Below are 133,432 nucleotides of genomic sequence, written 5' to 3'. Positions count from 1 at the left end.
AAGCCGATTTTGGGCGTCCCCAACTGCTTTCCGTCGCAGGGACGACCAAAGTTCCTGGGGGCGTGTCGGAGGCATAGTAAAGGTGGGAATTAGGCATGCCTAACACATGGGCATCCTCAACCCATAATGGGGAAAAAAAAGGGCGTCTCCGACTAACATTTGGATGACTTTACCTGGTCCAGTTTTTCTTATGACCAAGGCACAAAAAGGTGGCCGAACTGACCAGATGACCACCCCTTACTCCCCCAGTGGTCACTAACCCCCCCCCCCCCTCCCCTCAGAAAAGAACTTTAAAATATTTTGTGTCAGCTTCAAATGTCATACTCGGGTACAGTTTTAGTGGGTGCAGTGCACTTCAGGCAGGCGGACCCAGGCCCACCCCCCTTCACCCATAAGGGCTATGGTAGTGGTTGTGGGTAGTGGGTTTTGGGGGGCTCAGCACACAACAAGGTAAGGGAGCTATGGACCTGGGAGCTTTTTCTGAAGTCCACTGCAGTGCCCCCTAGGGCACATACACACCGGCAGTCTGCATGTTTTCTGCCAGTAAGCGCAGGGTACATCAAGTAATGGAAAACAGGTCCTCATCAGGATCTCCATGAGAGAGTTAAGTGCTTCTGTTTTTCCCGCTGCATGATATTTCAAATGGCACAAGTTTGAAAAAGACTAGAAAATGTTAAATTTTTAAGATGAATATAGAATATTTGTAATGCATGTGGCACAGAAAAGTGAAAACTTCATATAAAAAGTTTTGAAGGTTTTTTGACCAGTGATTGGTCTTGGTCACAAGGTGCTATTGTTAAAAAAAAAAAAAAAAAAGCAGTCAGTAACTGCAACAGCTTTTAGCATTTGACTGCTGAGACCTTTTTCCTCCATATAAAATATATATTTAAAAAAACAGAGACACAAAAGACACATTGTGTGGTAGAGCATTTACCTTTCTACATTCAAAGATCATCTTTCATTATGAACCATAGTAGCAAACTGCCCACAAGGACCAGAGAGCTAAAAATTCATGTTTCCATGTTGACTTTTTACCTTCTCCAACACACCTGCGTCATTCCATCCTAACCTCAAAATGTGTGTACACCATAGCTCCAGAAATTGCTTATGCACACAAACTTGCCTAATTTAAAATATAAAATATGCCATATTGGATCAGAGCAAGGATCCAAATCCAGCAACCTGCATCTGACAGTCTGTTTTAATCAACTTAGAAGTATTCAACAGATGTGTTGATCCTTTCCTTCAAGTTCAATTTATTTAATATACTGTAAGTTTTTGAAAGAGAAATCTAACGGTTTACAATATATAATCAATGTAGGGAAAGAATAAAGGAACAACACACTGTAAGAAGGAACAACACAGAACACAAAAGGGAAGTGGGAAGAGGAAAAGTTACATATCAAAAAAGAGGGAAAGGGGAAGAACAATAGGACACTTGGAGCTGCCTTACTCATTTACTAGAGAGCAAAGTCAAGCAGCCGATTGGCAAAAAGGCAAGGAAAAATAATAAGCCTTCAGCTTGAACTTAAAGTTCAATCTCAGATGTAAGAGGCAGGAGACCCAATGTCAGGCTGCCTGTTAATATACCTGTCCTCCAGAAACTACTTTATGATAACTTGCCTAGAAAGTCAAGTACCCACATGGGATTCCTGAAGTAATAAGGTAAGAAATTAAGTTTGAGTAAATAAATCTTCCAGTGGTGTAAATTGTAGGAGCATTTAGGGGTCCTTTTACTAAGCTGTGGTAAAACCTAGGGTGGTGAACTTTGGTCCTGAGGAACTGAGTTTGATTCCCGGCACAGGCAGCTCCTTGAGACTGTGGGCAACTCACTTAACCCTCCATTGCCCGCAGCATTGAGCCTGCCATGAGTGGGAAAGCGTGGGGTACAAATGTAACAAAAAAAAAAAAAAAGGGGCCTGTGCTAGCATCAGCTCGTGTTTTTGATGTGTATTGAGGCCTCCTTTTACCACAGTGGATAAAAGGCTGTCTTTTTTTTTTTTTTTTTTTTTTCTCGACAAGAAATGGCCATGCAGTAAGTGAATCACTGCGCGGCCATTTCAGGGGGAGCACTTCACCACCACTCATTGAGATGGCGGTAAGGGCTCCTGTTCTAGCACACAGCACTGCCCGATTATTATCAGGTAAAAACCAGCGCTACAAAAAAATAGAAAAATTTTTGTAGCGCCGGAAATAGCACACACTGGGGGTGGGACCTACTCTTGCAGTAGCCTGGTGGTAGTTCCAGATTAGTGCATGGCAAGCCCATTGCCACGCACCAACCCTTTAGTAAAAGGGTCCCTTAGTGAATTGAACCTCCATTCTTTATAAGTTGACTGATAATTCAGATTTTTTTTTGCATTCTGCTGTTTCTAAACAAGGAAACAGTCTCTTGGAGACATTTTAAAAATAAAAGTTTATAATTAGTACATAGGTGTTGCCATACTGGGATAGGCTGAAGGTCCATCAAGTCCAGCATCCTGTTTACAATAGTGGACAATCCAGGTCACAAGCACCTGGCAAGATCCCAAAACAGTATAATACATCCAATGCTGCCCATCCTAGAAGCAAGCAAAGGATCTTCCCCAAGTCAATCCTAATAATGGCCTATGGACGTTTCCTTTAGGAAGCTATCCAATCCCTTTTTAAACCCTGTTAAACTAACTACTTTTACCACATTCTCTGGCATTGAATACCAGAGTTTACACATTGAAGAAATATTTCCTCCGGTTTGTTTTAAATTTACTACTTCGTAGCTTCATTGCCTGCCCCCTAGGCCTAGTATTTTTGGAAAGAGTAAACAAGCGATTCACATCTACCCATTCCACTCCTCATTATTTTATAGATCTCCCATATCTCACCTCAACCATCTTTTCTCCAAGCTGAAAGGCCCTAGCTGCTTTAGCCTTTCCTCATAGGGAAGTCGTCCCGTCCTCTTTATCATTTTCGTCACCCTTCTCTGTACCTTTTCTAATTCTATTATATCTATTTTGAGATGTGGTGACCAGAATTGCACACAGTATTCGAGGTGCAGTCGCAGCATGGAGCTATACAAAGGCATCCTTATTTTTGTTTTCTATTCCTTTCCTAATAACTAACATTCTATTTGCTGCTGCACATTGTACAGAGGGTTTCAACATATCAACAGTAACATTTAGATCTCTTTCCTAGTCGGTGACTCCCTAATGTGGAACCTTGCATCACGTAAGTATAGTTTGGGTTCCTCTTTCCCACATGCATCGCTTTGCACTTGCTCACATTAAACGTCATCTGCCATTTGGATGCCCAGTCTCGTAAGGTCCTGTTGTAATTTTTCACAATCCTCTTGCTTTTTAACAACTTTGAATAACTTTGTGTCAGCAAACTTAATTACCTCACTAGTTACTCTCATCTCTGGATCTGGTTATGAGTAAGAGGTGCCTAAGGTTTCATGTTGAGACTGGGATTTTCTTAGCCTATCCTACAGGAATTGGGGGAGAGTTTATTGGTATTTATAATGGCAATAAATAGCTTTCACACAGAAATAACAGTGGTGGCCACAACAGGTTCAGACACAAAGAGCTAAGGTACAATGAGCATTATGCTTCAACAAAAATATCTACTTAAGAATGTTAAACTGCATTTGAATTTAAATAGTAGTGAAATTAAAGAAGTACTCATAGTCTATCTAATCTGCCCAATTGAGTACTGGTGTAATGCCGTCAACCAGACTTAAAATTTGACTTCACCCTCATTTATAGTTGTGTTTTATACAATTGTTTAGAGAGGCAATTTTTACCACACCAGTAAACTGACTGATATTTTATATTTTGTATTAATGGCCATGCCGTTAGCGTACAGCCATTAAAAACAATTATCATGTGAGTACTTGCCACCACAGCATGTAGTAATAGCCTACTGCACAAATTGCATTAAGGGGTTTGCCTCTTACTTTGTGTTAAACTGTGTTGCATTTTTCTGGAATTTTTCTCAGGGGATGTGGTATGGGCAGAAAGTGGGCATGGAAGTGTTAGCCCACTGGTGTGTTATACTTAGCCTAAAATTTAGTACACTTTGGCAAAAGGCCTCAAGTTTGTATGTGAGGCTGTGGAGGGTTAAGTGACTTGTCCTAGGTCAGAAGGAGCAGCTTCAGGCTTTGAACTGGGCTTTACTGGTTGTCAGCCTGGTGCTCTAACTGCTAGGTTAAGTGGACACACTTTATTCAATTAGCACATGCCCTACTTGCTCTAGAAATGTTAAATTCCTTGCCTAAGTTATTTAAATCACATTTTTCTGGGTTTAACACAGTTTATTTTCATGGTCCGATTTCAACATACACTGCATTGCTTCATTGCACAGTCCAGAGTCCCTATGAAGATCTTCTTCTTGCATATTAGATACTTGATGTAAATTGTACTAGTTGCAAGCTAGCATTTAATTGATGTTAAACCATACTGAACTCTGATGGGGAATTTAGAAGTATGTAACCCCTAGTTTGAATGGATTGATTCTGCCTTGAGATTTATATTTCATCAGGTCCAATCCAAGGCCAACACATTCAGGTTCAGATATAATTTAATTTTAATTTCAGTTTTTATTATTCTGCTTTGTCATGGGGTCATATCAATTACAAACCATCATCAAAATGATAAAATAGTTAACATAAATAAAGATGAACTAAACTTTAAAAGCAAAATAACAAACCACTTACAGCTTATGATCAAAGCTAAAACAATAAGAGAATTCAAAAAATAGATTTAACACAGCTCAAGTTGTAACATTTTCATTTCAAGCAGAAGATTAGAACATAAGCATCACCATAGTGAGCAAAACTGAAGATCCATCAACCCAGTACCTTATTGCCAACAGTGGCAGTGGCTAATTCAAATCACAATTATCTGGTAATATGCCAAAAGACTAAAACAGATTTTTATGCTGCTTACCCCAGGACTAAAAGGTGGATTCTCCCAAATCCATCTTAATAATAGCTTATAGCCTTTTTTTTTTTTACTTGTCCAAAGCAGTAATAACACTTTTCTGTGCCCCGTGGAAACGTTAAAAAGCCTTTTTCCCCCACAGTAAAAAAATCTATTCCTCCATTCCTGTCCTCCCCACGGGCGTCACATTTTCATGCAGCCAGCAGCAATTTGCAGGCCGACTTGGTGTTCTTCCTCCTGCTCTGTCCCGCCTCTCTACTGCAACTTCCTGTTTAGCATCAAAACAGGAAGTTGCAATAAAGAAAGCAGGACGCGGTAGAAGGAAGGCTATGGACGCAACCTGTGACTATGAATCACTGCAGGAAAATAAAAGTTGCCTACCTGTAACGGTAGTTCTCCTTGGACAGATGATCTTGCAGCTACACAAATGAAGTGACTCTCTCGTGACGTCACTTGTTGGATTATTTGTAGTAAATAATTAGCAGATTTTAGTACACACAGCTTCAGCTTTAGAAATGTTAATTTCTTTCTTCATCTCTCTCTCATTCACCCCTGAATAATTCACTGCTGAGTCACTTTAAAGTTGAAGTAACAAAACATCTGTTTACTCACAGTTTGTAGTTAGATTATAATCAGACAGGCTTATATATACATATTACTATACATTTGTATTATCAGCTCCTTCCATGTGCTTAGATGGTAATGGATGCTCACACCACCATAGATCCTCTCAGGTTAGGAGAGATCATGAGCTCCATGTGCTCCATGTGCTGCATCTAACCCCCACAGGAAGTTGCATAGCTGTGTGACCTCTCTAAGTAATTCACATCAGAGGTCACAGAGTAATCACAGAGAAATAATAGGTGACAGGCAATGCATGTAAATACAATTACATTCCAACAAACCCCTTCTCATGCATAACTGTCATGCAATTATTTATTCATACAAAGTCCAAGCTTTATACGCAGATTCACAAAATGTTCTCTGGGTAACGGTTTGGTCATGATGTCAGCTGTCATCTCACTGGTGTGACAATAGTGTAGACTGATGACCCCTTCTTTTGCCAACTCTCGCACGTTGTGGTATTTCGTTGCGATGTGCTTGGTGCGTGACTGAACCTTGTCATTCCGTGACAGTCGGATGCAGCTCTGATTATCTTCCATTATCTGGATTGGTCTCTGTTCAGCTATTCCGAAATCCAGCAAAAGTTTTTCAATCCACATCAGTTCTCTGCACGCTTCCGATACAGCCACATATTCAGCTTCTGTAGAAGACAAACTCACAATACTTTGTTTATGACTGGCCCATGAAATTTGTACATTTCCATACATAAACACATATCCACTTGTGGATTTATAATCAGAATGATCCCCTGCCCAATCTGAATCACAGTAACATATTAGTTTTGGATTACTATTGGCTGAAATCTTTAATTTACAATCAATGGTACCCTTTAAATACCTTACCATCCTTTTAACTGCAGTCCAATCTGATTTGGTAGGTGAGCTGACCCTTCTGCTCAAAATTCCTACTGCATTTGCTATATCAGCCCTGTATGTGGTAGCTAGATATAAAAGCTTACCTATGGCTGATCTATATTGGATGTTATCTGGTAAAGGTTCTCTTACTGTTTCATCCTTCAGAAAATCAGTGATCATGGGAGTGCTTACAACTTGGGCATCTTGCATACCTAAACTTTCAATAAGCTCATTTATTTTCTGCTTCTGGCTTAGAAGATAAGAACCATCATTTTGTTTCTCAATTTCTATACCAAGATAGTATGACACATTACCAAGTTCTTTTATCTCAACATTGAGGTTCAAATATTTTACAATGTCCTTGTACTCTTGCTCACTTTTGCTTGCAATGAGCAGATCATCAACAAAAGCTAAAATGTATGCATATTGTCCATTTGTGCACCTAGTGTACAAACATTTATCTGCTTCACCTTGCTTAAATCCTAAATTTGTCAATATTTCATGCAATTTTTCATTCCAACATTCTGCACTTTGCTTTAATCCATAAAGACCTTTGTTTAATTTACACACTAGCTGTCTTTGTTTTGTATTTATGAAACCTGTTGGCTGTTCCATGTACAAGTCTTCAGTTATTTCTCCGTGAAGAAATGCTGTTTTCACATCAATGTGGTTGACTTGCATGCCTTTTGAGACTGCAATGCTCAGAAGTGTTCTAATTGTCGTGTGTTTCACTACAGGTGCAAACACTTCATCAAAATCTTCTCCATATTTTTGAAGATATCCCTTTGCCACTAATCTGGCTTTATACCTTTCCACTTTTCCTTGTGCATTCCTTTTTAACTTGAATACCCATTTGCATCCTATAGCTTTCTTGCCAGGAGGTAATTTTGTAAGAATCCAAGTATTATTTTTATCCAATGCATCAATTTCTTCTTGTGCAGCTTTATGCCATTCAGCAGCTTCTTCTGCTGGCATTTTCTCAATCTCATCCCATGTTAAGGGCTCTTGAGCTTCTGCTGACTTTGTTAGGTAAGACAGTCTTGGGGGTGGAACACCTTTGTTTTCCCTGGATGAGCGTCTGACAACAGGTTGGTCTGACCTTTCCGCATCCTCTAAATCTGAGAGTTCTTCTCCAATTGATTCCCCTTCTCCAACTGTACTGTCTTCTTCAATGATCCTTTCTGTGTCTGCTTCCTCTGTCTGTTCCTCGTTAGATACAGATGAGTTGCTTTCAGACATCTGCCTTGGTATGGCATTTATATACACTGGCATGTCTATTATGGTTCTAGTTTCATATTCTGGATGATAAGGCTCATCTGGGATAATCCAGCCTTTATCAACCCTTTTGTTTTCATCAAAATATGTAACATGTCTTATGCCAACAATGCCAGTTTTCAGATTCAAAATTCTATATCCTTTGTGTCCTGGAGCATAGCCAACTAAAATGCCCCTTTCTGTTGTGGAATCCAGCTTATGCCTTCTTTGCTTTGGTTCATGAGCATATGCTGTACTTCCAAATGTTCTTATGTGTGACAGGTTTGGCTTCCTACCATGCCATGTCTCATGTGGTGTGCGCTCAGCGCCTTTAGTTGGCATTCTGTTTTGTAGGTACACTGCTGTGAGAATGGCTTCCCCCCATAGTCTTTTAGGGAGATTGCTATCTGACAGCATACACCTGGTCATTTCCACAATTGACCTAAATTTTCTCTCTGCAACAGAATTTTGCTCTGGTGTATAAGCTACTGTTGTGATATGCTGAATGCCTTCTTGTTCTAGAAATGTGCGCATGCTCTGTGAAGTGAACTCACCACCATTGTCGGTCTGAAGAACCTTTGGTTTTCTTTCAAATTTATTGCTCACCATGGCTACGTATTTCTTCAGCATGTCTGTGACTTGACTTTTTTCTTTCAGCAAATAGGCCACACAATATCTAGAGAAATCATCCAAGAATATTAGCACAAATCTGTTATTTCCCAATGATGGGATATTAAACGGTCCACATAAGTCACTGTGTATTAAGTCCAGTACTTTATTACTCCTATTTCCTGTGTATGCAGGAAATGAGGGTCTCACACCTTTTTGAGTAACACAGTCTATGCATTTCTCCATTTTACCAGCATCTGCACTTATCTGAATGCCGGTGGCCAGTTGCTTACTGTAAAGATCCTGGATCACCTTAGAATCACGATGTCCCAGGCGGCGGTGCCAGATTTCCAGACTACATTTACCATCATTCTTCCTTACTTGCGCCATATGTGAGGCTTCACCTGAAATGTTCAGCTTATAAACATCATTATGCATAAAAGCTTCAGCATACACTTCATCATTTTTAGAGATTGTGCACTTACTGTTTTCAAAATGAATCACAAATCCCTTCTTATCTAATGTAGATACACTAAGCATATTGCAAACTGCTTGGGGAATATACAAGACATCACTTACAGGAATTTCTTTAACTTCATTAGACACTTTGCATTTTAAGAATCCAATACCTTTTGCTTGGATCTTAGCAGTCCCTGCGTTTGCAGTTTTAAGAATACCTTCCTCTGGACACATTTCCTGAAAGAAATCCTTACAATTGGTTAAATGGCATGTGCTCCCTGAATCCAAAATCCAAGTACTTTCATTTGAATTATTATTTACCATAGTCAAAGATTTTTCTGCCATTAGAAAGCCCTTGTGTTTATCTTTGTCCTTCATACATTTCCTGGTTTGAAAATTCTTTAGTTCCATTGGCTTAGGTGAGCTAGAGGGAGTGTTTTGTGTTTCCTTACACCATTTAGATACATGTCCCTCCTTTCCACATGAGTAGCAAATCAGCTTGCCCTTGGGTGGAGTTTTCCCATAGCTCCGCCTTCCTCTGTTCTTTGCCAAGAAATTGTTTCATTTCTCTCTGACTTGCTTTGAGAACACATCTCCTCAGAATCATTTATTATGCATTCCTGCCTTAGTTTTGATGTTGCCTGTTCAAAAGATTGCCCTTCAATGGCCTCATTTACAGACCTAAAACATCAAACTTCTTTGATAGTGAGGTAAAAAGAAATGCTCTTTTCAATGCATCACACATGGGAATTCCAGAAAGTTCTAACTTTTGAAATGAAGACATAAGATACATAATGTGATCATTACATTTACTTTTATCCCTTAATTTGGTTTCATTCAACTCTGCCAGCCAAATTGGTTGCTGCTTTGCATATGTAGTTGCATACATAGTTCTCAGTTTATATAAAATGTCCTTTGGTGTATCTTTTCCCTCCACTAATATGGCTTGTTTCTCTGAGAGAGCTTCCAAAAACATGCACTTCACATAATAGTTTGCATTGTCCCATTCAGCCATATTTTCAGCTGTTCTGTCTTGGTCTAAGCATATATCTAATCTTTTTGCTCGAAGGAGACATATGAATCTTAGTTCCCACTGCTGATAATTAAACTCAGTTAATTTAGGCACCTTGAGAGAATAGAACAATGGTGAATTTCTTCCCTCAGCCATTTTCTTAGCCTTCTGTCTGCTGTGTGGGGGGAGAGAGAGACAGACTGAATCTTTTCCTTTAAAACTTAAGAGAAAAATGTGGCCTTTTTTTCTGCCTGGTAATATTTCTCTTCTTTTTCAATTCCTGGCCCTGGGCCCATAACCCTTTTGTTGGATTATTTGTAGTAAATAATTAGCAGATTTTAGTACACACAGCTTCAGCTTTAGAAATGTTAATTTCTTTCTTCATCTCTCTCTCATTCACCCCTGAATAATTCACTGCTGAGTCACTTTAAAGTTGAAGTAACAAAACATCTGTTTACTCACAGTTTGTAGTTAGATTATAATCAGACAGGCTTATATATACATATTACTATACATTTGTATTATCAGCTCCTTCCATGTGCTTAGATGGTAATGGATGCTCACACCACCATAGATCCTCTCAGGTTAGGAGAGATCATGAGCTCCATGTGCTCCATGTGCTCCATGTGCTGCATCTAACCCCCACAGGAAGTTGCATAGCTGTGTGACCTCTCTAAGTAATTCACATCAGAGGTCACAGAGTAATCACAGAGAAATAATAGGTGACAGGCAATGCATGTAAAATACAATTACATTCCAACATCACTGACCCGGTCCAATACCAAAGCATAAAGCTTAAAAAGCTATCACAATATGCACACATGTAGATTCCCGCTCTAGTCCACACTATATACTATCAGGCAAGAACCGCCCCTTTTCAGTTTGATATAATAGCTAGCGGCAACTTAAGGGAGGGTTGGGAGGGATTGTGTGGCTGCAAGATCTGTCCAAGGAGAACTACCGTTACAGGTAGGCAACTTTTATTTCTCCCTGGACAGAGTATCTTGTAGCCACACAAATGAAGACTCCCAAGCTACACAGGTAACAAATTAAGAAACATACATATGTCTATTGAAAAAATAACTGGTACCTGTGTGAGGAGGAGGTGGTAGTTGATGCCTCGGAGTACAGAAGAAAGGACAGCATGAGCAAAAACTGCATCAGTAGATGAAGTATTGATGCAATAATGTTTCATAAAAGTGTGCACCGTTGAACATGTAGCTGCTCTACAAATGTCTTGTAAGGAAGTTCTTTGCAAGTGAGCCCTTGTGGCTGCCATGGCCCTGAGATTATGAGCTGTGACATGAGGAATGTTTGAGGGATAAGATGGCTGTGCAAGTTGATAACATAAGGTGATACACTTCGCAATCCACTAGGATAGAGTTCCTTTCATCACTGGTTGCGGTTGAAGAGTAGACCGAAGTGAAAGAAATAATTGAGAAGGTATATTCTTGGATTTGGTTCTATCCAGATAAATGGTTAGAGCCCTCAGACAGTCCAGAGTATGAAACCTCTTATGATCCTCAGAATCATGTGGAGGAGGATAAAAAGTTGGAAGTACTATTACTGATTTAAGTGAGAAGGTGAGACTACCCTAGGTAAGAACTTCAGGTGAGTGCGAAGTATGGCCTTATCATGGAGTAATTGAGTATATGGTGGATAGTGGACGAGAGCCTGGATCTCACCAATACGGCGTGCTGAAGTCAAAATTACTAAAAACTGTGTTTTCCAAGTAAGGTATCTGAGTTCCGTGCTGTGAAGTGGCTCGAAAGGAGAAGTCAGAAGTGCATTCAGCACTAAATTAAGGTCCCATGCTGGAGTTGGTGGACGAATGGGAGGGTAAAGGTGCATGAGTCCTTTAAGGAATCTTTTTGAAACAGGATGTTGCATGAGGGTCAAATCATCCACCGGGTCATGGAACACTGAGAGAGCTGACAAATTAAGTCTTATCGACGAGCATGATAACCCTGATTTTGAAATATGGAGAAGATAATCTAAGACACGAGAGAGAGAAGCAGTGTCAGGGTGGAGACGATAACGGAAACACCAGCTGGAGAAACGCTTCTATTTTGCTGTGTAAGATTTCAGAGTGGAGTCTTTTCTAAAGGCGAGGAGAACTCAACACCCTGTGAGAATATCATGCTCAATTGGGACCGATCAGCCAAGCTGTGAGGTGGAGAGATGCGACGTCTGGGTGAAGAAGACTGCCTTGTTGTGCTATCAGATCTGGATCCAGCGGAAGTGGAAGCAGGGGCCGCAAAGTTAGGATTAGGAGAAATGTGAACCATGCCTGTCTTGGCCAGTAAGGAGCTATCAACAAAAGAGACGCTCTTTCCGATTTCACCTCGAGCGTTTTGGAAATGAGTGGAATTGGAGGAAAGGAGTAGAGATGGCCTTCTGTCCATGGAATTGGAAAGCAGCTTCTGCTATTCTGTTCAGACTGGGAAACTTTGAGCAAAATCTGTGACATTTGGCATTGAGAGGGGACGCAAACAGGTCGATGAGAGGCTGGCCCCACTTGCTGAAGAGAGCGTGCGTAACAGTGGTCTTGAGTGACCACTCGTGTGGCTGTAATTTTCTGCTGAGTGAATCCACTAAGGCATTTTGCACCCCGGGTAGGTAGGATGCTGAGATCATGGACTGGAGACCTAAGACCACATGCTAGATATGTGGAGCTTCCATGCACAGCTGTCGGGACCTGGTACCCCCTTGCTTGTTGATATAGTACATTGCCAACTGATTGTTCGTTTGAACGTGAATTTGGTGATGAGAGAGGTGAGTGTGAAACGCTTGAAGAGCCAACTTGATGGCTCGCAGCTCCAGGAGATTGATACTGTATGATGTCTCTTTATGAGTCCAAAGACCTTGTGTCTTGTAAGAGTTCATGTGTACTCCTCACTCGTTTGGATGCATCGGTGGTTAGGTAAATTGAAGGTAGAGGAGGCCGAAATGGCATACCTTGAAGGAGATGTGGGATGTGAGTCCACCATTGCAGAGAAGTTTTCAGTCTGTGAGAAAGTCCTATCTTTGTTGACATAGGATGAAGAGCTTGGATCCATCGGCCCCTCAGGTGCCATTGTAAAGGCCTCATATGTAGTCTTGCTAAAGGTACTACTGGTATAGCAGCCGCCATATGACCCAGAAGGACTAATAATGTCCGAGCCGTGGTGAACGATACATGATTCAGGTGAGAAATGAGAATGTGAATTTGTGTGGCTCTGCTGAGAGGCAAGTACGCTGCTCCTATGAACTCGAGTCGTTGAACTGGAAGGAGTTGAGATTTTTCCGAGTTGATGAGGAACCCAAGAATCTTGAGGAGAGAGGTGACCTTCTGCAGTGTTTGGAGAGCGTCTTGAGCAGTTGGTGATGAGATGAGCCAATCATCTAGATAAGGGAAAATCGTTATTCTCTGTTGATGAAGATGGTCTATGATCGTGATCACACATTTTGTGAACACCCTTGGTGCTGAAGAGAGGCTGAACGGGAGAACTCGAAATTGGTAATGATGAGAATCCACTTGAAAACAAAGATACCTTCTCGATGAATTGTGAATAGGAATGTGTAAATATGCGTCTTGAAGGTTGAGAGACACCAGCCAGGCATTTTGATCTAGAAGTGGGAGAATCATTTGGAGAGTTGTCATTCTGAATTCTTCTTTTTTGAGAAATTTGTTTAGGGATCTTAAATCAAGAATAGAGTATAGACCACTGTTCTTTTTTGGAATAAGAAAGAATCTGGAATAAAATCCTGTGTTCCGGTGAGATTCCTGTACCGGTTCAATTGCATTGATTTGCAGGAGACTGGATATTTCTTCCTGAAGGAGATGAAGGTGACAGGAAGGAACCTGAGAGGTGACAATGTGCATGTGAGGCGGAGGATTCGCAAAGTGAAGACGGTATCCCTGGTGTACAATCGAAAGGACCCATTTCTCTGAAATGATAAGGGACCACTGAGGAGCAAAAAATTGAAGATGACCTCCAACTGGTAGGTCTAGGGCAACTGCCGTGTCAAAAAGAAGATAAGGGTTTGGGCATCATAGCTTAGGTGTTCTCCTTTCTCTGTATGACTTTCTTTGACTGCTGAGGCCTATTTGGCTTATTGTTGTATTTGTAGTTAGAGTTGTACCTATTGAAAGGGTATGGTTTACGAGAATTGTATCTCCTTTTAGAAGTGACATATGATGAACGTTGAAAAGAAGATCTAGACTGGTTGAGATTGTCATCTTCTAAAGTATCTAGAGTTGTGCAATCCTGTTTGATGTTATTAATAATGTCTTTAACCCTTTAGTGTCCAATGTTCCCGTAATAAGCCATATGGGAACAGATTGATGGGACATTGGACACTAAAGGGTTAACCCTATCACCATTGTCCCCTGTACAAGGAGCATCAGCTACCCGGTTGTGAACATCTTCGCGGAGACCTGATGCTTTTAACCAAGCCACGTCTTATGGAAATGCCCACCGCAGCACCTCTAACTGAAGTGTCGTAAGAATCGTGAGCGGCTCTGATTAAATTAGTTGCACATTCTTCCAGGTTTTGGAGTAATGGTCACAGTTGAGGTTGCTTTTTAGCTGGGAGAGAATCAACCGCTTTAGACAAACTGTCCAGTATGGTGAATTGATAGTCGGTATAATGAAAAATATGAAGCCCTCTCCAGGCATTGAGCATGGCACTTTGATACATTTTCTTGCCCAATAAGTCCATGAGCTTCATTTCCTTAGTTGGTGGAAAATTAGAATGGTCCCGTGAGCTCTTATGCTTACGCATAGCTGAATGAACTACTATAGATTGATGAGATAGCTGCGGCTTACCAAATCCCAAAGTGTCCTGGACCTTTCGTTTTATATCTAGACTCTTTTTTTGTAGGTGTAGATGTGAAGGGAATAGACCATATGCTGATCTGCGAGGACATCTTGTAATGGCATTGCTATTATTTCCCTCGGTGCTTCCATGTAGCGAAGAGCTTGTAGCTTCTTTGATCGTGGATCAGGTTGAGAAGTTGAATGAATGTCCAAAGCTGATGCCAACTTGAGGAGAAATTTAGGATAAGAAGTATCCTCAGGTTGAGATGACTTAGATGGTTGTGGAGGAGAGGGGTCAGAAGGTAAACCCCGAGTGCCCGCATCGTGATCAGAAGGGTTATCAGGAGAAGAACACCTAGAGTGACCTTGAGAATGTAGAGGAGAAGATTCATAGTCCGAAAAAATTTCTGCTGCCATGGATTCTGATGTAGACACTGACCATGAACCTTTCCTATGAGATGAAGAAGGAGCAGAATGTGAAAAGGCAGCTGCCGAGTCTGAAGGTACCTGAGAAGTCAAGCACTGCTGGCGAGACTGCTGGTTCTGATTTTTTAATAAAAAATCACGAATGAGATGGAGAATATCTTGATTAGATTGTGACACTTGAAAAGAAGAAGAGATATTGTCAATAGGCATTGTGCCTAAAACCGCTGAGTTATGCTTAGCAGACACCACTTGATTGTTTAAATCCTGTCTGCATTCTGGAGAGAGAGAGATGGTATCTGATTTGGAGTATGAGAAGAAGAGGAGCCATAAAACTGCTGAGAGGAAACATTGTGCTGGTGAGAAGGGGAGGAGCTAGATCGGTTCCAATGAGAAGGGGAGGAGCTAACTCGATGATGATGAGAATGGGAGAAGCTCTGTCAGTGCCGACGAGGAGAAGAGCTCCTTTGGTGCAGAGAATGATGGTGCTGACGAGTGAGCTCTGTGATGATGAGGCAGTGAAGAATCAGATCGGTGCCGATGAGAGTGAGAAGATTCGGTGCCATGCTGAAGATCAGTGAGCATTTGAGCTCATTTAGCAGGAGATTTTGTCAGCCCCGATGGAAGAGATATAGGGGGCGTGTCCTGAATCTGAGTCTTAGCACCGACAACAGAAGTAGTAAGTTGTGGTGGCAGAGACTGAGGAAAAATCAACAGGTGTTAAACAGGCTGCTGATTCACGATAGAAACTGCACCCTCCGAACCTTTACCAGGCAGAGGTTTGTCGGAGTGTTTTCTTTTGCTTGTAGCTTTCTTACCAAGCTGTTTAGAGGATGTCTGATGAGGTAACTCGTCGATGACGGCTCTCATTTTAAGATCTCTAATTTTTCATGTTCGAGGGAGCATGCTAGCACACTTGTCACAGTTGGAATCTAAGTGTGCTTTCCCCAGACAGCGAACACATTGATCGTGAGGATCTTTATTACAGTCTTTGCAGCGTTTGAAGCCCTGTTTCTTTGCCGACATGACAGGGAAGAGTGTCAAATTGAATGAAGGAATGAAATTGTGGAGAAGAAAAAAATTAAAGAAATAAACAAAAAATATATATTCTCCGAGGACAAGCAGGCTGCTTGTTCTCACAAATGGGTGACGTCCACTGCAGCCCCTCCGATCGGAGATCTTCCTAGCAACAGAGTTTGCTAGTTCTCACGCGCGCCCGCGATGCGCGCATGTGCGGCTGTCTTCCCGCCCGAAATCGCTCGTGTTCGCTAGTCTCCTTTTTTCTGCGGCTTGGGACGGCTGTTTTTTCGGTCGCTCCGCGCTCCTAGGAGATCCCTCGCGATTCGCGGTCTTTTTCTCTTTTAAAGTTTACCTCTATTTCTAGTGTTGGCCCGTAAGTTTTCTTTCGTGGTCAAGTGCGGCTTTTTTCGCCGCCCATTCGTTTTTGGTGCCTCTTTTCACCATCGCGGATTTCGATTTTGCCGGCATGATTTTTCCGCCCATGTCATCGAAGCCTTCCAGCGGCTTCAAACCGTGCAACCAGTGCGGCCGGATAATCTCTCTCACTGATAGGCACGGTTCTTGCCTTCAGTGTCTGGGGGCTGGGCATCGTCCTCAGGCCTGTAATCTCTGTCTTCTTTTGAAGAGGAGAACTCAGGCGGCGAGATTAGCCCAGTGGAACAGTTTGTTTGGGGCTTCATCCGGCGCGTCGACATCCTCCGTTCCGCGGTCCTCGGCATCGGAGCCTTCGGTACCACGCCCATCGGTACCGGCATCGACATCGAGGCCTTCGGTATCGAAGTCATTGTCTGGTGCAGCTGCGAGACCGGGATCGTTCCTCGTGAGGATGTCGTCGGAGGGTGCTTCGATGTCTGGAGTGCAGGTGAGGGCTGTCCATTCCCCTGCTGGTGGCGGTGAGCCCATGAGCAGGTCTTCGCCTGTCTCGAGGGCTCCCGTGGTACAGCCCCCCCGGGATCGACCCTCTTCAGACCCGGACCCGAGGGGACGTTTGGATTCGACGTCTTCCTCTTCGGTACCGGGGGGTGCCGTGCGTCGTGCGAAGGCAAAGAAGCACCGGCATCGGTCACCCTCCAAGCGTGGTACCGAGAGCTCTGGGTCACCGGCACCGCCGGCACCCAAGCGTTGACATCGGGAGGACCGCTCACCCTCCATTCAGGAGGTGTCGATGCATTCTCCTGTGGACAGCCCGGTACTGCCTCCATCCCCGGAACAGATTCGCAGCTCGTCGCCGGTACCGGCCCCACCGCCTATCTCCACAGCCTCTCTGAACGAGAGCCTCAGGGCCGTCCTTCCGGGGATCCTGGAGGAGCTGTTTCGCCCTTCTCTGGTACCGCCGGTGCCGTCGAGTGAGGCGACGGCTGGGCCCTCGTCTGCGGTGAGGACGCCCACCCCGGTACCGCTTGCGGTGCCGGCCGCCTCCCAGGAGGGCTCCCCGATGACGTCGATGGAGGGAGCTCCATCGTCTCCGTTACGGGAGTCCTCTTCTTGACGTTTCCACCGTGGCCGTGTTTCCACGGAGTCGAGGCGGGCGCAGCTTTGGACCGAAGTCCACCAGCTGGTGTCCGACACTGATGAGGAGGCCTCGTGGGAAGCAGAGGAAGGCGTCGGATATTTCTCTGACGCGGAGTCTGACGGTCTTCCTTCTGATCCTACTCCCTCGCCTGAAAGACAGCTTTTTCCTCCGGAGACTCTCTCTTTCACGGCCTTTGTCCGGGAAATGTCTACGGCAATTCCCTTTCCCATGGTCACGGAGGATGAGCCGAGAGCTGAGATGCTGGAGCTCTTGGACTATCGTTCGCCACCTAAGGAATCGTCCACAGTACCCATGCATCATGTCTTCAAGAAGACATTGCTGGCGAACTGGGCGAAACCCTTAACTACGCCTCACATCCCCAAGAAGATCGAATCTCAATATCGAATCCATGGGGACCCGGAGTTGATGCGGACTCAGTTGCCACACGACTCTGGGGTGGTGGATCTGGCCCTCAAGAGGGCCAAGAGTTCTAGAGAGTATGCTTCGGCGCCCCCGGGCAAAGACTCTAGAACCTTGGACTTTGGGTGGAAGGCCTACCATTCTGCAATGCTCATCGCCAAAATCCAGTCCTACCAGCTCTACACGAGCATACACATGCAGAACAATGTGCGGCAGTTGGCGGACTTGGTGGACAAGCTCCCTTCTGAGCAGGCCAAGCCCTTTCAGCAGGTGGTCAGGCAGCTGAAGGCGTGTAGGAAATTCTTGGCCAGGGGGGTCTTTGACTCTTTTGATGTTGCATCCAGGGCCGCTGCGCAGGGTGTGGTGATGCGCAGGCTCTCATGGCTGCGCGCCTCCGACCTGGAAAATCGAATCCAGCAGCGGATTGCGGATGCCCCTTGCCGGGGGGACAATGTTTTTGGGGACAAGGTCGAACAGGTGGTAGAAAAGCTCCACCAGCGGGATACCGCTTTCGACAAGTTCTCCCGCCGGCCACCTTCAGCATCTACCTCTTCGGGTAGTCGTTTTTACGGGGGAAGGAGGACGGTCCCCTATTCTTCTGGCAAGCGTAGGTACAATCCTCCTTCTCGCCAGCCTGCTGCTCAGGCTAAGCCCCAGCGCGCTCGCTCTCGTTAGCAGCGTGCGCCTTAGGCCCCTGCGACTCCTCAGCAAAAGTCAGGGGCGGGCTTTTGACTGGCTCCTCCAGAGCATAGCCGACGTCCCGGTATCTGTGCCGGATGACTTCCCGGTCGGAGGGAGGTTTAAAATGTTTTCACCAAAGGTGGCCTCTTGTAACCTCCGATCAGTGGGTTCTCCAAATAGTCCGGCTAGGATACTCTCTCAATTTAGCCTCCAAACCTCCAAATTGCCCACCGGGAGCTCAGTCCTTCAGCTTCCAGCACAGGCAGGTACTTGCAGAGGAACTCTCCGCCCTTCTCAGCGCCAATGTGGTCGAGCCCGTGCCACCGGGGCAAGAAGGGCTGGGATTCTATTCCAGGTACTTCCTTGTGGAAAAGAAAACATGGGGGATGCGTCCCATCCTAGGCCTAAGGGCCCTGAACAAATATCTGGTCCGAGAAAAGTTCAGGATGCTTTCCGTGGGCACCCTTCTTCCCATGATTCAACAGGGCGATTGGCTATGCTCTCTGGACTTAAAGGATGCCTATACGCACATCCCGATACTGCCAGCTCACAGGCAGTATCTTCGATTTCGTCTGGGAACACAGTATTTTCAGTACTGTGTGCTACCCTTTGGGCTCGCCTCCGCGCCCAGAGTGTTCACCAAATGCCTGGCCATAGTAGCGGCTTCTCTACGCAGGCTGGGAGTGCATGTGTTCCCGTACCTCGACGATTGGCTGGTAAAGAACACCTCCGAGGCAGGAGCTCAGCAGTCCACGCAGGTGACTATTCGACTCCTGGAGCTGCTAGGGTTTGTGATAAATTATCCAAAGTCCCATCTTCTTCCAGTTCAGAAACTCGAATTCATAGGAGCTCTGCTGGATTCTCAGACGGCCCGTGCCTACCTTCCAGAGACCAGGGCCGACAATCTGCTGGCCCTTGTATCCTCGGTGCGGGCATCTCAGCAGATCACAGCTCGGCAGATGTTGAGATTGCTCAGCCACATGGCCTCCACGGTTCACGTGACTCCCATAGCCCGCCTTTTTATGAGATCAGCTCAATGGACCCTAGCCTCCCAGTGGTGCCAGGCTGCTGGGGGCTTAGAGGACGTGGTCCGTTTGTCCACGAGGTTTCTCCTCTCCCTCCATTGGTGGACAATTCGATCCAATTTGACCCTGGGACGTCCCTTCCAGATTCCTCAGCCACAAAAGGTGCTGACCACGGACGCGTCACTCCTGGGGTGGGGAGCGCATGTCGATGGGCTCCACAACCAGGGGACTTGGTCCGTCCAGGAACAAGGTCTACAGATCAACCTCCTGGAGTTGCGAGTGGTCTGGAACGCTCTGAAGGCTTTCAGGGATCGGCTGTCCCATCAAATTATCCAAATTCAGACAGACAACCAGGTTGCGATGTATTACATCAACAAGCAGGGAGACACCGGATCTCGCCCCCTGTGTCGGGAAGCCGTCAGCATGTGGTATTGGGCACGCCGGTTCGGCATGTGGCTCCAGGCCACGTATCTGGCAGGCGTAAACAACAGTCTGGCCGACAGATTGAGCAGGATCATGCAACCGCACGAGTGGTCGCTCAGTTCGTCAGTGGTTCGCGAGATCTTCCAAGTGTGGGGCACCCCCTTGGTGGACCTCTTTGCCACTCAGACCAATCACAAGGTCCCTCAGTTCTGTTCCAGGCTGCAGGCCCATGGCAGACTGGCGTCGGATGCTTTCCTTCTGTTTTGGGGGGAAGGCCTCCTGTAAGCGTATCCTCCCATTCCTCTGATAGGGAGGACTTTGCTGAAACTCAAGCAAGACAGGGGAACCATGATTTTGATTGCTGCTTTTTGGCCTCGTCAGATCTGGTTCCCTCTTCTTCTGGAATTGTCTTCCGAAGAACCGTGGAGATTGGACTGCTTTCCAACCCTCATCACGCAGAACGAGGGGGCGCTTCTCCATCCCAACCTCCGGTCTCTGGCCCTCACGGCCTGGATGTTGAGAGCGTAGACTTCGCCTCCTTGGGTCTGTCAGAGGGTGTCTCCCGAGTCTTACTTGCTTCCAGGAAAGATTCTACCAAGAGGAGTTATTTTTTCCTCTGGCGACTGTTTGCTGTGTGGTGTGATGGCAAGGCCTTAGATCCTCGTTCTTGTCCTACACAGACCCTGCTTGAATACCTTCTACATTTATCGGAGTCTGGTCTTAAAACCAACTCTGTAAGGGTTCATCTTAGTGCGATTAGTGCATACCATTACCATGTGGAAGGTAAGCCGATCTCTGGACAGCCTTTAGTAGTTCGCTTCACGAGAGGTTTGCTTTTGTCAAAGCCCCCACTCAAACCTCCTACAGTGTCATGGGATCTCAATGTCGTTCTCACCCAGCTGATGAAACCTCCTTTTGAGCCGCTGGACTCTTGTCAACTGAAGTACTTGACCTGGAAGGTCATTTTCTTGATGGCAGTTACTTCAGCTCGCAGAGTCAGTGAGCTTCAAGCCTTGGTGGCTCATGCTCCTTATACCAAATTTCATCATTACAGGGTAGTCCTCCGCACTCACCCTAAGTTCTTGCCGAAAGTGGTGTCGGAGTTCCATCTGAACCAGTCAATTGTCTTGCCAACATTCTTTCCCCGTCCTCATACCCGCCCTGCTGAACGTCAACTGCACACATTGGACTGTAAGCGAGCATTGGCCTTCTACCTGGAGCGGACAAGCCCACACAGGCAATCCGCCCAACTTCTTGTTTCTTTTGATCCCAACAGGAGGGGAGTGGCTGTTGGGAAACGCACCATATCCAATTGGCTAGCAGATTGCATTTCCTTCACTTACGCCCAGGCTGGGCTGACTCTTGAGGGTCATGTCACGGCTCATAGTGTTCGAGCCATGGCGGCGTCAGTGGCCCACTTGAAGTCAGCCACTATTGAAGAAATTTGCAAGGCTGCGACGTGGTCATCTGTCCACACATTCACATCTCACTACTGCCTTCAGCAGGATTCCCGATGTGACAGTCGGTTCGGGCAGTCGGTGCTGCAGAATCTGTTTGGGGTTTAGAATCCAACTCCACCCCCCTAGGCCCATTTTTATTCTGTTCCAGGCTGCACTCTCAGTTAGTTGGAAAAATTTAGGTCAATCTCAGTTATGTCCTCGCCGTTGCGAGGCCCAATTGACCACGTTTGTTGTTTTGAGTGAGCCTGGGGGCTAGAGATACCCCATTTGTGAGAACAAGCAGCCTGCTTGTCCTCGGAGAAAGCGAATGCTATATACCTGTAGAAGGTATTCTCCGAGGACAGCAGGCCGATTGTTCTCACCTACCCGCCCGCCTCCCCTTTGGAGTTGTGTCTTCCATTGTCTTGTTTTTGCTTGGTACTGGACTAGGCAAACACGAGCGATTTCGGGCGGGAAGACAGCCGCGAATGCGCGCATCGCGGGCGCGCGCGAGAACTAGCAAACTCTGTTGCTAGGAAGATCTCCGATCGGAGGGGCTGCCGTGGATGTCACCCATTTGTGAGAACAATCAGCCTGCTGTCCTCGGAGAATACCTTCTACAGGTATGTAGCATTCGCTTTATAATCGCGAGAAAACTGCACTGGAGAGTATTGAGTCAGCGGGTCTGACCGTCAGCGCGGAAAGAAATAAACTGAAAAGGGGCGGTTCTTCCCTGATGGTATATAGTCAGGCTTATTTTCGAAAGAGAAGGGCGGCCATATTCCGACCCAAATCGGGAGATGGCCGCCCTTCTCCTGTGGGATCCCAAATCGGTATAATCGAAAGCCGATTTTGGGCGCCCCCAATGGCAGTCCGTCGTGAAGACGAACGAAGTTCCCAGGGGAGTGTCAGAAGGGTAGCGAAGGCAGGACAGGGGTGTGCCGGGGCGTGCTTAAGAGATGGCTGCCCTCGGCTGATAATCGAAAAAAGAAGGGCGGCCGTTGCGAAAATTTGGTCCGCTTTTTTAGGACCCTTTTTTTTCACGACCAAGTCCCAAAAAAGTGCCCAAACTGCCCAGATGACCACCGGAGGGACTCGGGGATGACCTCCCCTGACTCCCCCAGTGGTCACCAACCCCCTCCCACCAAAAAAAACCACTTAAAAACATTTTTTGCCAGCCTCAAATGTCATACCCAGCTCCATCACAGCAGTATGCAGGTCCCTGGAGCAGTTTTTAGTGGGTGCAGTGCACTTCAGGCAGGTAGACCCGGGCCCAACCCCTCCCCCCACCTGTTACACTTGTGGTGGTAAATGGGAGCCCTCCAACCCCCCCCCCCCAAAAAAACCCACTGTACCCACATCTAGGTGCCCCCCTTCACCCATAAGTGCTATGGTAATGGTGTAGAGTTGTGGGGAGTGGGTTTCTGGGGAGGATTTGTGGGGCTCAGCACCCAAGGTGTAAGGGAGCTATGCACCTGGGCGGTATTTTAATGTTTTGTTTTTATTTTTAAAAGTGCCCCCTAGGGTGCCTGGTTGGTGTCCTGGCATGTGAGGGGGACCAGTGCACTACGAATCCTGGCCCCTCCTACGACCAAATGCCTTGGATGTGTTCGTTTTTTAGATGGCCGCCTTTAGTTTCCATTATCGCCGAAAACCGAGGCCGGCCATCTCAAATCCGCCCAAATCCTAGGCATTTGGCCAGCCCCAACCGTATTATCGAAAGAAAAGATGACCGCCCATCTTTTTCGATAATACAGTTGGGACCGCCCCTTCTCGTAGCCATTCCTGGAGATTGGCGGCCCCTTTCGATTATGCCTCTCAGTGTGGACTAGAGCAGGAATCTGCACATGCGCATATTGTGATAGCTTTTTAAGCTTAAAGCTTTGGTATTGGTCCGGGTCAGTGACGTCATGGGAGAGTCACTTCATTTGTGTGGCTGCAAGATACTCTGTCCAGGGAGAAATGTAAGTGACACAAGTGGTGAGGAGGAAGGGAGAAAAATGTTGGCTGCACCATGCACATCCGCCCCCACAGCTGCAGCCCTCTTTTTTTTTTTTGAATTATATTTTTATTAAAGGTTTTGTCATACAGAGAATACTGGCATTTATAATCTGCTTAACCATCAAATTCAAGGTGGAATACAAAAGTAAACACAAAATCAAACAAACCCCCCCCCCCCCCGGAAATAAACCCCACCCCCCAAAAAAAAAAAAAAAAAATAGCATAAGCATAATCAAAGTCAAAGTTCCATGGCAACACCCGGAGACAAATTGCAGGGTTACACAAATTCAAGGAGTACTATGTGGCTCCTGACAAAAAAGGTCTAAACGAGCCCAGGTCCTCAAAACAGACTTAATGTTTCGACGTCTATGGGCCAAAATTGTTTTCATATTTTCTGATCACGCATATATAACTCCACCATTCATTATAATTCAGGTACACATTATTTTTCCAATTGGAGACAATTAAATGCAAGGCAACAGCTAGCAGTATGTTATACAATTTCTTATCAGACTCCAAAAGACAAGTCGGACAAGAAGCTCGTAAGATCACAACCTCATAAGAGAGCGCAGTGGACTCAGGCAAGTGAAAGATAAGACACATTTTTGACCAAATTAGTTGCCAGTAAGCTCTGACGTTTTTACAGTAGAAAACCATATGTGCCAGTGAACCATCTCTTTCTTGACAAGACCAGCAGTTGAAGTTGACACTCTTAGTGATTCTGGCCACTCGAGCAAGAGTCCAATAGGCTTTGTGAAAGATGAAATATGAGGATTGAGATATTGCTGCTGACTTCGTGGGACGTATGGAGTTAACCCAGAAAATAGACCAATCAAATTCAGATGCATCCAAACCAAATTCCGCTTCCCAAGTCATCCTCAATGGAGCAACTGCATCGGCATATAGATCCTGAAGTTTTTTATATAGCAGAGAAGCCTTCTTATAAGTACATAAGTAGTGCCATACTGGGAAAGACCAAAGGTCCATCTAGCCCAGCATCCTGTCACCGACAGTGGCCAATCCAGGTCAAGGGCACCTGGCATGCTCCCCAAACGTAAAAACATTCCAGACAAGTTGTACCTAAAAATGCGGAATTTTTCCAAGTCCATTTAATAGCGGTCTATGGACTTGTCCTTTAGGAATCTATCTAACCCCTTTTTAAACTCCGTCAAGCTAACCGCCCATACCACGTTCTCCGGCAACGAATTCGAGTCTAATTACACGTTGGGTGAAGAAAAATTTTCTCCGATTCGTTTTAAATTTACCACACTGTAGCTTCAACTCATGCCCTCTAGTCCTAGTATTTTTGGATAGCGTGAAAAAAATACTTACGACCTGATGTAATGGTGTGACAAAAGGAGATAAACTCTGAAGGATTCGAGATAAGTGAATTGGAGACCTGAAAGGTTGAAATATATGTGGAGATGTCCTTCCATGTGCTAGAATCTAGCAAAGAAACATTATACAATGCAGACAGAGCAGCAGGCGATAACAGAGTACCAGCAATATACAGTTGCGACAGCTGCCATACACCCCTCTCTTGCCATTCCGCTGTTTGAGACGGCAGGAGACCAGCTGGAAAACCAGAGTTATACCAGAGAGATATATCCTCCAAAGAGATAGCACGGATTCCAAGGCCAGCCCTAAACGTACGGATATCTGAGGCAGATCACAAGTGGAAGAAAGGAGAGCAGCTGCACATCAGGCCACACACTCCTAATCTGCTGCTCTGTACAGAATGAAAATTTGAATCGTGGTTTGAATTTTTTTATTCAGCTCTAAAGTGGCAGAGGGGGAGGATGTGGTCCAATGAACAGCTGTTCTCCTGCCCCCCCCCCTTGTGATCGCATTGTGCGACTGGTGGGGGGTGGGAGATAGCTGATCACTTGCTCCCTGTGATCATGTGTCCTTGCAACACATTGAGATTAGGCACTACATCATTAGTTACACTGGAGCACTACATTTTCCAAATGTTTTCAGATCATATGTTTGATTATAATGTTTTATGTATTGTAGCACTAGCAGGAACAGAGATTCTCTTATGTTAGCTAAGTTTTAGTCAGGGGTGCTATCTTTAGATTTTGCACAGTACAGGAGTAAATGCATCTCTGTCTCTGTTGGTGTACTAGAAAACAGTATACAAGGTATGGAAAAGTAAGACTCAAAAAATATATCAAAATACTACACTTTCCTTGCACTAGAATGATACAAAAAAATCAGTATGTCATACTGGGATTATAAAATGGAGGAAAAAGATTTTTTTCAGACCTCTAATGCCCATGGACACTTCAAATGTGGCAACTGTAATTTTTGTGACATTATGGATGAAACCGGGATTTTTGTTAATCCAGCTGACCATAAGACATATAAATTAACATCGTTGTCAACATGTACATCTGTGAATGTAATATACACCTTAAGATGCCCCTGCAATAAAATCTATGTAGGACAGACATCTCGGACACTAATCACACGTTTAATTGAACATAGAAGTGCGATACATACTGAAAAGATTGGTTCACCATTGGTTACACATTGTAAACAAAAAGCACATGAATTCAAAGACTTTAAATGTGTTATTTTGCAATGCATTCAGAGATCTCCGAGAGGGGGAGATCTCCGCCGTCTGCTGCTACAATTTGAGCAGAGGTGGATTTATCGCTTGCAGTCTCTAGAACCTGTAGGGCTCAATTCAAAAGTTGAATGGTGCCATTTCTTTTAAAACTGTTGCGAATGGCAGTACACCTTTAAAGCTTCTAGTACTGCCATCAGGTGATTGGCTGCTCCACGGCACAGCGTCTGACGTCACTGTGTATAAATCGGAGCCATTTTGGAGTAATCGTAATGCCGAATGCAGGAGACTACCGCTATAGCGGTTTTCATGTGAGTGGGCAAGTTTGTCAAAATTAGTTGAATACTGTTTGACTACCATAATGATGAATAATTAGAATGTCTTTCTCTTTTTTAGAAAATTAGCGCTATCTAAGCCCTGAAGCAGTTTTTTACGAAACGCTGGCCACGTTGGCTTGGAGCGCCTTAAGAAGAGTGTTTGAAGTCTTCTAGAGTTATAGATAAGTGTTTATTTCACACTTTGTTCCAATATTTTGTGAGGCAACAATTGAATGGAACTATTATATTTGTCACTATTGTGGTAGTACTAATTTGGAGGTTTTTTCAGAGCCAATGATGAACAGAGGATCAATTTAAGATCCGTTTTAGCTCTAATAGACAGCTATATTGTCCAGGAGCTCTGTGAGGCTCTTTTTCCTCCATTTTATAATCCCAGTATGACATACTGATTTTTTTGTATCATTCTAGTGCAAGGAAAGTGTAGTATTTTGATATATCTGTTGGTGTACTACATAACTGTTTCAGGCTTGTACAGATAAAGCCCATGGGGATGGGGACAAACTGTATCCCTGTGTTATTCTTTAGTCCATACCTTTTTTTTATTTTAACCCTGCTAAACTAACTGCATTTACTACATTCTCTGCCAGTAAATTCAAGAGTTTAATTACCTGAAGAAATATTTTCTCCAATTTGTTTTAAATTTACTACTTTTAGTTGCTTCATTGCATGCCCCCTAGTTTTTGTATTTTTGGAATGAGTAAATGCGCGCTTCACATCTACCATATTTTTCGGACTATAAGACACACTCCCCAACCCCCAAATTTGGGAGGAAAATGGGGGGTGCGTCTTATAGTCCGAATGTAGTTTTAAAAGCACCGTAATTCCATTTTGCAAGGTCCCTCCCTCGCTACCTCGCTTCGTTTTGCAAGGTCCCTCCCTCCCTCGCTTCGTTTTGCAAGGTCCCCCCTCGCTCCCTCCAAATTTTAAAAGTTTTACCTGGTTGTGGTTGCGGCAGCAGCAGCAAAAAGATGCACGCTGGGCGCATCAGTCTTCCGTTCTGACGTCTCTCTCAGCTCTGGTCCCGCAGAGAGAGACGTCAGAACGGAAGACTGACGCGCCCAGCGTGCATCTTTTTGCTGCCCCGACCACAACCAGGCAAAACTTTTAAAATTTGGAGGGAGCGAGGGGGGACCTTGCAAAACCGAGGGAGGGGGGAACCTTGCAAAACAGAGCGAGGGAGGGAGGGACCTTGCAAAATGGAATTACAGAGCGAGGGAGGGAGGGGGGACCTTGGAAAACGGAGGGACAGAGGGGGGGCCCTGGAAAACGGAGAGATCGGGGGCCCTGCATTCGGACAAGACGCACCGGACCATAAAACGCACCTAGGCTTTAGAGGAGGGAAAAAGTGTGTATTATAGACCGAAAATGTTTTTTTCCTATTTCCCTCCTCTAAAACCTAGGTGCGTCTTATAGTCTGAAAAATACGGTACTTGTCCACTTAGTATTTTATAGACCTCTATCACATCTTTCTTCAGCTGTCTGTTCACCAAACTGAAGAGTTCTAACCACTTTAGCCTTTCTTTATAGAAAAGTTGTCCCATCCCCTTTATCATTTTTGTTGCCCTTCTCTGTACTTTTTCTAATTCCATTATATTTTTTTGAAATGCAGTGACCAAAATTGTACACAATATTTGAGATGTAATTGCACCATGGAGTGACACAAAGGGATTATAATATGCTCAGTTTTGTTGTCTATTCTTTTCATAGTAATTTCTAACATTTTATTTTCTTTCTTAGCTGCCATTGCACACTGAGCAGAGGGTTTCAATGTATCATTAATGATGACACATAAATCCTTTCCTTGGTGGTGAACCCCTATTGTGAAAACCTTGCATCACATAGCTATAGTTTGGGTTCCTTTTCTATGCACCACTTTCTACTTGCTCACATTAAGGAATGAATTCTGTAAAAGGTGCTCAAAATTCAACCTTACAAATTTTGCATGCCAAGGAGGCAGTGTATGCAAATTTGTCTCATCCATATTCATTGTGGATATCCTGAAAACCTGACTGGGTGTGCCCTGAGGACTGGATTGAGAGGCACTGACATAGTGGACCACAGATCCCTCTCCAGATTTCACACAGCTGTGCAAAGCTGACATGGAAGTATTCCCTGAGATCTTTTTCAAGTCCCAGGATTCAATCCAAATTTTGGGTAGATTCATAGTGCTTGCATTCTGATTTACCAGTGCCACTTAGTGGCTTGGGAGGCAAGGTGCCTGTTCTTTTTTTAAAATGCTGTAACAGAAAGGAGCAGACATGACTTGCTGCTTGTGGAAAGAACATGTGCCATTACGTCAAAAGGCTGGTCTCTGACTACATTTAAGATGTGTTTATATACTAACAAGTTATTATTTAAATGGAAAGTTTGAAGTAAAATTGCATAAGTTTCCAAAAATTAGTGGGGCCGATGAAGAGATTTGTTGAGCTGACATTCCCTTTGAATTGGGGTCTACTTGTACTAGTCACCACTGAGGGATCTGTTTAAAACAATTTTTTTTCTTATCTCGGTGGTGTAAGATTATTTACCCCTCCCCCGCTGTTTACTAAGCCGCATGCTGAAGCCGACACAGCCCATTCACTCTGAATATGTCACCATTGCCGTACGGCAGTTGCTAATGCGGCTTAGTAAACAGGGGGATTAGTCTTTAATCTTTTGAAGTATTTAAAAGGTTTGCTCTGGGATTTTTGAATGGTGAATTACTTCAAAGTAGGCAACTCCCCCTCCTTACCTTCAGCCTCTTCTTTTTCCAGTGTCTAGCCAATGCCATACTGACACTGTTCTGGGCCCCTGGGTAAAAAGAGTTGTGGGCTTCTAACTACTGCTGACTTTTATTACTGGTTGGTTGGGGGGGGGGGGGGGGGAGGGCTCCCTACTACCATGGGCTCTTTTGACAGACTTGTCAATTGCAGATCAATGTTTCTCACACTCAGTGCTCTTCAACAGGCTAGCCTGTAAGAATGTTAATACAAGTACCTATGCAAATGAGATTCAAAACTAAGAAAAACAGCTAATTACTATTAGTGCATAAAAAATAATGCACACTTAGCAAATTCTAAAACATACATACATTAACATGCTAATTTTAATGTTACTAAATGAACTCATTGACATGTCATTAACGTGGGCTGGGATGTGCATTTTGGTATATTGGCCAATTGGAGTGAGTGGTGTAGAAGTAAATGCAATTCAGTAGTCTTCATTGTTTAGTGAAAAATGATGAGGCTGTTACTGTTGATATTTTTTTTGTCCCAAATGAACTTAATATTGACAGAACTAAGGTCTCTCAGGGAAAAGTAAGAAACAGTCACATAAATAATCAAATTTTTTTGCATGGTTTTGCAAAGAAAAAAGTACATATCCAAGCTGTGCCAAAAGATAAAAAAGTTTTAAAAAGTGGAAAAAAATATGACCATTTCTGGGAAAACATGACTATAGTCACTAGAGACAAAAGATAATATTTTAATGAATTCTTTTATGTGAAAATTTTTTTCACAAATTTACAGATGTTCAAACGTGACTGCTTTTGAACTCATGATGTGAAATTCAACCATTCTCAACATTTTGGATCTTGACTTTAGTCATTTTTCCCAAAAAATGGTCACAAATGGTATTAATTACATTCATTCTTATTTTTTTTCTTTTTCTTAATCTTGTTCCTTAACTATTCTATCAATTTTGTAGGTCTTTTTGAATGCTTTTATGAACCATTTTAATTGTTAACTGCTTTGATTGTGCTTGAAAGGCGGTATTTCAAACTTTTTAATAAATGTTCTCAGATTATCACTGGAGAATGTCGCCTAAAAAAAATACAATCTTCAGATCCAGATTAAGGCATAGCAAGCTGGGGGCCCTGTTTACTAAGGCACATTAGCATTTTTAATGTGGCTACAATTAGCACACATTAACCATGTAGGCGCTTATAGGGATATTGTAGGCATGTACGTGGTTAATGTGTGTTAAAGATGCTAAAGTGCCTATAATGCAGCTTAGTAAACAGGGCCCTAGGTACATGCATAAGGCCTTCAGTTTTGGAGGCCCTGGCATATGTGCTCTGGATTGAGGAGGCTAGGATTGCCAGCTGTTTGGATTTTTTTTCAGGATTCTACATATTTGTAAATTACTTGTCTGAAAGCCAGTAGGATGGCTAAAGTGTGTGGATGCATTTCAGATTTTAGTTCACTATGGCTCTTCAATGCTTCCCCCTTCCAGTGCAGAGACTGGTAGGATCCAGCCACTAGAGGAGGTAAGGCTCCTCTAGTGCCAGGAAGGAGTTGCTTACCTGTAACGGTAGTTCTCTGTGAACAGAAGATCACATAGCCACACAGATAAATTGACATCACGGTGATGTAGCCGACTCGGTCCTTCTACAAGCTCAAAGTAAAAAAAACATTAAAACACTTTACTGTGCATGTCCCTAACTTCCTGCAACTGAGTTGAAATAACCCACAACCACGTCCTCCTGTCAGTTTTATGAATAGCAATTGACAACTGTAGGAGGGAGAGAGGGGCTATGTGGCTATGTGATCTGTCCACGGAGAACTACCGTTACAGATAAGCAATTCTCATTTCTTCATGGAGCAGAAAATCAGATAACCACACAGATGAATACTCACTAGCTCTACACAGGTAAAAGACTGAAAAGCATATAGTATAGTGTAAATAATGAAGAAGCCTGGTACCTGTGTCTCGAAGAGGAGGCAAGTTGTTGAGTCAATACCCGACTCCAAAAGTGTTTGTCCGAATCTGGAATCAGCTGCTGAAGCTACATCTAGGCAATAGTGATAAGTAAAGGTATGCACTGATGACTGTATTGCTGCTCTGCAAATATTAAAGATTTTTGATGCAGATGTGCCATAGAAGCCACCATGGCTCTCAATTTGTGTGTTGTAACACTTGGGATTTTCTTCAATGGAGAAGAAAATTAATTTTGGTAACAAAAATTAACACAGTTTGCAATCCAGTGAGAGATGGTACATTTAGACACTGGATGAAAATGATCTTGATCAATGGATAAAAATAACTGAGATGGCCAATGAGTAGAAATAGTATGTTGCAAGTAAATAGTGCTTGAACACAAACCAAGGTATATAATTCCCTGTGCCTCGGTGAAGAATGAGGTGGAGGATAAAAAGCTGGTAAAATGATTTATATGAAAAGGAGAAACCACTTTTGGGAGAAATTTTGGATGTATATGTAAAATAACTTTATTATGTAAAAAAAATTGGGTATATGGAGGATAATATACCAAAGCCTGAATTTCTGCAATATGCCATGCAGATGTGAGAGTAAGGAGAAAAGCCGTTTTCCAAGTTACAAATTTAAAATCTGATGAATGCGTAGGTTCAAAGGGTGGATGCATAAGTTGATTAAGGACCTTGTTAAGCTCCCAAACTACTGGTGGGTGTTGAATAAGTGGGTGTAGATTTAATAACCCTTTCACACACCCTTGTCACCTCTCATTTAGACTACTGCAATCTGCTTCTTGCTGGCCTCCCACTTAGTCACCTCTCCCCTCTCCAGTCGGTTCAAAACTCTGCTGCCCGTCTTGTCTTCTGCCAGGGTCGCTTTACTCATACTACCCCTCTCCTCAAGACCCTTCACTGGCTCCCTATCCGTTTTCGCATCCTGTTCAAACTTCTTCTACTAACCTATAAATGTACTCACTCTGTTGCTCCCCAGTATCTCTCCACACTCGCCCTTCCCTACACCCCTTCCCGTGCACTCCATTCCATGGATAAATCCTTCTTATCTGTTCCCTTCTCCACTAAAAAAAAAAATAAATGTTATAACTATTCAGGATATTTGTCCTGTGAAGGAAAGTTATAACATTTTTTGTATCCTTTTATGTATCCTTATTTGTAATGAAAGTCAATTTAGCAGTGAATTGCTCCATGGAAGTATGAATGGTTGTGTGATTGATTCATAATGGATTTATATAGATTGTTTTGAACTTAGGTAGCCATAATAGGAAGTATTTCCACATGTTAGTGGTTTGCATTAAAAAATTTTTTTATTAAAAAAGAAGAGTATTAAAATATAATTAATAATTGTGGAGTTTTTTGACTGGCATTTGATGTAATGATAAAATTGTATGCTCAGTTTGGAAAGTTTACTCGTTTAGTATTATATGCACATTTATTAGGGATATTCTGAAAACCCAACTGGCTTGTGGTCCCTCAGAACAGGTTTGAGAACCACTAGTATAGGGGGTGAATTACTTCTGCACACAAAATAAGAGCGGGACTTGAGGGGTGATCTAATCTTATGATCTTAAAGTGGCCAAAAAGGAAAAAAATAATAGCAGAAAAAGCTAATATTATCAACTAATCTCCATAGTCTTTTCCCCTTAATTTTAAAACTTGAACTTTGTACCACAGCATTAACAGATAACCTCTAGTAGGCACTATAGGATCTAGCTTAGTATTAAGGGGGGAATAAAAAGAGAGAGAGAGAGATGGAGTCAGCAATAGCGAGAGGGGTGCTAGCCAGTCTTTTGCATTGAGTGTTTCATGTATGATTATCTCCCGGTTGGTGAGCGGTTATATGTGTGTGCCCGATGCAAAGAGCTCCTAGCTCTCAGAGAGTGTGTCTGTTCTCTTGAGGCTAGAGTAGCAGACTTGATGGAGCTGAGGGAGACAGAGAGGTACATAGAGGAGATGCTGTAGAGAAGTCCCACTTCCAGTTTGGTAGCCCCTGTGCTACCTTGGAGGAGGGAGGTCTAGAAGGAGAGCATCACCCTGGTGAAGTAGGAAGTACTCCTGTAGCCAGGACCTGCCCACCAGGGGATGTACTATCCACTCGCACCAAGGATATGTCTCCAAGTGCTGCCCAGGAGGTTAGGGTTAGGACAGCTGTTGTAGTTGGTGATTCGATCATTAGGTATCTAGATAGCTGGGGGGCTGGTGGACATGAGGATCGCCTGGTGCAAAGGCGGCGGACCTCACGCATCACCTAGATAGGATTTTAGATAGTGCTGGGGAGGAGCCGGCTGTCTTGGTACATGTGGGTACCAATGACATAGGAAAATGTGGGAGAGAGGTTCTAGAAGCCATATTTAGACTCTTGCATAGAAAACTCAAATCCAGAACCTCTAGAGTAGCATTTTATGAAGTGCTACCCGTTCCATGCGCAGGGCCCAAGAGACAGGCAGAGCTCCGGAATCTCAATGCGTGGATGAGACGATGGTGCAGGGAGGAGGGTTTTAAATTTGTTAGGAACTGGGCAACATTCTGGAGAAGGGGGGCCTATTCAGAAAGGATGGGCTCCACCTTAACACCAGGGTGGGACCAGGCTGCTGGCATTGGCATTTAAAAAGGAGATAGAGCAGCTTTTAAACTAGAAACTGGGGGAAGGCCGACAGTCGCTCAAAAGCACATGGTTTGGGATAAGGTATCTTTCAAAGATATCACCAAAACAGGGAAGATAGGGTATCCTGATAGTGAGGTTGCAAAACAGACTGTAGTAGATCAGGTGTCCTGACAAAAGATTGCAAATTAATACTGTCAAGTACTGAGCATGATGTAAATAGGAACAACAAACATAGTTTGAAATGTCTATGTGCGAATGCCAGAAGGCTAAGAAATAAGATGGGAGAGTTAGAATATATTGCACTAAATGAAAAATTTGATATAATAGGCATCTCTGAGACCTGGTGGAAGGAGGATAACCAGTGGGACACTGTCATACCGGGGTACAAATTATATCGTAGTGATAGGGTGGATCGAATTGGTGGAGGGGTAGCATTGTATGTTAAGGAGAGCCTTGAATCAAATAGATTGAAAATTCTTTTGGAAACAAAACACATCTTCGAATCCCTATGGATTGAAATTCCATGTGTAAAGGGGAAAAGGATAGTGATAGGAGTGTACTACCGTCTGCCTGGCCAGGATGAACAGATGGATGCAGAAATGTTAAAGGAAGTTAAAGACGCAAATAAACTGAGCAACACAATAATAATGGGTGATTTCAATTACTCTGATATTAACTGGGTAAAAGTAACATCAGGGCACGCTAGGAAGGTAAAATTCCTTGACAAAATCAAGGACTGCTTTATGGAGCAGCTGGTACAGGAGCCGACAAGAGAAGGAAAAATTCTTGACCTAGTCCTTAGTGGAGTGCATGATCTGGTGCGGGAGGTAATGGTGCTGGGGCCACTTGATAACAGATAACCTTTCCTTCCAACCCTTCAGCAATATCTCTCACAAATATATTAAACAAATTGGGCCCCAGCACCGACCCCTGAGGAACCCCACTGCTCACCATCCTTTCTTCCGAGCGGATTCCATTTATCACCACCCTCTGCCACCTGTCGGTCAACCAGTTTTCTATGCAGTTCACCACTTTCGGTCCTAAGTTCAGCCCTTTCAGCTTATTCACGAGTCTTCTGTGGGGGACCGTATCAAAGGCTTTGCTGAAATCCAAGTAGATTACATCTAGCACACGTCCCTCATCCAGTTCTTTGGTCACCCAGTTAAAAAAGTCAATAAGATTCGTTTGGCAGGATTTTCCTTTGGTAAAGTCATGTTGCCTCGGGTCCTGTAACCCGTCGGTTTCTAGAAAGTTAACTATCCTTTCTTTCAGCAGCAACTCCATTATTTTTCCTACCACCGACGTAAGACTTACTGGTCTGTAGTTTCCCACTTCTTCCCTGTCTCCACTTTTGTGAAGAGGGACCACATCCGCTCATCTCCAATCTCGTGGAACCTCTCCTGTCTCTAAAGATCTAATTAAATAAATCTTTAAGAGGTCGGGACCTCTCTGAGCTCCTTCAGTATCCTGGGATGTATCTCATCCGGCCCCATAGCTTTGTCCACCTTCAAATTCTCCAGCTGTTTATAAACTCTTTCTTCTGTAAACGGTGCGCTATCCACTCCATTCCCAGACGTTCCCTCGGCAGCCAACCGCAGCCCTTCTCCAGGATTTTCCTCCGTGAACAACGAAGAGGAAGGTCTTATTGTGTTTTCATGTGTCACAGTCTGTGATTTTGCCCATCCTGGGATCTTTCTCAGGTTCAGAAGACCAGCGCCGCCTCAAGTGTCTGGATGTTAGAAGGGCGCTGAAGTTCTATTTGAGGATCACGGAAGAGTTTCGGCAGATGGATCATTTATTTGTCCTTGTCGAAGGAGCCCAGAAGGGGCTAGCAGCTTCTAAGCTCACCATTTCTTGTTGTCTCAAGGAGATGATTGCTTCCGCTCCCGCGGGAGTTAAGGCTCACTGTACCACAGGTCAGGCTGCTTCTTAGGCCGAGCGGTGTTTAGTCCCTCTGCTGGAGATATGCAGAGCTGCAACTTGGTCCTCATTGCATTCTTTTTCTAAGCCTTACAGGTTGGATGTCCGGAGTCGTCAAGATACTGTGTTTGGGGCACAGGTTCTTACATCAGGGTTGCTGGGGTCCCGCCCATGACTTCACTGCTTTGTTACTTCCCATCAGTCAAGGGCCAGTCCAGAGGGACACTAAGGAAGGAGAAATTAATCTTTACCTTCTAATTTGCTTTCCTTTAGTCCCTCCAAACCGGCCCAGACCCCTCCTGTTCAACAATTTGTTTCTATAGTTATATAGATGTTTGTTAGTCCTCTTGAGGAGATCTGTGTTCTCTGTTTACGCTTCCCTGTTTTTCCAATAAAAACACAGAAAGCATTTGTTCCATACTTGCATTCATTTTCAGGTTATGCCTTGGTGCTTAGGGAGAGTAAGGCACCTTTTGCATGTTACACAGGCTTCTTATTAGCCTTGTGTTTCTGGCTGCGCAGGTTCCCAGGTGCACAGAATGTAGCTTTCTTTCCTTCTGCTTTGGTACTGTGTACTGGATTCTTCTATCTAGCAAGGGCTCTTATTGGCTATCTCTGATAAGTCAGAAGTCTCAGTCTCCACCTGCTGGAAGGCGTGCACAACCCATCGGTCAATCACTGGGCCGGTCTGGAGGGACTAAAGGAAAGCAAATTAGCAGGTAAAGCCTAATTTCTCCTTTGTCTATATTGAGCACTCTTTTTGCGGAGCCATTCAAAGTATTCAGACAGTACTCCAAGACTGTCAGATCCATAGAATCAGGATTAACCAAGAAAAGAATCTGAATATCATCCACATAGATGTACAGACTATGGTTGTGAGACTGGATTAAAAGAATAAGTGGGGTGAAAAATATATTGAAAATGATAGGTGCTAAGAGGGAGTCTTGTGATATTACTGCATTGGAAGTATGAACATATTTGTATGTTTACTTTATATATATATATATATATATATATATATACACACACAGTGCACTCCATTTAAGTACACGTCGGATAAGCACATGCTCTGTTTAACTGCATGCCATACTTCGGTCCCGTTTTTGGCGCCATCAATTTCTATGGGGACAAACGTCGGTTTAGCGTACCACTGATAAGTGCAAGATTCACTTATGTGCATGGTTTAAGACCACTCCTCCGCAGGAAAGACTCCGCATAAGCACGCGCATGGAATATGGAAGCTGATTGGCACGTGACAACCAATGAGATTTCAAATTTACCGCCCCTTTAACTGCCACAGGCAGAATAAGCAAAAGAATGTTGTAGAGTGTACACTGGGGTCGTCATCGTGCAACTGTAAGACTTTAACACTGGCTGAACAAATAGAAGTTCTTAAAAAATTAGAAAACAAACAAAGTCAAGCATCTATTGCTAAAGAATATGGTGTCAATCCAAGCAAATTTCACGTATCTTGAAGCAGGAAGACTGGCAAAACAATACAAATCCACACCGGAAATGAAAACGTGCGGGAAAAGCTCAGGAGGTAGAAGATGCTCTTCGGTGGTTTTCTCAAGTCAGGAGCAGACAGTTTCCTGTCAGTGGCCCACTGCTTATGGAGAAAGCTAATCAGCCAGCTAAAAGTCTTGGACTAACTGAATTCAAAGCCACCGTTGGATGGTTGGAAAGATGGAAGGAGAGGAACAACATAAAATTCAAGAAACAGCATCGTCAAAAACAAGACACTGATGACTTTGGTGCTGAAAAGTTCTTCCTACCATCTTGAACGAGTTTGCACCTCGTGACATTTTCAATGCTGACGAAAACAGTCTCTACTGGTGAGCGATTCCTGATGGAACACTTGCATTCAAACAAGCCGAAACTACAGGAGGTAAAACGTTGAAGGACCGACTGACGATCCTCCTTTGCTGCAATATGGATGGGAGTGAGAAGTTGGAACCACTCGTCATTGGAAAAAGCAAACAGCCCCGTTGCTTCAAGAACGTTGTGACTTCCTGTGTTATACGAGGCTAACGCAAATTCATGGATGAGTGGGGAAATTTGGAAGCAGTGGCTAAAGAAGTTAGACACTAGAATGCAGGCACAAAAGCATCAGATTTTGTTGCTTTGTGATAATTGTGCTGCACACAGTGATGATGTCAGGCTGTCTAATGTCAAGGTGGTCTTCCTGCCACCAAACACTACCTCTCTGATCCAACCTATGGATCAGGGCATGATAGTCAATTTCAAAAAACATTATCGAGCTCTTGTGCTACGTCGTCTGATGAGTGTTATGGATGACCAGACTGGCAAGGATAAACATGCTGTTGAACTGTGAATCTATCACTGTTGGTTCCCTACATATGCAGAAAGAAGCCTGGAATCATGTTACACAGGCAACCATTGTGAACTGCTACAAGCGGGCAAACTTTGTTAAGGATATGGAGAGGGACGAAACAGATGCAGCTGTTGCAAACGTGTCAGATGAACAGGCTATTGACATCCCAGCCTGTGTTACTGAAGAGGAGTTTCATCACTACGTAGCTGTTGATTACGATCTACAAACAGCTGACGACAGCACTGATGTCCAGATATGCAACTACAGGCAGGCAATGGCTGATGATGAAACAGACGATGAAACGAGCAGCGAGGCATATGCTGATGAAATTCAACAACCTCCTGTCACTTTTGCAAGAGCTCTGGAGAGTCTCAACACCGTGCGGGCCTATCTGGAGGCCACTGGATATCAGTGCTATGACAGTTTTTATCGTCTGGCAGACTTAGTCTATGGAACTCGCAGACACAAGAGTATTTCTTTCTTGGATCGATTTCATATTATTGTGGTCGTTAGTAAGAGTATTATTTCATGTAGGAAAAATTTCTTGTATTGAATGAATTTAAGTCAATTTGTGTAATATCACTCATAATTGTTATGTTTGGTAAAAACTTAAATAAAGATTAAAAACAAAAAGAGTGTACGGAGGACTATGACTGATTACTTCAAGTAAGCCTAACGTCAGTTAATGGAGACTGTATACTGTACGTATAATAAACAGTACTGTACATATGTTTATCAGATGTCAAGCTTCTTTGGGTCACAACAGTTAAGTGCACGCTCTGGTTAACTGCATGTATTTTTTTGGTCACAGACCCTTGCACATAAGCAAATTGCACTATATATATCTATATCTATATCTATATATATATTTGTGGATGTGTATATAGATACATATTAGGCCATATGGCCTGTCATTTTCTATGTTTTTATATACATACTGTACATTAAAAAACAAATTTAACATTTAAGAATATGAGGGTCAATATTCAATAACTTTTATGTGGCCAGCATTGGTTATTAGCTATATAAATGCTTTTGTTTAAATTTCCTGCCATGCTAAATTGATACATTTTGTCTATATTAGTCAATATAGGGTTAAAATATATCTGTATATCTAAAGGAGTGGCCAGGGATAGTCCAGGGCAGCGCCTAAATGTATCCGTTTAGCAGTGATATTCAGCCATTATACAGGTATGTTTATCAGTAGAGGAGAGCAGCAGCACAAATAATGGTCCTACCTTTATATACATACCTTATCTGTATAAAGGCTGAGCTGCATATTTAGTGGTCCAGCTTATCTAGATAAGATGGCTAAATAGCCAGGGTGATGCAAAAAAAACCAAACAACTCCCTAGAGTTTTTTGCCATTTTTTCAGCAACCACTTTGAATTTCAACAAGAAATGTTATATAGTTACTTAGTCATCATACTTTATTTATTACTATTAAACAACATTTAATTATCTTAAGCTATGTTGATATCACTGACATTTTAGCATTACTACCTAGCGATTTTTGTGCATTAAAAATGTTTGAGCTAAAACACAGTAAAATAAAGTAATTCAAACAATACAATTAACAATGTGTCAGAATTTTGCAGTCACTGTGAAGGCTCAAAGTGTCCTCTCCCACTTTAATTGAAAGAGGGAGGGGCTCAGTATTATGGGAATGATTGACAAGAGGAGGCAAAGGACGAAGAGAGAGATGTGTGTGAGCTCAATCGGTCCCTTTGGCAGGATGTCCCAGATTATCTGCAGTGCTTCCTTGAGTTCGGCAATGTTTGTGGCTTTGGGTGGAGCTTGTGATAGGCCTATGTCACTGTGACATCATTAACAGTAAGCTGGTACCCTGTTTTGTTTTTTCAAAGGCGTTGCTGAGAATAAAAGCAGAAAACACTAGGGGGTTACCTTTTTTGTTTTTTTTGCGTCACCCTGTAGTGATTTATTGATATCCATGTATCTTTGTGCAGATAGTACCCTGTTGTAGATTGGCCCCAATTAGTTATGTCTACGGGATTTTTCAGGGAGCGATGGGGTAGGGTAATTTTGATGGTTGAGTCTTATGAAAATCTCATAGAGTAGGGTAGCTTGTCAGTCAAAAAATTAATTGGGGTGAGGAGAGGGAGGCAAAAGGCTGTAGTTCCTTGACACATGCTCAGAAGCTCAATAAAGCCTTATAAAGAAATGTCTAGAAGAGGATCTGTTTGGGAGTGTCGCAGATGGTGTCATCAACATATGTGACTGGTGATCTGCAGTCTTCAAGGATTACCTATTACAGGTAAGTAATCTATTTTCTGGGATATTCATCCCTGCCTCTCCTTGCCAGTCAGCATTGCTGACTACCTTGCAGGGCCTCTTCTCTTGCTCTGGTACTTGCTCTCTCCATTTCTGAGGACACAAAAATACTCTTGGCCTCTCTCTTTGATTTGTCTGTGTGGATATTTATATACAGTATGTATGGATTTCATGTGTGTCAATAGGGAAAACAAGGCAGCGTGATATTAATATATGAATTGCTTCAGAGTATGTGCTGTCACTGCTCTAAGGAACTGATAATATATATGTAGAGTGTGGGGGAGTAGAGGTGAATATATACACATGTACGTGTAGATACTGTATGTAAATAGGAGGGTGCTGAGGGTGATACTTAGTTCTAGCTCCTTTCTCTGTGTATGGTAATGTGGAAGGGGCAGGGACTAGTTTCTGGCTCCCTGTGACCTTGGGAGTCACTAAGACTCACATTCCTTTGATGCCATATGATCTGGACGGACAGGCACAGCTGTGACCAATACAGGGGTGCCGGGAGGGGTCTCGAACAGAGCGGCTGCATGTATTCCATCAGTTTTGCTTCCTTTGCTTTGGGCTTTCAGCTCTTTCCCTTGTGATCATTTAATTTTCTCTGATGTATTAACCAAATAATCTTTTAATTGCATTATTTGAAAAGGCGTTTTCTCTGGATAAGATGATTTTCTGAAGTGCTGGATACCAGCTGTAGAGGTTTGCTGTTCCTTGAACCTGGACTTCACTGCTGCTATTATTTACTTCAGGTCTCTGAGGCATCTGTGGATGGTTTCCAGAACACAAACCCCATTCAACTCTAACTTTAGAGAGCTCTTTCTTGTTCTTTTTGCTGTCTGAGTGCAAAGTGCTGCTTTCTACTGCACAGGATCATATGAAGCTTTTTGGTTTTGAGATGGGTCAAGACCAAACTAAGCAACAGATCGAGAAGGGACTTTATCTCTACCAGTCAAACCAGACTGATAAAGCCCTCCATATCTGGATGAAAGTATTGGAAAAGACCACACATCCTACTGGCAGATTCCGGGTCTTGGGGTGTCTCATTACTGCACACTCAGAGATGGGGAGGTACAAGGATATGCTAAAGGTAACTGGATCTGTAATTTCAGTTAATATCTATACCACCACCGACAGTGTATGGCAAGGCTATAATCTAAAAGGAGATTTTGTTCAATGCTGACAGAGAAGCATTTTCATTCCTGCTAGCACAGTTACTTGCATGATCAGAAAGACAGCCCTGAACACTGAAAGGAATTTAACAGGATTAACATAAGGGCCTTTATATCAAAGGGAATGTGGGTGAAGAGGGAGGCTCCTTGAAAACAGTTGCTCCTGTAGGAAGTTGATGCATACTGAGACGGGAGGCTGGGTCTTGCTGAAAGAATGTTGAGTGGGTATTTCATTATGTTTACAGCATGGCCTAGATACGCTTGTATCATAAGAACATAGCTACCTACCGGATCGGACCAAGGATCCATCTAGCTCAATATCATCTTCCCAACAGTGGCCAGTCCAGGTTACAATTACCTGACAGAGTCCCCCAAAAGGGCAAGATTCCATTCTACTTTAACCACAAGGATGAGCTGTGGCTTTTCCCAGGTCTACCTTAATAACAGTTTATGGACTTTTCTTGCAGGAATTTGTCCAAACCGTTTTTTTAAAAAATGAGCTACATTAATTGCTTTTACTGCGTACTCCAGCAATAATTTCTAGAACTTAAGATGCAATGTTTACAGAGATTTAACTTTTAATCACGTAGGTTTGACTGAGCAGCAATTCTTTACAGCATATCAAGTCAAATGCTTTCTTTTTATATTTTTTATATGCTTTTACCATCTACTCCAGCAATAAGTTCTAGAACTTAAGATGCAGTGTTCACAGAGATCTCACTTTTAAATCACCTGGGTTTGACTGAGCAGCCATTTCCTTACAGCTTTATTTTTATATATATACCTTTTAAAAAAATTATTCCAATTTCAAATATAGTACAAACAAAAGTATGAGAAGCATAATAATCCATATTATGGAAAGGAAATAGTGCTGATGCCAACAATTAATACATACATCTCATATTCCATATCAGAAGTTACAAGAAATGTAGTCTGAGACCAAGAAAATCTGGCAGAAAAATACAGAAATATTTCCCATCATTTTGGGTGTCACAGGCCTGATTAAAAACAATTTCCAGATGCACCTGGATAAGTTGCCAATACATGTTACATCTTATGAACTCCAGAAGGAAGCTGTGACACAATGCAAGTTTTACAGAGAGCAGTAAAATTGAGAGATTGAACTCATACTCCACATGCCCTGGAGTAAGGCTAATTTCTATTATGGTATGTGCAAAACTAACCCATTTGTACATAAGTACATATAAATACATAAGTGTTGCCATACTGGGACAGACCAAAGGTCCATAAAGCCCAGCATCCTGTTTCCAACAGTGGCCAATCCAGGTTACAAGTACCTGGCAAGATCCCAAAACAGTACAATGCATTTTATGCTGCCTATCCTAGAAATAAGCAGTGGATTTTCCCCAAGTCCATCTTAATAATGGTTTATGGACTTTTCTTTTAGGAAGCTAGTCAAACCTTTTTAAAACCCTGCTAAGCTAACTGCGTTTACCACATTCTCTGGCAATGAATTTACTACTTTGTAGCTTCGTTGCGTGTCCCCTAGTCCTAGTATTTTTGGAAAGAGTAAACAAGCGATTCATGTCTACCTGTTCTACTCCACTTATTATTTTATAGACCTTTATCATATCTCCCCTCAGCCATCTTTTCTCCAAGCTGAAGAGCCCTAGCCACTTTAGCCTTCCCTCATAGGGAAGTCGGCTCATCCTCTTTATCATTTTCGTCGCCCTTCTCTGAACCTTTTCTAATTTCACTATATCTTTTTTGAGATGCAGTGACCAGAACTGCACACAGTATTCGAGGTGCGGTTGCACCATGGAGCGATACAAAGGCATTATAACATCCTCATTTTTGCTTTCCATTCCTTTCCTAATAATATCTAACATTCTATTTGCTTTCTTAGCTGCCACTGCACACTGAGCACAGGGTTTCAACGTATCATTAATGATGATACCTAGATCCTTTTCCTGGTCGGTGACTCCTAATGTGGAACCTTGCATTACGTAAGTATAGTTTGGGTTCCTCTTTCCTACAAGCATCAGTTTGCACTTGCTCACATTAAACATCATCTGCCATTTGGATGCTCAGTCCCCCAGTCTTGTAAAGTCCTCTTGTAATTTTTCACAATCCTCTTGTGATTTAACAACTTTGAAGAACTTTGTGTTGTCAGCAAATTTAATTACCTTAGTTACTCCCATCTCTAGATCATTTATTTGGAGAAATTGCCCCAAGGTTACAATACCTAATTACATACTATCCACCTTATAATTGAAAGAGAAAAATGCCTAAATTTCGACCCAAATCGGGAGATAGACGTTTATCTCACAAAAACGAATAAATCGGTATAATGGAAAGCCGATTTTGGACATTTTCAACTGCACTCCATCGCGGAAGCGTACAAAGTTGACGGGGGCGTGTCGGAGGCGTGGCGAAGGTGGAACTGGGGCGTGGTTATCAGCCGAGGAGAGATGGATGCCTTTCGCCGATAATGGAAAAAAAGTATGCGTTTGTAGCTAGAATTTAGGGCACTTTTCCTGGACCCTGTTTTTTCCACGAATAAGGCCCCAAAAAGTGCCCTAAATGACCAGATTACCCCCAGAGGGAATTGGGGATGACCTCCCCTGACTCCCCCAGTGGTCACTAACCCCTTCCCACCACAAAAAATGATGTTTCACAACTTTTTATTTTCACCCTCAAATGTCATACCCACCTCCCTGGCAGCAGTATGCAGGTCCCTGGAGCAGTTGTTAGGGGGTGCAGTGGACTTCAGGCAGGTGGACCCAGGCCCATCCCCCCCTACCTGTTACAATTGTGCTGCTTAATGCTTAGTCGTCCAACCCCCCCAAACCCAGTGTACCCACATGTAGGTGCCCCCCTTCACCCCTTAGGGCTATAGTAATGGTGTAGACTTGTGGGCAGTGGGTTTTGAGGGGGATTTGGGGGGCTCAACACACAAGGGAAGGGTGCTATGTACCTGGGAGCTCTTTTACCTTTTTTTTTGTTTTTGTAAAAGTGCCCCCTAGGGTGCCTGGTTGGTGTCCTGGCATGTGAGGGGGACCAGTGTACTACGAATCCTGGCCCCTCCCACGAACAAATGCCTTGGATTTATTCGTTTTTGAGCTGGGCGCTTTCATTTTCCATTATCACTGAAAAACAAAAACGCCCAGCTCACAAATTGTCGAATAAAACATGGACGTCTATTTTTTTTCGAAAATACGGTTCGGTCCGCCCCTTCACGGACCCGTTCTCAGAGATAAACGCCCATGGAGATAGACGTTTTCGTTCAATTATGCCCCTCTATATAAATTAAACCAAGTGAAATCACGATTTTAAAAAGTTAACAGAAATTCTTAATGAGGAAAGTAACATTTCATTTATGCACCAAGTTACTTGTATTAGGGTTCCTAGACCACATTAAGGGGAGGACCCATAATTTGTTCAGAACATCTGGCCATTTGTCTCTACAATGACAATTATTTGATTAATCAAAGCCTTGCAGATGGACAGGAGGCATTTTATGAGAAAAAACAGTTTTGAAATATTCAGGGTTCCAGAGCACAAATGTTTTCTTGAGGGTAATTGTTAGCAGGCGCATATGGGATTGTACACCCTCCAGGAGCTTGCAGAGATATGATTGACATTTTGAGGGTAATTTACAGAGGCATTTCTGTGCATGAGAGTTTTTAAACCTAGAAATGGGGTTTTGAAAATTGCCCACCACATATTCGGATACATTTAAGCATATACAAATAGTTGTACCTCTATATTGAGGAGGTGCATACAGGGGAGGGATTGGGGTGAAGAGTGCATTTAAACTCATGCTTGTGGCTTTGTAAAAGATTGGACAGACTTTTTCTTAGAAAAAGTAACCACATAGCAAAAATAGTACCTGCAGATTAACATAGATACTCTTCCTGAGTAAGGTTTCAAAGATGTAGATGCATCAGAGTTCTGCAATATTTAGAAAGTTTGAGAATCAAGATTGGTGCTTCAGGACCAGCTGTAGGTTGACCTGGTTTTGCACTGTCAAGCAGCAGGTCCCTGGTTCAATCACTGATTCAAGTCTCTTGATTCCTCCCTTCAAAGTCAACTGGGGACACTGGAAGGCAGTGTTCATAGCCTCAGCCCAGGGAAAAAGAGGAGTGGTCAGGGCTGTCGGAAGAGGCAGGCAAGACGGGCAGTTAACCAGGGCAGAACTCAATACCTCTATGGCCTGAAGGGGACCACCAGGGTCAACATAGGAAATGTCAATGATATATCCCATGTCGTCAAACAAAAACTAGCAGAAAAAAAATACATTTTTTTGTTTGCCAAGAATAGTATACATTATTTACTTCTAATGTGCACTATCTACAAAGGGTGCCCTGTTTCCAGTATTTACTACTAATGTGCACTATCTACAAAGGGTGAACTGTTTTCACTATTTACTTCTAATGTGCACTATCTACAAAGGGTGCACTGTTTCCACTATTTACTTCTAATGTGCACTATCTACAAAGGGTGCACTGTTTCCACTATTTACTGCTAATGTACACTATCTACAAAGGGTGCACTGTTTCCACTATTTACTACTAATGTACACAATCTGCAAAGGGTGCACTGTTTCCATTATTTACTACTAATGTGCACTATCTGCAAAGGGTGCACTGTTTCCACTATTTACTACTAATGTGCACTATCTGCAAAGGGTACACTGTTTCCAAAAGAGTGTGCTGTCTTTGCAAAGAGTATGCAGTAGATGCGAATAGGACACCTTGTTAATGACAAAAATGAAGACTAACTTAAAGCAAAACATGGGAAACAAAATGAAACAAATGTATTTGGGCTGCCCATCCCCAAAGTCCCCATCGAGGCCATATGTGGAGGAGCCCTGTCCAGGCTACTATAAAGCCTGGTGACACCCCTGGTTATGGTCTTTCCTAAAGCGGTCGTATTAATAGGGATAGGCAGGCACCCAGAAAATTTTCATGTGGAATTTATTTTTGCTTACGACAAATATTGTTAATAGCGGCCCTCTTCTTAAAAAGTGCATGCTCTCCCCCAGATTCTATAAAGGGCACCAAATATACACATGATCTTGAGATGTACACGCAACATAATTGATTAAAGAGCCATTCACAAGCAATCATTGGATGCTAACAATTATTGCCATTAATTGGCCACAAAGAAGTTGCGTGTGCATCTGCCTATCTGTGATTCTATAACACTGGATGCCCAAATCCTATAGTGTGCAGCCCAAAAAGGAGCGTGGCCATGGGAGGGGCATGGTTGGGTCAAGGGTGTTCCAATAATTTCTGCACAGTGTTATAGAATACTGGGGATATGTGCCCAATTTACGCCCCAGGATCTGCACCAGGTTTCAATGGGCATGAGAATTGGTGCCATGTGCAGTTCTATAAAGAACACTCATCCCGGAGCACTCTTTTTTTTAGCACCATTTCCTGAATCTGTCCTTATGTGCACAGACCCCCAAATTCTATATATGGCGCCTTAAGTTGTGTGCGCTAAAATGATAAAGGGGATGGGACAACTTCCTACGAGGAAACGCTAAAGAGACTAGGGCTCTTCAGCTTGAAGAAGAGATGGCTGAGGTGAGAAAGAGGTCTATAAAATGTTGAGTGGAATGGGTAGATGTGAATCGCTTGTTTACGCTTTCCAAAAATACAATGACTAGGGGACATGCAATGAAGCTACTAAGTAGTATATTTAAAACAAATCGGAGAAAATATTTCTTCATTCAATGTGCAATTAAACTCTGGAATTCATTGCCAAAGAATGTGGTAAAAGCAAGCTTAGCGGGCTTTTAAAAAAGTTTCGATAGTTTCCTAAAAGAAAAGTCCATAAGCCATTATTAAAATGGACTTGGGAAAATCCACTTCTTATTTCTAGGATAAGCAGTATAAAATCTGTTGTATTCTCTTAGGATCTTACCAAGTACTTGTAACCTGGATTGGCCACTGTTGGAAACAGGATACTGGGCTTGATGGACCTTTGGTCTGTCCCATTATGGCAATGCTTATGTTCTTATGAGGATTCCCCTCCTCTCCCCCCCTCCCCACCTCACCACCATCATGCCTACAACTGCCTAGGCCATTCCTGCAGTGTTTGTATAGTTTTGAAAGTGAAATATACATACCTAGTTTTCAGACATGCCGCCCAGAATCATCTTTTCTATTCCGTTCAAATGCACCTCATTAATGCATTCACTTACATTTTCACAGCTAAAACCAACTTAACTGAATATGGTTGATATGGCTATTTTAAACTAAGGAAACAGTGCCTAACCTTTTGAAAATGCACACCTTGGGGTATTTTACTAGAAATTATGTAAAGTAGGATATTTCGCTGCCATGGAAATGTTGTTGCTCTTATGTAGGTAAGGGAGATGCTGAATACACATGCTCAGAGGAGCTATAATTAACATATTTCATGACATAATACAGCTTCTGACCAGGTCATACACCAGTCAGTTTATAACTGATTTATTTTATTTTCCCAAGGCAAAAATGTGCTAGGTGTTCTGAACTAATATCATGTCCTCCAAGCTTGCAGTGATCCAGATTGACACAGCTCGGGAAATGGAGGATCCCGATTACCTCACAGAGAGTTACTTGAATCTGGCCCGCAGCAATGAGAAACTGTGTGAATTCCAGAAAACAATCTCTTATTGCAAGACATGCCTAAATATGCAGGGGACCACAGTCAGTCTGCAGCTGAATGGACAGGTGTGTCTCAGCATGGGGAATGCCTACCTGGGTCTCAGCAACTTCCAGAAGGCTCTAGAGTGCTTTGAGAAGGCTCTGCGATACTCTCACAATAATGATGACAAGATGCTAGAATGTCGCGTGTGCTGCAGTCTGGGAGGTTTCTACTCTCAACTAAAGGTAATATGGAGGTGTGACTCACTAAAAGCAAGGTAGGGAGGAACAATACACTAGGTCCTGAAATATCCCCTAGACCAGTGGCATTCAGTTCTGGTCCTCAAGGGCTGCAAGTGGTTTAACTTCCAGAATACCCCTAATGAATATGCATGAGGTAGATTTTGGAGTTTGCATGCAAACTACTTCCATTGTATGCAATTCTGTCTGCATATTTATTACAGACATCCTGAAAACCTGACCCATTTTTTGGCCATAAAATACTGTCAGTGAATACCCCTCCCCTCAAGCCAATCTGATTTTAATGATATACAATAGGCACCTCAGCCTTAATATCTACCTCATGCATATTGTATACCATTAAAATCAGATTGTGATATGTGATATGCAGGGCTTACCCAATTCCAGGAGGAAAATTGTAGGCAAGGCTTGGATTTCTGATAGATTGAAACAGGGACTACAAATAATGTATTGGTCTGGGACATAAGTTAAAAAAAAAAACAGACTAGCCAAAAGGTCTCCTTCCTGGAAATGGGCATCTCTGGCCAAGATTAGGACATGGAGGTTATGATGAAGAAACATTGTACTAGGGGGAGGGGAAAGAAGGAGAAGCAATGCAGAAAAGGAAAGGTGAGGATGTACTTATCAAGGAACAATAAATATACTGAAGGATTATTATGACATTTATACCACACATTAGCCCCAAATAGACTCAAGTTCAATGTGGTTTACAAACAAGCAATAAGTGAATTAAACATAATAATGTACAGAATATAACACAAAATACAATAACTTCAAGAAACCAATTAATACAATTGCAGTAAGTAACCAGGGTTCTAGACTATCTCAGGGACAAACAAATAGTTAAGGGTGGATAGGATAAAGTATAGTTAGGCAGGACTAGATAGGGGGGAAAAAAAGGACAAAATGAGATTAAGTTCAAATACAGTTTTTTGTATTCAGAAAGGCCAGACTGAAGAAATGTGTTTTTAGAAGACTTCTGAAAGTTAGGTAGTCATCTGTAAACTTGATTGATTTAGGAAGAGAATTCCAAATTTTGGTGCCTTGATAGAAGAAATTAGCAGAGTGAATTGTTTTATATATCACATTCTTACAGATAGGGAAATGTAAGACAAGATATTCTCTAGAAGAAGAAACAGCATTACAAAGGAGTAATTTAATAAGATTATTCATATATGATGGTATTAATCTTAAAAGGAATGAAGGAGCTTTTGAAGACACTGTCAAACATTGAAAGACAACAAGCATAGAGGCCGCTTAGTGATAAGGAAACCCAAATGAAGCCTTAGATTATGTAGAGTCTGCAAGTAAAGTGGGCAGAATTGATGGGCCCAGGCATCTTCCACTGCTGATCATATAGTCTATGGTTCTAAGAAAACAGGAAGAAGAAAAAGAAGGCTGGAAAAGTGGGTCAGTAAAGGCAGTAAGGGCAAAATAATTGGGAACAAGCTGGCTAATAGCTTGGCTTCTAGTTCTGATTTCTTTATGAACAGTAGGTCCACAAGTCCATATACAATACTAGGGCAAAACTAGGACTGTTAATCTGAAACCAATTTACCTAAGTATGCTAAGGGCCTGATTTACTAAGGATTTTCTGTGTCTATGGGGAAAGAAAGCTTAGTTACTCAGGCCCTAAACTAGGGGGTGAGGGAAGAAAGATGTAAAAGAACTTGAAGAGATTTGAGCTAAATTCTGGAAGTTTATAGATTAGCAATAAACCATGCAGCAGAAGGGCAAAGTGTAGAGGTGAAAAGAACCAAGTGTTTGAAAACTTTCCAGATTTGGTAGAGACCTGAGTTGGGTGGGTTGGAGTGGGCTTTAGCAGCTCCAGTAGTTGGGGAAATAAGGCCAGTGCTGGGCAGACTTCTATAGTCTGTGTCCTGAAAATGTCAGGATCAAGTGTATTTTATTCCACCCTGTTGGGCAGACTGGATGGACTGTGCAGGTTTTATCTGCCGTCATTTGCAGTGTTACTGTCTTACTACTATGGTGTGTTACTGTGTTCTACAGAACATCTGCTTAATTTCCAAACCTGATAATAGACTGATCCAGGATTCTAGGGAACATATCCAATGCAATGGGGCTTGTGCAGAGATTTAGGCAGAAGTATGGGCTCTGATGACAATATTAAGTTGGGGATTACATTGTATTTTATTATCTTGTGGATTACACTTATATAATAATTTTCTTTGCAGAGATCAGGGTATTACTATTCTGTGTGTCTCAGGGCCACACAGAGTTTATTTATTTGGATTTGGTTCATACCTTTCATTGGTAGCTCAGTGAAGCTTTTCATCAAATAGCCTTAAGGGAGATAACATGTATGATTAAATCAGATCTCTCAAACTCTAAGCAGCACATCTCCTTAATGGAGATCTAGTACTTTCTGTCTGTCTGTCCTGCAGGATTACGAGAAGGCCTTGTTCTTCCCATGTAAGGCAGCTGAGCTGGTGAATGATTACGGGAAAGGATGGAGCCTCAAGTATCGTGCAATGAGCCAGTACCACATGGCAATTGCGTACCGGAAGCTGGGACAACTAACAGATGCAATGGAATGTTGTGAGGTACCCAGGGCTTTTTTTGAGGGGGTACTAGGGGGTACTGAGTACCGGCACCTTTTCCACTGTTTGCTAAAATTGACCCATGGTTCCTAAGTTTTAATGAAAGAGCTCAGGTTCTATACACAAATTCTGCCTTGTCATAGATTCTATGACTGGTTGCAGGGGGGGCCTGGCTATTGTGGCGTGGGTCTCTCATTGATCACCCCTGAAGGGTGGCCTGCCATTTGAGTACCGGCATCTTTTTCGCTAGAAAAAATGCACTGGAGGTACCAGAGGGATGGTGAGGGACACAGAAATACAGTACTTTGAGCAAGATATCTAGGAACATTCAGCTAAGTGCTCGGTACCAGAGCTACCTCTATGTTCTGTGCCACATAAATAGAGGAGGACGGGGGAGAGACTTAGGTCAACCAGAGATACGGTATGCAGGGGAGACAGAGAATTAAGTAGCAATGCCCGGCTCATGGAAAGATGATAACTGAGGAAAGCTGATGTAGAGGTACTAAAGACAGAGGGAAATGTTTCTATATAATTCGGGATCCTCTTGTGTGTTACCCCATACATTCTTGAATTCTGTTATTGCTCTTGTTTCCAGAACATTCTTCCAGAACTGCCAAGTTACCCATTTTCAGAAAAGGAGGGTTTAGGTCATTCATGGATTTCTGAGAACCATGTCCTGATTCCATTATGGGACTTGCAGCAGAGTTCATTTCAATGGGTAGAATCAAGAGACTACAAATACCACTTTGGGTTGTAAGTTCAAAACCAAGACTGGCAAAAAAAGTTTCTCTGCTGGAACTGGGTAACTTGGCTCTCTATCCCTCTAACAACCACAGAAATGGGCAGACAACACTTTTCTGTTTCAGAAGCACCTTTCTGTCATGTTTATAAGACATAAAGATCAATTTTCAAGGAGAAAATATTTTTTCACTCAATACATAATTAAGATCTGGGAATTTGTTGTCAATAATATGGTAAAAACAGTTATCCCCGGATTCTATATATTGTGCCGAAAGATCAGCACTAAATTTAAGCACGGATCCAAGATGCACGCAAGACCAAACTAGTTAATGAGCTATCTAGTATGAATTAATGGGCCTTAATAATCCATAATTGCACCTAATTGGCACTAATTTGAATTTACACATGCATCTGCTTGTGCACTAATCTGTAATCCTGAGCGCCTAAATCCCACAGCGCATAACTCAAAAGAGGGCATGGCCAGGGAAGAGGTATGGGCAGATCAGGGGCATTCTGAAAGTTTGTGTTCAGTTTTATAGATAGCGCCATTTTTCAAATACGCATGGACAGATTTACAACTTTAGATAGCATTTTCAGATGACAATGTCAAGAGACATGGGAATCTTTATGGTTGACCTTATCTTCTTGTGCAAGAAGTTGTCTTTTGAATTTTTAATAGTATTGATGGTTTTATTCTTTCTAAGGGGAGCCAGGGTGGGATGGGGGGAAGGGAGAAGAGAGAGGGGATGGGAAAATAGTTGTAATTGTTCTGATTGATAGTATTTCAAGTTCTTGAAAATGGATGTAGCTGTATTTTTACACTATTTCGCTGTAATAAACAAGATTGAACTAATAGTGCCATTTATGTGCTGAAATGCCATGAGTTGAGTGCCAGCATTTATACCAGGTTTCAGCTGACATAAATACCAATGTTCAACTTTAAGCATGACGTTTACCTCTAAGCACTATTTATAAAGAACGCTCATCTCAGAGCGCCCTTTAGAGAATACTGCTTAGCGCCAATTTTTTTGTGGCACTGATATTTGAGCATAGCTGACTTGGATAATTCCTGTACGAAAAGTTCATAAACTGTTATTAGGGTAGACATGGAATAAACAGCATGGAATCTCTCTGCTTTCTGGGATCCTGCCAGGTACTTGTGACCTGGATTGACCACTGTTAAAACTAGAATACTGGGCTAGATGGACATTTGGTCCGACCTGGTACGGCAGTTCTTATGTTCTTATTATTTACATAAATGAGTGTTTTACATATGAAAACAAAACATTTTCAAAATTCCCTCAAGCCCTCAGCAGGGAAGTGTGGTAATGTTGGGGCAAGCATGGGGATTTCATTTTCAAACATTTCTGCATCTTTTTCAGGAATACAATGGGAATGGGACTTGATATACTGCCTTTCTGTGGTTTTTGCAACTACATTCAAACGGTTTACATAGTATATATATACATACAGGTACTTATTTGTATCTGGGGAAATGGATGGTTACGTGACTTGCCCAGAGTCACAAGGAGCTGTAGTGGGAATTGAATCCACTTCCCTAGGATCAAGGTCAGTTGCACTAACCACTAGCCTACTCCTTCGCTTGGCATTTGCTAAGTGACCCATAGGAAATTACCCTCATGAAGTGCAATTTTAAAAAAAATGTATTTATTGCATTTAACAAAACATTACAAGTATCAACTGATAAGAAAATCACCATAAGGCAATATTACACAATAATAAAGCAATTTTATAATCTAAGTGCTCACAATGTAACTAAAGCTCGTAATGAACACTCAATAACTCTCCTCTACGATTCCCAATGTGTCTGTAACATATGAACCTTATTCGACTATAACTTCACTTTGTATTTGTTTCTCTACCGGAGTTGGCAAATGCCTTCACGGTACAATGTAATCCACATTGAGCCTGCAAATAGGTGGGAAAATGTGTGATACAAATGTAACAAATAAATAAATTATACGAGCATAAATACCAATACAAGTCAATATAATATTACACTTATATTCTGCAATTTCCAGAAAGGGATCCAGTGCCGATTACGAAAGACTAACCAGAATAAGCAAAACTGGGAAGATACAAATGGAAGGCTAAACTTTAATAGTACAAATTTATTCTTTGAGCTATTTGCCAAACAAATAGGTTTTTAATTTTTTTCTAAGTTTCTATCTTAATAACTATTGGTAAAGAATTTCATGTTATAGCTGCCTGCTAAGAAAACAAAAAATTATGAATCTGTTTATAGAGCATTAGTTTTGCTGATGGGAAAGATAAAGTTAATTGATTTTCCAGATGTGAATCCCTTTACTTTGATAAAAAAAGGTATCAGATGCACAAAGGAAAGGAGCTGTACCATGTATTACTCTGAAAATCAGAGCATAAAGTTTCAATCTCATTTGGGCCTCTATAGATAGCGGTTGAAGACCTCTCAGAAGAGGTGACACTTTATTCCATTTCTTTCCTTGACATATGTGCCTGTGCATATGTGTGCATTTATCCATGTAAATGCTAGCAGGGTGTCTAAACACTATTCTGTAAAAACCCTCTTAACTTTCATAGGGGACCTTTTACAAAGCTCCGTTAAACACTAGCGTGTGCTTACTGCAACTAAAATGGGCTTACTGTGGGACACGGTAATTTTGCAATGGGTGCATGCAGACCATGCGCTTAAAAAAATTTAATTTTTTCACTGAGGTGGCGTGTCTGGGGGTGGAGAGTGGGCTGTTCTGTACTAATCAGTTAGTGCAGTATTTCCCAAATCCAGTCCTGGAGTACCCCTTGCCAGTCAGGTTTTCAGGATATCCACAATGAATATGCATAAACTTGATTTGCATGCACTGCCTTCATTATATGCTAATCTCATTCATGCATATTCATTGTAGATATTCTGAAAACCTGACTGGCAAGGGGTACTCCAGGACTGGACTTGGGAAACACTGAGTTAGTGTGTTTGCATTCCCGCATGCTGCTTAACATGTGATTAGTATATCGGCCCTTACCACCTACAAAAGAGGTACTGTGGGTCAATCTGGAAAGAGGGAGTAGTAAATGTATTTACACTGGTGTGATATACAGGCCTTCATCACAGAGAGAAGAAATGGACAGAGATTTAATTGGTGATTTTAATATGCCAGATGCCACTACTGCAGGGTCTTTTAAAAGCAGGGAGATCCTGGATTCTCTACAGTGGGAGCTGTTCCAGCAGTTGATAATGGAACCCATGCAGGATGCAGCCATACTGGATTTAGTGCCTATTAATGGGGAGAGTGTTTCTGATGTTATAGTAGGTGATCATCTGGCATCCAATGATTACCAGATGGAGTGGTTTTGGGGAGGGTTCATTGAAAAGTGAAGGTTCTAAACTTAAAAAAATTTAACTTTGTTTAGATGGGGAATTACCTCAAGGAATTGCTGTCTGGATGGAAACATCTGGAACAGGTTGGAAAGCAGTGGGCAAAACTGAAAGGAGCTATTATACAGGCAACAAACCTTTTTGTAAGGAAAGTAAATAAAAGTCAGAAGAAAAGGAGACCACTTTGGTTCTCAAAAGTAGTAGCTGAAAAGGTAAGCAAAAAGAGGTTAGCCCATTGGTTCCCAAACCTGGTCCTGGAGGCACCCCAGCTAGTCAGGTTTTCAGGATATCCACAATGAAAATTCACCTACTACAATGAGATTCCTAAATTTTCAATCTAGTTACTGCAATTAAATATCCCTTCTTATAAAGTAACTACCATAAATGAATATCAATTCTTTATTACTATCAAAAACATATTAAAATATTTCATAATACTCCAATATTGTATACCAGATTCTCCTATAGTTCTATTTTACTCATTCACAACTCTAACATACCTTCTTTCACAACCTACCACATTCATACTATCCATCTTAACTCACACAGATTTTTGCAAAGGTACAGAAATGTGCAATACACATAATATTCCTACTTATTTTTTCATACCAATATATTTTTAAGTCCTTTATTCTTAATTATTTTCCACAATGTGGATCCTTCCTGTTGTTAATAAACTTTTCTTCTAGAAGATTTACACATTGAATTTCTAATAATCATACTTTGGCAGAACTGAGATTTCTGGTTTTGATACAATTTGATGTCACTAGAGCGGGTAATTTGCTCCAGAAAATGCTCGTTAAGGAGCAACGTTTAATTTGACTACTGCAACTTACTCCTCACCAGCCTCCCACTTAGCCATCTATCCCCCCTTCAATCTGTTCAGAACTCTGCGGCACGTCTCATATTCCGCCAAAACCGATATACTCTTATCACCCCTCTCCTCAGGTCACATCACTGGCTTCCAATCAGATACCGCATTCAATTCAAGCTTCTCCTTCTTACCTACAAATGCATTCAGTCTGCTGCCCCTCACTACCTCTCTACCCTCATCTCCCCTTATGTTCCCGCCCGTAACCTCTGTTCACAGGACAAATCCCTCCTCTCTGTACCCTTCTCCAACACCGCCAACTCCAGGCTCCGCTCATTCTGCCTCGCTTCACCCTATGCTTGGAACAACCTTCCTGAACCCTTACGCCAAGCCCCCTCCCTGCCCATCTTCAAGTCTTTGCTTAAAACCCACCTCTTCAATGCTGCATTCGGCACCTAACTCTTACCGTTCAGTAAATCCAGACTGCCCCAATTTGACCGCCCCTATCGGACTGTCCGTTCACTTGTCTCTTAGATTGTAAGCTCCTTGAGCAGGGACCGTCCCTCTATGTTATGTTTCAACGATTTTTATTGATGATAATAAACAGCGTGAACATCATCAGTATATTCAAACACTTTGTAAACATAGACACAGGTCACAGTTGCATACATACATCGTAACTGCATCATCAATATTTTCTAATATCTTTTTCTCCCCCCCCCTCCCCTGTTTAGTTTAAAGCATTTTTATTGAGTATACTTCAAAATAGTACAACACTTAATCCAATTGTACATCAATTCCTATCATAATGCTATCAACAGTAGGCTAACATAAACTGGTTTATCAACGGTCCTCTTTCCCCCCCCCCCTCCCTACCTCCCCTCTCCCCCCTCCCCCATTCCCTTAACATACCTTCTGTTGGTTCAAGATTCTATCATCAAGCATACCTTAGTCTCAATCTTATTGACCAAAGCTTAGGTTTATCCCTTTCCTCCCTCCCAACCCCCCCCCCCTTGTTGCATGGTTCCTCCTTATCTCGACCTATCTTCTCCATTTCCCCATGGCAGCCCATTAAGCACTTGACTTCTTGCTTTCGGTGAGATCAAATTTATGTACTGTCCCCACACCGTCAAAAACCGTGCTTGTCGTTTTGGTGTCACTCTCGCCCCTCTCGCTTCCCATAACATCAATTGATGCATTCTATTTCGCCAGTACCAGTAAGAAGGGGGGGTGTCCAGTATCCAATGATTCATAATACACTTTTTCCCCACTATACAGGATTTGCTCAGGAACATTCTTTCTCCCTGTGTCCCTATTCCCCATTGTTCAGGTCCACTCAGCAGCATTCTTTCAAACGTAATTAGAACTGGGCATCCTGTAACCTCCCTTACAAACTGGCCTATTCTCCTCCAAAATGCCTTTATGGTCGCACATTGCCATATACAGTGTGTTAAATTTGCACCGCCCTGTCCACATTTTAGGCACCCATCCGTTTCTGCCACCCGTGCATGAAATGCCCTTCTGGGAGACAGGTATGCCCTATGTATTATTCTATAATGACACTCTTGCAACTCTGCACTATGTATCACCTTCTGCATGCCCCTCACTGATTGTTGTAAGTGGTATTCAGAGATATTCCTATGGCTTTCAGTTCCCCACTTCATCGCCACCTCAATTACCCTCCTCCGTGGTAGCCCTTTCTCCAGCTCTCTAACAAACCAAGATACAGAGACCTGCCCCAACGCATCCCCTTCCAAAAATTCCCTCAGCTTAATCTCAAAGCTTTGAGTTAGTCCTTCCTTTGGGATGCTAAGTATGTAATGGGCGAGCTGATGATAAGCCAATATCCCCAGTGGCCCCCCTGAACACTTACATTGAAAGTCAACTATGGAAATCACAGTATTATCGTCTCTGAGAAAGCTACCCAATAGTTCCACCCCTTGACCTTGAAGCGCACGAAACACTGCATTATCACTGCCCGGTGTAAAATCCTTATTCCCAACAAGAGGTAATAGTCTGCTAGCCGTTGGATCCTGACCCCACCTTTGTACCAGTTCCCGCCACACTTGCCATAGCGGTCCCAGCAACATACTATCTTTAGCTTTTTCCGGTAGTTGCCCTTTCCTTCTAACATGAAGTAGGTAATTCAGGTGCCAAGGATGGAAGTATGCCCTCTCTAGATTCACATCCGTGTAGGTGTTTGTATCAAGGACCCAATCCCTCAAATGTCTCAATAAACATGCCTGATTATATATCCTCATGTCTGGAATGCCTAACCCTCCTTGCCTCCAATTTCCTATTAGATATTGCCACTTCATCCTAGGTTTTCTACCAGCCCAGCAATACTTCACTACTAGTTTTCGCAAAGCTACCAGCTCTCGCCTTCCCAGGCGTAACGGTAACGCTTGTAGTACATAAAGCCAGCGCGGGAAAAGTATCATTCGAAATAGTTGTATCCTGCCCATGAGGGACACAGGTAGCCCAGCCCAACGGGATAATTGCTCCTGAGTATCCTTTAATAATTTAGCGACATTCAAGTCATAAATTTGTCTGGTGTCCATAGGGAGCTGTATTCCCAGATACCTAAAGGAACCCCTTGCCCACCTTATAGGGAATCTATCTCCCCACTCTCCCTCAAGTTCTGCATGACTAGCTAGTGCTTCAGACTTCAGGTAATTCAATCTGAATCCCGAATATTCCCCGTACTCCTTTAAACTTTCCATAAGATGTGGTAGAGATCGTTTTGGATCAGTGATTAATACCAGTAGATCATCCGCGAAGGCTGCTGTTTTAAAGCTATGATCACGAATCTGGACTCCCTGAATATCAGCGTTGGATTGGATTTCTCTGAGAAGAGGGTCCAATGCCAATATGAAAAGTAGAGGCGACAATGGGCATCCTTGTCTCGTGCCTCTCTTTATTGGGAACCAGTCAGACCGTAGCCCATTAGCAAATATCTGAGCCTGCGGATTCGTATACAAAGTTCTTACTGCCCTCGCAAATGAGCCTGTGATCCCATAGGCCTCCAACACTGCAAACAAATAAGTCCAATCAACTCGATCGAACGCCTTTTCGGCGTCGAAACTAATAAGCAGGGCTTTGCTCCTATCATTTCTTATTTTTTCCAAGGCAACCCATATTCTACGCATATTCTTAGCTATAACCCTCCCACACGTGAACCCCACTTGTGAGTCTATAATTAGTGATGGTAAACATCTTGCTAGCCGGTTTGCCAATATCTTTGCTAAAAGTTTTAATTCAGTGTTCAGCAATGATATTGGTCTATACGAGTCTGGTTTATCAGTTGGCTTACCTGGTTTTGGCAATACACTAATTTGCGCTCTATTTAGGTGTCTAGGCAGCTGTCCTTGTTGTATGTGATCATTAAATACTTCGGTCAATACAGGACTGATCTCACTATTTAGAAGCTTGTAAAATTCATTCCTCAGGCCATCCGGCCCCGGTGCCTTCCCCAATTTGCTCCCTTTAATTACAAGGACTACCTCCTCTTCTGTAATAGGAGCATTTAGTACCTCTGCATCCTCTTCTGAGATCTGTGGCAGATCCACACTATGAAGATAAGTCTCGCTAGGTCTCACTAGGTCTTTTTGTTTTGCATATAGGCTGCCAAAAAAGTCCCCCAGTATTTTAACTATACTTTCATCTGTATTTACCCGTGTTCCCGTACTACCCTCCATTACAAGTATTTTTTTGGCACTAAATCGCCTATGAGCGATTCGAGCTAGCAGTCTGCCACTTTTATTAGCAAACCTATACAGCTTGTATTTATAATATATGTTCGTTTTTTGCGCTTGCTCGTGCAAAAGTTCATTAAGGGCCTGTTGTGTCTCCAGTAACTGCCTTTTAAATCTTAGTTCATGATGTACCCCATATTTCTTCCGCAGCGCTACTACCTGTCTTTCCAGCCTCGTCACCTCCCTATTTCTGGCCCGTTTTTTAAAAGCTAGATAGGATATTATATCCCCCCGTAGTACCGCCTTCGCCGCTTCCCAATAGAGTATAGGATCTATCCTATGTTGTTCATTGTTGTTGCTATAATCTCTCCATTTCTCCACCAGGAAGGGCAAGAACTGGGGGTCACGATAAAGATAAGTTGGAAACCGCCAAGATCCTAGTTGATATCCTCCCTCTCCTATTTTAATCTGAACTCTCACCCATGCATGGTCAGAAATCGTTATGGGACCTATCTGCGCCTCCTCCACTTTTGTTAGTAGCTCTCTAGAGATCCATATATAGTCTATTCTAGATAACGTTTGGTGCGCTCTGGAAAGATGCGTAAAATCTTTGTCTACCGGGTGTAATATTCTCCATGCATCTACCAGTTCTAACATGTCACAAATTCTAGAATTACCTCTCTCCTTTCTGGCCAGATCCCTCCCAGTTGGTTGAGACCTATCCCAAGTCGGGTCCATTACATCATTCAGGTCTCCTCCTACCAATAAGGGTATATCACCCAGACTATGGATTGTGCGTGTGACTTGAGTAACAAACTTCCTATCATAGGTATTGGGAGCATATATATTGCATAGCAGAAGTGGCTGTCTCTCCACCACCACTGAAGCTATAACATATCTCCCCCCTCTATCAGCCACCACCTTCTTAACCTCTACATTCAAGTTTTTCCTTATCAATATCACCACTCCCCCCTTTTTCCCAACTGCTGGTGCATCATATATCTCTCCCACCCACCAGGTTTTCAACTTCTTATGCTCATCCTTCGTAAGATGTGTTTCCTGAAAGAACGCTATGGACACTTTTTTATCATTCAACATTTTCAGGATTTTTTGCCTCTTAATCGGAGAGTGAATGCCCCCCACATTCCATGTTATGCATTGCAATGTTGTCATGTCACACCTCTCTCAGTTTTGTGTCGTACTTGCAAAGCTTTACGTACACTCTTCTTTCTTACACATAGAGAGAGCGTCCCAGCCTCCGCCCTCCCCTCCCTCATGCTTCTTTGGGCCACCCCGAAATTCTCTTTCATACTTCTCTCCTTCCAATTCCATGCATACAAGGGTTTCCTCTCCCCTTCCCTTCCCCCTCCCTCCCATCCTCCCTCCCTCCCCCCCGTATCCCCTTCTCCCTCTATACCCACCATCTGTCGTCCCTTGCCTATTGGCAGAACTTCCTGATTTCCAAGGCTAGGGCGCCTCACGTATCTGTGACTATCCCCACCCACCCACTCCGTCACCAATGCTTATTTCTCATCAAGCTTTTTATATTAAAACCAAATAAACGAAAATGTCTCTTCTGTTCATGTCCCTCGCAAATACCTTCAGTTCTCCTCAGGCTCATAGCTGCGCCAGCCCTGCACTGTACCAGTATTCATTTGGCCAGCTGTAATCCTCAAAAGACCATGTCTGTTAGCCCAAACAACCACATTTTTCCACTTTGCTTGTACTTGGCGCACAATAACTCCCCAGTGGAGATTCAAACAGCCACTGTCTGCATCCTTTACGTCCGCTGCTCCTCCTTCTTGCCTCTGACATTAGTTATCTGCTATGCCAAATGTCCTTGATGCTTCCAGCAACTGAGCCAACCACCAACTTTCAAAAATTCAAACAACAAAAGTATGCAACGGCTCTTCTCCCGATACAAGCCAGCCAGTCTCCCTTATAACTTGCTACTTGCTTAACTTTCATAACAATATTCATATAGTCCAAACATGACTATACTTCGCGTTTGTATAAACCAGTCCATCTCCACTGAGGCCTTTGACCTGCGACCAATGCTCAGTGTAATCTCTTCTTTCCTTAATAAAGCTTCCTTTTTGTCTCATCCCTCACGCTCTTTGGCTAGCATCCGGTCTACATATTTAGTTGCTTCCTCCACTTTCTCAAAGTAGACTGCTTGGCCATTTTCCAGCAGTTTGAGCTTAGCTGGATATAGAAGGCTGAATCTGTATTTAAGCCCAACAAGTTTGGTGCATAGCGGTGCAAAGCCCTTTCTTGCTGTGGACACTGCAGTGGAATAATCTTGGAAACAGAAGATTTTTTTGCTTTTGTATTCCAGTTGCTTTCCTGCACGCAGTTCTTGTAAGATGAGCATTTTATGGGCATAATTTAAGATCCTCAGGATCACCACTCGAGGCCTGCCTGTATCCTCTCTCCTCTGGCCAAGTCTGTGCGCTCTTTCCACCCTTAATGCTGTTGCCAACTCCTCATTGCTAAGTGCCGTCGGCAGCCATTTTTCTAAGAATATACAGAGATTCCGCTCAGGCAGGGTTTCAGGCAGCCCCACAAGGCGCAAATTGTTCCGTCTCGAACGATTTTCGAGATCGTCGAGCTTTGCTTCCACCTCTGCAAGGCGCGCCCGCATTCTCGGGTGCTCCTCTGAGACCTTTTGGATATCCTCCTCCGCTATCCCGACTCTGCGCTGCACTTCCTGAAGCTCGGTAAACAGTTGCGTGTGCTTCTCAGTCAGCCCTTCTAGTTTATCTAATATTAATTGCAATTTATTGCCCACCGCTTGTTCCACCGCTGCCCTCACCTCTTCCGTGATTTCTGCAGCCCATGATGTGCCTGGCGACGGCGATGCTGGCGTGGCCCTGTCCGCCATTTTGTTCTCCGCGGCGCGGGCTTTTTCTTTAAGATCTTTTCGAGCCGCTTTCGCAGCCATCCGCGCCTCCTCAGCCACCACCTCTAGCCAATTTATGCGTTAGATGTCTTTGCTGGTATTTGCTTCGGTTTTTGGGTGGGTGTTCGCTTCTACGAGCGCCGATTTAAATATGCGCCCCGGAGCAGTTCTGTCTCACGTCTTCACCGCTCCATGCCTCCACCGGAAGTCCCGTCCCTCTATGTTAAATTGTACAGTGCTGCGTAACCCTAGTAGCGCTTTAGAAATGTTAAGTAGTAGTAGTAATTTTTGAATGGCATACTGTAATCCCCAAGGGGCTCAATAAGGAGGTGGAATGGATGGGAATTTGCGTGTGATATCCCAGGTTACTGACGCCATCCTTAGTATCAGTAAAAAGCAGTGCGCAGGCTTTGGCATTCAGAAGCCTCAGCGCCATTGCTCCAGTCACCTGTTTGAGTCCCATCGTGAATATGCAGTCACAATTTAAGAAAAGGTAGGAAATGAGAATGAAAGCAGATGATATAAAGAATTTAAATAGATTAAACAGATGAATGCAGATTCTTCTATGTTTTAACTATATGTTTGTTATTCAGTGAAACTTTTGAAGACGCTGTGAAAGAAATGTACTGGGGGTGAAATATTGAGATGGAAGTTAAATCCCTGAAGATGCAGTAAGCAAAACGTATTGAGTGCGTAGGGTTTGACTTGGTTAATATCTTAAGAGGACAATAGCAGTGGAAAGAAAGAAAATTATCACAGATTTGAAGGAAAAAAAAGTGCATAAATGTCTTTGAAGCTTTGTTGAAAAGGGTGGAGGAAGTCGCATTATAAAGCAACGTGCAATGCAGAAGCATGACATTTATAGTAGCCTGTTGGCAAAAGGGAAATGGCTCCAAGACAAGCAAGTAGGTTGGAAAGGCAAGCATAGTGACATTCTAGTGAAAAATCTTCTAGAAGAAAAGTTTACTAACAACAGGAAGGAGCCACATTGTGGAAAGTAATTAAGAGTAAAGGACTTAAAAAAATATTGCTATGAAAAAATAAGTAGGAATATTATGTGTATTGCACCTTTGCAAAAAATCTGTGTGAGTTAAGATGGATAGTATGAATGTGGTAGGTTGTGAAAGAAGGTATGTTAGAGTTGTGAATGAGTAAAATAGAACTATAGGAGAATCTGGTATACAATATTGGAGTATTGTGAAATATTTTAATATCTTTTTGACAGTAATAAAGAATTGATATTCATATATGGTAGTTACTCAATGAAAATTAATGAGAGAGATTTGCATACAGTGGAGGCAATGCATGCAAATCTCTCTCATGAATATTTACATCAGGTGTGGATGCTGTTCAAAAATACCATCCTGGATGCCCAGGCTAATTATATTCTATCTATTAAAAAAGAAGAAAGGAAGACCAAATGACTGCGGCATGATTAAAAAGTGAGGTGAAGGAAGCTATTAGAGCTAAAAGAAAATCCTTCAGAACATGGAAGTAGGATCCAACTGAAAATAATAGAAAACTACATAAAGAATGGCAAATCAAATGCAAAGTGCTGATAAGGAAGGCAAAGTGAGACTTTGAAAAGAAGACTGCGTTGGAGGCAAAAACATATAGTAAAAAACATTTTTAGGTATATTAAAAGCAAGAAGCCGGCAAAAGAATCGGTTGGACCACTAGATGACAAATCCATAGTGGAGAGATTAAATTAATTCTTTGCTTCGGTCTTCACCAAGGAAAATGTGGGAGAGATACCGGTGCCAGAAATGCTATTCAATGCTGATGAATCAGACACTGAATCAAATCTCTGTAAACCTGGAAGATGTAATGGGACAATTTGACAAGTGGAAGAGCAGCAAATTGCCAGGATCAGATGGTATACATCCTAGAGTATTAATAGAATTGAAAAATGAACTTGCAGAACTATTGTTAGTAATATGTAATTTATCTTTAAAATCAAGCATGGTACCAGAAGATTGGAGGGTGGCCAACATAACACCGATTTTTAAAAAGGGTTCCAGAGGTAATCTGGGAAATTAAAGACATCAGTGCCAGGCAAAATGGTAGAGACTATATAAAGAACAAAATTACAGAGCATATTCAAAAGCACGGATTAATGAGTCAAAGCCAACATGGATTTAGTGAAGGGAAATCTTGCCTCACAATCTACTAAATTTCTTTGAAGGGGTGAACGAACATGTAGATGAAGGTGAGCCAGTTGATATTGTGTATCTGGATTTTCAAAAGGCATTTGACAAAGTACCTCATGAAAGACTCCAGAGGAAATTGGAAATTCATGGAATAGGAAGTAGTGTTCCATTGTGGATTAAAAACTGGTTAAAGGATAGAAAACAGAGAGTAGGGTTAAATAGTGGGGTTCCGCAGGGGTTTGTGTTGGGACCGCTGCTTTTTAACATATTTATAAATGATCTAGATATGGGAATAACTAGTGAGGTAATTAAATTTGCCGACAACACAGTTATTCAAAGTTGTTAAATAGCAAGAGGATTGTGAAAAATTGCAAGACGATCTTACGAGACTGGAAGACTGGGCATCCAAATGGCAGATGATGTTTAATGTGAGCAAGTGCAAAGTGATGCATTGGAAAAGAGGAACCCAAACTATAGCTAGTGATGCAAGGTTCCACATTAGGAGTCACTGACCAGAAAAAGGATCTAGGAATCATCGTTGACAATACTTTGAAACCCTCTGCTCAGTGTGCTGCGGCAGCAAATAGAATGTTAGGTATTATTAGGAAAGAAATGGAAAATAAAAATAAGGATGCTATAATGCCTTTGTATCGCTCCGTAGTGCGGCCACACCTTGAACACTGTGTGAAATTCTGGTCACCGCATCTCAAAAAAGATATAGTGGAATTAGAAAAGGTACAGAGAAGGGCAACGAAAATGATAAAGGGGATGGGACGACTTCCCTATCAGGAAAGGCTGAAACAGCTTGGGTTCTTCAGCTTGGAGAAAAGATGGCTGAGGGGAGATATGATAGAGGTATATAAAATACCGAGTGGAGTGGAACGGGTAGATGTGAATTGCTTTTTTATTCTTTCCAAAAATACTAGGACTAGGGGTACGTAATGAAGCTATAGAGTAGTAAATTTAAAATGAATCGGAGAAAATACTTCTTCACTCAACGTGTAATTAAACTGAAATTCGTTGCCAGAGAATGTGGTAAAAGCAGTTAGATTAGCGGGGTTTAAAAAAGGTTTGGATATCTTCCTAAAAGAAAAGGCAATAAGCCATTATTATAATGGACTTGGGAAAATCCACTGCTTATTTCTGTGATAAGGAGCATAAATGTATTGTACTGTTCTGGGTTCTTGCTAGGTACTTGTGACCTAGATTGGCCACTGTTGGAAACAGGATACTGTGCTTGATGGACCTTCGCTCTGTCCCAGTATGGCAACACTTATGTACTTATATTAATTGTGGATATCCTGAGTAAAGTGGTGTGGATATCCTGAAAACCTGACTGGCTGAGGTGCGTCTAGGACCAGGTTTGGGAGCCACTGGTTTAGCTTTTATAAATAATAAGAGATCGCAGAAATCGGAAGACAGTTGACAATATCTGGAAGAGCTAAGAAAAGCTGGAAGAGAAGCCAGGAAAGCAAAGATGCAAATGGAAGAAAAAATAACCACTATGGTAAAATGGGAGGGACAAGATATTTTTAGAGATATTAGTGATAGGAGGAAGTGCAAAAGTGGCATAGTGAGACTCAAAGGTGAAGGGGAGGAATATATAGAGGCTGATAAAGATAGGGTGGAATTGCTTAACAAATATTTCTGTTCTGTGTTCACAGTTGAAGGGCCAGGAGCAGGACCGCAGAAGACAAACACAAATAGGAATGGAGGGGTGGTAGTCCCTGAACGATTTTCAGAGGACTGTGTTCGTGAGGAGCTGGCTAAAGATGTACAAAGTGATGGGGCTGGATGGCATACATCCAAGGGAACTGAAGGAACTTAGGGAACTTCTAGCAGCTCCATTGGTTGATCTTTTCAATGCTTCTCTAGTCGGGAGTGGTTCCATAGGACTGGAGAAGAACGGATGTGGTCTCTCTCTACAAAAGCGAAAGTGAGGAAGAGGTTGGGAACCACCGGCTGGGTAAGTCTGACTTTTGTAGTAAAACAGTAAAGATTTTGGAATCCAATGGATTACAGACCCGAGGCAACATGGTTTCACTAGAGGCAGGTCTTGTCAGACAAATCTGATTAATTTCTTTGACTGGGTGACCAGAGAGTTGGATCAAGGGAAAACTCTAGATTTAGATTTTAGCAAAGCCTTTTACAGGGTTCCACATGGACATGGGTTTTCAACCTAGTCCTCCGGGCACACCCAGCCGGTCGAGGTTTTCAGGCTATCTCCATTGAATTCAATAGGGATATCCTGAAAACCACAACTGGCTGGGTGTTCCCCGAGGACTGGATTGAAAACCTCTGGCATAGACGACTAATAAATAAGTGCCCTTGGTATGGCCCTAAAGTGACTGCTAAGGAACTGGTTGAGTGGAAGATGACAGAGGATAGTGGTAAATGGAGCTCATTCTGAGGAAAAAGATGTTATCAGTGGTTTGCCACAAGGTTTGGTTCTTGGGCCAATTCCTTTTAACATTTTTGTAAGTGACATTGTTGAAGGACTTGGTTTGCATCTTGCCGATGATACCAAAATCTGCAATACAGTATACACCTCAGATGGTGTGGATAACATGAGGAAGGACTTAGCAATGCTAGAGGAATGGTCTGGAATTTGGCAACTAAGATTAATGATAAAAAAAAATACAGAATCATACATTTGGGCTGCAAAAACCCGAGGGAATGGTACAGCTTAGGGGGCAAAGAACTTTTGTGCACAAAAGGGGAGCAGGACTTGGGTGTGATCGTATGTGATGATCTAAGGTGGCCAAACAGGTAGAAGAGGTGACAGCAAAAGCTAGAAGGATTCTTGGGTGCATAGAGAAAGGAGGTGATGAAGCCCTTGTATAAGACTGGTGAGATCTCATTTAGAATATTGTGTACAATTCTGGAGACTGCACCTTCAATAAGATATAAACAGGATGGAGTTGGTCCAGAAGGTGGCTACTAAAATGGTCATTGGTCTTCGTCATAAAGTGTATGGGGACAGTCAAAGATTTCAATATGCATACTTTGGAAGAAAGGTGTGAGAAGAGAGATATGATAGAGATATTTAAATACCTACACGATATAAATACACAGGAGGCGAGTCTCTTTCAGTTGAAAGGAAGCTCTGGAATGAAGGGGCATAGGATGAAGGTGAAAGGAGATAGAGTCAGAAGTAACCTGAGGAGAAACTTCACGGAAAGGGTGGTGATTTCATGGAACGGCCTCCTGGTGGAAGTGGTGGAGATGAAAACAGTATCTGAATTCAAGACAGCTTGGGACAAGTACATCGGATCTCTAAGGGAGTGATAGGGAGAGTAGATGGCATGGATAGGCCATATGGTCTGTATCTGCCTACATTTTTCTCTGATTCTATAATAGTGAGCAAATCTTTAGTGAATGCCCCTGACCCACCCATGCCCCTCTCATGGCCATGCCCCCTTTTCAGTTGCACGCTAAAAATTTTGATTGTATTCTTTAAAGAATAGCGTTTACCAAGATGCGCACATAAATCCAAATTGTAGCCAACTAAAGACAACAATTAATCGTTAGCTCCCAATTATTGGCACTAATAAGCTCATTATTCAATTAAATTTTGCTTGCAAATTGGATGTGCACCCAAATTTACTCATGAAGAAAACAAGAGACACCAATCTGCTTGCTTAAATAAAATGACATAAAAGCAGATCAAGTAAAAAAACAAAACAAAAAAATAACAACTAAATAAAAGAGAAGTGGTTTTATTAAAACAGTTACTCGATGTGGCCATGTTTCGCCCTCAGGCTTCATCAGGGGTAAAAAGACTAAAAGGGGTATAAACTAGGTATACCCCTTATAGTTAACATGTCAAACCACTTAACTCACTTCTCAACTTGTCTTGAACCACTTGGATCAGATGACGCTGCTGATAAACTGATACGAGTGGATCAAGACAAGTTGAGAAGTGAGTTAAGTGGTTTGACATGTTAACTATAAGGGGTATACCTAGTTTTAACCCCTTTTAGTCTTTTACCTCTGACACAGTCTGAGGGCAAAATGTGGCCACGTCGGGTAACTATTTTAATAAAACCACTTCCCAAATTTACACATGCAATTTTAGGTGCCATTATAGAATTCCTCTGCACACTTCTTAGCAGTGACATTTCTGGGAGTTAATGCAGATGGGTTCTAATCCCTGCCTGGGAAACCTTTTTCAGTTCATTAGTAATTTCAGTTGTACAGGTAGTGTAATGGAGCAGTCAGAGGCGCATCACTCACAGTTGACGGTTGATTAGATTTCTTTGGCAACTGGCCAGGGTTTACTGTACTACACAGAGGGGCCATCACATAGATGACTTCTAGTCCTTTCTGTATCTAATGGGAATGAAACCTAATCAAAAAAGGTCAAACTGCAATTTTGGGCCCTGTACCCTTTTATCCCCACCTCTTTAATTCCCTTACCTCTTAGTTGTTCTGTCTGTTTGCTTGTCCTATTTAGATTGTGAGCTCTTTGAGCAGGGACTGTCTTTTCATGTATGGTGTACAGCGCTGCGTATGCCTTGTAGCACTATATAAGTGATAAGTAGTAGTAGTAGTAGTTTATAAGAGCAAAGATAATGAGGCCTATGTATCAAGTTGAGCAAAACATTACACAAATTGTATGCAATAGTTTTCTGTCAAAACTATTTACAGCCTGAGCCCTTACTGCCACCCATTGACCTAATGGTAAGGGCTCATGCACTAACTGTGCAGTAACCATGCAGTGCACGCCAACTGCTGATTACCACCGGGAATGCCCCTCCCCCGTTAAGTATCACAGGCCTCATTGCATAACATTGGAACTGTGATGCATAATATATTTTGGGGTGCAGTAACACCAGAGGACACACTATTGTATCAGAACCTTAGGTGCTTGTAAAGCAAAATCATGCAAAGTGGCTCATTTAGGGACCCTTTTACTAAGGTGTGGAAGGGCTAACATGCGGGTAGTGCATGCCAAATCAGCACTATCACCAGGCTAGCACATGCACCCGGTGGTAATTCTGAGTTTGGCACGTGCCAAATCCTACGGTAAAAAATAATTATCTATTTTCTAGATAATTACTTTTTACCGTAGGATTTGGCACGTGCCAAACTCAGAATTACCACCGGGTGCATGCGCTAGCCAGGTGATAGTGCTGATTTGGCATGCACTACCCGCATGTTAGCCCTTCCACACCTTAGTAAAAGGGTCCCTAAATGAGCCACTTTGCATGATTTTGCTTTACAAGCACCTAAGGTTCTGATGCAATAGTGTGTCCTCTGGTGTTACTGCACCCCAAAATATATTATGCATCACAGTTCCAATGTTATGCAATGAGGCCTGTGATACTTAACATAAATTAGGATGTAGTAATGCCACGTAGCACATATTACATCAGACTAAAAGTATTAATTTAACTGGAATTTCACGTATGTGCAAAGAATAAACTTTCATAGCACAGAACATTTGCAAATGCTGTTTCATGCACTAAAAAGGTATGCACAATGGCATTTACAAATTCTCCTTTTAGTGATAGAGTCCAATATAAGTACATAAGTAATGCCACACTGGGAAAAGACCAAGGGTCCATCGAGCCCAGCATCCTGTCCAAGACAGCGGCCAATCCAGGCCAAGGGCACCTGGCAAGCTTCCCAAACGTACAAACAATTCTATACATGTTATTCCTGGAACTGTGGATTTTTCCCAAGTCCATTTAGGCAATTCACAGTAAAATTGAAAAACAATCTTTTTGTTTTCACATGAATAGCTTAAAATATGCCACGGTATATCTGAGAATTCTTAGCTCTATGTAGTGACACCATCAATTGTTTTTGGTTGGCAGAGAAGACCACCTTGCAGTTAAGAATATTATTTCTATTATTGGTTAAAAATGTGGCTCCCAGGTACGTGCTGATTGACAGTTAACTCCCTTGCTTTTTTTCTCCCATTCCATCATACTTTATTGTCCACCTGCCCTGCTTTTGCTCTTGTCACAAAAACTGAAGTTTTTCTCTTTTTCCTTCCAAGTCTGCCCCTTGATGTCACCTTTGCCTTTTCCTCTATGCACTCCCTTCTTTATAACCCTTACTAACCCACTACAGTGTCTTATTTTCTGTCACCAGTCATTTCCTGCATCCACGACTTTTCTAAGCATCATATACCTATACAATGGATATATATCACAATTATTTCCAACATTAAAAACCATCACAATAATTCTCTAGCTTTCCATAGCATAATGGCATGAGCTCCTGCTTCATTCTGAATGCACACTGTCATTCCTTGCAGTTGCCTATGCTAAGCCCTGTCGCCTAGGAGTAATTTGACCCAGGCATGAAAAACAGGCCAAGTATTTACAACAAATGATGTGGTAGTGAAGGCATTCCATTCTCAACAACTGACATACCCCTCAGCCATCTCTCTTTACAAGCAAGCTCTGGGAAGCCAGAGGCACCTGCTTACATTGGACTGTAGAAAATTTTGGTTTTAAAGGAAAAGTATTGGTCAGCTTTATTTAAATTCAGTATTCCCTTGGCCCTAAAATGTGAAATGCCATCAGCACAAAGAATCATCTGTCCCTGCCATGTATCTACTAGACTTCTAAAAAAAAGATTGTACCAGAATGTTTTGTGTAATGTTTTCCAGTATACTTTATTTATTTTAAACACTTCTAACCCACCTTATAAACTAGACAGTTTCCATAAAAACATACATACCAATGTAAAACAAAGCATTATCAATTAGCAAAAATATAACAAAATACTATTAACATAATCTAAAACATAAAGTGCTGCTGTCATAACTTTAAAAACTGCACTATATCAATAGTATGCTTGAACAAATACCTGTGTTTTTAATAATTTCTTAAATTGCTGGAATCTAGGTGTTAAGTGAAGCTGACCTGGCAAGGCATTCCACATTAATGTTCCTGCTATAGAAAAAGCAGAACCCTGAGTAAAGACATAATGTACTGAAGACACCAATTGCAAACTCAGGAGCCCCTAACTTATCTTTGACAGAGAATCTATGGCGGCTATTCTGTAAATCGGCACCTCATCTTAAGCACCATAAAGTAAAGTGGTGCACACAGCACTAATTCTGTAATGGCTTAAGGGCACAGCTATGCTGTTATAAAATTAGCACAAAGCTGCATTGGTGTGCCAGAGCACAGCTAAGTTGTTACAAAATATTAGCACAAAGCTGCATTGGTGAACCAAAAAGTTAGGTGCACCTACTTATGACAGGTCAATGCCTGGTGTAAATGGGCATACCTAAGTGAGCCATGCAATGCCTGTAACTGAGTATTCTATAAATTGGGTGAATCACTTGGTGACATGCATATGCCCCCCCCCCCCCCCGACAGTTGCACTGTTTATAGAATAGTGCCTAGCACTTACGCATGTAACTGCCAATTATTGGCATCAACCATACATGTAAGTACTACTAATTTTAAACTGGGCATACTATTGGTGCCCATATTTAAGCGCCAGCTTATAGAATTGCCTTTTATGCCTTCTGGAAAGCTCTCCTTGCAGTGCAGAATGCTACATGTACTTTTAGCCTTGTGAAAGAAGACAGTTTTCAGATAAGATGGTTTATGCAGGTAAAACATATTTTACCAGCATGAATGGCTTTGAAAACAATTCTTTTAAATTTCATGTGCCATTTAGATTCCCGCTTCCCCAGTTTCATATGGCTCTCTTGCAGTTCCTCAAGGTCTGCTTGTGTCGTGTGAAAATTTGATCACTTTTTCAGATTATTAATGAATAAGTTAAACACAGGCTCCAGAATGGATTCCTGTACTACTCTCCTATTTTTTTTCTCTCTCTATTGGGGAAAAATCAACTATTTAGGCCTTCTTTTTGTTTCCTATTCTTTAACCAACTGAAAGGTCACACCAGGACATTGCTTCCTATCTTGTGGTTTTCTAATTTCCTGAAGTGAGAAATCTTTTATGAGGGACTTTATTTGAAAATCCATATATACTGGTCAGTTCAGTCATACCCACAAGTTTATTTATACATCCAAAAAATTAAAATAGATTACTGTGGCATGACTTCCCTTTGCTTAATCTAAGCTGGCTCTTCCCCAGTAAGCCATGTTTATCCACATGGCCAGTCATATTATTCTTAACAATAGCTTCTACCCTTTTTCCCAGCATTAAATCATACTTACTAGTCTGTAGTTTTCTGGATCACTCCTAGAGCACTTTTTAGAAACTGGCATTACATCCTCAGTGCTTAGGTACAGTGGCATATTTTAATGATAGTTCCAAATTACCAGTAGCTGATCTATAATTCCTTATTTGAATTTCTTCAGAAGTTTGTGGCAATACCATCAGTTCTCTCTGGTTTGTCACTATTTAGCTTGTCAGATTGCTTGAGGACCTCTCTCGGGTTCAGATTGATTTGCTTCAGTCTCTCTAAATCATCACCTATCAACAATGTTTCCAGTGTGTTCATCTTCCCAACATCCTCTAGACTTAAGACCAAGTGAATCATTAGGGGCCGTTTTACAATGCAGCGGTAAATCTGCCACCACTTTGTCACGCACCAATCTGGCACTACCGCCAGCTCCTGTGGTGCAGTGCACTATGGAGTGGGGGACTTGGGTCCCTATCTCCCTCTACCTTTCACATTAGTGATGGAAACTGTGACCCCTCCCAAAGTCACCAAAACCCTACTGTACCCATATATAGGTGCCCTCTTACATAAGTACATAAGTAATGCCATACTGGGAAAAGACCAAGGGTCCATCGAGCCCAGCATCCTGTCCACGACAGCGGCCAATCCAGGCCAAGGGCACCTGGCAAGCTTCCCAAACGTACAAACATTCTATACATGTTATTCCTGGAATTTTGGAGTTTTCCAAGTCCGTTTAGTAGCGGTTTATGGACTTGTCCTTTAGGAAACCGTCCAACCCCTTTTTAAACTCTGCTAAGCTAACCGCCTTCACCACTTTCTCCGGCAACGAATTCCAGAGTTTAATTACACGTTGGGTGAAGAAATATTTTCTCCAATTTGTTTTAAATTTACTACACTGTAGTTTCATCGCATGCCCCCTAGTCCTAGTATTTTTGGAAAGCGTGAACAGACGCTTCACATCCACCTGTTCCACTCCACTCATTATTTTATATACCTCTATCATGTCTCCCCTCAGCCGTCTCTTTTCCAAGCTGTATAGCCCTAGCCTCCTTAGTCTTTCTTCATAGGGAAGTCGTCCCATCCCCACTATCATTTTAGTCGCCCTTCGCTGCACCTTTTCCAATTCTACTATATCTTTCTTGAGATGCGGCGACCAGAATTGAACACAATACTCAAGGTGCGGTCGCACCATGGAGCGATACAACGGCATTATAACATCCTCACACCTCTTCACCCATAAGGACTATTGTAGTGGTGTACAGTAGGGGGCAGTAGATTTTAGGTGGGTTTTAGAGGGCTCAGGGGACAAGATAAGGGAGCAAAGGTGAGGTGTGTACCCGGGAGCAGAAGTGCTCTCTTGGGATGTCTGGGGGACCAGTCTGCTAAAAATGCTGGCTCCTTCTACATCCTTGATTTTCTGTTTTGCACTTATTCTTTTTTTTTTTTTTTCAAAAATGGACCAAAAAAACAAAATGTCCACAGCACAAAACCTTGTTCAAAACATTATTTTAAAAAAAAAAGATGTTTTTCTTTTTTGAAAATGATCTTTATTCCTATTCAGATTTTGGATGTTTTGTGCAAAATGTCCAAAGTCGGACTTAGATGTCATATCAAAAATGCCCCTCCATATAACCTTGTAAGTCTATGTGCTTTGAAAATGAGCACCTAAATGGCCAGATTTTATGTGCTTAAAAAGGGGCTTGTGTTGGGCCAGGGCAAACACAGTGCTGACACTTATGGGCCCAATATTCTGTGCTATTTAACCAGCCAGGAATGGGTCCTGGCTGGTAAATAGCGCCTAATATTCAGCACAAGATAGCCAGCTATCTCCGCTGAATATTAACACTTGGGGCCTCTTTTATTAAGGCGTTCTAAATGTTAGAGACATCCATAGGAATATGTTTAGCACTTCCTAAATATTAGCGTGCGCAAAATCGCTAGTGTGCCTTAGTAAAAGACCCCCTTAATGCATAGTGGCTAACCGGCTATATTGTGCATATTCAAGTGCTGGCTGACTAAGTTTAGTGGGCAAATCAGATCTCATAAATAGCAGTCCTGTCTTTGCCTGCTATTAACCGGCCAGCACTGAATATTCATATAGCCGTTTAAGTTAAAGCTGACCAAAAAAAACCCCTACATATTCAATGCTGGTCACCTAAATTGGTCCGGCAATGACTATCTGGGGTCAGCGCCGCCGCCGGCAGCTAACCACACTGCTTTCCACCAGTTAAATGTCGTGGGGTATATGTTCAGCAGTATTCAGCTGCTAATTGGATAAGTTTTGCATTTAAGCGTACTAAATAGCAGACCTAACGTATAATCATGAGTGCAGTTGCATGCCATATGTATATTCAAGGACACTAGTTAAATGGATAGCTATCCAGACCCCTTGAGCATTGGGCAATATAAGCCCTTAGTACTGGGCTTATATGGAAATAAATAACCACCTTGGGTGAATTTCTTCATAAACGTAGAAAATAAATATTAAATAAATAACTATAAATAAAGACCCAATATTCAACGGGGCTGGATGTATAACGTTAAGCACCAATGTTGGTGTTTAATCTTATTCATATATTTAGTCCTGTCTTTGTATCTCTATCTCTCTTTCTTTTTTATATCTATCACTTTTTCTATATATATATTTTATTCCTTTCTCAATATGTGAGACCTATGTGTCGGAATCATGGGCAAGTTGATATATGAGAGTAGGCACTTCCTGCATCTCACAGGTTTCTTGGTTTTCCATTTCAGTTTTTCTCTATACATTTGTAATCTCTTTCTTTACTAGATGATGGTCTGTGTTTTCTATGTGTTGCTAAAGTGAATGACCCTGTTAATGTATAGATTTGTATAGGAATCTGTGACTGCCCATTTTGTTTTCTTCAGCTTGGAGAAAAGGCGGCTGAGGGGAGATATGATAGAGGTCTATAAAATAATGAGTGAACGGGTAGATGTGAAGCGTCTGTTCACACTTTCCAAAAATACTAGGACTAGGGAGCATGCGATAAAGCTACAATGCAGAAAATTTAAAACGAATTGGAGAAAATGTTTCTTCACTCAACGTGTAATTAAACTCTGGAATTCGTTGCCAGAGAATGTGGTAAAGGCGGTTAGCTTAGTGGAGTTTAAAAAAGGTTTGGACGGCTTCCTAAAGGAAAAGTCCATAGACCGTTATTAAATGGACTTGGGGAAAATCCACTATTTCTGAGATAAGCAGTATAAAATGTTTTGTACATATTTGGGATCTTGCCGGGTATCTGTGACCTGGATTGGTCACTGTTGGAAACAGGAAGCTGGGCTCGATGGACCTTTGGTCTTTCCTAGTATGGCAATACTTATGTACTTACATACATTTAGAAGGGTATTGGTGCTCTACAATATTTGCAATGATGACTTTTCATAGGCAGGATTGTCGTAGTTTGAGTTCTTGGACTTGGTGTTGCTATGGTATGATAGGCTTGGGAGTGGCTTATTTATAAGGTTTTGTGTTACTTCACATAGTGGCAGTGGAAGAAGTTTATGTTGCTGTTACTGATGTCATACAAATATTTTTTTTTTAAACCCACAAAATTTATTCTTTTCTGTTAATTTTCTTTTATTAATGACATGCATAAACATGGTATATGTCATCGTTCCTATGTTGTTACAAACGACAGCCATCCCTATTCCACCTCAACTCCCTTCCCCCCTAGTCCTTAACTCCCACTTATCTCATATTCCTTCCCACATCTTTGAGTCCCATCTCATCTCATCTCATCTTTCCTCCATGCAATCCCTGAGTCCTGCCTCACTTTTCACCATCTCCCCCCCCCCCCCCCCCCCCCCCACCATTTCCTATCTAGGAGGAGCCAGGTAGATAAAGCAGCAGGTTGAGAACCAGGGAAGGCAGAGTTCAAATCTTGCTTCTCCTTCTGATACTCCTTGTGACCTTTGGAATGCCGCCCTCTCTCTCCATCACTTCAGCTAACAAACGTATTCAGCTGGCAGTGGTCAGCGGTTTTTTTTGGCCAGCAGCAGTGTTATACCCAGATATTCAGTGCCGGGCCATGTACAGCCACTGGCATTGAATATCCGGGTTTGTGCGGCTGGCTATCCCTTATCTGGCTAAGTGCAATAGCTCTTAACCACCTAAGTCAAACCGGACAAAGATAGGACTGAGTTTTTATGTAATCTGATTTGTCCAGTTAACTTAGGTCCCCTTTTACAAAGGCATGCTAGTGTTCTTAGCGTGTGCTAAATGCTACAGATGCCCATATACTGCTATGGGCGTCTCTAGAATTTAGTGTGTGCTAATCCTTAGCACGCACTAAAAATGCTACCACACCTTTATAAAAGGAGTAGCCTAGTGGTTAGTGCATTGGACTTTGATCCTGGAGAACTGGATTTGATTCCCACTGCAGCTCCTTGTGACTCTGGGGGGGGATGCACTAAAGTTGTCGTTAGAGCCGTTCCGTACCGAATTCCATAGCGAATTGGTAGGGAACGGCTATGCATGAAGGAAAGGGAATGCAAATGAGCTGCTCATTGCTGCTCACTTGCATTCTCTAATCCTTCGTAAAACCATTGGATAATCGACCGGTAGAGCATGTGCAGAGCAGCCAAGCGTTATGCTGGCTGCTCTGCGCATGCCAAGGACGTTAAAAAACCCCCACACACGTCCTTTATGGACGTCCTTGCCCCCCCCCCGAGGTTGCCGCCGCCACTCCCTGCTCCCCCCTGCATTGAAATCAGAACTTTACGCAGCCCCGGCCCCCCTCCCTTCCTTCCTTCCTTCCTTGAAATGACAGCTTCCCCGCCATCCTCCGCCCCCCCCGTGGCCCCGCCCTCGCTGCCCCCCTGAGGTCGTCGCCGCCGCCGTTCCCCCCTCCACCCGCCATCCTCCGCCCCCCCTGAGGTCATCGTCACCGCTCCCCCCTCCACCCGCCCCCTCCATCTGCCACCGGGCCCTCACAGCGCCTCTCACCTCCGTGTGAAGGTGCTGCACCGGCAATAACAGCTGATCGCCTCTTCGGACTTCCCTCCTTTTCTCCCTGGCCCGCCCTCGTCTGACGTAAGTTACGAGGGCGGGCCAGGGAGGAAAGTAGGGAAGTCAGTAATAAAGCAGTAGGAATTCTCTCGCCATCCGATCTTTTCATCAGCATCCTCTCTACAATCCTCAGTGCAGCTTCTTGGGGGATATTAGAATATAAGGCTTCAATGTCCAATGTAACTAGAATTACTTCTGTAGAAACGTTGTCAATATCCTGAAGACATCTCAAAAAGTGGGCCATGTCTTGTATATATGATTTGGCCAATTTGACGTCAGGTTGCAAAAGATAATCCAACACTTTTGACAATGGCTCCAAAATGGTGCCCATCAAGGACACTATAGGGCGACCAGGTGGCTGGGAAAGATCTTTATGTACCTTGGGCACAGTATAAAAAACTGGAGTACGTGGGTGAGGAGATTTCAAAAATCGGGATTCAGCTTTTGTTAATGATCCCTTCTGCACTGCATCATCCACGACCTCAGCAATTATCGCCTGTAAGTGTAGTTTGGGGTCTCCAGGTAATAATTCATAATATTGAGTGTCCATAATTTGACGTTGGACTTCTTTAACATATGCATCCGTGTCTTGAATTACTATTGATCCTCCCTTATCAGCAGGGCGTATGACAATGTCAGTGTCATTGGACAATTCTTGTAGAGCTAAACATTCCTAATTAGAAAAATTAAAGAAACAATTCCTCTTAGCCCATTTTTTGATTTCAATGGATTCTAATTGTTGAAGATCTCTAAGCACTAAGTCTTTGAAGATAGCTATATGTGAGTCCATAGGCCCTGGAGGGGACCATCTCGATTTTGGACGAAAGATGGAAGTATCCCATGAATTGTTATTACACTTAGAAAAAAACAATTTCACCTGCAAGTTGCGAAAAATGCAAGCCAAGTCAATACGAGTGTTAAGAGAATTGTGGCGTACAGTAGGTATAAATGATAGAACCCGTTCTAATACTTGTAATTGCATGGGTGTTAATGGTTTCTCCGAGATATTAATCACGTTTGATTGCGAAGTTGACTGGATCTGGTTACCGGACCTGTCCCCCCTAAAAAAAAAACTGGTGCAGCTGATGTCGTAGATGCTCCCATTTGCATCAAAGGTGGATTTATCATTGAAGATTGAAAGGTAATATGTGGACCTGCTCCTAGTTGACCTATGGGAAAAAATGATGCTGAACCTGGAATATTTGAAGTGGTCGGAAACGCCAGTGTGGCCGCATGGTACGGATAGCTAGTACCCCCCACTGGCATATGCACATGTGGTTAATATATACAGTGCTGTTGATAATACTGTTGTTGGCTGTCTCGATTGCCCCTTCTGCGACCACCTCGCTTGCATGAACGTCCTCCTCTGCCTCTATGATGTCCCTGGACACTAAATCCTCCATCAGAATTATCATCAGAACTAGTGAAGCCTTCTGGTACTCCTTTTTGTAAGATACCCTGTTGAGGGTGACGCTCTTGATCCAACCATGCATAAATTGGTCCTAATGAATAATCTTGTTGGTCCCGTTGATTCAGGCAATAGCACCTACACTTATGAATAAGTTAGCCCTATGAAAGATGTGCTATGCCACCTGGCAAAACTTATGATATTGCCTTAAAATAGGTGGATATTTCTGAGGGTACTCTTAAAAATATTGAGCGAGTTATAAATTCATAATATGAGCATTGTTGTATAAGCATTAAAAAGTTTTCTGCTTTTACTGCTGTTAGCCTGTCTCATGTTTTTTCAACAGCATAGATCTTTGGTTCTTAGTAACATATGAGTTGTAAATTGAAGCATCTTACTTTTGTTCTGCATCTGTTGTTGGTGGAGTTTTATTGGTTTGTGTGGGAATTTCTCATATGAATGAATAATTACTCTGTATATGATTTAAATAAAAATATAGGTAAGAATAACATTATGTAAATGTAAAATGAGAAATTGGGGTGTGAGCTAGAGGGCAGAGCTAGGGGTGGTTCACTAAGAAAAAGGTGTTCTGCTGCCCCAGTCTGAATATATGGGTTTATAAGATGGGGTATGCTTTAGAATATATGTATATATGTTCCTGGATGTATGTTTAAGGTGTGTATGGTTGTATAAGTGGTTGTTTGAATGTAACTATTAATATACTAGTGGAACCATGCCTATTTCCTGAACAATGAAACGGGCCCTAGGAAGGCTGTCCTGTAAGCTTTTTTTTTCTCTCTCCCCTGCCCTCCCCTCCATGTCCAGCGATTCTTCCCTCCCCTCCATGTCCATTAATTCTCCTCTGCCCTGCCCTCCCCTTCCTCCCTCACCTCGATTTTGAACATCCTCTGGCTGGCTGGTGCTGGCTTCTGTTCCATTCGTAACATCCCTCCTGACATCAGCTCGCCTCCAGCGTTCCCTTCCCTCTCACTGTTCTGCCCTCTGACATCATTACGTCTTGACGCGAGGGTGGGACAGTGAGGGGGAATGGAAATGGAACCCTGGAGGCTGGCTGACGTCAGGAGATGTTACGAACCCAGGCAGCCAGACATGGAATATTAGAGGTACAAATTATTATATAGGATGATTGTATTAGTGTGTGCAAAGGTCTCTCTGGGTGTGTGCATTTATGAGTGATTTTATTCTTTGTATTTATTTTAGATTTTAGCTTACATCTCTCTTTTAGTATCTAAAGGCAAGTTACATTCAGGTTCTGTACAAAGTTCCCTGTCCCAGGGTAAAAATGGAAAGATTTTGCTAAAACAAGAACAAAATGTGCTGGATTGAGCACTTCAGGGCAATGTTAAATCAGCCAAAGCCAGTTGAAACTTTTGATTTTTATGTTTTTACTCCCAATGATGAATTGAGTCAAGTAAGAGGAAATTATGAAAGAAGTTAATATGGCAATAAAGGTATTGAAAAGTAACAAAGCCAGTGGATCAGACCAGATTCCAGTGAAACTGATGAAGTATGGTGGATTGGGGATGGTAAAAGAACTAACAAGACAATTATACTTATGTTGGTATGTTGAATATGTCCCAGAAGGATGGAAGCAAGGGGTGATTATCAAGTTACCAAAGAAAGGTGACATCACATCACTGGTGAGGTATTACATGTCTGTCAGTCCCTAGCGAAGTCTTCTGTACTAAAATTTGGAGCCAAACCCAGCCCACTGGCCTAGGACAGCAGTTCTGGTTTGGCAGTGGCAGGACAGGAGTGGTTCATCTTACCTTCCCTCTTTTTTCTTCCTCCTACTGCTGCTGTTGCCCTCCCCCTTCTGGTAGCAAAGAAAAAAGTGGATGCAGTGCAGGCACAGGGCCTTGAAACACACAGACCTATGCTCATGGACTTGTGGCATCCTCTTCTTCCTGAGATTAAATTTCTGCCACATTTTCTTGGTTTCTAACTGCATTTCTTATTTTCTTCATTCGGATCCTTTTTCCATTCTTTGACGGATGCTTTTTTGGATCTAATAGCCTCTTTCACTTCACCTTTTACCCATGCTGACTGTTTACTCTTCTTTCCACCTTTTTTAATACATGGAATACTTCTGGTCTGGGCTTCCATGATGGTGTTTTTTAATAATGTCCATGCCTTGAGGATTTTATCCCTCTTCACATGATTCAACAAATAATCACGTGCACCAATACTTCTAATCTCAATGATGTTCTCAGTTTTTTCTCCTTTACTACCATGTCCAGTTCTTTTGCATCAAACTTATCAGTTGGATAGAAATGTCCCAGGTGATTACAACCTCTTCAGTCCCCTTTGAATCAAAATTTGTTTTTGGATAACAGTGGGATACAAGAATGCATAAATAAATAAATAATTCTCTTATGGTCATGATGCCAGTAGAGAAGAAAAAAATGACATTAAAATCAGTGGTGCATGCTAGGGGAGGAGTCTGAGGTGGGGTTTGGGGTAGAGCAGAAGACTGAGCTTTGTCCCATCAACCAAAGAGGTATTCTGGCACCCCGACCGTGCTGTTTAAGTGGTTGCAACAGGTTGTTAATGCCATCCTGCAAGAAGAGCAAGCAGGATCTGCAGCGGATGATCATGCACTGAGCAAATCTTTACACTACAAAACATCATTGAACAAAGCCTTGAGTTTCAAAAGCCATCCTCAAAAATTTTCATTGACTTCAAGAAGTCCATTTGATAGTGTGCCCAAGGAATCAATCTGGAGCATTGCAAGAATATATGATATCTTCCAACTGTATATCAATATATTAAAGAATATTTGTCTGAATTCTTATTATTATGTAAAGACAATCACCAGCACTACAGACTTCTTCTTTGACAAGGCTTTGTACTCTCTCACCACTTTTGTTTCTGCTGGCTATAGACTTTGTCATGGGAAACAGTGAACAAGCCAAATGTTGGCATTCAGTGGAACAATCAGGCTTGGCTTATGGATTTGGACTTTACTGATGATATAACTTTACTGAGAGAAAAAAGCATCCACAGGAATTGACTACCAGTTTGGAGACGACGACTGGACTGTGAATCAGTAATGAAAAGGCGAAGATCATGCAAATTTGTGTTCAAGCCTGTACACAAATAATCATTAACCAGCCACATGTCAAAGATGGGAACAACTTCATCTGTCTTGGCAGTGGTGATAGTGTCGAGAGGGATATTCATTATATGCTTGCCTAGTTGGTATCAGTATTTTTTTTTTTTTTGCTGTTACATTTGTACCCCGTGCTTTCCCACTCATGGCAGGCTCAAAGCGGCTTACATGGGGCAATGGAGGGTTAAGTGACTTGCCCAGAGTCACAAGGAGCTGCCTGTGCCTGAAGTGGGAATTGAACTCAGTTCCTCAGTTTCCCAGGACCAAAGTCCATCACCCTAACCACTAGGCCACTCCTCCACTCATTTCAGCAAATGTGTCAAATATGGGCAACAGCAACAATCAACATTATGATGAAAATGAAGTTCTATAAAGCTAGTGTCCTGCCATGATCTGTCCCTGAAAAACATGGAAAATGACTATAAAGATAGTCCAGAAACTGAATGTATTCCATCAGCAATGCCACTGAAGAATTCTTAGTGTCACCTATCATGACTATAATTACCAGTGGGAAGAAAGAGGGACTCGTGGAGGCTCCAAGATATTGTAACTGAGCGAAGGGTTCTGCTGGCTGGACATATTCTAAAACTGTATAATAACTGGCATCTCAAATTACAATGCCATGGACACCAACAGGGGTGAAAGAATGAGAAAGAGACCAAAGAAGATCTGGCATAGCACATTCAAAGAAGATCTTTGTTACCAACTGGAAGAGATGGAAATTGTTGTGGCCAGTTGAACAAAGTACACATGTTCTGCAGTATGCATACTGTGACCTCCATATAGGGTGAAAATTTTGAGATAACCCTTTTATATTTCTAATTAGCTATTTATGTGGGTAAAGGGGTTTTGCAAATTACACTCCTTATTATTGAGTATAGATGTTGCATGAATATATTTATATGTGTGAAAATTTTATTTGTGTGTATACATGCTTCAGTATATAGAGAGAATGCGGGACTGCATTAGTATCTCTGTGCCTCTTAGTGTGTATGTCATTAGACCACACATCACCCTGGACAAGGGTTGCCTTTAGCGCTTCCCTGCCCTGTTGAGTGCACATACTCACCCCATCAGATAGGCCACATCCCTGGATACCTTTCTTGCCAATTCCTTGTGACAGCCCTGTCTAGTAATGTGTCTGTGTATTGTATTTGAATGTGTGTATCAATGAGTATGTGATTCTGTGTCTGCAGTTTAACTTTGGCAGCATTCAAAGATAACCATCAACACAAAAAGGCTGAGAACTGGAGTGACAGGAACTGCAGTCTAACAGCTGCTGCCAATCCAAAAATCCTTTAACCCAGTGATTCCCAAACTGGATTCCACAAACTCTCTTCAGGGGTTCCTCAAGAAATTGGATTGTAAAATTTGTTTGTATGAACATATATATGTTTACATAAATTGAGGGTTTCTCAGTGCCTGAAAAAGTATTTTAAGGGCTCCATCAAAGTAAAATATTTGGGAATCACTGCTCTAACCCCTCTAAAGGGAGACATTTTTTTAAAACCGTTACTTAGCAGCTCACATGAACAGCTCACAAACTTCCTATAACTAGACAATAACAACCAGACATTCCAAGACTTTTGTAGCCCCATCTGATGACTATGCTGAGACATCCTTCGCCCCATCTTATTATAAGGGAAAGGGGATGGGATTTGATATACTGTCTTTCTGTAGTTATAATCAAAGCAGTTTATATATTATATACAGGTATTTATTTTGTACCTGGGGCAATGCAGGGTTACATGACTTGCCCTGAGTCACAAGGAGCTACGGGGGGAATTAAACATGATTCCCCTGGTTCTCAGGCCACTGTACTAACCATTAGGTTATTCCTCCACTATTCCAAAACATTCTTAGTTGAATTTGTTATTATCCAAGATACTTCCAGGTCAGCTTAGTAGTGCCTCAGGAAGTCCCTGTTACGTAACACTTTCACACTACCTTACACAGTCACCAAGCTAAGGGGCCCTTTTGCAAAAATGTATTATGTTTTGGGCTTAAAACATTATAAAGCAGGATTTTAATGCACAGCAAGCCCAAAGCTAATTCTGCATCAAGAAGGCGCAGTCCCAGTAATTTTTAGTGCAGGTCTGCATTAATATTTCCATTAGCATGCAGTATCTGCTAAGGATTAATGCGGAAAAACTTGTCGCCTCCTATTTAGGAGGTGCCCATGCTCCCGGGTTAACTCTACATTAGGCAGCGCAAGGTAAGTGCAATGTGCTAACTGGCTAATGTTTCCTTGCCCGCTCTCTGCCCATGTCACACTCCTGACAAATTGGGAAAAATTCAATAATGCATGATTTAATGCACAATAACAGGCAAACACCGCAAAACCCTTTAACATAGTGTATCTGGGCATTAACTGTGCATTAAATACTTAACATTCTTTAGCCATGTGAGGGCTTTGACAAACACTGCAGAGGTCTTGCCTGCATCTGGGCATATGCTCTTATCCTGGAAACCCTCTACCTGCCAATTGGGTTCCCACTTGCCCTGGGCAAATACCCTATCTACAAGCTATCCCCTGGCAGTTTTTAGGGTCTCCATTGCCCCACAAAATACTAGGGATTTCATAATTCCCTGTAAGGACACCAAAAGGCTATAAACAAAGAAACTGGGATCATGCAGTAGCACAGATCCATGGATTACTGATTAATTGCAGACACAGAGCTATCAAACTAAAAAAAAAGAAAGAAAACCCAACTGTTTTTTGGCCAGGCAATTTTCTCCTGCTCCTTTGTGCTTCCAGATAATTTGAGACCAGAGCTGGAATCTGATGCCCCCATGGGTATTCTTTCCTGTATTTTATATTTCCCCCTCCAAGTATACCCAGTCTTGTAGCATAATCCTGGACCAGGGCTCCTACTAGAACTCTGTAATCATGGACCTTAAATCTGGTCACTAGGTGTCACCCTTCAAGGACCACTGTTCCCTAACCTTCCTCTTGAGAGCTGTTCATGCTGCCTGCATAGCATAGGGAGCAGAACACCTAGCTCAGGGAGGCAAACTGAGGGTGTTCTGCATAGCTATGCACCACACTGCCACGTAGCCACTGGTAGGCCCTAAATAATTTATTATTAATAAGGAGAACCCATGAACTTAAAAGATTAAATGTGCAAACAGGCAGGGAAAAGGCAATGGATTATATAAAAAATACTGTCTAGTTATAGTTGACAAACCAACTTGCATTTCAGAACTCTTCAGGACAGAAACGTTCTCTCATAAATACACAGCCAGCCCTTCTGGCCTGTTTTCTCAAAATTATTTGGGACATAGGATGCTGGCCTTATTCCCAATTATACTGCTTGTCAATTATCTGCTACAGAAGCTCTGTCTCTCTATAAGTGATTTTTCTCTGCTGGTAACCCAAGCAACCAGGCAGCTTCATTACTTACCCTTGCTCTGGATCAGGCAGCTATCTTAACCCTATCTGTCTCAGCTTCTAGAAGCCACAAGGTTGGGATGCCACCTACAGATTAGCACAAAGATCATTAAGGAAAAGGAGTTCTTATAGGAGGAAACAAAATCCCAGGGTACTCTAGGAACAATATGAGCTCATAAATCCTTTACCCCCATTCACTTTGAATGGGTTATATCAGCATTACTGCACCGGAAGCCACTAGTGCGGCTTTGTAAAAAGGGGGAGAGGGTTAGTTTGCTACAAACCCATCTTAACCTCTGAGCATAGCAGTTAGTTTTTCTGCATACTCAAAAGGAGTAATATTCAAACCCTGCAGGGGGATGGAAGATCTGTGGGGTACTGCAAGTTCATTTTCAAAAGGATAGTTATGTATTCTGCATCTGCATTGAAGCAGTGCAAAGAATGTGACTGATACCTTTCTTTCCCTGATCAGCCCAGCCCACCTTTTACATACATGTAGGGTGGGTTTGGAGAGGGGAAGGTTCAAACTGTTTTTTTTATGTGAGTGAACACTTCTGAATATTGCCCAAACAATGGGCTTCTTTTCAAAGCTGTGCTAGCGATTCCCGCACAGCAAATGAGAGGAAGCCCATAGGAATTGAATGGGCTTCTTCCCATTTGCTGCACTGAGAATCGGTAGTGCAGCTTTGTAAAAGAAGCCCAATGTCTCAAAGGGATATTTGGGCAATATTCTCACATACAAATACACTCACAGTTACACCTACTTACACACTCATAGTTTTGTCCCCAGATACAGTAATGAAAAACTCCTTGTGCAAAAACAAAACAGAGGATGTATCACTCCTAAAATAAATTTTGTATAGATAATGGTTCCTCTCTGTTATCCAAGCTGTGATGCTCCCGTACCTAAGGCTCCTTTGACAGTCAAGAACTATGAGCCTACCATAAGGGGCTCTTATTTGATGCCCAGATATATCCCAGAGTAAACCAAATTAACAAAACTATAATGAAAAACTCCTTGTGCAAAAACAAAACAGAGAATGTTGGTTCACTCTGGGATATATCTGGGCATCAAATAAGAGCCCCTTATGGTAGGCTGCAGTGGCATTCCTAGGGGGGCTGACACCCGGGGCAGATCGCTGATGCGCCCTGCCTCCCGGGTGCAGCGCCCCCCCGGAACAGCGCGACGCCTCCCCCCACCGGCGAAACCCCCCCGATCCCCCGGTGAAATAACCCCCCCCCCCCCCGGGTGCACGCCGCTGGGGGGGGTGGGGTGCCGCACGCCTGCCGGCTCTTCGTTTTCATGCTCCCTCTGCCCCGCCCCCACCGCCCCCCCCCCTTGGTACGCCACTGGTAGACTGAGTTCTTGATTGCCAATGGAGCCTTAAGTGAGGGAGCATCACAGCTTGGATAGCTGAGAGGAACCATTATCTATACAAAGATTTATTTTAGGAGTGATACATCCTCTGTTTTGTTTTTGCACAAGGAGTTTTTCATTATTATATTTTTGTGATTTGGGATCACTCTGGGATGTATCTAGGTGCTCAACTGATGGCAGTTAGGCACGCAAATGCAGGTATTCTGTAACATTGCACCTAATTTCTGGGAATGCGCCTGACCTGCTCATACCCCTCCCATGGCCACACCCCTTTGGAGTTGTGCACTATGAAATTTAGATGCACGTTATAGAATAAGGCAGATCTTTGTGTAACTCCTAATTACTGCCAATTAAGCACTTAACACCAATTATTGTTTTTGGCACCTAATTAGCTAACTAGTTTATGTACTGATCTACGATCCATGCCCAAATTTGCGCTCCCAACTTTGGGCAACCTATACAGAATCTGGAAGTTAGAATCCTGTATGTCAGGGTAACTTACTAGCTCTCAAGGGCCTATGTAGGATTTGTTTCTTATATTGAATTTTGCTATTTAATTACAGGAGTCGATGAAGATTGCATTGCAGCATGGTGACCGGCCACTCCAGGCTCTCTGTCTCCTCTGCTTTGCTGACATCCACCGGAACCATAATGATCCTGAGGTATAAATATATAACTGTCTGGTGGGTAGGGGGTAGGTGCTATGAATGATACCATGGAAGCTAAGGGGCTGACATTCAAAGCAATTTAGCCGGCCACTGACTGGTTAAATCACTTGGTCGAGGCTAGCCAGTAATTTTCAGTGGCATTTAACTGGCTAAGTGCTGCTGAAATTCACGGTAAGCACCTAACTCAAAGCCATCTATACTGCACGTGAACCAGGGATGGAGTCGGCACTGATATTCAACTCTTAAGTGCCCAGTTCTTCATTGGTCCAACAATGCTTTATTTTAGCAACTCAACTTTTTGTTTTTATGTTTTTTTTCTTTTCAAAATTTATTTATTTATCTTGTTCCCAAATCAATATCATAGGAAGTTACGTACTAAAGTTGCTAAAAATAAAGTATTGTTGGACCAATGAAGAACTGGGCGATACAAGAGTAAAGTTATCTCTTGTTACTTTAGTCTCTATTGCTGAAATCCCATATTTACAGATGAAATGTATCTTACAAAAAAAAGAGATAAATGCCCAGAGCTCATAAAAGATTTTTTTTTTAATTAATTGGATCAAACAGCATTAATGATCTCTCAACTTACATAAGTACATAAGTAATGCCATACTGGGAAAAGACCAAGGGTCTATCGAGCCCAGCATCTTGTCCACGACAGCGGCCAATCCAGGCCAAGGGCACCTGGAGAACTTCCCAAACGTACAAACATTCTATACATGTTATTCCTGGGATTTTGGATTTTTCCAAGTCCGTTTAGTAGCGGTTTATGGATTTGTCCTTTAGGAAGGGGGTTAGACGGTTTCCTAAAGGACAAGTCCATAAACCGCTACTAAACGGACTTGGAAAAATCCAAAATCCCAGGAATAACATGTATAGAATGTTTGTACGTTTGGGAAGTTCTCCAGGTGCCCTTGGCCTGGATTGGCCGCTGTCATGGACAAGATGCTGGGCTCGATGGACCCTTGGTCTTTTCCCAGTATGGCATTACTTATGCACTTATGTATTTATGTAAGTTGAGAGATCATTAATGCTGTTTGATCCAATTAATTAAAAAAAAATCTTTTATGAGCTCTGGGCATTTATCTCTTTTTTTTTGTAAGATACATTTGAAAACATTGCCTCCATTGTAGTGGCGTAAAAATACTACTACTTAACATTTCTAATGTGCTACTAGGGTTACGCAGCGCTGTACAATTTAACAACGAAGGACAGTCCCTGCTCAAAGGAGCTTACAATCTAAAAAGGACGAAATGTCAAGTTGGGGCAGTCTAGATATCCTGGATGGAGGTATAATGGTTATGTGCCGAAGGCGACATTGAAGAGGTGGGCTTTGAGTAAGGATTTGAAGATGGGCAGGGAGGGGGCTTGGCGTATGGGCTCAGAGAGTTTATTCCAGGCATAGGGTGAGGCGAGGCAGAAAGGGTGGAGCCTGGAGTTGGCAGTGGTGGAGAAGGGTACTGAGAGGAGGGATTTGACCTGTGAGCGGAGGTTAAGGGTAGGAACGTAAGGGGAGATGAGGGTAGAGAGGTAATGAGGGGATGCAGATCGAGTGCATTTGTAGGTAAGTAGGAGAAGCTTGAACTGTATGCAGTACCTGATCGGAAGCCAGTGAAGTGACTTGAGGAGAGGGGTGATATGGGCATATCGATCCTGACGGAAGATAAGACGTGCAGCAGAGTTCTGAACGGATTGAAGGGAGGATAGATGGATAAGTGGGAGGCCAGTGAGGAGTAGGTTGCAGTAGTCAAGGCGAGAGGTAATGAGAGAGTGGACGAGTGTTCGGGTGGTGTGCTCAGAGAGGAACCGGCGAATTTTGCTGATGTTATAGAGAAAGAAGCGACAGGTCTTGGCTATCTGCTGGAAATGCGCAGAGAAGGAGAGGGAGGAGTCGAAAATGACTCCAAGGTTGCGGGCAGATGAGACGGGGAGGATGAGGGTGTTATCAACTGATATAGAGAGTGGAGGGAGAGGAGAAGTTGGTTTGGGTGGAAAGACAATAAGCTCGGTCTTAGCCATGTGAGTGTTGTGTATTTGTTTTCATTGTATCAACTTTTTTACCCTAGAAAGTTCTCTTTATGGGGCCAAGGGGATGGGTGTTCTAGGGTCATATGATAAAGATGCTCCCTGTCCTGTATGATTCTGTCTCCAGCTGCACTAGTTTGCTGTAAGCTGCCCTAAGTGTTTCCCACCTAAAGCAGGTTATATCCTGCCTAAACTCCAGTCCTGCAACCTCTGCTTCTGCCGGCATCATCTGCTCCAGCCTGCAGTTTAAACTCCAGTCCTGCAATCTTGACTCCTTTGTTCTAGCCTTCAGCCTCAACTGCCTCACCTTGTTTGTGACTGTTAGCTGACGCCTAGGACTGCCTGAATCTATTCGTATGGCTCCATTTCACATTCTCCTCCTAGTACTGTCCCTTCCCAATCTACTCCTCCACCCGAAACCACTATGCACTACTGTTATACATTGCCCTTTCGTTCATTATACTACCTCACCATCTCTCTTGTCCTCTTCCTCCCTCCTTGCTTTCTGCCTTCAACACTTCATCCCTTTCATTTTACCTTCCCCATTCTGTCTGAACTCATCTCGCCTTCGTCCCCCTTATCACCACTCTTATCCTACCCTCCTCCGTCTCTCTTACTCCTTCTTCTTCTCTCTGCCGGAGACATCAATCCTAATCCTGGTCCCCCCCACCAACCCTCATCCTATTTGCACAGGTTGCACCGTGATCTCTCCAATCTCATCTCTATTCCTCTCCTCCCCCCCCTTTTCTCTGCCCTTCTCATGTGCCCTATGGAATGCCCGCTCCATCTGCAACAAACTTCCTTATATCCATGACCTTTTTATCACTCGTAGCCTCCATCTGCTCGAGATAACTGAAACTTGGCTCTGTCCTGATGACTCCGCTTCAGTCGCAGCCCTCTGCCATGGTGGTTATCTCTTCTCCCATACTCCTCGCCCTATTGGCCGTGGTGGTGGTGTTGGTCTATTACTCTCGCCCTCTTCCAAATTTCAATCTCTTCCGCCACCTCAGTCTTTCTGTTTTCTTCCTTTGAAGTCCACTCCGTCAGCCTATTCACTCCTTTGCCTCTTCGAATAGCAGTTATTTATCGTCCCCCTGATAATCCCTTTCATCCTTTCTCAGCGATTTTGATGCTTGACTTTCCTTCTTTCATAATCCTTCCTCCCCTTCCCTCATCCTTGGCAACTTTAACATTCATGTTAATGATCCCTCCAACTCTTACGTCTCTCAGCTCCTCACCTTAACATCCTCCTTCAATCTTCAACTATGCTCCACTTCCCCTACCCACCAAAATGGTCACTGTCTTTATCTTATATTTTCCTATAACTGCTCTCCCTCCAATTCCTCTACCTCACTTTCTGACCATCATCTAATAACCTTCACACTTAAACTTCCTCCCACCCAATCCCGTCCAGTCTTAACCAATTTATCTAGGAATCTCCAGGACATTGACCCTACTACCCTATCCTCCAATGTCATGAACCTCTTCTCTACCACTACACCATACAAATCTGTCAATGATGCCGTCTCTTCCTACAATACCATTCTATCCTCTGCCTTAGACATTCTTGCACCTCCCATGCCCCGTCCTATAAGACGTACCAAACCCCAGCCCTGGCTAACCCCTAAAATCCGCTACCTACGTTCCTGTACCCGTTCCGCCGAATGCCTCCGGCTGAAATCTCATGCCCTTGCTGACTTCTCACACTTCAAATTCATGTTGACCTCCTTCCAATCTGCTCTCTTGCTTGCCAAACAGGACTACTACATCCAGCTGACTAATTCTCTCGGCTCAAACCCTCGACTTCTCTTTGCCACACTAAACTCTCTCCTCAAGGTGTCTCCACCCCAACTCCCCCCTCACTATCTCCCCAAACCCTAGCTGAGTTCTTCCATGACAAGGTTCAGAAGATTAACCTTGAATTCTCTACCAAACCACCCCCACCTCTCCCTCCCCTTGTCCGTTCCCCTATTTCCTCAACCCCTCCTTCCTTTTCCTCCTTTCCTGAGGTCACTGACGAAGAAACATCACTTCTTCTCTCCTCCTCAAAACGAACTACCTGTTCCTCTGATCCCATTCCTACCCATCTTCTTAACACCATCTCTCCTACTCTCACCCCTTTTATCTGTCATATCCTCAATCTCTCTCTTTCCTCTGCGAACGTTCCTGATGCCTTCAAATATGCTGTGGTCACACCACTCCTGAAGAAGCCTTCACTTGACCCTACCTGTCCTTCCAACTATCGACCCATCTCCCTCCTCCCCTTCCTTTCCAAGTTACTTGAATGCGCCGTTCACCGCCGCTGTCTTGACTTTCTCTCATCTCATGCTGTTCTTGACCCACTCCAATCTGGCTTTCGCCCTCTTCATTCAAATGAAACTGCACTTACTAAAGTTTCTAATGACCTGTTCCTAGCCAAATCCAAAGGTCTCTATTCTATCCTCATCCTTCTTGATCTATCCGCCGCTTTTGACACTGTTGATCACAGCCTACTCCTTGACACGCTATCTTCATTTGGATTCCAGGGCTCTGTTCTTTCCTGGTTCTCCTCCTACCTCTCACTTCGCACCTTTAGTGTACACTCTGGTGGCTCCTCTTCCACTTCTATCCCTCTACCAATCGGTGTACCTCAAGGTTCTGTTCTCGGTCCTCTCCTGTTCTCCATCTATACTTCTTCCCTTGGCTCTCTGATATCTTCCCATGGCTTTCAATACCATCTCAATGCTGATGGCTCTCAAATTTACCTCTCTACCCCCGAAATCTCAACCAGCATCCAGAACAATGTCTCAGCTTGCCTATCTGACATCGCTGCCTGGATGTCTCAACGACACCTGAAACTTAACATGGCCAAAACAGAGCTCCTCATCTTTCCCCCTAAACCTACCTCTCCTCTCCACCCTTTCTGTATTTCAGTGGATGGCACTCTCATTCTCCCTGTCTCATCAGCCCATAACCTTGGGGTCATCTTCGACTCCTCTCCCTCCTTCTCTGCTCACATTCAGCAGACTGCCAAAACCTGTTGTTTCTTTCTCTATAACATCAGCAAAATCCATCCCTTCATCTCTGAGCACTCTACCAAAACCCTTATCCACACTCTTATCACCTCCCGTCTTGATTATTGTAACCTACTACTCACCGGCCTCCCTCTTAGCCATCTCTCTCCTCTTCAATCAATCCAAAACTCTGCTGCACGACTCATTTTCCGCCAAAGTCACTATGCCCACATTAGCCCTCTCCTTAAGTCACTTCACTGGCTCCCTATCCATTTCCGTATTCTATTCAAACTTCTCCTATTGACCTATAAGTGCATTCACTCTGCCACTCCCCAGTATCTCTCCACTGTTGTCTCCCCCTACGTTCCCCATCGAGTGCTTCGTTCTGTTGATAAATCTCTCTTGTCCGTCCCTTTCTCCTCTACTGCTAATTCAAGACTCTGTTCCTTTTATCTCGCTGCACCTCACGCCTGGAATGGACTTCCCGAGCCTGTACATCTAGCCCCGTCTTTAGCCGTTTTCATGTCCAAACTCAAAACCCACCTTTTTACCACTGCTTTTGACTCCTAACTCACTTACCCTGTCCTTTGTCCTCACCTCTTTATTCCCTTACCCTTAATTGTTCTGTTTACCTGTCATATCTAGATTGTAAGCTCTTTGAGCAGGGACTGTCTTCTGTGTATGGTGTACAGCGCTGCATATGCCTTGTAGCACTATAGAAATGATAAGTAGATATAGATAGATAGATAGATAGATAGATAGATAGATAGATAGATAGATAGATAGATGTGTAAAAATACAAAAAATGAAACCAATGAACTGGAGAAATGCTCTCATCAGGTGGAAACTATTTTGCTAGGAATTTTAAATGAAAGTTCTTAGTAGCTGATACATAGGTTTTCAGGGGTTTGCAAATACTTCTGAATAAATACCAGAGTATGTGCTGATGATTCACGGGGTGAAATTATTGGACAGACTGGATGGACTGTGCAGATCTTTATCTGCAGTTATCTACTATGTTACTAAGCTATACATCTCAAAGAATGCTGTGCTCTCTGTATGCTGTTTAGCAGTTAGGCACCTAACCTACCCCCATTTGGATGCCTAATTTCCATTTGAGCACCTAAAATAAGGTGCCTAATCTGTGGCACACTATGGGCCTGATTCTATATATGGAACCTAAAATTAATGCATATTAGGCAATCATGCCTAAGCATCTTTTAAATACCACACATAAATCTACGTGTGGTGTTTAGAATATGCTTAGGTGTAGTTCATGTGACTAAATCTACGCACATCCATTTACACCAGTGAAAAGCTGGTGTAAATCCCTGCGCATAGATTTACATGCACTGGCCCATATTTTATAACAACACGTGTAGATTTTGGAATGTCTATTTTCACGCCCCCAAGCATGCCCCTTTTTGCCTGCACGCATTAGAATTTAGGCGCAGTACTTTACAGAATACGCTTAGCAATGTACGAACGTAAATTCTAATTTTTGCCAATTAGTACTCGTTATTGCTTGTTAAAAGCCGTTAACAACATTTAACAGCTTGTTAAAACAATTAATCTACATGCGTAGTTATAGAATATGCCTAGATTTATACACTATATAGAATCCGGGGGTATGGGGCTCATTTTCAAAGCACTTAGACTTACAAAGTTCCATAGGTTACTGTGTAATTTTGCAAGTCTAAGTACTTTAAAAATACATCTCTTTATAGAATTAGGGGGTTTACTACCACATCGCCATCTTAAAGGGGTAAACGATTATGGATTTGATATACCACTTTTCTGTGCTGCAACTAAAGCAGTTTACATATATTAGATGCTGGTACTTTCTTTGTCCCTAGTGAGCTCACAATCTAAGCTGTTGTACCTGGGCCAATGGAGGGTTTGCCAGAGTCACAAGGAGCTGCAGTGACAATTGAACCCAGTTCCTTAGGTTTTCCACCCACTGCACTAACCGTTAGGCTGCTCCTGAACTCCCTAAACATCTATGAGCTACTTCATGATTCTCCTAAACTCCTGGAAAAAGTCATTTTTAGCCAGTGTCCCACATCACTTCACATGGAATGGGATCTAGTTGGTTCCTGTGATGTGTGATATTATTTGTGTCATTGTAACCTATGTGGTCTAGCTGTTTCTAGTGAGCATAATTTTTGATGCTCTTGCTAAACTGACTGTGCTAATCTAATGATATAAACAGCAAACCTTTGTGAGTGATATGAGATATTATAGCTTGTGTAGTTTTGAAAGGCTACAAAGCACATACAGGGTTAACAGATTTTCTAAAATCCTTATAAAATAAAAGAAGAAAGCTAGAGCTCTGTATTCTTTGGGGGGGGGGGGGGGGGGGGGAGTGGGTTGCAAGTAAGTGGTGTAGTTAAGTAAAACAGTTTTGTTTGCGTGCAATGCCCATTTTACATACAGGAAAGGGCTTTTCTAAAACTGAGTAATAACAGATACGTGCAAAAATTATGTGCCTGGAAAGAGCATGCCTGCTTTTCATGATTTGCCCCTAGGTATTCCCAAGAGTGATGTTTGGGTGGAAAAGAGGTGGAGTTTCGATGAATGCATATATCTTTATAAAACACGTAGGTACACACACACATTTACACCTTTTTTGGAGAAGACGTAAATTTTTTGTGTGGACATCCTCATGTGTTTGCTTCTAGAAGCCTATTTTATAAATGCACATAAGTGTCTATGTTACCTTTATACAGTAGAAACTAAGTAATGTGTATTTGCTCTTGAATTAGAGATTCAACTGAGCGTTTGACCTAGAGATTGTTAATTAATAATAATTAGCCTCATACGCCCAGGGTATCTATATATTAAGATACCACTGACTGGCTCTCATCATTGGCTAACCCACCAGCCCAAAACCACAGAGAAAAACTCTCATATTCACTCTTTTAATGAGAGAAAAGTCTGCAATCTCTAAGGCAATGGATAAACAATAAGAATCGCATATAATTTAGGTCAAAAGCCCAACCAATTCTCTTAATGACCAAAGAAACTCTAAATTTGGTCTTCAATAGAAATCAAACAAAATAAAACATGGAAAAGAAAATAAGATGATACCTTTTTTATTGGACATAACTTAATACATTTCTTGATTAGCTTTCGAAGGTTGCCCTTCTTCCTCAGATCGGAAATAAGCAAATGTGCTAGCTGACAGTGTATATAAGTGAAAACATTCAAGCATTACTATGACAGTCTGACAGGGTGGGAGGAGGGGGGTGGGTAGGAAGTATGCATGGGGACATCAAAGCATATTATTGATATTCTAACAGGATGGGTGTGGATAGGTGAGGGGTGGGGTGATCAACAGAGACATACAGCTTTATGGTTTATAATGGGCTAGGAACCCCAGGGGGAATCTGCTACAGTACAAAAAGAAAAAATCCACAGACAGAATCCCGCTTGTAGTGACATACAATCCAGAGCTGGAAAAACTGAGGAAAATCATAAGAGATCTACAACCTATACTCCAGGAGGATGAATTACTGAAAGAGATATTCCCATCCCCACCAGTACTGGCCTTCCGACAGCCACCCAATTTAAAACACAAGCTAATCAGAAGTAAACTTCCATCACAGACTGAAAAGGAACAGAAGGGCACACTTCCCTGTAATTTATCCAGTTGCAAACTATGCCAAAATATTTCACAGGACCCCAAAGTCATCCACAAAGGAAAGATATTCAACATAAAGGGATCTTTCACTTGCTCATCTTCCAATGTGGTATATATCATTCAGTGTAAAAAATGTAACGAAGGATGCTATATTGGAGAACAGGCCAGATGCTTAAGACAAGATTCAATTTACACAGACATCATATGAACAATACTGGTGCCAGCAGGGTTCCCACGCCTGTTGGTCAACATTTTACAGGACCAGGACACTGTACCAGTGACTTCACAGTGAGAATCCTGAAAGGTAACTTTAAAACCATACAAGAACGTAAGACCTTTGAAGTCAGAATGATTGAATATTTTAACACCCAACAGAAAGGACTTAACAAGGATCTGGGGTTCCTAGCCCATTATAAACCATAAAGCTGTATGTCTCTGTTGATCACCCCACCCCTCACCTATCCACACCCATCCTGTTAGAATATCAATGATATGCTTTGATGTCCCCATGCATACTTCCTACCCACCCCCCCTCCTCCTACCCTGTCAGACTGTCATAGTAATGCTTGAATGTTTTCACTTATATACACTGTCAGCTAGCACATTTGCTTATTTCCGATCTGAGGAAGAAGGGCAACCTTCGAAAGCTAATCAAGAAATGTATTAAGTTATGTCCAATAAAAAAGGTATCATCTTATTTTCTTTTCCATGTTTTATTTTGTTTGATTTCTATTGATAACCTTAAGAGTGGACTAACACGGCTACCACACTCCTCTACTTAAATTTGGTCTATAAGGGTCAGAAGACAAAAATTGTAAATGTCCCAATCAATAAATAAAGTGGCATCCAGATTGAAAAATACATATACTTAGCTTCACCAACAAAGGGTTTCCAAACTCCGTAATAATATATTTTTTCTCCAATCAATCTTGGTGACCATCTTCAAATCTCACTGCTCCCCCACAGGATTCATATCACTTTCTCTCCTACATGGGATTCAACATCTCCTCACTTCTCTCTTATTTCTCGACAGAAATAGGACTCCCACTGTTTCGCTGCTTCCTCAGGAAAAAATAAGAAAGAATGACACAATTTTTTCTTCTTATCAATGCGAACAACCATTACAAAATGGCGATAGTTTTTATAGGACGCCTTGAGGTTGACTCCTCCTTCTGCTCACCTCATCTCCTAAATAACCAATCAATGGAACACAAATTAATAGAATGCAACCCACTCCATGGGTCCATTTAACCCTTTCGGATTAACTGTTTGTAGACGATAAATCCACCTTTGTTCTTTTTGATGTAAGACTCTTGAAATATTTCCACGTCTCCCGTTGTCAATTAACTGTTCAATGACCATACATTTAAGTTGGTCAAAAGCATGTCTCATCTCTACACAGTGTTTAGCCAGAGGCATATGTAGCTTTTCTGATTGGATACCATGTTTATGCTCACTTAAACTAGTTTTAAGCATACGCTTAGTTTGCCCTATATATCTAAGCTTGCAGGGGCAGGTAATCATATAAATGACCGCTTTAGAAGTACAATCCGTTCGACATTTTAAAAAGATCCATTGGTTCTTAATCGGGTCCCAAAATTTATTTTCTTCCTCCATGATATTACACATAGTACATTTATTACATCTAGAATGACCCTTATATATTGAATTCCTTTCAGTCCAGATATCTGAATGACACAGAGGGGCATAATCGAACGCGAACGCCCATTTGTAAAAATGTCTATCTCCGAGAACGGGTCCGTGAAGGGGCGGGCCGAACTGTATTTTCGAAAAAAATGGACGTCCATCTTTTTTTTCGAAAATACATTGGATTAGGGCGTTTTTTGAGCTGGGCGTTTTTGTTTTTTAGCGATAATCGAAACCGAAGCGTCCCAGCTCAAAAACGACCAAATCCAAGGCATTTGGTCGTGGGAGGGGCCAGCATTCGTAGTGCACTGGTCCCCCTGAGATGCCTCTATGCCAGCCTCAAATATCATACCTAGCTCCATGACAGTAGTATGCAGGTCCCCAGAGCAATTTTACTTTAGTTGGTGCTGCGCGGGACCCATGCAGAGAGGAAAAATCGGAAGAAAAAAAAAACAAGCAAGCAAGTGCAGTCAGGGACGTCCAAATTAAAAGATAGTAAAAGGGGGAATTGAACCAGCAACCTTTTGATTACAAGCTCATTGCTCTAGCCAGTGCACCACTGATTAGACGTCCTTCCCTTTCCATTAAGTCCCTCCAAGTTTCTGTCAGCCAATCACAGCTCATTTAGCTGACATCTGTGTCAGCTAAACAGCGGTGATTGGCTGACAGAAACTTGGAGGGACTTAATGGAAAGGGAAGGACATCTAAGCACCTGAATAATGTGGTTCACTGGCTAGAGCACTGAGCTTGTAATCAGAAGGTTGCTGGTTCTATTCCCCCTTTTACTATCCTCCTAATTTAGACGTCCCTGACTGCACTTGCTTGTTTTTTTTTTTCTTCCGATTTTTCCTCTCTGCATGGGTCCCGCACAGCACTAACTAAACTAAAATTACTTCGGGGACCTGCATACTGCTGTCATGGAGCTGGGGATGACATTTGAGGCTGGCTTACAAGTTGGGAAAAAAGTGTTTAACATTCGTTTTTTTTTGGTGGGAGGGGGGTTAGTGACCACTGGGGGAGTCAGGGGAGGTCATCCCCGGTTCCCTCCGGTGGTCATCTGGTCATTTAGGGCACTTTTTTGGGACCTGTTCGTGAAAAAAACGGGTCCAACAAAAGTGACCTAAATTCTCTCTGAAAACGCCCTTCTTTATTCCATTATCGGCCGAGCACGCACATCTCTGCTCAGCCGATAACCACGCCTCAGTCCCGCCTTCACCACGCCTCCGACACGCCCCCGTCAACTTTATGCGTTCCCGCGACGGAGTGCAGTTGGAAACGCCCAAAATCAGCTTTCGATTATACCGATTTGGGCACCCACAAGAGAAAGACATCCATCTCCCGATTTAGGTCGGAATTTGGGCGTTTTTCTCTTTCGAAAATAAGCCTCACAGTATATCAGATAAATTAGCCTTTCTAGAGTAAGATACCATACACTTCTGATCTGCAAATATCCTATGTGTAGACAAAATATTCCAATGCTTATGGATAATTCTTGCAATTTTAGATGACAAGGATGTGTATTGCATAATACATGGAGTATTTTGTTTCACTGTCGTTTGTTGTTTTGGTTCTAATAAGAATTCCCTGTGGTTGAAAAGAGCTCTCTTGTAGGCATGTTGAACTATATGTTTAGGGTATCCTCTCTCATGGAATTTCTCCTTCAATTGAATAGCAGATTTTTTATATTTTTCAGAAGAATCACAAATGCGTCTATAACGCAAAAACTGTTCAAACGGGAGTCAGTGGTATCTTAATATATAGATACCCTGGGCGTATGAGGCTAATTATTATTAATTAACAATCTCTAGGTCAAACGCTCAGTTGAATCTCTAATTCAAGAGCAAATACACATTACTTAGTTTCTATCCTAATTTTTTGCTCTTAGCAGTTTTTTGACCTTTATACAGTACCAAAATCAACACCAACATCCACCCTAGAAGTGAATATATAATAATACTCTTCAAAACAACACTTCTTCATCAATTAATACCATCATCGAGGTGTTAATGAATTTTTATTATGTTTCTAAATAAAGAAATTGGTTATACCAAAGACAGAGGTGTATAATACCCGGACACAAGGCTTCAGCTTGAAAAGTGATTACGTTAGACTATTACGCTTATAACTGTCTTTTGAATAATTGTGAAAGTAATAACACAAAATGCTTCATTTTTAAAAAATTAAGGGGCTGATGATCAGAACTATTGAAAGCTGGTAGTGAAACATGAATTTTGAGAACAGGTTTCATAGCCTTTATATGATAATAAAATAGACTTAAAATAGAAATCCACCTCCGTTACCCGGATCAGATTATGAAGACAGAACCTGGAATACTCTCCCCCATTTATCCTTTCTAAGTCCATCCCTCTTCCACCCCTCACTATACACTCTTCCTTACTAAACATCACACTATTCCCAATACATACCCTCCTCCCACTCCCTACCTTTACGATCCTCCTACCTTGCTCAACTAACTTACCCACATCCAATTGACCTTTATTCACTATATTGCGGCTGTATCCATTCTATGTTACTTTGTAAACCTGAAATACTATGTAAGCCGCACTGAACCTGCTAATAAGCAGGAAAGCGTGGGGTATAAGCGTTACAAATAAATAAATAATATATATGAAGGGCCCACGAAACAAAATAAAAATTCATTAACAGTTGTTTTTGATCTTATTATATTCATGAGACAGTTACCTTTATAAAGTAACAAGCAAAAAAAGGCCCGTTTCGAAAAAAAAAATGAAATGGGCGGCTAGCAAGGCTATCATGTAATGGCGATTATGTTTTTAAATGAACCGCCATTCTCCCTTCACCTCCCATCCCATTGATATCCAGCGTCGCTTCTGCCCTTCCCTCCCATCCCATCCATGTACAGCAACTGTCCTGTGCCCTTCCCTCCCATCCCATCCATGTCCAGTGATTCTCTCCTCCCCTCCATGGCCAGTGACTCTGTCCTTCCTGCTGCCCTGCCTGTAAGCTGTCCATCTTACCTCAGGTCACAGCGGCGGCAGGCAGGCTGGGCTCGCATTGCCTCCAGTGTTCCCTTGCCTTCCCTCTCAGTGTTCCGCCCTCCTCCGATGTCATTTCATCCTTACGTGAGGGCGGGGAACGCTGAAGGCGAGCTGATGTCAGGATGTTACGAATCCAGACAGCCATCCATCCAGGGAAGCAGAGGGTACAAATTATTATATAGATGATAACACCAACAGTCCAAAAAAATGTTTTTATAGGCTGAAACAAAGAAAAATGCTTCCTAATAAACCCTACAAATTCAATAAAATTATAAATCCAAAAGTGAAAGCAGCAACTTCAAAAAAGTGTAGCGAAGGGGCCATCAGAACAGGTAACTGAAGGACAAATCATCTCAAAAATATCCCGCAATTCAATCATCAGTCTCCTGAAGCTGACATGGAGTTGAAATTAATATGTTTATTAATTCAATATATTATTGAATGCAGTTGCCCTGACGCAAAGCCAGGAGCTTGAAATGTGATTGTGTTGGTGCTCTTCTTGGTTGGCTCTCAAGCTCAGTAATATATAGGGGCCCTTTTACTACGGTGCGTTAGGCCTACCGTGCGGTAAAAGGGTATTACTGTAGGATGAAGGCGTAGCACGGGAGACCTTACCACCTCCTTATATAGGTGGCAATAAGGGCTCCTGGCGGTAATGGCCACACACTAATGGGGAAATTAGCGCATGGCCAGTAACCCCCTCCCCCCCCAACCATGGCCAGTTTTCAGCTACGCTAGAAATTGGCTGGAACGCACAGCAAACCCACAAGCTAATTGCATTGTTGGCCACTTTCTAGTGTGGCTTGATAAAAGGACCCTATATGTATTTTTGTATTTTAATTAGTAATTGGGACTGATGATTGAAATGCAAATTATTTTTGAGCTACTTTGTCCTTCAGATACCTGTTCTGATGGTCTCCCTGCGTGAAATTGCTGCTTTCACTTTTGCATTTATAACTTTAAGCCTTTATAATTAGTGCTTTTTGAACATTTTACAAACATGCCCCATTATAAAAACAGGCCCCATAGACACATGTAAGGAAAAAGAGGCAGCATGACTTTTATCACCAACTGCACATTGTGAAGAGCTGAAAAAGATGACAGATGTACTTCTTCAAATTCCCCCTCTCCCATCCGTAGAAGGAAAATGTGCAGAGATTATGCAGAGAGGCTGTGACCTTTCTCTCTCTTTCCCACTACAGAAAGCGTTTCCACGCTATGATTCTTCCATAATTATCATGACAGAGATCGGGAACCGCCTGGGACAGATCCAGGTAATGCTGGGAATGGCCAAGTGCTGGCTGAGCCAGAAGGAGCTAGACAAGGTGAGTCCAAGGAGGATGAGCTGAAGCTACCATCTGTAGTGTTGTTTGTTCTTCTGTTTTATAGGGGTGAACAATTCCAATCCTCGCAAAAAGAGGGGTGGGTAACCTGCGGCCTGCTATTGAATTTTATGTGGAAGTATACACTTAAAGAGCCAGATTCTGCATATGGCATCCAAAATGTAGGCGCGTTGGAATAACGTGCCTAGCAATATTCTATAAACCACATCTACAGTAAGATGTGGTTTATAGAATAGCACATAGGCCATTTACGCCACTGAAAACCTGGTATGAATACCTGTGCCTAAATGTATGCACATTTTCCCCAAATTCTATAACTTCACACATAAGTGTGGTTGACACCCCTGACATGCCCACACTCCTCCCATGGCTGTGCCCCCTTATCTTCTACACGCATTGGAATTTACAAGTGCCTCTTTATAGAATACACCTAAAAAAAAGTAAGTGTAACTTCCAATTATTGCCAATTAGTGATAATTGGTTATTGCCCAATTATCTTCACTAATTGGCTCGTTAACCAATTGAGTAGCATGCATAAATTGGCTGTGCACACTATTTAATGCAAGCTATTTGTCGCACCTTATATAGAATCCAGGGGGAAATGTCATTAGCAGTTTTGGAGATTTTAAATACTGTATTCTATAAATATTTTCAGAATTGCTACTCTTGCAGTTTGTTTTAATTGTTATTAGTTACATTTTTACTTATTTATTTATCACAGAAGGTCTATGGAACTCTGTGCATTTCTGGTTCTGACATTATGTAACATTGCAGCCCACTAGTGATAGTACTGACATTCATGTGGCCTTCTAGGAGTGGTACTGACATTCATGCAGCCCTCTGTGTATGAAAGTTTCCCACATCTGTGCTAAAAGGTCACGTTTACAGGGTAATCCAAAACTGTACATTAACCACAGTAGGTTATTAAACCATATGTAAAGTGATAACTTGTGAGGGAGTAGCCTGGGTGTGCAACACACATTTTTATATAGACTACCAGAGAATATATCTCTTCAGTACCTTTCTCAGCAGAGTTTCTCATTCTCACCCACCCATCCTAGCAAATGGCCCCCACCTTCTTTCTCCTAGCTGAACCAGCATGTGGAGAGGGAGCCAGGATGAGCTGCTTGGGTGCCAAGCTCTTTCTCTGGAGTGGCCATCGCAGTAGCCTGACCTCTAGTTGATGTGTAGCAGAGGTGCCTGAAGCTTGTGCATCTGTATGGCTTAGAACAGCGATGAGCAAACATTAGCTGTCAAATACCCTTCCAGCCATGCAATTGGTTGAGGCCCCTCTCAATCTAAGTTAACTTGTTCTTGGTGGATAACGTTAAAATATAAACCTTAGTAACAATTATATTAAAATGCTTCCTTTTATTGGCTGCTGGTGGAGTTAAGGTCACTGATTCCGTTTGTAAACCATTTATTAGGAGAAAGAAGAAAAGAACATCTTGTGAGCGGCTCATATTCATCCTGTCTATAGTATGTGTACTTTCCCGTACCCTGACAAATGCTACTGGTTTTTTCTGTATACTCCATCCATATTCCTGTTGCTGTGGAATGGAGAAGTATTTTATTGGTTAGAGCAGCAAGCTGAGAACCAGAAAGCCAGGGTTCAAATCCCACTTACGCTCCTTGTGATCCTAGGCAAGTCATTTAATCCTCCAATTTAGATAGTAAGTACATTTGGGCAGCAAAATAAATTGTGTATCTGAATGTAGCTCACCTTCAGCTCAAATTTAGAACAGGTGAGTGATAGATCAAAAAAAAAAAGCAGTGCTCTATGTTGTCATTGTGCAAGAAATCTTGTAATTCATTAAAAATATTCCATTAGTTATCTATCTACTACTACTTACTACTACTTATAATTTCTATAGCGCTTTAGACATACGCAGCAATGTACACTTGAACATGAAGACACAGTCCCTGCTCGACAGTGCTTACAATCTAATTAGGACAGACAAACAGGACAAACAAGAGATAAGGGAATATTAAGTGGGATGATAAAATAAGGGTTCTGAACAGGTGAATAAGGGTTAGGAGTTAAAAGCAGCATCAAAAAGGTGGGCTTTTAGCTTAGATTTGAAGACGGCCAGAGATGGAGCTTGATGTACCGGCTCAGGAAGTCTATTCCAGCCACATGGTGCAGCAAGATAAAAGGAACGGAGTCTGGAGTTAGCAGTGGAGGAGAAGGGTGCAGATAAGAGAGATTTACCCAGTGAACGAAGTTCCCGGGGAGGAATGTAGGGAGAGATGAGAGTGGAGAAGTACTGAGGAGCTGCAGAGTGAATGCACTTATAGGTCAATAAGAGGAGTTTGAAACTGACCTATTTGGAAGACTTGTCTATCAATGCTTACACGTGGAGGTTGGATCAAATACCTCATCCTGATCACGACTTGTCTCAGGCAATGGGCCTTGCTCTATATCAATCTTACAGAGCCTAATTCTTCTGAAATGGAGACCTATAACCATATCTACTTTATCAGGATGTGTTCAGGTCCTCTTGCTTGCAGGCAAATTTAAATACAAAGATACTTTTATTTTGCTGGGGTGGGTAGTGGTAAGCAATAATAAAAAAACGTTTTTCCATCATCAAAGGCAACCTGTAGGATGAAAGGTCTTCCCTTATCAACCGTAGCCTATGGGATGAAAGGCCTTCCCATTACCAACAGCAGTCTACGAGATGAAAGGCTCTCATCACCAATAACAGCCAACAATATGTAGGAAAAGGTTTCCCATTGACAACAGTAAACAATAGTACAAAATTCCTTCAATCACCAATAGTTACTTGCAAGATGAAAGACCTTCCTCTTGTCAATGACAAGCTACAGGTTGAAAGGTCTTCCAACTGTTATATGGATCTTTTCAAAAGACTAAAAGATATGGGATGATTTGTTAAGCACACTTTATAATGTCAAACTATGAACATGAACTAGAGACTTCATTCATATAAATTCATGTCTTAGTTTTCTATTAAGTTTTCTGCTATATTCCCAGCTCTTTTGGATTTGTAACATTGATTTATTAATGTTCTGTTTTGTTATTGTATTGATTCTGCTATTAGGTAACACATAACAATTTCTTTCAATTCTTATACCACATCTTGGGCTGTTTGGTGAGAAGCTGTGTTAGAAATAACTTCATTGTATTATGTTATGTATCATTTCCCTGTTGGTTTGATGATAATGCTCCCATTGCCCTTACCTCCTCTTCCTTTTATGATTTATTTATCTTAATATACTGCCTTTGTAAAATTACAGCAAGGCGATATACAACAAAAGCAAATTTTAAAAGTAGAAATGGAACTACAAATAAAATAGGAAAAAAAAAAGAAACACAAATAGAGAGGTAAGAAAGGAAGGGAAAAAGGGGTGCTGCTACTTATTAACTGAGGTGTAGTGCACATTGGTATTTATGTATCAAATGTGTTTGAAAACAGGTGAGTTTTTAAACTGTTTTTACATTTTGGGGTAGGATATTTCCAGACAGAGGTATTTAGGTATGAGTCCAGGGGAAAGTGCTAAGTAAAAGAATGAAGAGGACCGAGTGGATTCTAAATGAGCAAAAGACAGAGGAGGCAAACAAAGGCGGCAATTGTCTAGAGAGCAAAGACCTCATGAGGAGACGTATGGAATAATATAGGCAGAGAGATATGAAGGAATGTGTGAGTAAAAAGTCCTATGGACAAGAGTAAGGACTTTAAATTTTATCCTGTGGATAACAGGGAGCCAATGGTGATGCTTTAGGAGCGAGGAAACATGATCAAAGTAGCTAACGACATAATATTCTTATTGCTAAGTTCTGTATCGACTGTAGGCATTGTAATTCGGCATAGATGATATTACAGTAATCGAGTGTTCAGATCACTAAGGCAAGAAGCATAGTGATTTGAGAAGAATGATCCAAAAATGAGTGAATTGCATGGAACTGCTGAAGAGCCAAGGGCTAGCTTAGCCATTGGACCAGTTGAGGCTCTGGCCCAGGGCTTCAGTGATTAAGGGCACCAAAATACCCAGCCTCTGAGCTCACCTGGAGGCATATTTTCAAAGCACTTAGCCTTCCAAAGTTCCATAGAAACTTATGGAACTTTGGAAGGCTAAGTGCTTTGAAAATATGTGGTCTACAGGTTAAGTCTTTTCTTTCTCCCCCCTCCCAGACCAGTCTCTACCCTTCTCCTGCCCCCCACGAGTCTGACACTGCTCCCACACCTTTCTCCTGCCTCTGAAGCAATTTCCTGTGGCTGAGACACAGCTGAGGTGAAGGAGTAGTGCTGGACCCGCAGGAAGGGGGACCGAGGAGGGGGAAAGAGAGACGACCAGGAGAGGGGAGAGATACCAGCCCAAGTGAGGGAGAGATGCTGAACCCATGGGGAGAGAGGGAGGGAGTGCTGGAGGCGATGCAATGTGATGTGATTGGTGGGGGCGCCACTATCCCTTGAGCCGGCTCTTTGAAGAGCATAAAAACAGGATTTGACTACAGCATTTACTTGGCGAGTCGGAGAAACTTAATGAAATCTCTGTAAACCTTGAGGATGTAATGGGGCAGTTCTACAAACTGAAGAGTAGCAAATCTCCTGGACCAGATGGTATTCATCCCAGAGTACTGATAGAACTGAAAAATGAACTTGTGGAGCTATTGTTAGTAATATGTAATTTATCCTTAAAATTGAGTGTGGTATTGGAAGATGTAATGCCGATTTTTAAAAAAGGTTCCAGAGGAGATCCGAGAAGTTATAGATAGGTGAGTCTGACGTCGGTGCTGGGCAAAATGGTAGAGACTATTATAAAGAACAAAATTACAGAGCATATTCAAAAGCATGGATTAATGAGACAAAGTCAACATGGATTTAGTGAAGGGAAATCTTGCCTCACCAATCTGCTACAGTTCTTTGAAGGGGTGAACAAACATGTGGATAAAGGAGAGCTGGTTGATATTGTGTATCTGCATTTTCAGAAGGCGTTTGACAAAGTACCTGATGAAAGAGTCCAGAGGAAATTGGAGAGTCATGGGATAGGAGGTAGTGTTCTATTGTGGATTAAAACGGGACCACTGCTTTTTAACATATTTATAAATGACCTAGAGATAGGAGTAACTAGTGAGGTAATTAAATTTGCTGATGACACAAAGTTATTCAAAGTCGTTAAATCGCGGGAGGATTGTGAAAAATTACAAGAGGACCTTATGAGACTGGGAGACTGGGCGTCTAAATGGCAGATGACGTTTAATGTGAGCAAGTGCAAAGTGATGCATGTGGGAAAGAGGAACCCGAATTATAGCTATGTCATGCAAGGTTCCACATTAGGAGTCACAGACCAAGAAAGGGATCTAGGTGTCATCGTTGACAATACGTTGAAACCTTTTCCTCAGTGTGCTGCTGCGACTAAGCAAGCAAATAGAATGTTAGGTATTATTAAGAAAGGAATGGAAAACAAAAATGAGGATGTTATAATGCCTTTGTATTGCTCCATGGTGCAACCGCACCTTGAATACTGTATTCAATTCTGGTCGCCACATCTCAAAAAAGATATAGTGGAATTAGAAAAGGTGCAGAGAAGGGCAATGAAAATGATAAAGGGGATGGGACAACTTCCCTATGAGGAAAGGCTAAAGTGGCTAGGGCTCTTCAGCTTGGAGGAAAGGCGGGTGAGAGGAGATATGAGAGAGGTCTATAAAATAATGAGTGGAGTTGAACGGGTAGATGTGAAGCGTCTGTTTACGCTTTCCAAAAATACTAGGAGTAGGGGGCAGTCAATGAAGCTACAAAGTAGTAAATTTAAAATGAATCGGAGACACTTTTTCTTCACTCAATGTGTAATTAAACTCTGGAATTCGTTGCCAGAGAATGTGGTAAATGCGGTTAGCTGAGCTGAGTTTAAAAAAGGTTTGAACGGCTTCCTAAAGGAAAAGTCCATAGACTATTATTAAATGGACTTGAGGAAAATCCACTATTTCTGGGATAAGCAGTATAAAATGTTTTGTACTTTTTTGGGATCTTTGGCCACTGTTGGAAACAGGATGCTGGGCTTGATGGACCTTTGGTCTTCCCCAGTATGGCAATACTTAACGTACTTATGTAAAAGAAAGGTCTCTATCAAAGATGATTCCAAGGTATTTAAAACTATGAACTAATGTTAGTGGGGAACCACACAAAGATGGAACTATTGTCGGGGTTGGAAGATGGCAAGTAATCCAACAACCAATTGGTTTTGTGTGATTAAATACAAGGAAATTCTCTGAGAGCCATTGGAAGATTGCAGATTCTGCTTTTTTTTATTTTTTTTTACATTTGTACTCCGCGCTTTCCCACTCATGGCAGGCTCAATGCGGCTTACATGGGGCAATGGAGGGTTAAGTGACTTGCCCAGAGTCACAAGGAGCTGCCTGTGCCAGGAAACGAACTCAGTTCCTCAGTTCCCCAGGACCAAAGTCCACCACCCTAACCACTAGGCCACTCCTCCACTCCTTTGTGGAAGTATCTCACTAAAGTATAAACTAAGAAATGCACTGGGGAATCTGACATTTTCACAAATGAGAGAGTCTCTTTCTTCTCCATCTTCCTTTTCCTTTCATCCCCATCTACCACCTTCATTTTCCAGCTTCATAATTAATTCCTCCTAGAAATTAGAACAGGGAAGGGAAATGGGACTTGACATACCACCTTTCTGAGGTTTTTGCAACTACATTCAAAGCGGTTTATATATATTCAGGTACTTATTTTGTACCAGGGGCAATGGAGGGTTAAGTGACTTGCCTAGAGTCACAAGGAGCTGCAGTGGGAATTGAACTCAGTTCGCCAGGATCAAAGTCCACTGCACTAACCACTAGGCTACTCCTGGGGAGAGGCCAGAATAATGTTGATGCTTTCCTCTATACATCTGTGCCTCTATAACTTGTGATATTCATCTCTTCCTAGGCTCTAAGCATAGTGCAGAAGGCCCAGGAGCTGGCAGAAGGAGTTGGAAACAAGGTAAGAGCCCAGTAGATTAGGACAGGCTAAAGAGGATAGGGCTGTTCAGCTTGGATAAGAGATTGCTGAGGGGAGATATGATAGAGGTCTATAAAATACTGAGTGGAGTGGAATGGGTAGAATTACTTATTTACTCTTTCCAAAAATACAAGGAGGAACACAATTAAGCTACTAAATGGTAAATTTAAAACAAATCAGAGAAATAATTCTCATGTAACATGTAATTAAACTCTGGAATTCATTTTCAGAGAATGTGGTAAAAGTAGTTAGCAGGATTAAAAAAAGGTTTGGACCACTTCCTAAAAGAAAAGTCCATAAGCCATTATTAAGATGGACTTGGGGAAAATACACTGCTTATTTCTAGGATAAGCAACATATAAGATCTATTTTATTGTTTTAGGATCTTGCCAGGTACTTGGACCTGGATTGGCCAATATTGGAAACAGGATACTGGGCTTGATGGACCTTCGGTCTATCCCAGTATGGCAATGCATATGTTCTTATGTTTTAATCTTATTCATAGTCTCCAACTCTCTTTGGTTATTAAATTGTCTTGAAGGTTTGTGCCATTATACAATTGATGTAGGACAATGGGGCAACTATGATATCATTCAAAATATGGAAAATATAAAGTTAAAAATTAGGGGGTCACGTGATGCTTTAGAGCGAGGCAGACGTGGTTTTGTGCTCTCCCGGGCCCTGATTTGAATTTTGGTATTTTAGCAACCCTGTACGCACGAAGTGAGCTCGAAATCTAACGGGCCACGAAAAAGAACTGCATGGACAAATATATGAGCGTCGACTCCAAGCAAATGCCGCCCAAAAGCACAAAAAAAGACAAGGAGCCATCGAAGGCGAGAGGGCCAGAAATTAGTGTACCGCCACCCGACTCCGGGGCGTTCACGGCTGAGCAACTAAAACAGCTAGCAGAAGTTGTGAGTGCCGCGATAGATCCGAAATGGGAGAAAGTCGCCGCACAACTGAACTCACTAGAGCTGCTCACCGCAGAAACTAAAAGAAGGACCGGAGAGCTGGAAAAGCGGGTGGCGGCAGTAGAAGATACATTGGCCCCCACGCTGCAGCGGCTGGCAAAGATGGAGGCCAAAACAGAAACTTACCAAGAGAAACTCGATGAGCTCGAGAACCGCTCCCGCCGAGCGAATCTCAGAATTGTGGGCTTACCGGAGTCAGTGGGAGCCTCGGTCTTGTCATCGATGCTGGAGAAATGGCTGTCGAAAGAGTTTGCGTTGTCAGACCACGCGGGGCCCTTGTGTTTGGAAAGGGCTCACCGCGTGGGTAAGCAACAAGATGGCCGGCGTAATCCGAGAACAGTGATCCTGAAAGTACATAACTACATCCATAAAGATGAAATCTTACAGGGATTTCAACAGAAAAGAAATGATACCAAGTTTGACGGTCATCCAATATTAATATTTCAGGATTACTCGGCAGGGCTCCAGGAAAAGAGGAAAAAGTACACCCCATTCTGTAGACAACTACATGAGCGGAAAGTTCAATTCATGCTGGCCTACCCGGCAGTGCTGAAAGTGAAAGACAACGGACAATGGAGAGCATTGGGAACCCCCGAAGAAGCACAACAGTATATGCAGAGCTTGGAGTCTCAGGAGAGGGATTTAAATAGCAATGACTGAACTGAATACTCCAAGATGTGGAGCTTGCTTGAGCAGGAAAGTATCCATGCATGTAGAACCTAATACAGAGGGGTTTATGTTGCTTGTTCTGTGTTTATGAGGGTCGGGGAACGGGAGGCGCAGAAGCCCCCCAGGATCCATTGTTTATGGGCAGTTTTTGTGAGGGATCAAGAGATTGGGAGGGAGGGGGGAGGGTGGGGGAGTGGAGAGGGGGGAATGTAAGCACACAAGCTGAATTTAGCACGGTAACAAATTGCCAGAATGCTCAGATCAAATGGTACACCAACATTTTAGATAATTGGGGGGAGCAGTTCCAGTGGTGGTGCGCAGTTGGGGACTTAGATCCGCAGGGTAAGGCTGGGTACCCTGGGGAACATAATGGCAGCACCTTTCAGCGTAGCAGACACCCTGTGGTCAAGCGCTGCCTTAGGTAGAGTGCGCATTATCTCATGGAACGTAGGCGGCATAACCTCCCCCATTAAGCGAGCTAAAATTTTGGTGGCTTTAAAGAGACATGGGGTGGGGATAGCCTGCCTCCAGGATGAACACGAGAAACTGCGACGCCATTGGGTGGGAGCTGTATTCTGTTCCCCAGCAACCAGTAGAAGAGGGGGGGTCGCCATCTTGGTCCATAAGGCATTAATGTGTCAGGCACAAATGATGTTCAAGGACGGGGAGGGGAGGTTAGTGGGGGTTAAACTCAACTTGCAGGGGACAGAACTACATTTAGCTTCAGTTTACGGTCCTAACACCCCAGCACATGTCTTCTATGCACAACTTTTAGCAAAATACAAGGGGCATGCAACACTCCCGCTGATACTGGCAGGTGATCTGAACCAAACGATGGACATAGAGCTGGATAGATCCAGCCAGCAGCACCCGAGGCAGAATCCCACCACCTCGTTATTGCAGGTCTTTTGCAGGGAGCTGGGCTTGGTGGATCCATGGAGGATCTTACATGGGGAGGAGAGGGACTATACGCACACCTCCAGGGCGCATCGTACGCAGTCTAGAATTGACTACATTCTTACCACACAGGACCTCTTCCCTAGGGTCATCGAAGCTCAGATTGGCCCAGAAGAGATCTCGGACCACGCGCTAGTGTGGTTAGATGTAGAGCCGACAGCATACTTTAAGCAACAGTCAGGGTGGCGGTTCCCAACTTATTTGTATTCCTCTAAGGAATTTGAGGGCTTCCTACAGAAAAAGTGGGAGGAATATTCAGTGCATAATCAGATTCATCAGGAAGACCCAATCTTGTTCTGGTCGGCTGCCAAGGCCGTCCTCAGGGGCGACATCATAGCCTATGTTAGCGCCCGCAATAAACAAATATCACAAGGGATAGTAAATTTAGAAAAGAAATTAAGGGCAGCAAAGAAGAACTACGCCAGAGCCCCAACTCAGGTGACATATGAGCTGTTGGTGTCCACCAGGACAGCCTTAAACAGTTTACTACACGAGCGATTAACCCGATCCCTTATATATAGGAAATATAACCTGCATAAATTTGGAGACAGGGCGGCCGGGATGCTGGCCAGATTGGTGAAGGGGTCCCGAAAATCTCATTTTATTACTGCTATACGAAAACCCACGGGAGAGATATCGAATAATATGGAAGAGATAGCACAAGCCTTTCGAGACCACTTTGCCACACTATATGGGGGGAGCAGGGCGGCGGAGAAGACTGGGGGAGGAATACAGCAGTACTTACAGGAACGGGGGCTGGAGAAAATCCCGGCAGGCCGTCTGGCGCCGTTAGATAGCCCGGTAACGGCTAAAGAATTGCAAAAAGCTGTCAGCGCGCTGAAGTTGCACTCGGCGCCGGGGTCTGTCGGGAGAGTTTTATAAACTGTTGAAAATACAGACAGTGAGCCCCCTAACCGAATATCTTAACGCCGTGGTGGAGGAGGGCCGCTTCCCGAAGTATGCTAATCTGGCGACAATAAGTTTGATACCTAAAAAAGATAGGGACCCATTACAGCCCAGTTCCTACAGGCCCATTTCCCTTATTAATGTAGAAGTCAAGCTGTTGTCCCGTATACTCGCAGATAGGCTAGCGCCCCTGATGCCAATCCTTATTAAAGAAGATCAGGTGGGGTTTGTGCGGGGACGTCAGTCGGTCCTTAACGTTAGGAAACTAATAATGGCCATGCTCTCGGAGGAGAACCCTGGCACTGGTAAGATGGTGGTGAGCCTGGACGCTGAGCGCGCTTTTGACCAGGTGGATTGGGCATTTATGTTTGAAACGTTGAGACAGGTGGGCCTGACGGGGTGGGCTCTACAGGCCATAGAAACGCTATACTCCCAACCACGGGCCACAGTGCGAGTGAATGGGATTCAAATGGCAGCTTTTGAGATAGGAAGGGGTACGCGACAGGGGTGCCCCCTTTCCCCATTACTCTTCCTGTTAACTTTAGAACCCTTGTTAGCTGAAATTCGTGCACACAGCGACATTGGGGGTATATTGGTACAGGGGGTAGAACTTAAGGTCCTAGCGTATGCGGATGATGTCCTGTTGCTACTGCGTGACCCTCAGACCTCCCTAGAGAACCTCTTGCACGCCATTGATACGTACGGCAAGCTGTCTGGATACACATTGAACCAGGCAAAGTCCCTAGCCTTGCCGTTGAACGATGCAGTCCGAGATACTTGGAGGGGCCACCTCCCGTTACAATGGGCGAGTCATCAATTATGTTATTTAGGAGTACAGATTCCAATAGAGATGGAGACATTATATGACAGGAACGTGCGACCATTACTAACTACCACGAAGCGGTTATTACAGCTTTGGAGTTCCTGCCCACTCTCGCTAACGGGCCGGGTGGGGCTGGTAAATATGTTAATAATCCCCAAATGGCTATATAAGTTCCAAATGTTGCCAATATATCTGAAACAGAGGGAGGAGCGCGAACTGCATCGTCTAATACAAAATTTCTTGTGGAATAAGAAAAAACCTAGACTTCCGATACATATAATTCAGAAGCCGAAACCACAGGGGGGGGATGGGGCTGCTAAACGTACGACACCTAACAATAGCCTGTGCTATTAGAGATTGGCTGACAGACAACCACAACTTTTCAGCTACTAGTTTAGAGATGGCAATGTTCCCAACTGTGCACCTGGGATGGGCACTACATGCACCTAGTAAGGCGCTTCCTGGGAGGATGGGGAAGAGCCCTCTGGTAACCTCAGCGAGGGCGGCATGGAGATGGCTCTGCAAGAGATATCGCTTTGACTGGAGAGCGACACCCTTTTTGCCTTTGTTTCATAACCCTGACTTCCCAGAGGGCACCTCCTCAAAGACTTTTGGTCGCTGGAGACAACTAGGGATCAAATATATTTATCAGTTGGTCACGGAGGAGGGTAAGACCCGACCATTTTTAGAACTACAAAAGGAATTTAAACTCCGAGAGTCGGATCACTTTGCCTATCTTCAGGCTCAACACTACATCAGAGCCCTAGGCTGGTTGAATTTAAGCGAGGATGTACAGGATACATTGAGTTCTGATTTGACTTTGGGGGCCCAAACAGCAGTGCCTTTAAAATACCACCACAGATCCTTACAAGACTCGACAGAGAATATAGACTTTCGCACCAGTGCTCAACGTTGGGCTAGAGATTTACTGTCAGAAGTAATGGAAGAGACTCTGTGTAATTTCCTTTCATCCATCCATAGAGCTTCCATTTTTGCTCGGCACTGGGAAATGCAGTACAAATTCGCTCTCAGACTGTACATCTCGCCAGATAGAGCGATGAAGGCAGGCTTTGGAGGAGTGGGCACCTGGCCACATGTTTTGGTACTGCCCGCATGTTTTACAGCTGTGGACACAAATTTTACGAGAGATCAAGAAATATTGGGGACGTACAGTCCAGAGACATCCTCTGATGCTTTTTCAGGTCTATAAGTATGTTAAACCGACCCTTCCAGGCTTCCTGTCTTTCCTACAGAGAGCGATTTTGATGGGAAAGAAAGTCCTTTTACAACATTGGCGAGATGATAGAGCCCCAACAGTTGGTGCTTGGAGAATACAAATGATCGAACTCCTCAAACTAGAAAGACGTGGCCTTTTGGATTTGTCCTCTGAGGAGGGCAAGAGGTTTCAAAGAATATGGGAGAAATTTTGGGACACTCTGCAACCCCTTGCAAGGAGCAGAATTCTAAACTAGAGGTGTTTGGCTTTGAGTTACCGGCTGGACTTGAGGACTGAGCAGCTTGTGTTTTGGGAAGGGATCAGGGGGGAGGGGGAATTAGGTTGGGAGGTTGGGATTTAGAGAGAGATGGGGGGGCGGGAGAGGAGCAATAGTTGAGGGACAAGGGAGCAATAAAGAACAACCTGGATTCTTCTGCAATTAGCCTGTTGGTGACATTCAGTGCTTTCACTATATTCCCGCAATATTTGGGTTGTTTTGGTTGGTTCATGTGTTTAACAGAATTATGCACAAATGTTCAGCTAAACCAGAAGGAAGGGAGAGTTGGGTTGGTTGGGGGGGGTGGGGGAAAAAACAGAAAATCAGTTGACGTTGGAAGAAATGTTGATAGTTGCTTGTTGTATTAGTGCCGTGGTTGGTAGAATTGTGTTTGTATCACATTTTGCATACTATGTCAATAAACAGATTTAAACATAAAGTTAAAAATTATAAATGTAAAGAACGCTAAAATATCTTTTTCTCTTGACTAAAATGTTAGTTGAGGAGCATAGAGTAGATAAGGAGTCTATATTCCTACACAAAGTTTATACATTTTGCTGGAAGTGAGAAAGGAGGAGGGAGACTCAGGAAATACTTTGTCTCTCTAACTCCAGATATTGTGCACCCAAGGGGGGGGGGGGGGGGGGGTGATAGAGGACCTGTGCCCCCAGTTATACACACAGGAGAGATGGGGATCAGTGACCCCTGCTATTGTGTGAGAAATATGGAAGAACTGTGCCTCCCAATATTATGAACACAGAGGGAGAGATGGGGAAATTGTGTCCCTAGATATTGTGCCCTGTTATGGAAGAGGTGGTAAGGCATCTATGTATAGATGTACCCATGGAGAGGTTAGCAAACAGTATAATATGGAAATTATTTCTAGCCTGTTTTAATGATCATTGCTCTTCATTCTTCTGATATGTTCTTTTCTTTTTTCTTTTCCTTTCATCATTCCATTCTACTTATATTTATACTTGCTTAATTTTTAACCTTTTTCTTTTGTCCTGTCTCCCTCTTCCTTTCATTGTCTTCATCTTTCTCTTTATCCATCTCCCCTTTTCTTTTTCCTACTTCCTTGACCTCTTTCCTCAACCCTTCCCCCTTTCTCAGCTAAGCATGTTGAAGATTCACTGTCTGAGCGAGGGGATTTATCGCACAAAGGAGCTGCAGCAGGAGCTCCGCACACATGTTGTGCGGTTTCACGAGTGCGTGGAAGAGATGGAATTATATTGTGGAATGTGTGGCGAGTCCATTGGGGAGAAGAACAACCAGCTCCAGGCTCTGCCCTGCTCTCATTTCTTCCATCTGAAGTATGTCTTCCCACAATGAATAAATGGAACACTCAAGGCCTCTTTTACTAAGGTGCGCTATTGTTTTTAGCACGCGCTACTATTTATGGTATGCTAAACATTAGAGATGTCCACAGGAATATATGGACATCTCTAAATTTTAGTACCCCCTAAATATTAGCGCATGCTAAAAACAGTAGCACGCCTTCGTAAAAGACCCCCTTAGAGAGATGTCTCCTCCTTTTCCCCTAACAAGGAGACTGCTCTTTAATCCTCTGGTCATGAGATTGTTCCATCTGCTTTGACAATGAGACAACTTCTTGACTTCCTAACAGTAAATCAGTCCTTTTGTGCTAACAATAAGACTGCCCTTCTCCTTCACTGACTCTGAACCTGGCCCTGCAAACCAGAGAAACACTGCTCTTTTTAGCACCAATCCAATATACCCAAAATCCCTGGTCATGAAACCATGAACACATCACAAAAACCAATAACTCCAACCAGGGCTGCCGAGAGACATAGTTAGGCCTGGGGCAGAACTGGATTGCCGCAAGCTGCCTCCCCACTCGCACCACTGCTCCTGCCCGCCCCCTTACCTTTCAGTCTTTGCCTCCAAGGGAGGGGCTCGGCACCGGCAAGCCACATCCTCCATGCCTGCTCTCACGGTCTGTCCTCTCCTGCTCCTGTCCATGCTGGAAGTCAGGACCCAAAAATTGCATTAATGTGATATCATGCTAATGTAATCATCTTTGTCCTGGGTGGCGTGCAGGAGCAGGGGAGGACAAACCCGGAAGCAGGCAGCAGGAAGATGCTTGCAGGTGCCAGGCCCGGGCCCCCCCTTGGAGGCTGGGCCAGGGAATTTTGACCCCTTGCCCCCCCCCCCTTTGGCGGCCCTGACTCCAATCTAAAATTAGTGGTGTTTTGGAACATCAGATAATAGAACTCTGTATACCAGGAATAACATCTGGTTCTGAATGAGTTCAGCAGGTCATTCATTAGTCCCACTACAGAAACAGTTCATTGCTAAGACTATGCAGTCCATTTTTTCAAGAGTTTTCAGAGGGCACATAAAATCCTTCTTTAGAGTTAAAAATGTACAAGCGTCATTAAAAAAAAATAACCCCCCCCCCCCCCCCGCACATTTATTTGCAAAAGCAGCTCCCAAACTTTCCAAAATTCCACTGGTGTTTGGGTCAAAACAGATGGTTGAATTTATAAAGTTTGAGAGTTACTTTTGCAGATAAATGTGCACACAGAGTCATTAAAAACAAAAAAAAAAGCACAGAGGACTAGATTATATATATCACACCTAAAAATTCAGCGCAGAAATGAAATTTGCTTAGGTGTATGCTATAAAATTTAGGCATACTTTATAGAATAAGTCTAAATTTCTGCACAGTTTATAGAATACGCTGAGCGCCAGCCCACATGACCAAATTTAGTTGTGGTCAATTACGCCAAGTAAAACTTGGTGTATATCCTGACGCCTAAATTAATCGCAGAGAGGGTGTATTTTATAACAATGCACATAGATTTTAGAAATGCCCATGACCCGCCCATTCCACACTTATAACCATGCCTACTTTTCAACTATGCCACTTATATTTAACACACCATGTTACAGAATACACTTAGCAAGTAGTGTGTGTAAATTCTAATGCCAATTTTGCTGATAATTGGTTTTTAACATCCTATTTTCAGCACCAATTAGCTTGTTAACTAAAAACGTTATGCGCACTGTTATGGAATACATTTTGATTTCCACATAGAAATCTCAGTACGATATACAGAATCCCACAGACAATTCTGAATAATTACTTTATGTGCTTTATGAAAAGTCTTGATAAAATGTACTATATAGTCTTAGAAATGTACTATTTCTACAGTGAGATGTGGTAATGTGATTGAGGGTGTGACTTGGATTGGGCACAAACTCAAGTCTTCCTTAGCATCAGCAACAGATGAATCCAGGAACTGGTGGGTTGTATCTGCCTATCAGCAGGTGGAGATAGAGAACACTGAAAGCAATGACACTGCACGCCCAGCTCCCCGTCTCCTTAGTATATCTCTGTCTCCAGCAGGTGGTGGACTAATCCATCCCAGCTCCTGTATTCTTGGGGTGTTCCTGAGCCCTTTGGCCAGTTGAGCGTAGGGGCGTCTGGCTGAGGGTGCCGGCCTTGAGGACATACTTGTGCTGCAGGTCCCTGTCCTACCCCTACCCCTCTCTTTCTGTTGCCTCCCTCTTTTGCTGCCAAAAAAAAAATCTCTCCTCACAACTTTTGCAGCTGTCAGCCGATATAAAAAAAAAAAAAAAGAGAGAGAGAGAAGATATATAGCTTTTTTGCACTGGCTAACTTGTAGTGCAGAGAGTGAAACATAGAATTTATTTATGCCTCTGCTGGAGTCGGCTGCTTTGCTTGAACTTACTGTCAGGCTGTGGGGAGGACGAGAGTGCCATTTTGGGCTCCCTGGGAGAGTGGCCGCCGTTGCTAAGCTTCCCTCCGGTGCCGGTAAGTACCTTGCGCTCCTTGTTGTGGTCGGGGTGGGGGTTCGGCGAACGTTCACGATTTTCAGTTATATGGCCGCAGAAGTAGTTAAGAGATGTTCCCGCTGCGGCTCTCGCCGTTTGGCAGCGGGACTCTGTGTAGCACGCTGCTCTGAAGTGATGGCGGAGGCGGGAGAGCCGACTAGTGATTCTTCCTGTGTCTTGGACCATGTGGCCCATGCGGCGATTTCGGAGGTGCCTTTAGAGCCCGCATTTTTTCTTTCTATGGAGTCTTCCTACCTTCCCGCTTCGGCGGATATGGGGAGTAACAGCGCAGCAGCGGCTCCTGATTCATTTAGTGGTGCTCTTTGCCCTTCTGGGGTTGAGATGGGATTCTCCGATTTTTTTTTCTTTTACTACACCAGGTTTATTTGCTCAGGAAGGGTTTGCCTTTGGGGTCTCCTTCCTTCCCTCAGACCTCTTTGGAACCCAGGGAGACCCTTGGCTCTCAGGGGGATTTTGGTCTTAGTTTGTCTTCACAGGACTTGGCTGCTCTCCCTGATGGGTCCGTGGCGCCTGGGTCTTCCCCGCCTTTGGTGTTGCTGGGGTTGGGGGAATCTTCTAGACCCTCTAAATTGGAAGATTTTGAGGAGGGGGAGCAGGATGATCCTTCTGCGATCAGATTTTTCATCGTGAAGAGCTATCTTCCCTCATCTCCGAGGCTTTAGCAGCGGTTAATATCTCTGACCCTGAGGAACTTTCTGCGGCTGCGGTTAATCCTAAGATGGCGAGCACAAGAAAACTTTCTAGGGCCTTTCCTGTGCATGAGTCTATCCAAGAACTTATTTCCACTCAGTGCACTGACCCTGAGGGGTCTTTAAAAGTGGCTAGGGCGATGACCCAACTCTATCCGGTGGCTCCCACTACCCTGGAGGCTGTTTCTCTTCCTAAGGTGGATGCTTTGGTGATGGCAGTCACGAAGAAGACCACTCTCCTGGTTGAAGGGGGAGCTGCATTTAAGGACACGCAAGACAGACGTCTTGAAGCTTCCCTTAAGCGTTCCTTTGAGGTGGCCATGCTAGCCTTACAGGCTTCTATGTGTAGTTCTTATACAGCCAGAGCTTGTCTTTCCTGGTTTCAGCAGAGTCTGGAGCAAGAACAGGATTCAGCCTCTGGGTCCTTGGCTAGTTCTCCGATGGAGTCGGCTCTCGCTTATTTAGCGGATGCTCTTTATGATTTGGTCAGGGCTTCAGCCAAGCAGATGGCTCTGGCGGTTTCAGCACAACGTTTGCTTTGGCTGCGCCACTGGGCTGCTGATATGGCTTCTAAGCAGCATCTCACAAGGCTTCCCTTTTGTGGGAAGTTGCTTTTCGGGGAAGATGTAGAAAAGATAGTTACGGATTTGGGAGATTCTAAATCTCAGCATCTTCCTGAGGACAAGCCTAGGCCCGCTGCTAAGTCCAGTTCTTCTAGACCTCGCTTTCTGAGATGCGCCGTTATCGTCCGGGTCGTACTTCTTCCTTTCAGCATTCCAGGTTCCAGCAGAAGTCTTCCTTTCAGAACAAGAGATCGTCTGGATCTCCCAGCAGAGCTCAGGCTGCCAGTCGGCTTCCCCAATGATGGGGTGCAAGTCCATCCCTTGACTGTTCCCCTAGTGGGTGGGTCGGTTATCCCTATATCGCGAGGTGTGGACCACTATAACGTCAGACAAATGGGTCTTGGATCTTATAAAAGACGGCTACAGGTTACAGTTTGCCTTTCCTGTCGGAGATGGATTTTTGGAGTCTCACTGTGCCATGTCTTCCAGGAAGCAGGCCATCCAGGATACCCTGCAAACGCTGTTGGATCTCGGGGTGGTGGTCTCTGTTCTGCGAATTGAATGGGGCGCCAGCTGTTATTCAATCTACTTTGTCGTCCCTCGCAAAGGGAGTGCCTTCAGGCCTATTCTCAACCTCAGGAAAGTGAACAAATGCCTCCGGGTTTGTCACTTCCGTATGAAGACAGTACGATCGGTGATCTCCTCTGTTCAGCCAGGAGAGTTCCTCACTGCCTTGGATCTGAAAGAGGCCTATTTACACGTTCCCATTTGGCCTCCTCATCAAAAGTTTTTTCGCTTCGCAGTTTTGGGACGTCATTTTCAGTTTTGCGCTTTCCCTTTCGGCCTAGCCATGGCGCCTCATACCTTTTCCACGGTAATAGTCATTGTGGCGGCCTCTCTTCGGAAAGAGGGAATCAAAGTTCATTCGTATCTTGACGATTGGCTCATTCGGGCGGATTCTGTTCAGGAAAGTTTGACGATGACCTCTCGAGTCATCAAGTTTCTTCAGTTCCTTGGCTGGGTGATCAACTTTCCCAAAAGCTGTTTACTTCCCTCCCAGATGTTGGAATACCTGGGAGTTCTGTTTGATATGGCTCAGGGATGGGTCTTCTTGCCAGAGAGCAGGAAACTTAAGCTTTGTTCTCAAGTTCGCAGTCTGTTGCTGTCCTCTCGTCCTTGAGCTTGGGATTACATGCAAGTTCAGGGATCAATGATGGTCACTCTGGAAGTAGTTCCGTGGGCAAGGGCTCACATGTGACCTCTTCAACACACCTTGTTAAGTCGCTGGCCTCCCATGTCTCAGAATTATCTTTGTCAGCTGACGTGGCTTCCGAAAGATGGCCTGGTGGCTCTGTGCCAACAACCTTCAGAGGGGGATGCCTTTGGCGTCTCCTCCTTGGCTGATTGTGATGATGGATGCCAGTCTCTCGGGCTGGGGAGCTCATTTTCAGCAGATGGCTCAGGGACAGTTGTCTCAAACAGAGGCACAATGGTCCATCAACCGTCTGGAATTGAGATCAATCAATCTAGCTCTCAGGAACTTCTGGAGGGTCAAGCGGTTCGAGTCCTATCAAACAACACTTCGGTGGTAGCTTACATAAATCGTCAGGGAGGCACTCAGAGTGTAGCTTTGGCCTCAGAAGCGTCCAACCTGCTTCTTTGGGCGGAAAGCCATCTTCTTTGTCTTTCAGCGGTGCATATTGCGGGTCAGAGAAACTTGCAAGCTGACTTCCTCAGCCGGTATCTTCTCAATCCGGCGGAGTGGGAACTATCGACGAAGGCCTTCCATCTAATCTTGTCAGCAGTGGGGCATTCCGGTGATGGGTCTCATAGCGAGCAAACGGAATGCAAAAGTGCCCACGTTCTTCAGCAGAAGGTGGGAGTCAGATTCTGCAGGTCTAGGTGCTCTCTTAACAGCCTTGGCCAACAGTTGGTCTCCTCTATGTCTTCCCTCCTTGGCTTCTAATTGGATGCCTGCTGCATTGAATCAGGATTCATTGGGGTCTCGTAGTGTTGGTAACCCCAGACTGGCCTCATCGGCCTTGGTATGCCGATTTAATGCGCCTTCTTATGGAGTCCCCGCTGCGGCTTCCGGTTTTTCTGGGGTTACTTCATCAAGGCCCAGTTCAGATGGAGGATGTCTCCCGCTTTGGTCTTACGGCTTGGCTCTTGAGAGGGTGAAATTGAGGAAAGAAAGGTTATGATGATTCGGTGATTGCTACGTTGCTACGCACTCAGTCAACTACAGCTTATGCCTGGGTGTGGCGCACGTTTGAGGCATGGTGCGCTGACCGTGCTTGGTCTCCCTTTAAGGCTTCTGTTTCTCAGATTTTAGCCTTTCTGCAGGATGGTCTAAAAAAGGGACTGGCTTATAACTTTCTTCGGATGCAGGTGGCTGCTCTAGCTTGTTTGCGAGGATGCCTAGCTGGTGTTTCTCTTACAGCTCATTTGGACGTGGTGCATTTTCTGAAAGGTTCGCTCCACCTCTGTCCTCCTTTTTGGTGTCCTTGTCCATCTTGGAAGTTAAATTTGATCCTTAGTGCTCTTCAGGGCAGCCTGTTTGAGCCGTTGCGTACCACTTTGGTGAAAGATCTAACCTTGCAGTCGGTATTTCTTGTGGCTATTTGCTCGGCACGCAGAGTTTCGGAATTGCAGGCTCTGTCATTTCGTGAGCCCTTTCTGCAGTTCTCGGAATCTGGCGTCACCTTGAGAACGGTTCCTTCCTTTTTGCTTAAGGTGATATCAGCCTTTCACTTAAATCAGCCTCTTTTTCTCCCTTCTTTTCAAAGAGCGGAGTTTCCTGATCATTTTGCTCAACTGCATCTTTTAGATGTTCGTCATTCGTTAATCCAGTATCTGCGATTGACTAATGAATTCTGGTTCTCAGATCATTTGTTTGTTCTCTTTGCTGGGCCCAGACAGGGTTACACAGCTTCCAAAGTGATGATTGCTCGTTGGATTAAAGAAGTCATCTTTTCTGCATATCTGCTGAAAGGTTCCTTTCCTCCAGAAGGTTTGCAAGCTCATTCAACTCGTGCGCAGGCAGCTTTTTGGGCGGAGATTGCAGTTCTCTCCTTGAAGGACATTTGTCGGGCAGTTACTTGGGCTTCGCACCATTCGTTTGTTAAACACTATAGGTTTGATGTAGAGGCAAGGAGGGATGCATGTTTTGGAATGGTGGTGCTCTCTCTTGGAGCGACATCTTCCCACCCTGTTTAGGGATTGCTTTGGTACATCCCGCCAGTTCCTGCTGTGGATGCTAAGGAAGATAAAATTATGTCTTACCTGATAATTTTCTTTTCTTTAGTCGCAGCAGATGAATCCAGGATCCCTCCCTGCTTCCTGATACCTCGCTGTGTTTGTTGGCATTCGCAGACATTTAAGCAAGATCGAAGAAGAAGAAGAAGTTGACAGAAGATGGTGAATTTTAACCGTCCATTCGACTCCTTTGAGTTCCTGGAGTCATACTTTATTACGTTTTCAAGTTGTTTATGTTTGGCTTGTTGCTGTTTTGTTGTGAGGAGAGTGTTCTTTTTCTGTCTCCTTTTTCTCTGCTTTGGGATACGACCTATACTGAGGAGACAGGGAGCTAGGCGTCCAGTGTCACTGCTTTCAGTGTTCTCTATCTCCACCTGCTGGTAGGCAGACACAACCCACCAGTTCCTGGATTCATCTGCTGTGACTAAAGGAAAGAAAATTATCAGGTAAGACATAATTTTACCATACACACAGGGTTGCAAGCAGAAAGGAAAATACCTTATTGTTTGACACATGTGCACCCTGTTACTTCACAGGCTTATGGCCAGCCTCTTTATTTCTCTCTTTCCTCACATCAAAAGTAAATACTTTCTGAATGCAATTCAAGGTCTTCCCACACAAACTCTTGAAGCCTTAAACTTGAGCCACACCACTTCCCTGGTCTTCTCAGGTACTACAGCTCAGCTTAGTCCTCTTGCCTCAGGGCCTCCCTCCTGGAAGCCTCTGTAATTCTGTTCTGCCAGAGAGGTTTTGACTCCAGCCTGCTCTGAGCCCCGTCCCTGTGAATCAGCCTCAGCAAACTAGCGCCACCTATTCTAAGATGCGCTAAGCTGCACCAGTGAAGGAGTGTTTCTAAGGAAACCCAGACAGTATTACTAACATACAGAGTTCTATTATCTGATAGTCACACATACCACTAAATTTAGCTTGGGGTTATTGGTTTTTGTGATACTTTCTTAGCCCCTGAAATCCAAATTTCTCCTTCTCACCTTTGGCAATGAGACTGCTATTTCAATTCTCAATAGTAAAGCAGTCATCTTCCTCCTAAGAATGACGCAATTCCTTCTTCTCAGACAATAAGGAATCTGCTGCACCTTCTCTCTCTTAAAAATGAGATTGCTCTTTTCCCTAGGTCTCATTATTTTATGAGACTCCTTTTTAGTTCATACATAATGAGACTGGTCCTTCTTCTTCACTGCAAAACCCAAATCATGTGACTATCCTTTTTTCCTCCTGAAAATTAAACAACTTCTCTGTCAGTGAAACTGCATTCCACTCCTTAAGGAATAAGATTGCTTCTATCAGAGACAACTTTTTCGCTTCCTTTGACACTGGCTCTGCATCTTCAGTCTCCTCCCTGACAATGAGAGTGCTTTTATTGATCACTTCCAGAGACTGCAGTATTCACACTCTTCTTTCATCAATCTTAGATTCTTTTTCATGTCAAATAAGAATTACATTTCTTGTGTATCCCACAAGTTTTGAAAAAAAAGAGATTGTTCTGTATTATCTGGAAAGCTGAGCTCTTCTGGATGGACGACTTCTTTACACACTGAATGGATATTTCCCAGTAATCCACGCAACCACTTATATATTTTCTCTTGCAGATGCCTCCAGACCAATGGGACACGTGGCTGTCCAAACTGTCGCCGCTCTTCTCTGAAACCAGGCTTTGTGTGACTGCCACTTTACAAGGCCCCTTCTGCCGAGAGAGCAGTGTTTCTGACTCAGGGTGATGTGGTCAGCAGTCAGCAGAGTGCAAGATATGTCTAGAAGGAGCATACTTGGATGGAAGGGTTAGTCCTAGCATGGACAGGAGAGCCCTTCGTGCCATTGGATGAGGGGGCCCTGCCCACACAGGAACAAGTGGTCATGAATTCCTTCACTGCAAACACCACACCAGTTTTCTGATGCAGGAAGTCTCAGTTACCAGTGAAGTCTGAGACATATATGCTTGGTTATCACACTACAGAAAATCAATAATCACCATGCTGTATCTCCCCAGCTCTTTTTCTTTTTATACTGAATCTTATGAAACATGTCCCAAAAACATATTTCCATGCTGTTTTCAATGAGAAAAACTTGGGACTAGAAGTGTATGTAGTGTTTTGGTTGGGAGATGACTCTGGTGAGTTGAAGGGATATAGCATCTGTGCCCTTCTTGGCATGGCTATGGAGACAGCACATTCCCATGGTGCACTGCAGGCACCCTGAGCAAGCTGATTCTTGTATTCTATGGCATATCACTGTCTTTACAGGAAACTCAGCGTGATCCTATCTCCTCATGTACAGAATTAGTATTTACATTGTATAAAGTCAAATTAATGCCATCATTTTACTTATTTGTACTCTATTGGGTTTTTTTAAAAGTCAGATTATATATAGAAGATATGCTCTATTATTGCATATGTGTGATATGTTTACATAAGTATTGCCATACTGGGACAGACCAAAGGTCCATTAAGCCCAGCATCCTGTTTCCAAACAGTGGCCAATCCAGGTCACAAATACCTGGCAAGATCCCAAAAAAGTACAAAACATTTTATGCTGCTTATCCCAGAAATAGTGTATTTTCCCCGAGTCCAATTTAATAATGGTCTATGGACTTCTCCTTTAGGAACCTGTCCAAACCTTTTTTAAACTCTGCTAAGCTAACCGCCTTTACCACATTCTCTGTCAACAAATTCCAGAGGTTAATTACATGTTGAGTGAAGAAAAATTTTCTCCGATTTGTTTTTGTTTTTTTTTTACCTTTTTTTTTTTTATTCAGTGAATTTACTAATTTGTAGCTTCATCACATGCCCCCTAGTCCTAGTATTTTTGGAAAGCTTAAACAGATGTGATGTGTGTATAGCATGCCTATCTTGAGTTGAACTTTGGTTTAAGGAAGTGGAACATTACATATATGTGCATCTCTGCACACGAGGATAGTTAGAGTGGAATTTCTCAAAGTTTTGCTGTAGTGCAAAAATTGCTGAAATTTTGGCTAGATGTTGTTTCCCTACTGAAGATTCTGAGATATTCTCATTGAAACAAATCTTTGAGAAATGCCTCCATTGTGTACAAACACACAGTTCTTTCTGTATGTTTGTCTCCATTGTGGAGATAATTCTATAACTGTGTGTCTATATATAGGTGTGCAGAGGGCGCCTGATAGGCAAGTTCAGTTTATTTGATATACCTCAAATATTACAAAAATCTATGCAGTTTAGAAAGTCAAATAAATAGATGTTGGGGGGGGGGGGGATTAGTGAGTTATGAAACGAGACAATGCAACAAGACAGAATCACATAGAATATTATATAGATTCATATGCACATAGGTGCAATCACTTATATCAGTCGCAGAGCTGGAGTAAATAAATGTGTTCATTTAAGTGCCAGTGATACACACATAACTTACAGTATTCTATAAGTTACACATATAAATGTGTCCCACTCAGACTCTGCCTATGTGTATGCCACCTGTAAAATACACTATGTAAGATATGAATGTATTACAGAATAGCACATAGGTGCATATGTTTGCACGTATGTGCATGTATTCAAATATTCTAAACATTTATGCACAAATTCCACCATGTGGCATGGAGGAGTAGCCTAATGGTTAGTGCAGTGGCCTGCGAACTAGCAGAGCCAGGTTCAATTCCCACTGCAGCTCCTTGTGATTCTGGGCAAGTAACAAACCCTCTATTGCCCCATGTACAAAATAAGTACCTGTATATAATATGTAAACTGCTTTGAGTACAGCATAAGTACATAAGTATTGCCATACTGGGAAAGATCAAAGGTCCATCGAGCCCAGCATCCTGTTTCCAACAGTGGCCAATCCAGGTCACAAATACCCGGCAAGATCCCCAAAATGTACAAAACATTTTATACTGTTTATCCCAGAAATAGTGGATTTTCCCCAAGTCCATTTAATAATGGTCTATAGACTTTTCCTTTAGGAAGCCGTCTCCAAACCCTTTTTTAAAACTCCGCTAAACTATACTGCCCTTTACCACATTCTCTGGCAATGAGTTCCAGAGTTTTAATTACACATTGAGTGAAGAAAACTTTTCTCCAATTCGTTTTAAATTTACTACATTGTAGCTTCTTCGCATGCCCCCTAGTCCTAGTATTTTGGAAAGCCGTGGGACAGACGCTTCACATCTACCCGGTCAACTTCACTCATTATTTTATAGACCACTATCATATCTCCCCTCAGCCGCCTTTTTCTCCAAGCTGAAGAGCCCTAGCCACTTTAGCCTTTCCTCATAGGGAAGTCGTCCCATCCCCTTTTATCATTTCATCGCCCTTCTCTGCACCTTTTCTAATTCCACTATATCTTTTGTGAGATGCGGCGACCAGAATTGAACACAATATTCAAGGTGCGGTCGCACCATGGAGCGATACACAGGCATTATAACATCCCCATTTTTGTTTTCCATTCCTTTCCTAATAACACCTAACATTCTATTTGCTTTCTTAGCTGCAGCAGCACACTGAGCAGAAAGTTTCAACGTATCATCAATGACTACTACTACTACTACTATTTAGCATTTCTATAGCGCTACAAGGCATACGCAGCGCTGCACAAACATAGAAGAAAGACAGTCCTGCTCAAAGAGCTTACAATCTAATAGACAAAAAATAAATAAGTAAGCAAATCAAATCACTTAATGTGAACGGGAAGGAAGAGAGGAGGGTAGGTGGAGGCGAGTGGTTACAAGTGGTTACGAGTCAAAAGCAATGTTAAAGAGGTGGGCTTTCAGTCTAGATTTAAAGGTGGCCAAGGATGGGGCAAGACGTAGGGGCTCAGGAAGTTTATTCCAGGCGTAGGGTGCAGCGAGGACAAAAAGCGCGAAGTTCTGGAGTTGGCAGTAGTGGAGAAGGGAACAGATAAGAAGGATTTATCCATGGAGCGGAGTGCACGGGAAGGGGTGTAGGGAAGGACGAGTGTGGAGAGATACTGGGGAGCAGCAGAGTGAATACATTTATAGGTTAGTAGAAGAAGTTTGAACAGGATGCGGAAAACGGATAGGGAGCCAGTGAAGGGTCTTGAGGAGAGGGGTAGTATGAGTAAAGCGACCCTGGCGGAAGATGAGACGGGCAGCAGAGTTTTGAACCGACTGGAGAGGGGAGAGGTGACTAAGTGGGAGGCCAGCAAGAAGCAGATTGCAGTAGTCTAAACGAGAGGTGACAAGGGTGTGGATGAGGGTTTTGGTAGAGTGCTCGGAAAGAAAGGGGCGGATTTTACGGATGTTGTAAAGAAAGAAACGACAGGTCTTGGCGGTCTGCTGGATATGAGCAGAGAAGGAGAGAGAAGAGTCAAGATGACCCCAAGGTTTCGAGCTGAGGAGACAGGGAGAATGAGAGAGCCATCAACAGAAATAGAAAACGGGGGGAGCGGGGAGGTGGGTTTGGGGGGGAAAATGAGAAGCTCGGTTTTGGTCATATTTAATTTCAGGTGGCGTTGAGACATGCAGGCAGCAATGTCAGACAAGCACGCTGAATCTTTGGTTTGGATGCAAGGTGAGATATCAGGGGTAGAAAGGTAGATTTGGGAGTCGTCAGCATAGAGATGGTAGGAAAAGCCATGGGATGAGATTAATGAACCAAGGGAAGAAGTGTAGATAGAAAAGAGGAGGGGACCAAGAACAGAACCCTGAGGTACGCCGACAGGCAGAGGGATAGAAGTAGAAGAGGATCCACCAGAGTGAACACTAAAGGTGCGGAGGGAGAGGTAGGAAGAGAACCAGGAAAGGACAGACACCTAGACGACACCTAGATCCCTTTCTTGGTCCGTAGCTCCTAACGTAGAACCTTGCATGACTTAGCTATAATTCGGGTTCCTCTTTCCCACGGGCATCACTTTGCACTTGCTCACATTAAACCTCGCCATTTAGACGCCCAGTCTCCCAGTCTCGTAAGGTCCTCTTGTAATTTTTCACAATCCTGTCACGAGTTAACGACTTTGAATAACTTTGTGTCATCAGCAAATTTTAATTACCTCGCTAGTTTGTCATATGCCCCCCTCATTCCAGAGCTCTCCTTCATTTGAAAAGGCTTTCTTCCTGTACATAAATGCCCCTTGAGATATTTAAATGTTTCTATCATGTCTCCTCTCTCCCTCCTCTCTTCCAGTGATACATGTTGAGGTTTATAAGCCTGTCCCTATAATTTTTGCATCAAGACTGCTTACTAATTTCATAGCCGCCCCTCTGGACCGACTCCATCCTGTTTATATCTTTCCGTAGGTGCGGTCTCCAGAACTGCACGCAGTACTCCAAATGAGGCCTCACCAGACACTTATACAACGGCTCTATCACCTCCTTTTTCCTGCTGGTCATGCCTCTCTTTATGCACCCAAGCATCCTTCTGGCTTTGGCCGTCGCTTTTTCTACCTGTTTGAAAGCTTTAAGGTCGTCAGACACAATCACCCCCAAGTCCCGCTCTTCCTTCGCACACTGAAGCACTACACCCCCTATACTGTACCGTTCCCTTGGATTTTTGCGACCCAAGTGCATGACCCTGCATTTTTTGGGATTAAACCTTAGTTGCCAAATATCGGTCCATTCCTCTAGCTTCGCTAGGTCCTTCCTCATGTCATTCAAGTAAGATTCCAGCGGGGAAAGGTGAGAATGGGTAAGTGACATCACGGTCCGAGATGGCTGCTTGATCGTGTGGCTCCACTGGGGCTGATGTTTTCTTGAGCAAATTTCACTATCTAAGCAGGCTATTCGAGCACGGAAAAGGCAGGAGAGTGACGATCCCAGGTTAAGCCGCCGAAAAAAGCCTTGGAACAGTTCCTCTTCACACCGGAGAGGTGCGAAAAATCGAAAGGAGAAACAGTGGAGCCAGGGCGGAGAGAAAGAAAGATAGCGTCTCTGCAGGCTAATCCAGAAATAGAAAGGCCCTCTGACGGCATGGAGGAAGCTACCAATGTCACAAAAGCCGATCTGGTGGGCTGGTTTCAAGATTTAAAAGCGGACTTTGTGGGGATCAGGAAAGATGTGCAAAACGCCTTAAAAGATATTAGGATTTGTCCAAGGTCCAGGGCTGGTTTTAGACAGGCTGGGGCCCAGGGCAGAAATTAAGGAGGGGCCTCCTCCCCCAATCTTCCCGCCCACTACTGCTGCCACATATGAAACAACTTTAAATGACTTCTTCACATACAAAACACAGACAGGCCTTCACCAAATACAGAACAAGGGATCAGAAATTAGAAAAATGGAAATATGAACACCAAAACTGAAACGTGGCAAGTACTGTAACACTAAAGAGATAAAAACAGAAATGAACTTCCTTTTTGTATTGAACTCAATTGGTAGCATCACTATGGGGGACCTGTTCCCCCCCCCCCCCTCAGACCCCTTAAAATTAGCCATCACCCTTGCTGTGGCTGGCAGGGATCCCCAAGTTGTGCCCGCTGAAGTCCACCTCCTCTGCTCCGGCAGCTGGTGGCTGTGTCTTTAAGTTGCTGCCGCCACTATTGCTGCCCCCCCCCCCCCCCCATGCATGCTCAGTTTTCATGTATGCAGAAAAAACAATCATTCACGGCCGTAGGTCAGCAGTGGCAGCAGTAGCTCGGGGGGGGACACTGCCACTGGCTGCAGAGCTTAGATCCCTGCCAGCTCAGGTATTTATATTTTGCATTCAGGTGGGGGGAGCAGGATTCAGGGAGAGAATTTGGTGCCCACCCACTAGTTCAGCCTTGTTTCCCCTTCAATCAACCATCTGGCTATGCCAATGAACACAATACAAAGTCATTTGTGATACACAAATTCCTTTGCTGTCTGGACAATTTTTTTTCCATCATGTTGGTCCCAGTTTCTTCGTCTTCTGCTAAGTCTTTTTCCAGTGACTTCTGTCTATTTTTTTCTTCTCTCTCCTGTCTTATACTTTTGCTACACCTATCTGACATATTGATCCTTCCCTTATCTCCCTTTTTTCTTTTCAGCCTCTCTAGCCACTCAAACTTCATCTTCTTTCTCACCCCTCCTTCTTTTAACTTTTCAACTACCTATTAACTTTCCATATTCTTCTCTCACTCCTTAGCTGTCCCATTTCCCATCGCTCCTTCCCCCAGCCTGCTATTCCCTTCCATCTACCCTCTATTACTACATTTCTACCTCTGTATTCGCTATCCTCCTTTCACTAATTATCTTGCCATCCCTTCTTGGCCTGTCCCACATGGTTCTGCAATTTCCACTATTTCCACTCCCTCCCACTTTTGGAGCCCAATATTTCCTCTCCCTATTCCCCCCCACCCTCCCACCACCATGGCCTAACATTTCCCTGTCCCTTTTTCTCCACACCCCTATCATCTTCCTGTCCCATCTCTGTACCCTCCTGCTCCCCCCCCCCCCACCCCATGGTCAATCATCTCTCTTTCTCTCTCTCCCCTCCATGGCCAACATGGCTCCTTCTCTCTTTCCTACTGCTGTTGTTCCCCTCAAACCCTATACCACATAAGCTAGCATCTCTCCCTACCTCCTCCCCTTCCATTGTTCAACACCTGCCTCGCTTTCTGAGATGCGCCGTTATCATCCGGGTCGTACTTCTTCCTTTCAGCATTCCAGGTTCCAGCAGAAGTCTTCCTTTCAGAACAAGAGATCGTCTGGATCTCCCAGCAGAGCTCAGGCTGCCAGTCGGCTTCCCCAATGATGGGGTGCAAGTCCATCCCTTGACTGTTCCCCTAGTGGGTGGGTCGGTTATCCCTATATCGCGAGGTGTGGACCACTATAATGTCAGACAAATGGGTCTTGGATCTTATAAAAGACGGCTACAGGTTTACAGTTTGCCTTCCTGTCGGAGATGGATTTTTGGAGTCTCACTGTGCCATGTCTTCCAGGAAGCAGGCCATCCAGGATACCCTGCAAACGCTGTTGGATCTCGGGGTGGGTGGTCTCTGTTCTGCGAATTGAATGGGGCGCCAGCTGTTATTCAATCTACTTTGTCGTCCCTCGCAAAGGGAGTGCCTTCAGGCCTATTCTCAACCTCAGGAAAGTGAACAAATGCCTCCGGGTTTGTCACTTCCGTACGAAGACAGTACGATCGGTGATCTCCTCTGTTCAGCCAGGAGAGTTCCTCACTGCCTTGGATCTGAAAGAGGCCTATTTACACGTTCTCATTTGGCCTCCTCATCAAAAGTTTTTTCGCTTCGCAGTTTTGGGACGTCATTTTCAGTTTTGCGCTTTCCCTTTCGGCCTAGCCATGGCGCCTCATACCTTTTCCACGGTAATAGTCATTGTGGCGGCCTCTCTTCGGAAAGAGGGAATCAAAGTTCATTCGTATCTTGACCTCTTGTAATTTTTCACAATCCTCCCACAATTTAACGACTTGAATAACTTTGTGTTATCAGCAAATTTAATTACCTCACTAATTACTCCCATCTCTAGATCATTTATAAATATGTTAAAAGGCAACGGTCCCAGCACAGACCCCTGGGGAACCCTTCTCCATTGAGAATACTGACCATTTAACCGTACTCTCTGTTTTCTATCTTTTAACCAGTTTTTAATCCACAATAGAACACTACCTCCTATCCCATGACTCTCCAATTTCCTCTGGAGTCTTTCATGAGGTACTTTGTCAAACGCCTTCTGAAAATCCAGATACACAATATCAACCGGCTCCCCTTTATCTACATGTTTGTTCACCCCTTCAAAGAAATGTAGTAGATTGGTGAGGCAGATTTCCTTTCACTAATTCCATGTTGACTTTGTCTCATTAATCCATGCTTTTGAATATGCTTTGTAATTTTGTTCTTAATAATAGTCTCTACCATTTTGCCCGGCACCACCGTCAGACTCACCGGTCTATAATTTCCAGGATCTCCTCTGAAATCTTCCGGTACCACGCTAGATTTTAGGATAAATTACATATCTCTAACAATAGCTCCGCAAGCTCATTTTTTAGTTCTATCAGTACTCTGGGATGAATACCATCCAGTCCAGGAGATTTGCTACTCTTCA

General features: G+C 43.1%; 1 protein-coding gene across 1 annotated transcript; it reads left to right on the top strand.

The window, feature by feature from the left end:
- Window positions 1–40,147: 40,147 nt before the first annotated feature.
- RAPSN (receptor associated protein of the synapse) lies at window positions 40,148–125,895 on the top strand. Its single transcript, XM_030199488.1, has 9 exons — window positions 40,148–40,226; window positions 40,893–41,333; window positions 47,925–48,263; window positions 50,684–50,842; window positions 87,538–87,636; window positions 102,173–102,295; window positions 109,225–109,278; window positions 116,232–116,431; window positions 125,079–125,895. Exons 2-9 carry the CDS (start codon window positions 41,121–41,123, stop codon window positions 125,149–125,151), a joined length of 1,260 nt encoding a protein of 419 aa, XP_030055348.1. The 5' UTR covers window positions 40,148–40,226; window positions 40,893–41,120; the 3' UTR covers window positions 125,152–125,895.
- Window positions 125,896–133,432: the final 7,537 nt, after the last annotated feature.

The sequence above is a fragment of the Microcaecilia unicolor genome, chromosome 4 (genome assembly GCF_901765095.1).
Source record: "Microcaecilia unicolor chromosome 4, aMicUni1.1, whole genome shotgun sequence".
Lineage (NCBI taxonomy): Eukaryota > Metazoa > Chordata > Amphibia > Gymnophiona > Siphonopidae > Microcaecilia > Microcaecilia unicolor.
Note: the sequence above shows the minus strand (reverse complement) of the source record. Positions and strands in the feature narration are given on the sequence as shown.

Excerpts from the sequence above, each read along its gene's own strand:
- RAPSN (XM_030199488.1), top strand. The coding sequence starts at position 41,121 with ATGAAGCTTTTTGGTTTTGAGATGGGTCAAGACCAAACTAAGCAACAG. Across the intron at positions 102,296-109,224 it reads GCCAGAAGGAGCTAGACAAG|GCTCTAAGCATAGTGCAGAA; the intron begins GTGAGTCCAAGG and ends ATCTCTTCCTAG. Across the intron at positions 116,432-125,078 it reads TCTCATTTCTTCCATCTGAA|ATGCCTCCAGACCAATGGGA; the intron begins GTATGTCTTCCC and ends TTTCTCTTGCAG.